Here is a 144,179-nt window from a genome sequence, read left to right as displayed (position 1 = left end):
GTCAGTGGAGGCCTAGTGGAAGGAGGGACCGCAGACAGGCTTCGAAGGCCTAACATAATAAAATTGGGCTGTAGGCACTTTGAATTCTCTTGCAGGGGTACACAGGCAGTGGGCACCATTGGTGTTGTCAGCGGCGGCCGATTGTAATGAGTGTCTGCCAGTTAGTAGTCCCAAAAAATCAATACATGTTAATGTCTCACATTACAACAAAAAGAAAGACCAAAAGGGTGCAATCATTAGGTACAGGGTTGGGCTCCTCTGCGTAGTTTCAGACCTAGTAATTTTGCACAAAGTATTTACGTGGGTAAATATAGGACACTGCCCCTGACTATGTTAAGTACCATCATACATGTCAACACAATGGTATTGTCAGTGGCAGTAATTTACGGATGTCAGCGCATAGACTAAACATAGGTGTAACTGTGAGAGATAATTGTGCAAGTGGTAGAGCAATGTTTGAGCTGGGGGTAGGTGAACTCTCTTGTGGCCGGCGGTACATGCCCAGGGCCCCTCATGTTACAACAGTGTGTCTGACGTTGGGTGCGCACCACCACCGCCAGAGACACTTTATTGTACTATGAGGGACCCAGTGGCAGTGCTGTAGACCAAAAGCGGGCACACCCACCTCTTCAGACAAACAGCACTCTCACGGGTGCTTGCGCCAAGTGGCGATACCACGGCCCCGTGTGGGGAGTTTGGCCATTTAGGGAGGTGTAAACATGTCGTATGCTGGACAATCAGCTGCTGCAAATTACGAGATTGGTAAAGTCATTCAGAGTAGTCCACAGGCAATACCTTTTCATAGGAAAGCTAGGTGTCGGCCGGGCAAGGTCGGGCAAAAGAATTCGAAATCCAGTTGTGGTTCATTTTAATGAAGGTTAGATCATCAACATTTTGGGTGGCCAGACGAGTCCTTTTTTCGGTTAATATTGAACCTGCAGCACTGAATACTCTTTCTGATAGGACACTAGCTGCTGGGCAAGCAAGCTCCTGCAATGCATATTCTGCCAATTCTGGCCAGGTGTCTAATTTGGATGCCCAGTAATCAAATGGGAATGACGGTTGAGGTAGAACATCGATAAGGGATGAAAAATAGTTAGTAACCATACTGGACAAATGTTGTCTCCTGTCACTTTGAATTGATGCAGCAGTACCTGTCCTGTCTGTGGTCATAGCAAAATCACTCCACAACCTGGTCAGAAAACCCCTCTGTCCAACGCCACTTCGGATTTCTGCACCTCTAACACTTCTGTTCTGCTGCCCCCTGCTGCTCGTGTGAGAATGATCACGGGCGCTGTGTGCTGGGAATGCCTGAAGCAAATGGTCAACAAGAGTTGATTGTTTGGTTGCTAATATTAGTTCCAAGTTCTCATGTGGCATAATATTTTGCAATTTGCCTTTATAGCGAGGATCAAGGAGGCAGGCCAACCAGTAATCGTCATCGTTCATCATTTTAGTAATGCGTGTGTCCCTTTTGAGGATACATAAGGCATAATCCGCCATGTGGGCCAAACTTCCAGTTGTCAAATCAGCGGTTGTGCTTGGTTGAGGGGCAGTTTCAGGCAAATCTACGTCACTTGTGTCCCTCAAAAAAATAGAACCCGGCCTTGCCACGCCACCAATTTCCAGTGGCCCCGGAAAAGCTTCCTCTTTAAAAATATACTCATCCCCATCATCCTCCTCGTCCTCCTCCTCTTCACCCGCTACCTCGTCCTGTACACTGCCCTGACCAGACAATGGCTGACTGTCATCAAGGCTTTCCTGTTCCTCTGCTGCAGACGCCTGATTTTTTATGTGCGTCAAACTTTGCATCAGCAGATGCATTAGGGGGATGCTCATGCTTATTATGGCGTTGTCTGCACTAACCAGCCGTGTGCATTCCTCAAAACACTGAAGGACTTGACACATGTCTTGTATCTTCGACCACTGCACACCTGACAACTCCATGTCTGCCATCCTACTGCCTGCCCGTGTATGCGTATCCTCCCACAAAAACATTACAGCCCGCCTCTGTTCGCAAAGTCTCTGAAGCATGTGCAGTGTTGAGTTCCACCTTGTTGCAACGTCTATGATTAGGCGATGCTGGGGAAGGTTCAAAGACCGCTGATAGGTCTGCATACGGCTGGAGTGTACAGGCGAACGGCGGATATGTGAGCAAAGTCCGCGCACTTTGAGGAGCAGGTCGGATAACCCCGGATAACTTTTCAGGAAGCACTGCACCACCAGGTTTAAGGTGTGAGTGTAAGTACTCGGGCAGAAATCCGAGAGTGGACCCTCTGGGTCGTGACTCTAGAGCCCCCGGGGTCGAGCGGACCAGATGGAATCACCCCCTATACAGGGAGTGTTAGGAGCAGGACCTCGGGGGAATGGAGACACAACAGCTAGAGCCAAAGGGGCGACCCAAGATAAAGAAGGAAACCAAAGGCTAAAAGGATGGCAGGGAATAATAGGAAAACAAGACTTAACTGAAAATGACTGGAACACGGAACGGCAGAACACAGCAGGAACACGGACTGGCAGGACTCAGCAGGAACACGGACCGGAAGGACTCAGCAGGAACACGGGCTGGCAGAACACAGCAGGAACACGGACTAGCAGGATACAGCAGGAACACGGACTGGCAGGATACAGCAGGAACACGGACTGGCAGGATACAGCAGGAACACGGACTGGCAGTATACAACAGGAACACGGACTGGCAGGATACAGCAGGAACACGGACTGGCAGGATACAGCAGGAACACGGACAGGCAGGACACAGCAGGAACACGGACTGGCAGGATACAGCAGGAACACGGACAGGCAGGACACAGCAGGAACACGGACAGGCAAGACACAGCAGGAACACGGGCTGGCAGGACACTAAGACAAAGTAAAGACTGGGCTGAGAGAAGACACTGGTGCAGGGGAGCCTAGGGCATAGGGACACTGACGGCAGACAGTGCACCTACAAAGCAAAGGCGTCTTACCTAGGGAGACGCCGGGAAGAAATACCCGATGGGCGCCTCCATGTTGGGGCGGAGCCACCGGGTCGCGACCTCCCAGAAGGCTCTGCGATGGAGGAGATGCGACCGCGCATGCGCAGAGGGACCGGACGCCGTGAGCCGGCAAAGGAGGAAGCAGAGCGGCACTGGACAGGATCGCGAGTGCGCAGAGGGACGGGAGAAGCCGGGTAAGTATGCGCAGCGTGCGCAGCGTACGTAACAGTACCCCCCTCCTTAGTCCCCCTCTTTTTAAGGCTAGAAAGGAATCTTTTCATGATAAGAGGAGCATTGATGTTCTCTCGGGGCTCCCAGGACCTCTCCTCAGGGCCAAATCCCTCCCAATCAATCAAAAAATAAGTTTTACCCCTAACTACCTTTTTGGCAAGAATGTCTTTAACATTAAAGATTCCATCAGAAGTACAGAGCTGAGGAGAGGAAGAGGTAGCGGAGTGAAAACGATTAAAGACTGCAGGCTTGAGAAGAGACACATGGAAGGCATTGGGAATGCGTAAAGAGGCAGGCAACTTCAACTTATAAGAAACATCATTAATGTGACTCAAGATAGGAAAAGGACCAATATAGCGGGGACCCAGTTTGCAAGAGGGAATTTTAAGCTTGATATAGCGAGAGGAAAGCCAAACTTTATCACCCGGAGAATATGGCGGAGCATCTAAACGCCTTTTGTCAGCAAACTTTTTCATATTGAGGCTAGCTTTCTCAAGAGCCACTTTGGTCTCACTCCAAATCGTAGAGAATTCCCGGGACAAGAAATCCGCTGCCGGTACCCCCGAGGAAAGAGAAACAGGAAGAGGAATGTTCGGATGTTGACCATAGACTACAAAAAAGGGGGTTTTGGAGGAAGACTCACTGGGAAGATTGTTATATGAGAATTCGGCCCAGGAGAGAAGAGAGACCCAGTCATCTTGGTGTGCATTGGAGAAATGTCGCAGATATGTAGTCAGGACTTGATTAACTCGCTCCACTTGTCCGTTGGACTGAGCGTGATAGGCGGAAGAAAAGTCCAAGTTAACCTTTAATAGACTGCAGAGAGCTCTCCAAAAACGTGAGGTAAATTGTACTCCACGGTCTGAGACGATATGATGAGGAAAACCATGAAGACGGAAGACTTGGTGTAAACAGATCTTTGCCAACTCAGGAGCGGAAGGCAGACCAGGTAATGCGATGAAGTGAGCCATCTTGGAGAACCGATCTACAACAACCAAGATGACAGAGCAATTCGAGGAACAAGGTAGATCAGTGATGAAGTCCATAGCTATATGACTCCAAGGAACGGAAGGCACAGGCAGAGGATGCAGGAGACCGGAAGGAAGCTGCCTAGGGACTTTATTTTTTGCACAAGAAGGACAAGAAGCGATGAATTTGGTGATGTCTTGTCGGAGAGATGGCCACCAGTAATGCCGAGAGATAAGAGAAAGTGTCTTCTTGACTCCTACGTGACCTGCAATTTTGGAGGAGTGACCCCAACGTAAAACTCTCTCCTTGTCTTGGTTAGCCACAAGAGTCTTGCCAGGAGGAGTTGAAATCACTCTTAGAGGAGCAAGAGTGACGATCTTCGCAGGATCAATGATGTGAGCCGGAGAATCCTCTAGGTCCAGAGGCTGAAAGGATCTTGAAAGAGCATCTGCTTTGACATTCTTATTTCCGGGTCGGAAATGAAGTTCAAATTCGAATCGTCCAAAGAATAAAGACCATCTGGCCTGTCGTGGATTTAGTCTTTGGGCAGACTGAATATAGGCCAGATTCTTGTGGTCTGTGTAAATGATGAATGGATGAAGAGCCCCCTCAAGGAGATAACGCCATTCCTCCAAGGCTAGCTTGATAGCCAAAAGTTCTTTATCTCCAATAGAGTAGTTACGCTCAGGAGCGGAAAAGGTTTTGGAAAAAAAAAACACAGGTCACCAAACGTCCGGACGAGGATCTTTGCAAAAGTACAGCACCAGCTCCAATAGAGGATGCGTCGACCTCAAGGACAAACGGTCTATTAGCATCAGGACGATGAAGCACAGGGGCCGTAGCGAAGCTTTGTTTAAGAGACAGAAAGGACTCTTCAGCCTCAGGGGTCCAAAAACTGGAGTTGACTCCCTTGCGAACTAGAGCAGAGATAGGCTTGGTCATGGAAGAGAAATGAGGAATAAATTGTCTATAGTAGTTGGCAAAGCCAAGAAAACGTTGGATTGCTTTTGTTCCAAGAGGACGAGGCCAATTCAGGACAGCAGAAACCTTCTCTGGATCCATCTCTAAGCCAGATCTTGAGACAATATATCCCAGGAAGGGAAGAGAAGATTGTTCAAAGACGCACTTCTCAATCTTAGCGAACAGATGATTCTCTCTTAGCCTTTGCAGAACACGACGGACATCTCGCCTGTGAGTGGAGAGATCCGGAGAAAAGATGAGAATGTCGTCAAGGTAAACTACGACCGAGGAGTAGAGAAGATCCCGAAATACATCGTTCACAAATTCCTGGAAAACCGCGGGGGCGTTGCAGAGACCAAACGGCATAACCAAGTACTCGTAGTGACCATCACGAGTATTGAAGGCAGTCTTCCACTCATCGCCTGCACGAATACGAACCAAATTATATGCGCCACGTAGATCTAATTTGGTAAAAATTTGCGCACCCCGAAGCCGGTCGAAGAGTTCCGGAATGAGTGGCAGAGGATATTTGTTTTTCACCGTGATGTTGTTTAGGCCTCGATAATCAATGCAGGGACGGAGAGAACCGTCTTTCTTCTTCACGAAAAAAAACCCTGCTCCGGCCGGAGAAGAAGACTTGCGAATGAATCCTTTAGCAAGATTTTCTTGAATGTACTCTGACATAGCTTGAGTCTCAGCAGGAGAGAGAGGATAGATCCTGCCCCTGGGCGGGTTAGTTCCAGGCACGAGATCTATGGGACAATCATAGAGCCGGTGAGGCGGAAGACCCTCAGCCTCCTTCTTGTTGAAGACATCAGAATAAGCGCTGTAGACACAGGGTAAAGCGGGAAAAGAAGAGGAAGGAGAAGAATTAGAGGAAGATCCCACAGGACGCACCGGCAGCAGACAACGTTCCCGACAAAACTCACCCCAGCGCAAGATATTACCATTGCGCCAATCTAAAATGGGCTCGTGGTTCCGTAACCAAGGGAGACCTAAGAGCATAGGATGAGACAGACCCGCTAAAACATAAAATGCAATTCTCTCCTTGTGTAGAGCCCCAACCTGAAGTTCCACCTCAAATGTTACTTGAGTAATGGTCTCCTGTAACGGTTTACCATCCACAGATGCAAGAATCACAGGAGCCTCTAAGGTTTTGACTGGAACGGAGAATTTCAAAACCTCCTCCAACCTAATAAAATTCCCTGCTGCGCCCGAATCCACATACGCATCCAGAGAAATGCCTTTGCCCGCAATATGCAAAAGAACGGACAAAGTAAGGGGTTGAGAGGGATCACACACACTTAGGGAGGCCTCTCTTACCTGACCTAGGCGGAGGAGTTTTCCGGACGTTCAGGGCAAGAGCGTAATAAATGAGCAGCACTCCCGCAGTAAAAGCATAACCCCTGAGTGCGCCTCTCTTTACGACGTTGTTCGGACATCTTAAGACGGTCCACTTGCATAGGTTCCGGTGCGGACGCCTGAGAGGAGGTTCTAGGCTGAGGACTGAGTGGCTTACGGGTGGCAGAAGAAGGACGAAGAGACCTCCACTCACGGGCGCGTTCTTGGAACCGAAGGTCAATACGGGTAGCTAAGGAAATTAATTCCTCCAAAACAGTAGGGGTGTCCCGACCGGCTAACTCATCTTTTATGCGCCCAGAGAGACCCCGCCAAAAAGCACCCACCAACGCCTCATTGTTCCAGCCCAAGTCAGAGGAGAGTGTGCGGAACTGAATAGCGTACTGGCCTACGGATAACGACCCCTGATGGAGAGAAAATAGGGCTTCAGTTGTAGAGGCCAGACGTCCAGGTTCGTCAAAGACAAGACGGATAGTCTCCAAAAATTCAGACAACCGGGAGACTAGAGGATCGTCTCGCTCCCAGAGTGGATTAACCCAAGCCAAGGCGTCACCCTCCAGATGGGAAATCAAAAACGCAACTTTGGACCGATCCGTCGGGTAATGCTGGGGCAGAAGCTCAAAGTGAAGACGGCATTGGTTTAGAAATCCTCGGCAGGACTTAGGATCCCCATTGTACCGAGGCGGTTTAGCCAAGCGGGGTGGAGGGTGGGACGCAGGAGCAGACGTAGAAGCGGCTGTCTGGATGGAAAGCAGCCGATCGTCAATAGAAGACATATAACTAAGTATATGGGCCTGGGTGTCACGCTGCTGAGCTAACTCTTGCTGTAAGCCAACGAGTAGAGCGGCGTTGCCAGGATCGGAGGACTGGAGCGTGGACAAACGAGAATCCATAGCTTTCATAAAAGACATCATGCGGGACTGATTCTCTCGCAAAAAGAGTAGCTCTTTCTGCGCAGCAGAGGCCCCAGCGGGGTCCATGGCCTTTGCTTACTGTAAGTACTCGGGCAGAAATCCGAGAGTGGACCCTCTGGGTCGTGACTCTAGAGCCCCGGGGTCGAGCGGACCAGATGGAATCACCCCCTATACAGGGAGTGTTAGGAGCAGGACCTCGGGGGAATGGAGACACAACAGCTAGAGCCAAAGGGGCGACCCAAGATAAAGAAGGAAACCAAAGGCTAAAAGGATGGCAGGGAATAATAGGAAAACAAGACTTAACTGAAAATGACTGGAACACGGAACGGCAGAACACAGCAGGAACACGGACTGGCAGGACTCAGCAGGAACACGGACCGGAAGGACTCAGCAGGAACACGGGCTGGCAGAACACAGCAGGAACACGGACTAGCAGGATACAGCAGGAACACGGACTGGCAGGATACAGCAGGAACACGGACTGGCAGGATACAGCAGGAACACGGACTGGCAGTATACAACAGGAACACGGACTGGCAGGATACAGCAGGAACACGGACTGGCAGGATACAGCAGGAACACGGACAGGCAGGACACAGCAGGAACACGGACTGGCAGGATACAGCAGGAACACGGACAGGCAGGACACAGCAGGAACACGGACAGGCAAGACACAGCAGGAACACGGGCTGGCAGGACACTAAGACAAAGTAAAGACTGGGCTGAGAGAAGACACTGGTGCAGGGGAGCCTAGGGCATAGGGACACTGACGGCAGACAGTGCACCTACAAAGCAAAGGCGTCTTACCTAGGGAGACGCCGGGAAGAAATACCCGATGGGCGCCGCCATGTTGGGGCGGAGCCACCGGGTCGCGACCTCCCAGAAGGCTCTGCGATGGAGGAGACGCGACCGCGCATGCGCAGAGGGACCGGACGCCGTGAGCCGGCAAAGGAGGAAGCAGAGCGGCACTGGACAGGATCGCGAGTGCGCAGAGGGACGGGAGAAGCCGGGAAAGTATGCGCAGCGTGCGCAGCGTACGTAACAGTGAGCCAGGCAAGGAATGTGTTTCAGTTGGGAAAGGGAGCTGGCAGCCATGAAATTCCTTCCGTTATCACTCACTACCTTGCCTGCCTCAAGATCTACTGTGCCCAGCCACGACTGCGTTTCTTTCTGCAAGAACTCGGACAGAACTTCCGCGGTGTGTCTGTTGTCGCCCAAACACTTCATAGCCAATGCAGCCTGCTGACGCTTGCCAATGGGACATAATGGGACAACTGGTGTGCAACAGTGGCAGCTGCGAATGGAGTGATTGGGCGACTGCGATCTGTGGACGAGCTCTCGCTTCTGCAGGAGGACGAGGAGGAGGAGGAGGGGGTGCGAACGGCTACAGCCAACTGTTTCCTAGACCGTGGGCTAGGCAGAACTGTCCCGAAATTGCTGTCCCCTGTGGACCCTGCATCCACCACATTCACCCAGTGTGCCGTGATGGACACGTAACGTCCCTGGCCATGCCTACTGGTCCATGCATCTGTTGTCAGGTGCACCTTTGTACTCACAGATTGCCTGAGTGCATGGACGATGCGCTCTTTAACATGCTGGTGGAGGGCTGGGATGGCTTTTCTCGAAAAGAAGTGTCGACTGGGTAGCTCGTAGCGTGGTACAGTGTTGTCCATCAGGGCTTTGAAAGCTTCACTTTCAACTAACCGGTAGGGCATCATCTCTAACGAGATTAGTCTAGCTATGTGGGCGTTCAAACCCTGTGTACGCGGATGCGAGGATAAGTACTTCCTTTTTCTAACCAGAGTCTCATGTAGGGTGAGCTGGACAGGAGAGCTGGATATCGTGGAACTAGCGGGTGTGCCGGTGGACATGGCAGAATGAGAGACGGTTGGAGACGGTATTGTTTCCGCCTGTGACCTAGATGCAGTGTTTCCTACTACGAAACTGGTGATTCCCTGAACCTGACTGCTTTGGCCTGGCAAAGAAACCTGCACAGATACTGCAGGTGGTGCGGAAAATGGTGGCCTTACAGTGACGGCAGGGATGTAGCGTTGGTGAGTAGCTTCATTGGCCGAGGGTGCTACAACCTTAAGGGACATTTGGTAGTTAGTCCAGGCTTGCAAATGCATGGTGGTTAAATGTCTATGCATGCAACTTGTATTCAAACTTTTCAGATTCTGACCTCTGCTTAAGGTAGTTGAACATTTTTGACAGATGACTTTGTGCGGATCAATTGGATGTTGTTTAAAAAAATGCCAGACTGCACTCTTTCGAGCCTCGGATACCTTTTCAGGCATTGCAGACTGAGCTTTAACCGGATGGACACGCTGTCCTCCAACAGTTTTTGGCTTTGCCACGCGTTTTGTCCCATCTACGGGCCAGCAGATGGAACCTGTTGCGATGTTGATGCCTGCTGCGGCCCCTCCTCCTCCGCTTCAGAACTACTGCCGCCTGCACCCTGTTCCCCCAATGGCTGCCAATCGGGGTCAACAACTGGGTCATCTATAACCGACCTCTTCCACCAGACTTCCTCATTGTTTTAAAAACGTAACCAAAGTAACTTTATTTGTTGCTGTCAAACAACTTACATGGTGAGCTATAACTTCAGTATGATTTAGATATCCCTTTACAGGTGGGTGAGACCGCAAGGAAAATCAGGCACAATGTTACACACTCTGTTTTCGGTGGCACCAAATGAGAGAGATGCCACACACGCAGGACTGTCACTCAAGCAGAAATGTCAATATTGATCTCCCACTTTTTTTTTGATTTGTTCAGGCAGAATTTAGAAACCAAATTAAAAAAAAATAGGCTTTCTATGGCCCACTATTTGAGAGAGAGAGATGGCACACTCAGGAGTCAAGACTGGCACACAAGCAGAAAGGGCAATGTTAATCTCCCACTGATTTTTTTTTTTTTTCAGGGAGACTTTAGAAACAAAATAAAATAAAATGATTTTTTCAGGAAGAATTTAGAAACCAAATAAAATAAAATGATTTTTTAAAGGGAGAATTTAGAAACCAAATAAAAAAAAATAGCCTTTCTATGGCCCAGGGCCCACTATTTGAGAGAGAGAGATGGCACACCCAGGAGTCAAGACTGGCACACAAGCAGAAAGGGCAATATTAATCTCCCACTGATTTCTTTTTGATTTTTTCAGGGAGAATTTAGAAACACAATAAAAAAAATAGGCTTTCTATGGCCCACTATTTGAGAGAGGGATGGCACACCCAGGAGTCAAGACTGGCACACAAGCAAAAAGGGCAATATTAATCTCCCACTGATTTTTTTTTTTTTTCAGGGAGACTTTAGAAACAAAATAAAATAAAATGATTTTTTCAGGAAGAATTTAGAAACCAAATAAAATAAAATGATTTTTTAAGGGAGATTTTAGAAACCAAATAAAAAAAAAATAGCCTTTCTATGGCCCAGTGCCCACTATTTGAGAGAGAGAGATGGCACACCCAGGAGTCAAGACTGGCACACAAGCAGAAAGGGCAATATTAATCTCCCACTGATTTCTTTTTGATTTTTTCAGGGAGAATTTAGAAACACAATTAAAAAAAATAGGCTTTCTATGGCCCACTATTTGAGAGAGAGAGATGGCACACCCAGGAGTCAAGACTGGCACACAAGCAGAAAGGGCAATATTAATCTCCCACTGATTTCTTTTTGATTTTTTCAGGGAGAATTTAGAAACACAATAAAAAAAAAATAGGCTTTCTATGGCCCACTATTTGAGAGAGAGAGATGGCACACCCAGGAGTCAAGACTGGCACACAAGCAGAAAGGGCAATATTATTCTCCCACTTATTTTTTTTTTTTCAGGGAGACTTTAGAAACAAAATAAAATAAAATGATTTTTTCAGGGAGAATTTAGAAACCAAATAAAAAAAAAATAGCCTTTCTATGGCCCAGTGCCCACTATTTGAGAGAGAGAGATGGCACACCCAGGAGTCAAGACTGGCACACAAGCAGAAAGGGCAATATTAATCTCCCACTGATTTTTTTTAAAACATTTTCAGGGAGAATTTAGAAACACAATAAAAAAAAAATAGGCTTTCTATGGCCCACTATTTGAGAGAGAGAGATGGCACACCCAGGAGTCAGGAGTGGCACACAAGCAGAAAGGGCAATATTAATCTCCCACTGATTTCTTTTTGATTTTTTCAGGGAGAATTTAGAAACACAATAAAATAAAATAATTTTTTCAGGAAGAATTTAGCAACCAAATAAAATAAAATGATTTTTTCAGGGAGAATTTAGAAACCATATAAAAAAAAAATAGCCTTTCTATGGCCCAGTGCCCACTATTTGAGAGAGAGAGATGGCACACCCAGGAGTCAAGACTGGCACACAAGCAGAAAGGGCAATATTAATCTCCCACTGATTTTTTTTAAAACATTTTCAGGGAGAATTTAGAAACACAATAAAAAAAAAAAGGCTTTCTATGGCCCACTATTTGAGAGAGAGAGATGGCACACCCAGGAGTCAGGAGTGGCACACAAGCAGAAAGGGCAATATTAATCTCCCACTGATTTCTTTTTGATTTTTTCAGGGAGAATTTAGAAACACAATAAAATAAAATAATTTTTTCAGGAAGAATTTAGCAACCAAATAAAATAAAATGATTTTTTCAGGGAGAATTTAGAAACCAAATAAAAAAAATAGCCTTTCTATGGCCCAGTGCCCACTATTTGAGAGAGAGAGAGAGATGGCACAGCCAGGAGTCAAGACTGGCACACAAGCAGAAAGGGCAATATTAATCTCACACTGATTTTTTTTTTTTTTTCAGGGAGAATTTAGAAACACAATAAAAAAAAAATAGGCTTTCTATGGCCCAGTGCCCACTATTTGAGAGAGAGAGAGATGGCACAACTAGGAGTCAAGACTGGCACACAAGCAGAAAGGGCAATATTAATCTCCCACTTATTTATTTATTTTTTTCAGGGAGACTTAAGAAACAAAATAAAATAAAATGATTTTTTTCAGGAAGAATTTAGAAACCAAATAAAATAAAATGATTTCTTAAGGGAGAATTTAGAAACCAAATAAAAAAAAAAGCCTTTCTATTGCCCAGTGCCCACTATTTGAGAGAGAGAGATGGCACACCCAGGAGACAAGACTGGCACACAAGCAGAAAGGGCAATATTAATCTCCCACTGATTTTTTATTTTATTTTTTCAGGGAGAATTTAGAAACACAATAAAAAAAAAAGGCTTTCTATGGCCCACTATTTGAGAGAGAGAGATGGCACACCCAGGAGTCAGGAGTGGCACACAAGCAGAAAGGGCAATATTAATCTCCCACTGATTTCTTTTTGATTTTTTCAGGGAGAATTTAGAAACACAATAAAAAAAATAGGCTTTCTATGGCCCACTAGTTGAGAGAGAGATGGCACACCCAGGAGTCAGGAGTGGCACACAAGCAGAAAGGGCAATATTAATCTCCCACTGATTTTTTTTAATTTTTTCTGAGAGTATTTAGAAACCCAATAAAAAAAAATTAATAGGCTTTCTATGGCCCACTATTTGAGAGAGAGGTGGCACACTCAGGACTGGCACAGAAGCCCAAAGGCCAATATTAATCTCCCACTGTATTTTTTTTATCAGGGAGAATTTATAAACCCCACAAAAAAAAACAGAAAAATGAAAAGGCTTTCTATGGCCCACTATGTGAGAGAGATGGCACACACAGGGATGGCACTCTAGCAGAAATGCCAATCTTAATCTCCAACAAAAAAAAAAACAGGGACTGTCCTACAATTACTATCTCCCTGCTGTAATCTCAGCCAGGTATGGCAGGCAGCAATAAGGAGTGGACTGATGTACAAATGAAATAAAAAGTGTGGACAAACAAACAAGATAGCTGTGCAAAAAGGAAGGAACAACAGGATTTGTGCTTTGAAAAAAGCAGTTGGTTTGCACAGCGGCGTACACACAGCAATGCAGCTATCAGGGAGCCTTCTAGGGCAGCCCAATGAGCTACAGCGCTGAGGAAAAAAAAATGTAGCTTCCACTGTCCCTGCAAACAAAAGGTGGTGTTGGACAGTGGAAAACGCTACAGTTCAAGCGGTTTGGTGGTTAATGGACCCTGCCTAACGCTATCCCTGCTTCTGACGAAGCGGCAGCAACCTCTCCCTAGGCTCAGATCAGCAGCAGTAAGATGGCGGTCGGCGGGAACGCCCCTTTATAGCCCCTGTGACGCCGCAGACAGCAAGCCAATCACTGCAATGCCCTTCTCTAAGATGGTGGGGACCAGGACCTATGTCATCACGCTGCCCACACTCTGCGTCCACCTTCATTGGCTGAGAAATGGCGCTTTTCGCGTCATTTAAACGCGACTTTGGTGCGAAAGTCGCGTACCGCATGGCCGACCCCACACAAGGGTCGGGTCGGGTTTCATGAAACCCGACTTTGCCAAAAGTCGGCGACTTTTAAAAATGAACGATCCGTTTCGCTCAACCCTAGTCCTCTCCCCTCTGTACCAGTCTGTCACTGTAAACCTGCTTACTGTAATCGATATCTATAACCCTGTATGTAACCCCTTTCTCATGTACAGCACCATGGAATTAATGGTGCTATATAAATTAATAATAATAATAATAATAATAATAATAATAATAATAATAATAAGTATAGAGCAGATCCCTGAAAATGTCATTAACAAATTCCTGAAAGACCGCAGGTGCATTGTTTAGGCTAAAAGGCATTACCAGGTATTTGTAGTGGCCATCAAGGGTGTTGAAGGCTGTTTTCCATTCACCTTCTCAGATTTGGATCAGTTTGTAGGCCCCTCTGAGATCCAATTTATTAAAGTTCCTGGCCCCTCAGAGAACATCAAACAGTTCTGAAATAAGAAGTAATGGATATCTGTTTTTTACCGTGATCTGGTTTAGGCCCCGGTAGTCGATACAGGACTGCAGGGATCTGTCTTTTTTCTTCACAAAGAAGAATGCTGCTCCTGCCGGTGAAGATGAATTTCAGATAAATCCTCTTGCCAGGTTCTCTTTGATGTAGTCCGACATGGCCTGAGTCTCTGCTTGAGAAAGAGGATAAAGTCCCCAGCAAGGAGGAGATGTTCCGGGGAGAAGATCAATTAGACAGTCATATGACCTGTGCGGAGGTAGTTTCTCGGCCTCTTTTTTCCCAAAAAGTCAGAGAAGGACCAGCAAGAGGATAGTAAACAGGCAGGGAAACTGGTCGGACTGGAGGAGAAATGGGATGAATACGGGTTATGCATTGTTCCATGTAGCAATCTCCCCAACTCAGATCCTCTCCTGTTCTGTAGTTTAGGACCGGTTCATGCATCTGAAGCCATGGAAGACCTAGAAGTAAGGAATGAGATAAACCAGGATACACAAACAAATGGATTCTTTCAAAATTCATTAGACCTACCCGGAGTTTTATAGACTCGGTCTGAAACCGCATGGGCTCGGTCAGTGGTTTTCCATCGATGGTTGTCACCTGCACTGGATCTGGAAGACACTGGACTGGAAATTGGTAACAATCCACAACCACCTGCTGGATGAAATTCCCTGTGGCTCCTGAATTCAGCAAATAGAGTTCAGAGAATTAATTGCTCCAAAAGACACAGTGACCGAGACTTGCAAAGATGGAGAGGAACATTATCTACCTATGGTGGCCTCTCCAATCGAACCTAGCCACTGAAGTTTTCTGACCTCTTTGGACAGGTACAAATCAAGTGTTCTAGACTACCGCAGTAGAGACAACTTCCCTCTTTGCGAAGTGCCTCCTGGCAGCAGCTGGCCAAACTTACACAATCAACCTCCATGGGCTCAGGAAAGGAAGACAAAGTAGCCAACTTAGGTGAGGTGCAGCCCAGATGGTAGGGCCTTTTGTCTCGTTTGATCTCCTTGGCACATTCCTGAAAATGCAGATCTATTCGGGTTGCAAGGGAAATCAGGTCATCCAGGGTGGTAGACCTGTCCCGTCCCACCAGCTCATCCTTGATTCTTCCCGACAAACCCTCTCACAAGGTAGCCAGCAAAGACTCATTGTTCCAGGATAATTCGGACGAGAGAGTGTGGAACCGAACAGTATACTGAGCCACCGTGAGCGTTCCTTGATGTTGGCGAAGCAGAGCTGAAGCTGTCGACGTGACACAACCAGGTTCATCGAAGGTCCTGTGAAATGCTTCTAGGAAAGACTGGAGATCATTAACCAGAGGGTCGCCTCTCTCCCATAGAGGGTTCAGCCAGGCGAGGGCCTCTCCAGCAAAGTGTGACATTATGAAGCCCACCTTGGCTCGGTCGGAAGAAGACATATGCCCCAGGATTTTGAAGTGCACTGGTTGATGAAACCCCGACACTGAGTAGGATCGCCAGGGAAGCGGGTAGGGACTGCCAGACTAGGACCTTTACTTGCCATGCAGGCAGGTACCTGAGTGCTGGTAGGTGAGTCAGTTGCAGCCGGGGTAAGTAGGGAATCCATGCGGGTAGACAAGCTGCGAAGATAAGTTGTGATCTTATCCTGTTGATCCTTTAGATGGGTAACCTCTTGGCAAAGCTCCACAGTCGGAGGTCTTTGAGATCCAGCGGGTTCCATGGCCAGAGCAATCTGTAGTGAATGGAAGCAGAGGCAGAGGTGATGAAGTTAACATTGTTTTTTTATTTTCTTGAGTGGATCCTCAGGACCATGGACCGGGGGGCTCCGAAGGGGGCATAACTAGTGAACCCCAGGTATCTGTAGTAAGATCCCTTGAACAGGACCAGAGTGGAATACCTGGGGGACACAGGTGCTACCTCCAGTTAGACCCTGGATACGTCCTAGCAGGACAAACAGGTAAACAAATATAACAGAGATGGTGGAGCAGACCGACGGACACATTTAGCGTATGAGATATGAAGCTAGCTCTGGTGAGGGTAGTCAGATTCCGAGTAGATAAGAGGAAGCAGGCTCTGGCACCTTTAGCGTAGTCCAGGGGTACAGATAGCGGGTGGCGGAACGGGATGGCACTTGACTATAAAGGTGCAGGAGTCATCTTCGGATTGCCGAAAAACTGGACACTGATATTCTGTGGAAAAAAACTGTATAAGCAGAGTGCAAATGGAATGCTATAACAGCTCCTGCACCGTTCCTATGACATAGGGGCCAGAAGTAGTAATTAGTACGCTGCCATTGGTTAATTAAGATTTTCAAAAAATGCGCGCTGTCCCTTTAAAGACCGGAGGTATGCGCTCGCCTATACTAAGCACTAAGTATTCTCCCTGGAGGCCTGCTCGCAACATGCCAGGAAGTGCAGGAGGGAGAAACAGGAGCAGGACGCTGAGGAATAGACCGAGAGCGAGGATCCAGGCAGGGACCTCGCAGAAGTGCAGGGGCGCCTCGGGCGCAGGACCAGGTGAGGGGCCAGAACTGGGGGCAGTGCCAGAACTAGGTGAAACAATAAGTTACATAACAGCCTGATGCCTCTTTTCTGTCTGTCAGGAGCTGCAGACCTGCACGTCTGCTCAGCTCCACTTCTCTCACAATATCCCTCTAGCCCCTCTGACAGGGAGCTCCTTCTTAGCACATCTTTCTGTTTCTCCGTCCTCTCACAATCTGACTAACTTTTCCTCCTAATTTGCTCCTCCCCTACTCTACCTATCCTACCCACTCCCCAACACCCTCAGGGCCAGAGTGATGCCTGACAACCCACAGCATGCACAGAAATGCTGCTGTCCATGATGGCTGGTCACGGATGTGGACAGGTCTTGTGCCCGGGGGTGAACCGGAGGTAGACTGTCCTGTGCCCGAAGGAAGGACCAGCATGTGTCACAGCTGCAGACAGGAGGATGTCAAGGTCTCTGTATGGCTGTGAGTAGAGACTGTGATACAGCAGTGCAGGACACCCATGGAACTAGTCAGAGGAGGACTAGCATGTGTAGTGACTGCAATACTGTATAAAGGATGCTGTTATGAACTGGTATGAACTGAACACTGAAGTTATGTGCATTTACGTTATATGCTTGAAACCTTTTCGGTGTGAAGATAACGCATTAAAGAGACTTTTATGTTTGAACTTTGTGGGTCATTGCCTCTTCACTGCTACCGATACCTTACAATATATATATATATATATATATATATATATATATATATATATATATATATAGTAAATATTCCTTGTCATAGAGGAAAAGAAAAATGCTTTTGTCCGCACATAATGTTTTTCAATGATCTATTGTGGATAAGAAAATTAAATTATAGATTTCTTTTAGACTTTGATTAAGGCCGGAGTCACACACAGCGAGATACTGGCGAGTCTTGTAGGTTAAAATCAAGCTCTGGCACCGGCGCTCCGGAGTGGAGCGCGCAGCTCCATGTATTGCTGTGCGGCTGCACGCTCTGCTCCGCTCACGCTGTGATCCTGGCCTAAATTATAAGATCACAGGTATCACTATAGGGCAAAGTTTATATTCAATGGTACCCTATACTATTTCCTCTGATTCACCCCTTGTGTTGTGTATTATCATGAAAGGTGCAATTAACCATACCATACAGTTCAGATCAGCTCTGCTCTGCATTTCTAGTTTGGAACATACTGACATGTGACCTCAGGAGCCATGTGAATTTACTTTGTTTCTCTAATTTTGATCATTCTGATCGGACAACTATTAAGATATAAATGATTATTTATATACTATTGCAGAAATTATTAATACACATTTTGAGAAAAAAAACCTTTAAAAATTTTGTATTTTCCCTATAGCAAAATGCCTTTATCTTTGGTTAATTACATAAGCTGAATAAAAAACATGCAAATTATGAAATTACAAAAAAGTTATATTATTTCTCGTTTTACTTTTTTATGCACATGTTGTTGCCCTGTGACATTTTTAATACTTACACCATGATTTTGTCTACAGATCGCTTATATTCTTCACTAAATTTTAATGAGTGTTGATTTTATTTCCTACATCATCGGATTCTTATGCTTGCCATTTTGCTGTCATTAATATAGATCTTTCTATTAAAAAAATGAATAAAATCTTCTGGTTCCAAAACAAGTTGCACAATTAAAATTGTAGTGGCTTACTTATAACCATGCTATTACTCTAGGGATTTATAGTGTGAGTTAGCCATGTAACATAATAGGACCTACACAATTTCAGCAATCTGTCTTTGTGATAGGTTAATAATGTAAATCAGCTATCCTATTGAATAACTGCTTTCATTAGTTCTAACCTGGATATCAAGGCCCTAATGGGAAGCAGATGAAACCTAATGGGACAGATTTACTGACATAATACATTTGCACTAGCAGAACTACATGTCAGACCCTTCACATAAAGAGCTTATGGATAAGATGTTAAGAAATTAAACAGGTTGGAAGGATATTCTGTAATGCTTTTGTATCCCGGAGGCTTAATTTCTAACAATTATAATGCATTTATTTGAAGAATACCTCATCTTTAAATAATTATAATCATATTTGGAATGCTCAGTAAAATAGAAGAAAAGGAGAGTAACAAAGGACAAAGTGAAGCTCATCAAAGTTGCTGAGTGTCCGGACAATAATAATTAAACAAGAGCGAACCCAATAATGCTGTGGTGGCACAAAAAGCCGCAAAGCCACAAGGGTGCTTTGGCTTTAATGTCATGAAAATGCTCAGTAATTTTATGAGTAGAATTGACTGAGGGACAGAGCTAGATAGATAGATAGATAGATAGATAGATAGATAGATAGATAGATAGATAGATAGATAGATAGATAGAAAAAAGCGTCAGCACTCCATTAATAAGCAAAAAGTGAAAAAGTGTGGACTTTATAGCCCATGTGGTAATGTTTTGGTTTGTCACAGAGCCTTTCTCAAGCAAAGTTCTGTGATAGGACCAAAACGTCTAATAAATTCCACGCTTTTTGCTTATTAATGAAGTGCTGACGCTTTTTATCTTTATTTATCTGACAGATTTGGGGATTATTGGTCTAGGAGGCTTGCAACGTGAGTTTTAATTTATTTATTTATTTTTTGCATGGCGTGCTGCTTAATTTTTCTCTATTTAGATAGATAGATAGATAAACTGTAAAAAAACAAACAACTGACTAGCACCTCATATAGTGTGAACAGGTGTCAACTGAAATGACTGCATAACATACAAAAAAAGAACACAACAGCTCTCTGTAAGAGCCAAGATATATGTAAACACTGAATACATGAGATATAAACTACATCATTGCTAAATAAAAGGTACTTGTCTCCAAGACTTTACACGTGCTGCGCCGATTCTTTGGAATGCACTACCTAGGATAATACGATTAATCCCCAATCCCCACAGTTTTAAGCGTGCCCTAAAAACTCATTTGTTCAGACTGGCCTACCGCCTCAATGCATTAACCTAACGATCCCTGTGTGGCCTATATTAAAAAAAAAAAAAAAAAATAATTAACTGGTTCATGCAGCTTTACATGAACACCCAAGCCTTACACTATGGCTGGTCCGAATAACTATAGCAATTGTTACCATCCACCTCTCGTGTCTCCCCTTTTCCTCATAGTTTGTAAGCTTACGAGCAGGGCCCTCACTCCTCTTGGTATCTGTTTTGAACTGTATTTCTGTTATGCTGTAATGTCTATTGTATGTACAAGTCCCCTCTATAATTTGTAAAGCGCTGCGGAATATGTTGGCGCTATATAAATAAAAATTATTATTATTATTATTATTATTATTACTTGCAAAAATGAAGGTTCTTAATTAAATTACCGTATTTTTCGGACTAAAAGACGCACTTTTTCCCCCCCAAAAAAGGGGGGAAAATGGGGGGTGCGTCTAATAGTCGCAATGCAGGCTTACCTAGGTGGCAGAGGTGCGGTGGCAGAGGTCCGGTGGCAGAGGTGCGGTTGCGGGGGTGTGGCGGCAGAGGAGGCGCAGTAAGCGGGGTCCCTTTCCCCGGTATGGTGATGCAGCAGGCCCGGTATGCAGCAGAGCCGGGTGAATCCTCTTGTTATCGGTGGTGGCGGCCATTTTCCGGAGGCCGCGCATGCGCAAATGGAGCGCTCTGCTTCCCGGGGCTTCAGGAAAATGGCCGCCGCGATCTCCATCTGCGCACGCGCGGCCTCCCGCGGCCATTTTCCTGAAGCCCCGGGAGCAGAGCGCTTCATCTGCACACGCGCGGCCTCAGGAAGATGGCCGCGCCCACCGATAACAAGAGGATTCACCCGGCTCTGCTGCATACCGGGCCTGCTGCATCACCATACCGGGGAAAAAGACCCCGCTTACTGCGCCTCCTCTGCCGCCACACCCCCGCCACCGCACCTCTGCCACCGGACCTCTGCCACCGCACCTCTGCCACCTAGGTAAGCCTGCATGGTAAGCCAGGGACCCCTCTCACGCCATACCTCTCACTGCACCTCCTGATCCCAGCACCTCCTGATCCCAGCACCTCCTGATCCCAGCACCTCCTGATCCCAGCACCTCCTGATCCCAGCACCTCCTGATCCCAGCACCTTCTCATCCCAGCACCTCCTGATCCCAGCACCTCCTGATCCCAGCACCTCCTGATCCCAGCACCTCCTGATCCCAGCACCTCCTCATCCCAGCACCTCCTGATCCCAGCACCTCCTCATCCCAGCACCTCCTCATCCCAGCTTCACCCCACCTCTGCCGACACCTTGCCTCCTGTGACCCTGCTCTGCCACCGCCATCCCTCAGGTAAGATACTGTAAATTCGGACAATAAGACGGACCCCCATCTTATAAAAAATCTTTTTTTCTGCAATTTTCACCCCAAATTTGGGGTGCGTCTTATGGTCCGGTGCGTCTTATAGTCCGAAAAATACGGTATCCAATTCATGAATGACCATAAACCCAATCAAGGTGACCTCCCTCTGATGGGTATCTATCCTAATACTTATCAAATGTGCCTCTGTAGGGCTGTAGGCCTACAATATAAATGGGAAGGTAAGCACCAGTACCATCATATGACCAGCTGGGGCTAGATATAGCGGCACCACTTCACTCGTCGCAGCCTTTCCCTAGTTTTGACACGATCTGTGTCGGCACTTTCCAATTAACCACCAAGGACCGCATTTAGCTACAGATGCGAGGCAACCTTACTTACCAGATAAGTCACCTTTTAAACCCATGTTTCTAACTGCCCCTTTTCACGCATTATTTCTCCACAGCTTCATCCCCTATATTCTCTTACCTATTAAATAGTAAGCAACACAAAGGATCTTATCCAAGGTAAAATTAATAAAAATAATAACAATTACTAGAAATAAAAAACAATTTTCAAATATCAATAAATACCATGGAAATACCAGTGTGCAAAGAAAACAAGTGGAACCCACTCAAAATAGAGAACTAATCCATGCACCAGACTGGTTAAAAGGTCAGAGATCACCAATAGAGTTGAGCGACCTTGACCTTTTTAGAGTCGAGCCGGGTTTCGCGAAACCCGACTGTCTCAAAAGTCGGGTCGAGTGAAATCGGCCGATTATGACGTAAAGTCGGGATCGACCGAAACACGAAACCCAATGCAAGTCAATGGGGCAGCATAGTCGGCAGTGAGTGGGGGCCAGGAAAACACTTAGAGTGCCCATTTTAATGTCAAAACCATCCATTCTTCTTAATGAAGCTTGTCAAGCGTAATTTACCTTATAATAATTGGAAGGCATTTGAAATTGGGGGTCATTTGGCTAAAGTTGTGGTGGGTAGGGCTGGTTCAAGTAATTAGTGGGCCCAGGAAATCTGGACCACGTCACGGCAGTGGAGCAGGGAGAGGTAAGAATTTCAACTTTGCAAGTGCTGTGAACCTGAGCAAGCAGGGGGGGCCCACTCGTTGGCATTGGCACTGGCACAGGGCCCCTCAAAGTACAGCGGTGTGTTTGCACGGCGGGGGCGCCTCCCACCGGCAGCAACACTTTTGCGTACTATGAGAGGCCCTGTGCCAGTGACGTCGCCAACTAGTATTCCTCCCCCCACCTGATGAAGGAACCTGCACTTTCATCTGCACCTTCCTCTTTGTCCCCGTGTAAGGTGGTATGGTATGCGGGAAGAGCAACCTGACTTTCAGCAGGGTCACAATGTTGTTGTGTAGCGTGCATGGGGAATGTTGCGTTATGGGTCAATGTACCAGCAGACTCATCTATCACTGGCTGAGCAATGGGCAGGATGAGGAGGAAACACAGATATAGGCCCAAAGAATATAGTGGGCTAAATGCAGTTCAAAATTGGTAACACAGGACTAACCAGGGGGCATTGCAGTGGAGGACAACTGGAATGAGAGGCTGACACAGAGAGTAGGCCCAAATCAGTAAGTAGTCGAAATGCAGTTCAAAATTGGCAACCGTAGTAAACAGGCGGCACAGCTTTGTTCAGTGGAGGAGAACAGCAAGGAGTGGCAGACACCGATAGTAGGCCCCAACCCAACTAGTAGGCCAAATGCAGTCTAACATTACCAACTATTTAACGAGCGCCTGAAAACGGAATATCAGGACAGGAAACCAGGAGAACAGCAAGGAGTGGCAGACACCGATAGTAGGCCCCAAACCAACTAGTACGCCAAATGCAGTTGTTCCGTTTAACCACAATTTAATGAGAGCCTGAAGATAGAAGTTCAGGAAAGGCAACCTGGAGAACACCTTGGAGTGGAACACACCATCTCTCTACACCCCATACCCAATTTGTAGGCCTAATGCAGTGTAGTTTCCAAGAACTACTAAACGAGAGCCGGAAGATCGAAGCTCAGGAAAGGCAACCTGGAGAACACCTTGGAGTGGAACACACCATCTCTCTACACCCCATACCCAATTTGTAGGCCTAATGCAGCGTAGTTTCCAACAAATATTAAACGAGAGCATGAAGATCGAAGCATTGGCGAGGAAACCTGGGGAACACCTTGGAGTGGAACACACCATCTCTCTACACCCCATACCCAATTTGTAGGCCTAATGCAGCGTAGTTTCCAACAACTACTAAACAAGAGCCGGAAGATCGAAGCTCAGGAAAGGCAACCTGGAGAACACCTTGGAGTGGAACACACCATCTCTCTACACCCCATACCCAATTTGTAGGCCTAATGCAGTGTAGTTTTCAACAACTACTAAACGAGAGTCGGAAGATCGAAGCAATGTGGACGAAACCTGGGGAACACTTTGGAGTGTAACACACCGTCTCTCTACACCCCATACCCAATTTGTAGGCCTAATGCAGTGTAGTTTTCTACAACTACTAAACAAGAGCCGGAAGATCGAAGCTCAGGAAAGGCAACCTGGAGAACACCTTGGAGTGGAACACACCATCTCTCTACACCGTTATGTTTGCTAATGACAGGTGTTATGAAGGCAATCCAGAAACACAGTGTGCTTAGCGATCAGAGCGCACACAGTGATCTGACAAATACCCAAAAATACAAGAACGAGCTCTGAGACGTGGAAACTCTGTAGACTGCACACCTGATCCTATCCTAAACACAACTAAAAGCGGCTGTGGATTGCGCCTAACAACTACCTAGGCAACTCGGCACAGCCTAAGAAACTAGCTAGCCTGAAGATAGAAAAATAGGCCTGACTTGCCCCAGAGAAATTCCCCAAAGGAAAAGGCAGCCCCCCACATATAATGACTGTGAGTAAGATGAAAAGACAAAACGTAGGGATGAAATAGATTCAGCAAAGTGGGGCCCGATATTCTAGGACAGAGCGAGGACAGTAAAGCGAACTTTGCAGTCTACAAAAAACCCTAAAGCAAAACCACGCAAAGGGGCAAAAAAAAACCACCGTGCCGAACTAACGGCACGGCGGTACACCCTTTGCGTCTCAGAGCTTCCAGCAAAACAAAAGACAAGCTGGACAGAAAAAAAGCAACAAAAAAGCAAAAAGCACTTAGCTATAAAGAGCAGCAGGTCACAGGAACAATCAGGAGAAGCTCAGATCCAACACTGAAACATTGACAAGGAGCAAGGATAGCAGCATCAGGCGGATGTTAAGTAATGAAGCAGTTAACGAGCTCACCAGAACACCTGAGGGAGGAAGCTCAGAAGCTGCAGTACCACTTGTGACCACAGGAGTGAATTCAGCCACAGAATTCACAACACTACACCCCATACCCAATTTGTAGGCCTAATGCAGTGTAGTTTCCAAGAACTACTAAACAAGAGCTGGAAGATCGAAGCTCAGGAAAGGCAACCTGGAGAACACCTTGGAGTGGAACACACCATCTCTCTACACCCCATACCCAATTTGTAGGCCTAATGCAGTGTAGTTTCCAAGAACTACTAAACGAGAGCCGGAAGATCGAAGCTCAGGAAAGGCAACCTGGAGAACACCTTGGAGTGGAACACACCATCTCTCTACACCCCATACCCAATTTGTAGGCCTAATGCAGTGTAGTTTCCAACAACTACTAAACGAGAGCCGGAAGATCGAAGCTCAGGAAAGGCAACCTGGAGAACACCTTGGAGTGGAACACACCATCTCTCTACACCCCATACCCAATTTGTAGGCCTAATGCAGTGTAGTTTCCAAGAACTACTAAACGAGAGCCGGAAGATCGAAGCTCAGGAAAGGCAACCTGGAGAACACCTTGGAGTGGAACACACCATCTCTCTACACCCCATACCCAATTTGTAGGCCTAATGCAGTGTAGTTTCCAACAACTACTAAACGAGAGCCGGAAGATCGAAGCTCAGGAAAGGCAACCTGGAGAACACCTTGGAGTGGAACACACCATCTCTCTACACCCCATACCCAATTTGTAGGCCTAATGCAGTGTAGTTTCCAAGAACTACTAAACGAGAGCCGGAAGATCGAAGCTCAGGAAAGGCAACCTGGAGAACACCTTGGAGTGGAACACACCATCTCTCTACACCCCATACCCAATTTGTAGGCCTAATGCAGTGTAGTTTCCAAGAACTACTAAACGAGAGCCGGAAGATCGAAGCTCAGGAAAGGCAACCTGGAGAACACCTTGGAGTGGAACACACCATCTCTCTACACCCCATACCCAATTTGTAGGCCTAATGCAGTGTAGTTTCCAAGAACTACTAAACGAGAGCCGGAAGATCGAAGCTCAGGAAAGGCAACCTGGAGAACACCTTGGAGTGGAACACACCATCTCTCTACACCCCATACCCAATTTGTAGGCCTAATGCAGTGTAGTTTCCAACAACTACTAAACGAGAGCCGGAAGATCGAAGCTCAGGAAAGGCAACCTGGAGAACACCTTGGAGTGGAACACACCATCTCTCTACACCCCATACCCAATTTGTAGGCCTAATGCAGTGTAGTTTCCAAGAACTACTAAACGAGAGCCGGAAGATCGAAGCTCAGGAAAGGCAACCTGGAGAACACCTTGGAGTGGAACACACCATCTCTCTACACCCCATACCCAATTTGTAGGCCTAATGCAGTGTAGTTTCCAACAACTACTAAACGAGAGCCGGAAGATCGAAGCTCAGGAAAGGCAACCTGGAGAACACCTTGGAGTGGAACACACCATCTCTCTACACCCCATACCCAATTTGTAGGCCTAATGCAGTGTAGTTTCCAAGAACTACTAAACGAGAGCCGGAAGATCGAAGCTCAGGAAAGGCAACCTGGAGAACACCTTGGAGTGGAACACACCATCTCTCTACACCCCATACCCAATTTGTAGGCCTAATGCAGTGTAGTTTCCAAGAACTACTAAACGAGAGCCGGAAGATCGAAGCTCAGGAAAGGCAACCTGGAGAACACCTTGGAGTGGAACACACCATCTCTCTACACCCCATACCCAATTTGTAGGCCTAATGCAGTGTAGTTTCCAAGAACTACTAAACGAGAGCCGGAAGATCGAAGCTCAGGAAAGGCAACCTGGAGAACACCTTGGAGTGGAACACACCATCTCTCTACACCCCATACCCAATTTGTAGGCCTAATGCAGTGTAGTTTCCAAGAACTACTAAACGAGAGCCAGAAGATCGAAGCTCAGGAAAGGCAACCTGGAGAACACCTTGGAGTGGAACACACCATCTCTCTACACCCCATACCCAATTTGTAGGCCTAATGCAGTGTAGTTTCCAACAACTACTAAACGAGAGCCGAAAGATCGAAGCTCAGGAAAGGCAACCTGGGGAACACCTTGGAGTGTAACACACCATCTCTCTCCACCCGATACCCATTTTTTAGGCCTAATGCAGTGTAGTTTTCTACAACTACTAAACGAGAGTCGGAAGACCGAAGCAATGGCAAGGAAACCTGGGGAACACCTTGGAGTGTAACACACCATCTCTCTCCACCCAATACCCAATTTGTAGGCCTAATGCAGCCTAATTTCCGACACTACTAAATGAGAGCATGAAGATCGAAGCTCAGGAAAGGCAACCTGGGGAACACCTTGGAGTGTAACAAACCCTCTCTCTACACCATGGAAGGGCTGATTCTTAGGAAGGAAGGCTGTCGGAAAGAAGCAGGGCGCGTCCGAGGGTGATTATATTCTTATTAGGTATATACTCACCCTCGGACGCGCCCTGCTTCTTTATTTGTAATGAATGTTTATTTGCAATGTGGTTTTGACTTACTCTATTTTTTTGGTAAATAATGATTTTATTATTTTCATTGTTTTGCATCTTCTTGGCAATAATATAAAGAAGACGCGACAGGACAACACTCGGTGGATGCCATATCTGTGTTTTAAATTGAAAAAAACTTTCAGTTAACTACTTGCAGGAGAAAGTTATTGTAGCTGGTGGCCATTTTTAGTACTGTACCAGATTTTTGTTGTATGTGTTTGTTTTTAATGTTAAAATGTCTGCATTTGATATCTCTCCAGTATTTTCTTTTTTATAAGCAAAATACTTATTTTTATATTTTCTGATGTTGGTTCCAGGGGTACACGGGCAGCAGTGGTGTGGTCAGTGGAGGCCTAGTGGAAGGAGTGACCGCAGACAGGCATCGAAGGCCTAAAATAATAACACATGGCTGTAGGCAATTTTAAATTGGTTCCAGGGGTACACGGGCAGCAGTGGTGTGGTCAGTGGAGGCCTAGTGGAAGGAGTGACCGCAGACAGGCATCGAAGGCCTAAAGTAAAAAAATTGGGCTGGCTGAAGGCAATTTTAAATTGGTTCCAGGGGTACACAAGCCGCAGTGGTGTGGTCAGTGGAGGCCTAGTGGAAGGAGTGACCGCAGACAGGCATCGAAGGCCTAAAATAATAACACATGGCTGTAGGCAATTTTAAATTGGTTCCAGGGGTACACGGGCAGCAGTGGCCTGGTCAGTGTAGTAGTAGTGGAAAGAATGGACCGCAGACAGGCATCGAAGGCCTAGAATAAAAAAATTGGGCTGGCTGTAGGCAATTTTAAATTGGTTCCAGGGGTACACGGGCAGCAGTGGTGTGGTCAGTGGAGGCATATTGTAAGGAGTGACCGCAGACAGGCATCGAAGGCCTAAAATAATAACACATGGCTGTAGGCAATTTTAAATTGGTTCCAGGGGTACACGGGCAGCAGTGGCCTGGTCAGTGTAGTAGTAGTAGAAAGAACGGACCGCAGACAGGCATCGAAGGCCTAATATAAAAAAATTGGGCTGGCTGTAGGCAATTTTAAATTGGTTCCAGGGGTACACGGGCAGCAGTGGTGTGGTCAGTGGAGGCATAGTGGAAGGAGTGACCGCAGACAGGCTTCGAAGGCCTAACATAACAAAAATGTCAATACAATGGTATTGTCAGTGGCAGGCATTGAAGGATGTCAGCGCGTAGACTAAACATTGGTGGAGCTGTGAGATAATTTTGCAAGTGGTAGAGCACTGTTTGAGCTGGGGGGGGGGAACTGTCTTGTGGCCGGCGGTACAGGCCCAGGGCCCCTCATATTACAACGGTGTGTCTGAAGTTGGGTGCGCACCACCACCGCCAGAGACACTTTATTGTACTAGGAGGGACCCAGTGGCAGTGCCGTCGACCAAAAGCGGGCACACCCACCTCTTCAGACAAACAGCACTCTCACGGGTGCTGTCGCCAAGTGTCGATACCACGGCCCCGTGTGGGGAGTTTGGCCATTTAGTGAGGTGTAAACATGTCGTATGCTGGACAATCAGGTGCAGAAAATTACGAGATTGGAAAAGGCATTCAGAATAGTCCACAGGCAAGACCTTTTCATAGGAAGGCTAGGTGTCGGCCGGGCAAGGTGGGGCAAAAGATTTCGAAATCCAGTTGTGGTTCATTTTAATGAAGGTTAGATCATCTACATTTTGGGTAGCCAGACGAGTCCTTTTTTCTGTTAGTATTGAACCTGCAGCACTGAATGCTCTTTCTGATAGGACACTAGCTGCCGGGCAAGCAAGCTCCTGCAATGCATATTCTGCCAATTCTGGCCAGGTGTCTAATTTGGATGCCCAGTAATCAAATGGGAATGACGGTTGAGGGAGAACATCGATAAGGGATGAAAAATAGTTTGTAACCATACTGGACAAATGTTGTCTCCTGTCACTTTGAATTGATGCTGCAGTACCTGTCCTGTCTGCGGTCATAGCAAAATCACTCCACAACCTGGTCAGAAAACCCCTCTGGCCAACGCCACTTCTGATTTCTGCCCCTCTAACTCCTCTGGTCTGCTGGCCCCTGCAGCTCGTGTGAGAACGATCACGGGCGCTGTGTGCAGGGAATGCCAGAAGCAAACGGTCAACAAGAGTTGATTGTTTGGTTGCTAATATTAGTTCCAAGTTCTCATGTGGCATTATATTTTGCAATTTGCCTTTATAGCGAGGATCAAGGAGGCAGGCCAACCAGTAATCGTGATCGTTCATCATTTTAGTTATGCGTGTGTCCCTTTTGAGGATAAGTAAGGCATAATCCGCCATGTGGGCCAAAGTTCCAGTTCTCAAATCTGCGGTTGTGCTTGGTTGAGGGGCAGTTTCAGGCAAATCCACGTCACTTGTGTCCCTCCAAAAACCAGAACCCGGCCTTGCCGCGCCACCAATTTCCAGTGGCCCCGGAAAAGCTTCCTCATTAAAAATATAATCATCCCCATCATCCTCCTCGTCCTCCTCCTCCTCTTCGCCCGCTAACTCGTCCTGTACACTGCCCTGGCCAGACAATGGCTGACTGTCATCAAGGCTTTCCTCTTCCTCAGCTGCAGACGCCTGATCCTTTATGTGCGTCAAACTTTGCATCAGCAGACGCATTAGGGGGATGCTCATGCTTATTATGGCGTTGTCTGCACTAACCAGCCGTGTGCATTCCTCAAAACACTGAAGGACTTGACACATGTCTTGAATCTTCGACCACTGCACACCTGACAACTCCATGTCTGCCATCCTACTGCCTGCCCGTGTATGTGTATCCTCCCACAAAAACATAACAGCCAGCCTCTGTTCGCACAGTCTCTGAAGCATGTGCAGTGTTGAGTTCCACCTTGTTGCAACGTCTATGATTAGGCGATGCTGGGGAAGGTTCAAAGAACGCTGATAGGTCTGCATACGGGTGGAGTGTACGGGCGAACGGCGGATATGTGAGCAAAGTCCACGCACTTTGAGGAGCAGGTCGGATAACCCCGGATAACTTTTCAGGAAGCACTGCACCACCAGGTTTAAGGTGTGAGCCAGGCAAGGAATGTGTTTCAGTTGGGAAAGGGAGATGGCAGCCATGAAATTCCTTCCGTTATCACTCACTACCTTGCCTGCCTCAAGATCTACAGTGCCCAGCCACGACTGCGTTTCTTTCTGCAAGAACTCGGACAGAACTTCCGCGGTGTGTCTGTTGTCGCCCAAACACTTCATAGCCAATACAGCCTGCTGACGTTTGCCAGTAGCTGCCCCATAATGGGAGACCTGGTGTGCAACAGTGGCAGCTGCGGATGGAGTGGTTGTGCGACTGCGGTCTGTGGACGAGCTCTCGCTTCTGCAGGAGGACGAAGAGGAGGAGGAGGGGGTGCGAACGGCTACAGCCAACTGTTTCCTAGACCGTGGGCTAGGCAGAACTGTCCCAAACTTGCTGTCCCCTGTGGACCCTGCATCCACCACATTTACCCAGTGTGCCGTGATGGACACGTAACGTCCCTGGCCATGCCTACTGGTCCATGCATCTGTTGTCAGGTGCACCTTTGTGCTCACAGATTGCCTGAGTGCATGGACGATGCGCTCTTTAACATGCTGGTGGAGGGCTGGGATGGCTTTTCTGGAAAAAAAGTGTCGACTGGGTAGCTCGTAGCGTGGTACAGCGTAGTCCATCAGGGCTTTGAAAGCTTCGCTTTCAACTAACCGGTAGGGCATCATCTCTAACGAGATTAGTCTAGCTATGTGGGCGTTCAAACCCTGTGTACGCGGATGCGAGGCTAAGTACTTCCTTTTTCTAACCATAGTCTCATGTAGGGTGAGCTGGACTGGAGAGCTGGAGATCGTGGAACTAGCGGGGGTGCCGGTGGACATGGCAGATTGAGAGACGGTGGGAGATGGTATTGTTGCCGCCGGTGCCCTAGATGCAGTGTTTCCTACTACAAAACTGGTGATTCCCTGACCCTGACTGCTTTGGCCTGGCAAAGAAACCTGCACAGATACTGCAGGTGGTGCGGAAAATGGTGGCCCTACACTGCCGGAAGGGATGTTGCGTTGCTGACTAGCTTCATTGGCCGAGGGTGCTACAACCTTAAGGGACGTTTGGTAGTTAGTCCAGGCTTGCAAATGCATGGTGGTTAAATGTCTATGCATGCAACTTGTATTGAGACTTTTCAGATTCTGTCCTCTGCTTAAAGTAGTTGAACATTTTTGACAGATGACTTTGCGCTGATCAATTGGATGTTGTTTAAAAAAATGCCAGACTGCACTCTTTCTAGCATCGGATACCTTTTCAGGCATTGCAGACTGAGCTTTAACCGGATGGCCACGCTGTCCTCCAACAGGTTTTGGCTTTGCCACGCGTTTTGGGCAAGATACGGGCCCGGCAGATGGAACCTGTTGCGATGTTGATGCCTGCTGCGGCCCCTCCTCCTCCGCTTCAGAACTGCTGCCGCCTGCACCCTGTTCCCCCAATGGCTGCCAATCGGGGTCAAGAAGTGGGTCATCTATTACCTCTTCTTGTAGCTCGTGTGCAACTTCGTCTGTGTCACCGTGTCGGTCGGTGGTATAGCGTTCGTGATGGGGCAACATAGTCTCATCAGGGTCTGATTCTTGATCATTACCCTGCGAGGGCAATGTTGTGGTCTGAGTCAAAGGACCAGCATAGTAGTCTGGCTGTGGCTGTGCATCAGTGCACTCCATGTCAGATTCAACTTGTAATGGGCATGGACTGTTAACTGCTTCACTTTCTAAGCCAGGGACGGCATGTGTAAAGAGCTCCATGGAGTAACCCGTTGTGTCGCCTGCTGCATTCTTCTCTGTTGTTGTTTTTGCTGAAGAGGACAAGGAAGCGACTTGTCCCTGACCGTGAACATCCACTAACGATGCGCTGCTTTGACATTTACCAGTTTCACGAGAGGAGGCAAAAGAGCTAGAGGCTGAGTCAGCAAGATAAGCCAAAACTTGCTCTTGCTGCTCCGGCTTTAAAAGCGGTTTTCCTACTCCCAGAAAAGGGAGCGTTCAAGGCCTTGTGTAGCCAGACGACGAACCTGGCTCCACAGCTCCAGACTTAGGTGCAATATTTTTTTTCCCACGACCAGCTGATGCTCCACCACTACCACTACCCTCATTACCAGCTGACAATGAACGCCCCCGGCCACGACCTCTTCCACCAGACATCCTCATTGTTTTAAAAACGTAAACAAACTAACGGTATTTGTTGCTGTCACACAAATTACACGGTGAGCTATAACTTCAGTATGATTTAGCTACCCCTTTACAGGTGAGTGAGACCACAACGAAAATCAGGCACAATGTTACACACTCTGTTGTTGGTGGCAACAAATGAGAGAGATGCCACACACGCAGGACTGTCACTGAAGCACAAATGTAAATATTAATCTCCCACTGTTTTTTTTTTTTTTTTTTTTCAGGGAGACTTTAGGAAAAAAAATAATAGAATAAAATGATTTTTTCAGGAAGAATTTAGAAACCAAATAAAATAAAATGATTTTTTCAGGGAGAATTTAGAAAACAAATAAAACAAAAAAAGGCTTTCTATGGCCCACTGAGTGAGAGATGACGCACACAGGAGTCAGGAGTGGCACACAAGCCCAGAGGCCAATATTTATCTCCCACTGATTGATGTAGTGATTTTTTCAGGTAGATTTTGGAACCCAAATCAAGCTAAAAAAATAATAGGCTTTCTATGGCCCACAATTGGAGAGAGAGAGAGAGATGGCACACCCAGGAGTCAAGACTGGCACACAAGCAGAAAGGGCAATACTAATCTCCCACTGATTTGTTTTTGTTTTTTTTCAGGGAGACTTTAGGAAAAAAAATAATAGAATAAAATGATTTTTTCAGGAAGAATTTAGAAACCAAATAAAATAAAATGATTTTTTCAGGGAGAATTTAGAAAACAAATAAAACAAAAAAAGGCTTTCTATGGCCCACTGAGTGAGAGATGACGCACACAGGAGTCAGGAGTGGCACACAAGCCCAGAGGCCAATATTTATCTCCCACTGATTGATGTAGTGATTTTTTCAGGTAGATTTTGGAACCCAAATCAAGCTAAAAAAATAATAGGCTTTCTATGGCCCACAATTGGAGAGAGAGAGAGAGATGGCACACCCAGGAGTCAAGACTGGCACACAAGCAGAAAGGGCAATATTAATCTCCCACTGATTTGTTTTTGTTTTTTTTTCAGGAAGACTTTAGGAAAAAAAATAATAGAATAAAATGATTTTTTCAGGAAGAATTTAGAAACCAAATAAAATAAAATGATTTTTTCAGGGAGAATTTAGAAAACAAATAAAACAAAAAAAGGCTTTCTATGGCCCACTGAGTGAGAGATGACGCACACAGGAGTCAGGAGTGGCACACAAGCCCAGAGGCCAATATTTATCTCCCATTGATTGATGTAGTGATTTTTTCAGGTAGATTTTGGAACCCAAATCAAGCTAAAAAATAATAGGCTTTCTATGGCCCACAATTGGAGAGAGAGAGAGAGAGAGATGGCACACCCAGGAGTCAAGACTGGCACACAAGCAGAAAGGGCAATATTAATCTCCCACTGATTGATTTATTGATTTTTTCAGGTAGAATTTAGAACCCAAATAAAGCAAAAAAAAAAAAAAAAAAAAGGGCTTTCTATGGCCCACTGAGTTAGTGATGATGCACACAGGAGTCAGGAGTGGCACACAAGCCCTGAGGCCAATATTTTTCTCCCACTGATTGATGTAGTGATTTTTTCAGGTACATTTTAGAACCCAAATCAAGCAAAAAAATAAATAGGCTTTCTATGGCCCACTATTTGTGAGAGAGATGGCACGCTCAGGACTGGCACACAAGCCCAGAGGCCAATATTAATCTCCCACTTTTTTTTTTTGTGTTCCAGGGAAAATTAATAAACCCAATAAAAAAAATAATAAATAGGCTTTCTATGGCCCACTATCTGAGAGAGAGAGATGGCACGCTTAGGACTGGCACACAAGCCCAAAGGCCAATATTAATCTCCCACTGATTGATTTATTGATTTTTTCAGGTAGAATTTAGAACCCAAATAAAGCAAAAAAAAAAAAAAAGGGCTTTCTATGGCCCACTGAGTGAGTGATGATGCACACAGGAGTCAGGAGTGGCACACAAGCCCTGAGGCCAATATTTTTCTCCCACTGATTGATGTAGTGATTTTTTCAGGTAGATTTTAGAACCAAAATGAAGCAAAAAAATAAATAGGCTTTCTATGGCCCACTGACTGAGAGATGGCACACACAGGAGTCAAGACTGGCACACAAGCCCTGAGGCCAATATTTTTCTCCCACTGATTGATGTAGTGATTTTTTCAGGTAGATTTTAGAACCCAAATCAAGCAAAAAATAAATAGGCTTTCTATGGCCCACTATTTGTGAGAGAGATGGCACGCTCAGGACTGGCACACAAGCCCAGAGGCCAATATCAATCTCCCACTTTTTTTTTTTTGTTCCAGGGAAAATTTATAAACCCAATAAAAAAAATAATAAATAGGCTTTCTATGGCCCACTATCTGAGAGAGAGAGATGGCACGCTTAGGACTGGCACACAAGCCCAAAGGCCAATATTAATCTCCCACTGATTGATTTATTGATTTTTTCAGGTAGAATTTAGAACCCAAATAAAGCAAAAAAAAAAAAAAATGGGCTTTCTATGGCCCACTGAGTGAGTGATGATGCACACAGGAGTCAGGAGTGGCACACAAGCCCTGAGGCCAATATTTTTCTCCCACTGATTTATGTAGTGATTTTTTCAGGTAGATTTTAGAACCAAAATCAAGCAAAAAAATAAATAGGCTTTCTATGGCCCACTGACTGAGAGATGGCACACACAGGAGTCAAGAGTGGCACACAAGCCCTGAGGCCAATATTTTTCTCCCACTGATTGATGTAGTGATTTTTTCAGGTAGATTTTAGAACCCAAATCAAGCAAAAAAATAAATAGGCTTTCTATGGCCCACTATTTGTGAGAGAGATGGCACGCTCAGGACTGGCACACAAGCCCAGAGGCCAATATTAATCTCCCACTTTTTTTTTTTTTGTTCCAGGGAAAATTTATAAACCCAATAAAAAAATAATAAATAGGCTTTCTATGGCCCACTATCTGAGAGAGAGAGATGGCACGCTTAGGACTGGCACACAAGCCCAAAGGCCAATATTAATCTCCCACTGATTGATTTATTGATTTTTTCAGGTAGAATTTAGAACCCAAATAAAGCAAAAAAAAAAAAAATGGGCTTTCTATGTCCCACTGAGTGAGTGATGATGCACACAGGAGTCAGGAGTGGCACACAAGCCCTGAGGCCAATATTTTTCTCCCACTGATTGATGTAGTGATTTTTTCAGGTAGATTTTATAACCCAAATCAAGCAAAAAAATTAATAGGCTTTCTATGGCCCACTGACTGAGAGATGGCACACACAGGGATGGCACTCTAGCAGAAATGTCAATCTTAATCTCCCACAAAAAAAAAAAAAAAAAAAAAACAGGGAGTGTCCTTCAATTACTATCTCCCTGCAGTAATCTCAGCCAGGTATGGCAGGCAGCAATAAGGAGTGGACTGATGCACAAATTAAATAAAAAGTGTGTACAAACAAAAAAGATAGCTGTGCAGAAAGGAAGGAGCAAGAGGATTTGTGCTTTGAAAAAAGCAGTTGGTTTGCACAGCGGCGTACACACAGCAATGCAGCTATCAGGGAGCCTTCTAGGGCAGCCCAATGAGCTACAGCGCTGAGGGAAAAAAAAAAAAATTGAAACGCGACTTTGGCGCGAAAGTCGCGCACCGCATGGCCGACCCCGCACAGGGGTCGGATCGGGTTTCATGAAACCCGACTTTGCCAAAAGTCGGCGATTTTGAAAATGAACGACCCGTTTCACTCAACCCTAATCACCAAGGCAGGAAATGTAAAAAAAAATATTGCTTTCTTTATAATTAAATTGACAAAAACAACATATAATTGATGTGCATGTATCAAGGTAAAAATTGCAAAGGGTAAATAATTAATAGTATATGAGAAACCAGTTTGCATTCAGCAGATATGGTAATATCACAGATCCATATATAAAAATTAAAAATAAAAAACTCCAAAGATTTAATTAAGAAGCATCATTTCCATCATGTGTTAGTAAAGCACCAACATTAAGTGCCGAATGTGTAGCAGATCAAAACTACACTAGTGTAAAAAGATCAATTTACATCATACTAAATCAGTAGATGTACATAAAGAAGGGGTAGTAAATAAATAAGGTGCAAGTGCAAACCAATTCATACATAAGAAAGTGTCATGTGCTTGCAAATTCAATAATACACAAAGTGCTGATGCTAGATGAATATATGGATGCTCCCAAGAGTAAATTGGAAATGATTATTATTATTATTATACATTTTTATAGCGCCATTTATTCCATGGCGCTTTACATTTAAAAACGGGGCAAATATAGACAATTACATTAACCATGAGCAGATAACAAGGCACACGAGTACATAAGGAGGGAGGACCCTGCCCGCGAGGGCTCACAGTCTGCAGGGGGTGGGTGAGGATACACTAGGAGAGGGAAGAGCTGGCTGTGCGGCTGTTCAGTAGGTTGAGGATCACTGCAGGCTGTAGGCTTGTCGGGAGAGATGAGTCTTCAGGTTCTTTTTGAAGGTTTCTATGGTAGGCGCAAGTCTGATGTGTTGGGGTAGAGAGTTCCAGAGTATGGGGGAAGCACGGGAGAAGTCTTGGATGCGGTTATGGGAAGAAGAGATGAGAGGGGAGTAGAGAAGGAGGTCTTGGGAGGATCGGAGGTCGCGTGTAGGTAGGTACCGGGAGACCATGTCACAGATGTATGGAGGAGACAGGTTGTGGATGGCTTTGTATGTCAGTGTGAGGGTTTTGAACTGGAGTCTCTGGGCGATAGGAAGCCAGTGAAGGGCTTGACACAGGGGAGAGGCTGGGGAATAGCGTGGGGACAGGTGGATTAGTCGGGCAGCAGAGTGTAGGATGGATTGGAGTGGTGCCAGAGTGCTAGAGGGGAGTCCAGAGAGTAGGAGGTTGCAGTAGTCGAGGCGGGAGATGATAAGGGCATGCACTAGCGTTTTTGCAGTGTTGCGGTCAAGGAAAGCACGGATCCGGGAAATATTTTTGAGTTTGAGACGACAGGAGGAGGCAAGGGCTTGGATATGTGGCTTGAAAGAGAGGGCAGAGTCGAGGATCACCCCGAGGCACCGGGCGTGTGGGACTGGGGATAGTGAGCAGCCATTGACATTGATGGATAGATGTGGTGGAGGGGTAGAGTGAGATGGGGGAAAGATGATGAATTCTGTTTTGTCCATGTTCAGTTGTAGAAAGCGAGCAGAAAAGAAGGCTGAAATGGCAGACAGACAGTGCGGGATTTTGGTAAGCAAGGAGGAGAGGTCAGGTCCGGAGAGGTAGATCTGCGTGTCGTCGGCGTAGAGATGGTACTGCATACCGTGGGATTCTATGAGCTGTCCCAGGCCGAAAGTGTAGATGGAGAAGAGTAGGGGTCCTAGAACAGAGCCTTGAGGAACACCGACTGACAAGGGGCGAAGTGAGGAGGTGGTGTGGGGGAGGGAGACACTGAATGTTCGGTCTGTCAGATATGACGAGATCCAGGAAAGGGCCAAGTCTGTGATGCCAAGGGATGAGAGGATTTGTAGCAAAAGGGAGTGGTCAACAGTGTCAAAGGCAGAAGACAAGTCCAGGAGAAGGAAGACAGAGTAGTGTCGCTTGCTCCTGGCAGTTAGTAGGTCATTGGTGACTTTAGTTAGGGCAGTTTCAGTTGAGTGATGGGAACGGAAGCCTGATTGTAACCGATCAAAGAGGGAGCAGGAGGAGAAGTGGGAGGACAGTTCAAGATGGACGTGTTGCTCCAGCAATTTGGAGGCATAAGGGAGAAGAGATATTGGGCGATAGCTAGACACAGAGGATGGGTCGAGGGAGGGCTTTTTGAGGATGGGTGTGATCTTGGCATGCTTGAAGGATGAGGGAAAGACACCTGTTGTGAGTGAGAGGTTGAAGAGGTGCGTTAGGGTTGGGATGAAGACCGTGGAAAGGTTAGGGATGAGGTGGGATGGGAGCGGGTCAAGCGTGCAGGTGGTGAGGTGTGATCTTGACAGGAGGGTGGAGAGCTGATCTTCTGTCATGGTGGAGAAGCTGGTTTTGGAGGAGCAGGGTTGAGCAGCTAAGAGGGGCAGTGGGCGCTGTGGGCCAAAGCTTTCTCTGATCGTATTGATCTTCTGTTTAAAGAAAGAGGCGAAGTCATCAGCAGAAATGAGGGGGGAGGGAGGAGGTGCGGGGGGACGGAGTAGAGAATTGAAAGTGTTGAAAAGCTGTTTAGGGTTGTGAGACATGGAGGATATGAGGGATGAGAAGTAAGTTTGTTTTGCGGCAGTGAGCGCAGACTTGAAGCTGGCAAGGGACTGCTTGTATGCAGTGAAGTGGTCGGCAGAGTGGGATCGCTTCCATCTCCGCTCAGCAATCCTGGAAGCCCGTCTCAATTCTTTGGTCAGGCTGGTCAGCCAGGGCTGCCTGTTAATTGTACGAGTTTTACTATGCATGACTATACCTGTAAATGCCGCTGGCCTTGATAACATGCATCCCGACACGCATTTCGGAATGGAGATTCCTTCATCAGGGGTTGTTATACATGGCAAAAAAAGTGGGTTTATATACACGAGTTTGTTCAAAAAAGGCGCTGATAGTACTGACCCGCGATATAAGCGGCGCATGCGCAGCCCCGCAACCCGGAAGCCAACCCCCCAGCGTCAGGTGACCGAAACCACGGGATGTGTCCCCGGCATTACCAGGGCCACACAGACGCCGAAGCACTGACCACCGAGCGCCAGCCCCGCATGCGCACCACCAAGGGTCAGCTATGAGCAGAAATTAAGTCTATACTAATGTGCAAAGAATAATTAAAAGATATATGTTGATGTTCACCCTAAAATGTGTATAAGTGTGTATATGTGAAATAAGGGAATTATGTGTGCAAAAGAATAAGTGAAAATAGTGCATACTATTATACGCAATAATTGCAAGCGTTAAAGTGCTGTGCAAATTATATATATAAAAATAAAAATATAAATAACCACTACCCATATGTATTTGATTTGTGTGCATATTTTACATATACAATAGTATAAGGCTAGAAGTGGAAAAATAAAAAAATAGAAAATAATACAATAAAAATAATAATAATAAGAAAAAAAATAATAAAGAAAAAATAATAAAGAGAAAAATAAATAAAGAAAATATATATATTGTATAGTAAAGGAAAAATAATAAAGAAAAAATATATATATCGATCATAGCAATAATACATTCTTGTTTTTATAAAAAAGTGCAAAACAATTATATTTTTTTATAAAAACATGAATGTATTATTGTTATGATCAATATATATTTTTTCTTTATTATTTTTCCTTTACTATATTATATATTTTTTATCTTCTTCTTCTTCTTCTTCTTCTTTCTATTTTTTTATTTTTTTATTTTATTTTTCCACTTCTACCATTATACTATTGTATATGTAAAATATGCACACAAATCAAATTATGCTGCTGCAGCATTTGATTCTCCACAACAGCTGCTGGTTAGGGACACTGTGTATGATGCACAGGGCAGGAGGACGAAGCCAGCGCAGATAGACAGCCTGGGAAGGTACACAAGAAGGGGAGTCTTGGAAAAGTGAACCTAAATTACCTGAGAGCTGGCTGGACCACAGACCCGGAGGACACAGCACCCAGCTGTAAACTGTAACCATCTGACTGTGAGTAAAGTGAGAAAACTGCACACTTCTGTGTCCTCAGAATTATTTCTGTGTCACCTGCCGTGTATTAAAACAATCACTGACTTTAACACTTTAACTGCCCTTGGGCCTAGCTCTACCTGTGGAGAGTTGTAACATCTCTGCTGCATTACCAACTGCCTCAGAGTACCTGAATTGCAGCGACGGCCATTTTTCTTATTGCCGAACATCGTAGGTGGTCCACAAACAAATCACCTATAAACTTTATTCCCCTTTCCCCTTCATTTCATATTTTTATTGGATGCCCAAAGCCACGGACCGGGTCACTGCTGCCGTGACAACCCGCGAAGAACCGTTAGAACCGGCCCGAGTACCCCTAGTGGGCACTCCAGCTACATGCAATCTTCTTAAGTCCCACATGAAATTGGCAAGGCAAGAGGCCAGGTTCTGTAAATGAAAATGTGAACAGCTATTTAGATTGTACAAGTGTGGGATCACTTGTCTCCGGGTACTCGGCATGATGTAGGAGCGAAATATGACAACATGAAGGAGTTGATAAAACCACTGGTGCAGGTTAATTTTCAGCAGCAACAGATATGGCAGCAGCAGCACCAACAGCAACAGTAGCAGTGTCAACAGCAGCAGCAGATGCAGCAGCACAGGCATCAGATGAAACTACTGGCTGAGGTGATCTGTGGCATGGCAACAGCCCTAAACCCAAGTCCAGGTGGTGACTCACATGTGAGGAAGACGGTAAAAGGAGTGCTGAAAAAGATGACCCCAGGTGATGGCGTTGAGGCGTTCTTGACAAATTTTGAAAGGGTGGTGGAACGAGTGAAATTGCCTCTGGAGTAGTGGGTGGAGGTTCTGACACCATATTTAACAGAGGAACTGCTGAAGACCTATTATGACCTGGCCTTGCAGGATGCAAAAAAGTATGCTAAGTGGAAGACTGAGATCTGGGCATGCTTATGAGTAACTCTGATTGTCGGAGCCCAACCACTGGGCCTATTGCGTTGATAATCCTCCCTGGTCCCAAATGTTTGACCTTCTACACCTGATCCAAAAATGGTTACAACTAGTGTTGAGCGATACCTTCCGATACTCAAAGGTATCGGTATCAGATGGGATCGGCCGATATCCAAAAAATATCGGATATCGCCGATACCGATATCTGATACCAATGCAAGTCGATGGGACACAAGTATCGGAAGCTATCCTGGATGGTTCCCAGGGTCTGAAGGAGAGGAAACTGTCCTTCAGGCCCTGGGATCCATATTCATGTAAAAAATAAAGAATAAAAATAAAAAATATGGATATACTCACCCCTCTGGCGGACCCTGGCTCTCAGCACTGCAAGCGTCTGCCTCCATTCCTAAGAATGCAGTGAGTGAAGGACCTTCGATGATGTCGCGGTCAGGTGACCGGTCACCTGACCGCTCATGTGACCGTGACGTCATCGAAGGTCCTTCACTCACTGCATTCTTAGGAATGGAGGCTGCCGGTTGCACCACTGAGAGCCAGGGTTCTTCAGAGGGGTGAGTATATCCATATTTTTTATTTTTATTCTTCATTTTTTACATGAATATGGATCCCAGGGCCTGAAGGAGAGTTTCCTCTCCTTCAGACACTGGAAACCATACACACCGCACACGCCGAAGATGACTGGGAACACTTCCGATTCCCATTTCCGATATCGCAAAAATATCGGAACTCGGTATCGGAATTCCGATACAGCAAATATTGGCCGATACCCGATATTTGCAGTATCAGAATGCTCAACACTAGTTACAACCTAAATCTTCCTCCCCAGCACAGATGGTGCAGAGGGTCTCCATAGACAGACAGGCTCATACATTCTATTCCGAGGCCGGTGCCATGCTAGATTGCCCAGGGAGATCCCTGGAATGCAGATGAACTGGTGGATCTGGTCAAAAGGTACCAGGCCACTGAGAGTTCCCCGGGAAAGCAAGAGGTCTTAGCATTTCTATATTGGGGCTCCCAAAGGGGAGCGAATACCAAAAAGAGGGGAGCTAGACACACATTTGAGGGGCATCAAAGAGCCAAGGAAGAGGCTGAATTTTTGCCAATGGCCTCATCTAATAACGTGCTTGTATTTTGCATATCCTGCCCGCAGTGCTGTCCCTCAACCAGGTGAGGGGCTGCAAGGATGTCCCATATTAGTGGTGAGTGGAGTGCAAACGGCTGGCCTGCTGGACTCAGGTTGTTTGGTAATCCTAGTGCCACAATTCCTCATCGGCTGATTCCTGGGATTATGGTGGGTATCCGCTGTATCTATAAGGATGTTATGGACTACCTTGTGGCTTGAGTAATCATAGAAACAAACTGTGGCACCTAGTCCCATGAGGTGGGCTTAGTCAAGGACCTATTTCACCCTATTATAATAGGGTGAGACTGCATTATTTTGGGACTTGTGGGGAAAACAGAATCTGTCTGGTTGCCCAGACAAAAGCCAGGTTCCTCTCAAAGAAACCCCATCGCAGGCTGTAATTGGCAGGGTTTTTTTGTGCGTTTGTTAATGAGGATGAGGTAGCATACCCAGAGACCAACATCCCTGAGATGGAGATGTCCTGGGGAAACTTTGGAACCACCCAACTCAGGAATTTAACTCTAAAAGTGGCATTTGATGATGTGACGATACTTAATGTTGTTGCTCAAGAGCGGGGTACCACTCCTGATACCCGTACTTTGCTGTAAATTTTGGAGTTACTGTACCAGGTCATGAAGCTGAGAGGGGAGGTAATTGAGCAGTTACTGGTGCGAGGGCCATACAGATGCAAAGTGTTAAACATGACCCATACACATTTTAGGTGGTCATCTGGGCGTAGAAAAAACCCAGAAATTGATCATCCAGAGGTTTTATTGGACCGGTTGTAACAGAGAAATTGTAAATTATTGTACATCATGTCCCACCTGCAAGCTGACCTCCCCCAGAGGCTAACTTCCTTAGCCCCTTAGTGCCGTTGCCTATTATTGAGATGCAATTTGATCTCATAGCCATGGATCTAGTGTGACTCCCCGTCAAGTCCACCAGAGGGTATTAGTATATCCTGGTGGTGCTGGACTATGCAACAAGGTACCTATGATGAGAATTATGCTGAGGTGCCTTAGTCTATCATTCACAGATGGTCACTTCAAACTTGAGGATTGAGTACTGGTGCTGGTACCTACGGTGGAGAGCAAATTCCTGGCCAAGTGGCAGGGCCCCTACGAAGTAGTTGAAAAAGTTGGAGATGTCAACTATAAAGTTCACCAACCAGGGAGAAGTAAGCCCTACCAAGTGTACCAGGCCAACTTGATTAAACCATGGCGAGATAGGGAGCCTGTGGAAGCTCCATATTTGGTGGCTAAGTCTGAAACTGAAGTGAAAGAGGTTAAGGTGGCAGAGACCCTGTCTGGTGCTCAAAAGCAACAGTGCCTAGAGTTGCTTCATTGGAACAGAGATCACAGAACATGAGTACTGACGGAGCCTCATGTTTGGATCAACTTGAAGACATATCAGATTCCGAAGCCCGCCAAGAGGTTATCGCGAAAGAGGTGAAGCAGAAGCTGAGTTTTGCTGTCATTGAAGAGTCCAAAAGTGGCTGATCCAGTTTTAGTGTCAAAAACAGATACAGAATGGCAGTTTTGCAATGACTATAGGAAGATTAATGAGGTCTCTAAGATCAACAAGTACCAAATGCCCGTGTCAGTGAACTGATTGAGAGGCTAGGGCCAGCCCGGAAAAGTACCACCCTTGACCTCACGAAAGGGTATTGGCAAATTCCCATGTCCCAAGACGCCAAGGGGAATACTGCCTTCTCAAGGCCAGACAAATGCTTCCAGTATACAAGGATGTCGTTCAGGTTACAAGGAGCTCCAGCCACCTTCCAGAGAGCCATGGACCAGATCCTAAGTGCAATTAGCCCTATCCTGTCCTAAGCTATGCCTTCACTACAATCTCTCTCTAAGTGCTGCCAACAGCAGTATTAATATTGATTATAGTTAGCCCTAACAAGGGCTGTTGTTGTAGTTAAACTGTGGTTTAAATGTGGTTGAATCCCTGCCTATATGCAGTTACAGTTCTATTTTTCCTTCAGCAACTCCTGCTCTGCCAGTTTCTGGGTTACAGTGTGCCGAGCATAGGGTAACGGGTCTTATGTAGACCCAATTATGCTATGTGGCCAGCAAATCACAGTAATGCCACATCTTAGATGGCTACAGCAGACAATCTCCACATGTTTATCGGATGTCTAAAAAGTGCCACACATGAGGGGCGGGAACTCGAGCTCCCGCTCGAGCATTCAAAGTATACTCACTGAGCAATGATCATCACGAGCACACTGATGCTCGAGGAAGTAACGTGTAGTGACAAGTAGTGATGAGCAAGTATACTCGTTGATCGTCTTTTCAAGAGCACGCTCGGGTGATCTCCGAGTAATTGTTAGTGCTTGGAGAATTAGTTTTCGTCACCTCAACTGCATGATTTACAGCTGCTGGACAGCAGGAATACATGTAGGAATTTCCTAACAAGCAGGCATTCCTCACAAGTATTCAGCCTGTCTAGCAGCTGTAAATCATGAAGCTGCAGCAACGAAAACTAAATCTCCGAGCACTAATACTCGGAGACTACCCGAGTGTGCTTGGGAAAACCCGAGCAACGAGTATACTCGCTCATCACTAGTGACGAGCATGCTCACTAGTCTATATGGATAATATGAATATAAATATCACACAGAATGCTAAATACTGTAAATCCTTAGGACAATAGCCTATTGAAAAAAACAACTGTGTGTATCAGAAATAAAGACATAAAGACATATAAACATATTAGTGGCAGAACATTTGTCACAGAACACAGGAAGCAACAAATGTATGACTGTAATGGTCTTTAAAAAGCCTATGTATACAACCTCAAAGCCATCCATGTAAGATAAGTAATAACTAAGTAAAATACTTGCATCTCATAGATTAATGGTTACCTGTGGCCATGATTAGAGGGGGGGGCTGCTGCAAACCTCAACACGTGTTTCATCGCCTACCTCGACACGCGTTATATCAAGGTTTTGTCAGGAGTGCATCTTTTGTAGTGTTTTATAGCTCGCATGATTCATTGTAAATTTCCTACCATGTGTAGGTGAGGATAACTTCTGGTAAGTACCATGGCAAGATTCTCTTTGATATACACGGCTCTGGTCTCTGCCTGAAATAAGGGTAGATTCAGTATGTGGAGAAGAAGAACAAGGAAGAAGTTCAATAGTGCAGTCATATGGCCTACAAGGTGGTAGCGTCTCAGCCTCCCTTTTGTTGAAAATATCAGTGTACATCCAATAAGCAGAAGGCCAACCAGGTAAATTTGATGGAGTAGCCGGAGGTTGAGCAGGACAAATAGGAACTAGAGAACTCTCATGTCTTTCCTAACCTCAACAGCGTACTTCTCTGGATTTCCAATGTAATACAGGCTCTTCTTTTCGCAGCCATGGCAGACCTAGAAGCAGAGGATGAGAGAAACCTGACAGCTCATAGAGAGTAATTTTCTCTGAGTGTAGTATTCCTACCTGAATGTCCACAGGCTGGGTAACTGAAAGGATGGTCTCAGAAAGAGGTCTCCCATTGATGGATGATACCACCAAATGATTCTACAGATGTTGGATGGGGATATCATACTACTCCACAAATGTCTTTTGAATAAAATAGTCTGCGGATTCAGAGTCCAGATAGTCCAATTCAGTGACATGGATGTCACCACAGGAAATAGATACTGAGAAAGTTAGGGCAGGAGTGGAGTAGTCCTTGCCTGGGTAGCCTCCCCATCGGACCCTAGTCTTTGGAGTTTCCCAGGTACTATTGCAATAGAAATATCTCACTTCGGCCCCACGGTCCTCTTGATGGTGCTTAGCCAGCTTCACCTGGTCGATCTGCATGGACGAAGAGGAAGGTGTCAAAGTTGAGATCTGTGGCTTGATCTGCCTTTGACAGGTAGAAGCAAAGCGCAAAACTCTTCTCTTGCGGGTCACCTCCTTGGAGCGCTCCTGAAACATGATGCAAGTAAGGGTAGCTAATTCCTAGATACCAGGTCATCCAGTCAGGTAGAAATATTATGACTAGTGTTGAGCATTCCGATACCGCAAGTATCGGGTATCGGCCGATATTTGCGGTATCGGAATTCCGATACTGAATTCCGATACTTCCCGCGTATCGGATACCGGAATCGGAAGTTCCCAGAATTCAAATTGAACGCAGCAGCCAATGAGGAATGAATGAAAGTGTGGGCACATCCTGTTTAGCATGGTGGGCATGTAAGTACTGGCAAGGCTGGGATTGGCTGCTGAAATGATGTCACTCTGCACTATAAAAAAGCGCTGCCGCCATTTTGCGCTCACTCTGCTGTGATTTCAGTTAGGGACAGGACGCTGTGTTCTAACTGAGGGCCAGTTGAGCTTGCTAATTGCTTTATTTTCCTTTCCAAAGGCTAATTTAGCAAAACGCTGTGTGTTCTTCACTGTTCACCTTGCTCTTGCCTTGCAGCGCTGTTTTAACAGCGTTCTGCAAGGTCTCTGTGTGTGTGTGTGTGTGCAGCTCACTCTGTAGTCTGTGTGCAGCCATATACCCGGTTGTATTCAGCTCAGGGGGGGTTCACACTGCCTCACACAGTTGTTCTTTTTTGCTCTTAGTGCAGCCTGCTGCACATTTTTTCTCAAATTTCCTATTAGTGTTTTTCCACCAGTCTCCAGCTCTATTGTGGAAAAACACTACATAGGATAACCTAGAGGGGGGTTTTTGGGCCTTGCAGCGCCGTTTACGGCTGTCTGCACGGTCTCCGTGTGAGCCCAGCTCGCCCTGTAGTCTGTGTGCAGCCATAGCCGGTTGGATTCAGCTCAGGGTTCGTTACTGGCTCATACCTTGAGAAAATTTTTCCTTTTTTTCAAATAGTGCAGCCTGTTTAAAATTTGAAAAAAAAAATTCCTATTAGTGTCTTTCCACTCGTATCCAGCTAAATAGTGGAAAAACACTATATAGGATAACCTAGAGGAGGGTTTTTTGGCCTTGCAGCGCCGTTTACGGCTGTCTGCACGGTCTCCGTGTGAGCCCAGCTCGCCCTGTAGTCTGTGTGCAGCCATAGCCGGTTGGATTCAGCTCAGGGTTCGTTACTGGCTCATACCTTGAGAAAAATTTTCCTTTTTTTCAAATAGTGCAGCCTGTTTAAAATTTGAAAAAAAAAAAAATTCCTATTAGTGTCTTTCCACCAGTCTCCAGCTCAATTGTGGAAAAACACTACATAGGATAACCTAGAGGTTTTTTTGGGGGCCTTGCAGCGCCGTTTACGGCTGTCTGCACGGTCTCTGTGTGAGCGCAGCTCGCCCTGTAGTCTGTGTGCAGCCATAGCCGGTTGGATTCAGCTCAGGGTGCGTTACTGCCTCATACCTTGAAAAACAATTTCCTTTTTTTCAAATAGTGCAGCCAGTTTAAAATTTGAAAAAAAAAATTCCTATTAGTGTCTTTCCACTTGTATCCAGCTAAATAGTGGAAAAACACTATATAGGATAACCTAGAGGAGGGTTTCTTGGCCTTGCAGCGCCGTTTACGGCTGTCTGCACGGTCTCCGTGTGATTTAAACTAGCTCTGTAGCCCGATCTGCACCAAAAAAAAGGTTAAGTTCACCAAACACAACTTACACTTGTGTAGGCCACATTTGAAAAATAATAAAGTTTAGTCCACAATTTACAACATTAGTGTTTCTTACACCTGTTAGGAGGAGCATTACAGGAATAAGCACACTAAGGCCTTAGTACTTTTCTGCTTATCTTTATCTGTCAACCAAGATGAAGAGGGCAGGGAGTAAGGCACGTGGGCGTGGGCGCGGAGCAGGGAGAGGAGCAGGGAGAGGACGTGGTGATTCTGTGCCTGCTGCGGGCGCCGGTGACTCGTCGTCACTCAGTTTCAGCAGGGAACAGTCCTTCATGCGCAGCTTTGTCGGAGAGCGCCGTGCACCGCTGCTGCGTGAAGACCAAATTGAAGCCGTTGTCGGGTGGATGGCAGCTAACGCCTCGGCATCGACTTCAGTTAGTGCCACATCCTCTCAGGCACAGAGCACTGGAGAGCAGCCATCTGTCTCTTCACCACCTGCCAAATTGGCCAGGCAGTCAGAGAGCCCAGGACAGGAGCCGTCTCTACTTCTGTTCTCTGAATCTCTTGGCTTGGAAACAGGGGGCCAGCCAAGCAGCATTGGAGAAATGGAAGAAGAGGCAGTGTGCAGTGATGCCCAACACCTTTTTCTCTCTGACTCTGAAGAGGCAGGTGGGCCAGTGCCTCCGGTGACCACAGCGCAGTACGCATCTGATGATGAAACTCAGGTGCCGCTTTCTCGTGCGTACTGTGCTGCTGAGACTACCCAGGAGGAGCAGTTGGTGGCAGAGGGTAGTGGAGATGATGAGGTCCTTGACCCATCGTGGCGTGAGGAACAGGAAGGTGGTGGGAGCAGCTCAGAGGAAGAGCTTCCTCTTACGGGCCAAAGAGGGAGAGGGAGGGGGAAGACTGCGGAGCCTGTAGCCTCCACTTTGGCACCCGTTAGGAGCCTGTCTCTTTCCAAAGCCAAAAAGGGCGCTCCCAAGACTTGCAGTGCCTGGTCCTTTTTTGACACAGTTGCAGATGACATTTGTTTTGTCAAATGCAAGCTGTGTCATCATAAAGTAAAAAGAGGGAAAAATGTCAGCAACCTCAATACCACAAATATGTGGAAACATGTGCGGACCAGGCACGCGGTGGAGTTACAGAAACACACTGAAGATGTAGGCCAACCAACAGCGGCAGCTACCACCTCTTCAGCTCGTGTTGCCTCTTCCTCCAGCTCACGCACAGCTGGTTTGGCTTCCTCCCAGAGACCTTGTGTAATTCCACCCACAGCACCACCTTCCCAGTCATCCTCACACTCCCAGTCTACTCTACAGCCATCGGTAGTACAGGCATGGGAGAAAAGGCGGGCATTCTCGGCCAACCACCCCCGAGCACAGGCTCTGAATGCAGGCATTGCCAAACTGTTGTCCCTGGAAATGCTCTCGTTCAGGCTGGTGGAGACTGACAGCTTCCGTGACTTGATGGCATTGGCAGTCCCACAGTACAAGGTGCCCAGCCGCTTTTACTTCAGCAGGCAGGCTGTCCCTGCCCTGCACAGGCATGTTGAGGCAAACATAAAACATGCGCTACTGAACGCCGTCAGTAGCAAGGTCCACCTCACCACCGATGCGTGGACCAGTCAGCATGGACAGGGGCGATATGTTTCCCTCACTGCCCATTGGGTTAATGTTGTTGAGCCAGGTACAGATCGTGCGAGTGGCGCAGGACGTGTCCTGCCCACTCCAAGGATTGCAGGAATCCAGTCTGTACGCATCGACTCCTCCTCTTACACCAGTTCCTCTGATTCCTCTCTGCAGGATCCGTCACAGTCCACCCCCACATGGACCCGTGAACGTTTACCTATGACCGACATGAGCACAGCCGTGGCCAAACGTCAGCAGGCCGTCTTGAAACTAGTTTCATTGGGGCATCGAAGCCACACAGCGCAGGAGCTCTGGAATGCCATAAAGCAGGAGAGCGATGTGTGGTTACTGCCAGCGAATCTCCAGCCAGGCATGGTAGTGTGTGACAATGGCCGAAATCTGGTGGCAGCTTTGGCCCTTGGCAACCTCACTCACATCCCATGTCTGGCACATGTGCTCAATTTGGTTGTGCAGAGTTTTCTGAGGGACTATCCGGATCTTGATGCCCTGCTGCACAAGGTCCGCCTAGAGTGTGCTCACTTGCGGCGTTCCAGCTTGGCCAGATCCCGCATTGCTGCTCTGCAGCGCCGATTCCGCCTTCCGGAACACCGCATCATATGTGACCTACCTACCCGGTGGAATTCCACGTTACATATGTTGGAGCGGTTGTGTGAGCAGCAGCAAGCAGTTATGGAGTACCAGCTGCATCAGGCGCAAAGAAGTCGCAGTCAGCGCCGATCAGACTTCACAACCACAGAGTGGGCCACTATGAAGGACGTCTGCCAGGTTTTGCGTCCTTTTGATTATTCCACGCGGATGGCAAGTGCAGATGATGCACTAGTCAGCATGACTGTCCCCCTTATCTGCCTGCTTCAGCAAACTTTGCAAGGGTTAAGGGATGATGTGGTGGAAGAGGTGGAGGATGAGGAGTCACCTTTTCCATCAGCTTCTGGAGAGTCAGCGCCACGTGGTTCCTCACAAAGGGGTACGCAGGGGCCAATTTGTGAGGAGGATGAGGAGGAGTCAATGGAGGAGGAAGAGCTCCGTCCAGAGGAGGGAGCGACACAATTGTCCAGTGGTCAGTGTGTACAGCGAGGGTGGGGTGATGACGAGCGGGCAGAGATCATGTCTCAAGCAGGGGACAGCGTTTCTGGGCCGGTTGGCACTCTGCAGCACATGGTGGATTTCATGCTGCAGTGCCTGAGAAACGACCGCCGCATCGACCACATTCTCAACATGCCTGATTATTGGGTGTTCACCCTCCTCGATCCTCGCTACCGGGACAACGTCCAAAACCTCATCCCTGCGTTGACCCGGGAGCGTAAATTGCGGGAGTACCACGACACACTGGTGAATTCCATCATCTTCTCCTGTCCAACTGAGAGGAGTGCTGCTAGTGCTTTACAAAGCAGCTCAGTGCGTCGAGGCAGTGGGGGAGGCTCTGCCCAAAGAGGGAGCAGAAGCAGTGCCTCTGCCCAAGGCAAGCCCAGTATGGCACAACTCTGGCACACTTTTGTGTGCCCGCCCCAAATGTCTACACCATCACCGGCGGCTCCAGTCAGCAGGAGGCAACGGTTCCGTCAGATGGTGACAGACTACATGGCTTGCCCTCTTACTGTACTCCCAGACGGCTCTTCCCCGTTCAAGTTTTGGGTCTCTAAGCTGGATACATGGCCAGAGCTAAGCCAGTATGCATTGGAGGTGCTGGCTTGCCCTGCGGCTAGTGTCTTATCGGAACGTGTCTTTAGTGCCGCAGGTGGTGTACTAACAGACCGTCGCATGCGACTATCCTCCGATAACGTTGACCGGCTTACTTTCCTGAAAATGAACCAGGCCTGGATCTCGCAGGAATTTGCCACTCCTCTGCCTGATTAAGTAATTGGGTGTCATCCAGGTCTCCTGCTGTGTTCATCTTTCTACCACCTGAACTGCTATTCCTGGGCTCCAACACCGCCAGTTGCGGCTCAGAAGTGCAGGCTGCACAGTAAAAACATACGACCCAGTGTTATTGGGTTTCAGTAACGTCAGCTGATCCCCAGCTGTGTAGCCGGCAATGTGTCCTGCGACCGCCACGCTGGCACAACAACCTAAATGTAAGGGAACCTGTCCCCCCCCCCCCCCCGTCGTTTGTTACTGAAAGAGCCATCTTGTGCAGCAGTAATGCTGCACAAGGAAAAGGTAGCTCTTTTTTTTTAGCTCTTTGCACACGCAGAACTTAACACTTATAAAATGTGTTCACTGATACCGTTATACCGTCCCGGAGCTGGGACTTTCCTTCGTAATGTGACGCAGCACAGCCGTCATTCCTACCCCCTTGGTGCCATGCGCTGCCTCCTCAGCGTTGTTTTAAGCTGTCACGGAGCCTGCGCTGTTCTGTTATCCCTTGGGCATGCCCTATTTGTGCTGCCTGTCTTCTGACATAATTTGGTGTCAGGCTGGCTGCGCCTGTGCGGCCGCGGTGCCCGAGATCCCGCCTCGCAGTGTCTTCTGATTGAGTCACACTGCGGGCCTGGGATCCATGGGCATGCGCAGTGCATATCTTCCCCTCGGGCTCTCGCTCATTTCCCTCCGCCTTCTTTAGACTGTGCGCCGTCAGCTGATCCCTAGCATGCCACGGCCGTGACACCGCACAGTCTGAAGAAGAGGGAAGGAGGGGAGTGAGAGTCGAGGTTATGCACTGTGCATGCCCATGGTTCCAAGGCCCGCAGTGGGATTACGTTAGATGAGACTGCGAGGTGGGATCTGGAGCAGCGTGGACGCACAGGCACTGACAGCCTGACACCAAATTATGTCAGAAGACAGGCAGCGCTAATTGGGCATGGCCAAGGGCTAACAGAACAGCGCAGGCTCCGTGGCAGCTTAAAACAACGCTGAGGAGGCAGCGCACGGCATCAAGGGGATAGGAATGACAGCTGTGCTGTGTCCCATTACGAAGGAAATTCGCACCTCCGGAACGGTTTAACGGTATAAAGGGACACATTTTTAGTGTTTACTTCGGTGTTTGCAAGGAGCATAATTAAAAGAGCAACCTTTTCCTTTTGCATCCTTAGTGCTGCACAACATGGCTCTTTCAGCTACAAACGTCTTGGGGGGGGGGGTTAAAGGTTTCCTTTCAACTTGCTCCAATCAGGCTTCGGCCTACACTCTGTTCCTCTGCTCCTCCTGCTGTCCCTGGGCTCTAACACCGCCAGTTGGTGCCTGGAAGTGCTGTGTGCACAGTCAACAGTCGCTCCTCTGTTATTGGGGTTCAGTAACGTCAGCTGATCCCCAGCTGTGTGTGCGGCAATACCTCCAATCTGCTCCTCCTGCTGTCCCTGGGCTCTAACACCGCCAGTTGGTGCCTGGAAGTGCTGTGTGCACAGTCAACAGTCGCTCCTCTGTTATTGGGGTTCAGTAACGTCAGCTGATCCCCAGCTGTGTGTGCGGCAATACCTCCAATCTGCTCCTCCTGCTGTCCCTGGGCTCTAACACCGCCAGTTGGTGCCTGGAAGTGCTGTGTGCACAGTCAACAGTCGCTCCTCTGTTATTGGGGTTCAGTAACGTCAGCTGATCCCCAGCTGTGTATCCGGCAACGTGTCATGCGACCGCCACGCTGGCACAACTAAAATGTAAGGGGACCTGTCCCCCCCCCCCCCCCTAGGCGTTTGTTACTGAAAGAGCCACCATGTGCAGCACTAATACTGCACAAGGGAAAGGTCGCTCTTGAAATTATGCTCCTTGCAAACGCTGAACTACACACTCATGTAATGTGTCCCCTCACACCGTCCAACCGTCCCGGAGGTGGGACTTTCCTTTGTAATGTGACGCAGCACAGCCGTCATTGCTACCCCCTTGGCACCGTGCGCTGCCTCCTTAGCGTTGTTTGATTCCGTCATGGACCCTGCGCTGTTATGTTATCCCTTGGCCATGCACAGTTTGCGCTGCCCGTCCTCTGACATCATTTGTTGTCGTCCTGGCTGCGCCTGTGCGTCCACGCTGCCCGAAATCACACCTCGCAGTGTCGTCTAATGTGATCCCACAGTGGGCCTGGTATCCATGGCCATGCGCAGTGCATATACTAGCCTCTCACTCCCCTTCTTCACGCTTCTTCAGACTAGGCGGCGTCAGCTGATCCCTAATAGCATGCCACGGCCGTGACGCCGCACAGTCTGAAGAAGCAGGAAGGAGGTGAGTGAGAGGCGATGATATGCACTGCGCATGCCCATGGATCCCTGGCCCGCAGTGGGACTACATTAGATGACACTGCAAGGTTGGATCTCGGGCAGCTTGGACGCACAGGCACTGCCAGCCTGACACCTACATGATGTCAGAAGACGGGCACCGCTAACTGTGCATGGCCAAGGGATAACATTACAGTGCGGGCTCCGTGACAGAACCAAACAACGTTGAGGAGGTGGTGCCCGGCACCAAGGGGGTTGGAATGACGGCTGTGCTGTGTCACATTACAAAGGAAAGTCCCACTTCCGGGATGGTTTGACGGTGTGAGGGGACACATTATATGAGTGTGTACTTCAGCGTTTGCAAGGAGCATAATTTTCGGAGCCACCATTTTCCATGTGCAGTATTACTGCTGTACAAGATGGCTCTTTCAGCAACAAATGCCTGGGGGGGGGGGTTAAAGGTTCCCTTTCAACTTGCTCCACTGCAGGCTTCGGCCTACACTCTGCTCCTCTTTGATTCCCTGGGTTTCAACACTGTCAGTTGCCACCTGGAAGTGTTGTCTACACAGAAAAAAACACTAGGTGATGTGTCAGTGGGGTTCAGCACCGCCAGCTGTTCCCCTGCTGTGTAGTCGGCAACGTGTCCAGCACAAGCCACGCTGGCACAACAGAACAAAAGCTGCCACCAGTGCAGGCTTCGGCCTACACTCTGCTCCTCTCCTCCTCCTGCTGACCCTGGGCTCAAACACCGCTAGTTTTTGCCCGGAAGTGCTAGCTGCACAGAGAAAAACACCAGCCAATGTGTTAGTGGGGTTCAGCAACGCCAGCTGTTCCCCTGCTGTGTAGCCGGCAACGTGACCTGCAAACGCCATGCAGGCACAGGAACTGAAATTAAAAGGGAACCTGGCCCCACCCCCCCAGGTGTTTCTATGTATAACAGCCACCTAGTACAGCAGTACTGCTGCATTTGTACAAGGTGGCTGACTTTTTCTCCTTGCCCACGTGGAACTCAACACGTACAAAATGTGTCTCATTGAGACCATTCCACTGTCCCTGAGGTGTGACTTTCCTTTCTAATGATACGCAGCACCCCCCTTGGTAGCGTTTCCCGTCTTTTGTCATCATGGTTAGCTGGCTGCGCCTGTGCATCCGCCCTGCTAGAAACAACGCCCCTCGTTGTCATATTTATTTTGTCAGCGAGGGTGTGGTTTATGGGCACGAGCAGTGCATATGTTCGCCTGTCTTAACTCATCTCCTTCCGCCTTCTTCAGACTGTGCGGCCTCATGGCCGTGGCAGGCGATAAGGGATCAGCTGAGGCCGCCCAGTCTGAAGCAGGTGTAAGGACATGTGTGAGCGGCAAACATATTTACTGCACAAGGCCACGAATCCCAGCCACGCAGTGTGATTTTTTGAAAACACACTGCGGGTCTGGGATTCATGGCCATTGCTAACCGCACCGGCCAACATGAAATGAGGTGAGAAGACAGGCAGCGCTCACAGCGCATGGCCAAGGGATCACAATAGCGCAGACTCCTGTACAGCAAATAACAACGCTCAGGAGGCTGCGCCCAGCACCAAGGCGTTATTTATGTGCACCTGTGCTGCGTCTCCTTAAAAAGACAAGTCACGCCTCCAATGCAGAACTGAACTTCTGTTCAATGGGCTAAATTGTGTACGTCTTTCATTCTGCGTGTGCAATGAGCAAAACTTAAAGGGCAACCTTTAACTTGTGGAGCTTTACTGCTGCACAAGGTGTGGCTCTTCAACATTGTAACACCTGAGGGTGGGTTAAAGGTTACCTTTGAAATTGGTTCAAGTAGCCTTCCGCCTACACTCTGCTCCTCCTGCAGACCCTGGGCTCTAACTACGCCAGTTGGGGCCCGGAAGTGCTGGCTGCACAGAGAAAAACACCCACCATTGTGTCAGTGGGGTTCAGCACCGCCAGCTGTTCCCCTGCTGTGTAGCCGGCATCATGTCCAGCACAAGCCATGCTGGCACAACAGACCAAAAGCTGCCACCAGTGCAGGCTTCGGCCTACACTCTGCTCCTCTCCTCCTCCTGCTGCCCCTGGGATCAAACACCGCTAGTTTTTGCCCGGAAGTGCTAGCTGCACAGAGAAAAACACCAGCCAATGTGTTAGTGTGGTTCAGCAACGCCAGCTGTTCCCCTGCTGTGTAGCTGGCAATGTGTCCTGCAAACGCCATGCAGGCACCTGAACTGAAATTAAAGGGAACCTGGCCCCCCCCCCCCCCCCCCCAGGTCTTTCTATGTATAATAGCCACCTAGTACAGCAGTACTGCTGCATTTGTACAAGGTGGCTGATTTTTTCTCATTGCCCACGTTGAATTAAACACGTAAAATATGTGTCTCATTACAGACCATTACAATGTCCCTGAGGTGTGACTTTCCTTTTTAATGACACGCACCACCCCCCTTGGTAGCGCTGCCCGTCTTCTGACATCATTGGTTGGCTGCCTGTGCCTGTGCGTCCGCCATGCCCGACACAACCCCCCTCGTTGTCTCATATATTTTGGCTGCGAGGGTGTGATTGATGGTCATGTGCAGTGCATATGTTCGCCTGTCTTAACTCATCTCCTTCCGCCTTCTTCAGACTGTGCGGCCTCATGGCCGTGGTAGGCGATAAGGGATCAGCTGAGGCCGCCCAGTCTGAAGCAGGTGTAAGGACATGTGTGAGCGGCAAACATATTTACTGCACAAGGCCACAAATCCCAGCCACGCAGTGTGATTTTTTGAAAACCCATTGCGGGCCTGGGATTCATGGCCATTGCTAACCGCACCGGCCAACATGAAATGAGGTGAGAAGACAGGCAGCGCTGACAGCGCATGGCCAAGGGATCACAGTAGCGCAGACTCCTGTACAGCAAAAAACAACGCTCAGGAATCTGCGCCCAGCGCTTGGGTGTAAATTTTGAAACCTGTGCTGCGTCTCCTTAAAAAGACAAGTCACGCCTCCACTACTGTTTGACAGTATAATGGGCTAAATAGTGTACGTGTTTTATTCAGCGTGTGCAAGGAGCAAAATTAATAGAGCAACCTTTGACTTGTGCAGCATTAATGCTGCACAAGGTGTGGCTCTTGTACCTTGCAACACCTGAGGGGGGGTTAAAGGTAACTTTTGAAATTGGTTCAACTAGGCTTCAGCCTACACTCTGCTCCTCTCCCCCTCCTGCTGACCCTGGGCTCTAACACCGCTAGTTTTTGCCCGGAAGTGCTAGCTGCACAGAGAAAAACACCAGCCAATGTGTTAGTGGGGTTCAGCAACGCCAGTTGTTCCCCTGCTGTGTAGCCGGCATTGTGTCCAGCACAAGCCACACTGGCACAACAGACCAAAAGCTGCCACCAGTGCAGGCCTCGGCCTACACTCTGCTCCTCTGCTCCTCTCCTCCTCCTGCTGCCCCTGGGCTCAAACACCGCTAGTTTTGCCCAGAAGTGCTAGCTGCACAGAGAAAAACACCAGCCAATGTGTTAGTGGGGTTCAGCAACGCCAGTTGTTCCCCTGCTGTGTAGCCGGCATCGTGTCCAGCACAAGCCACGCTGGCACAACAGACCAAAAGCTACCACCAGTGCAGGCTTCGGCCTACAATTTGCTCCTCTCCTCCTCCTGCTGCCCCTGGGCTCCAACACCGCCAGTTTTTGAAGGGAGCCTGCCCCCCACCCCCAGGTGTTTCTATGTATAACAGCCACCTTGTACAGCAGTAATGCTGCATTTGTACAAGATGGCTGACTTTTTCTCCTTGCCCACGTTTAATTAAACACGAACAAAATGTGTCTCATTGAGACCATTCCACTGTCCCTGAGGTTTGACTTTCCTTTTTAATGACACGCATCACCCCCATTGTTAGCGCTGCCCGTCTTCTGACATCATTGGTTGGCTGCCTGTGCCTGTGCGTCCGCCCTGCCCGACACAACGCCCCTCGTTGTCTCATATATTATGACTGCGAGGGTGTGATTGATGGGCACGAGCAGTGCATATCTTCTCCTGTCTTCACTCCCCTCCTTCCGCCTTCTTCAGACTGTGCGGCCTCATGGCCGTGGCAGGCGATAAGGGATCAGCTGAGGCCGCCCAGTCTGAAGCAGGTGTAAGGACATGTGTGAGCGGCGAACATATTTACCGCACAAGGCCACGAATCCCAGCACCGCAGTGAGACTTTATGAAAAGGCACTGTGGTTCTGGGATTTATGGCCATCATTAACCGCAGCGGCCAACATGAAATGAGGTCATAAGACGGCCTGCACTAACAGGGTATTGCCAAGGGATAACACAAGAGCGCAGTCTCCTCTACTGCAAATAACAACGCTCAGGAATCTGCGCCCAGCACCTAGGTGTAAATTTTGACACCTGTGCTGCGTCTTCTTAAAAAGAAAAGTCACGCCTCCACTACTGTTTGACAGTATAATGGGCTAAATAGTATACGTGTTTTATTCAGCGTGTGCAAGGAGCAAAATTAAGAGAGCAACCTTTGACTTGTGCAGCATTAATGCTGTTCAAGGTGTGGCTCTTGTACCTTGCAACACCTGAGGGGGGTTAAAGGTTACCTTTGAAATTGGTTCAACTAGGCTTCGGCCTACACTCTGCTCCTCTCCTCCTCCTGCTGAATCTGGGCTCTAACACCGCTAGTTTTTGCCCTGAAGTGCTAGCTGCACAGAGAAAAACACCAGCCAATGTGTTAGTGGGGTTCAGCACCTCCAGCTGTTCCCCTGCTGTGTAGCCGGCATCGTGTCCAGCACAAGCCACGCTGGCACAACTGACCAAAAGCTGCCACCAGTGCAGGCTTCGGCCTACACTCTGCTACTCTCCTCCTCCTGCTGACCCTGGGCTCAAACACCGCCAGTTTTTGCCCAGACATGCTAGCTGCACAGTGAAGAACACCAGCCAATGTGTTAGTGGGGTTCAGCACCCCCAGCTTTTCCCCTGCTGTGTAGCCGGCAACGTGACCTGCAAACGCCACGCAGGCACATGAACTGAAATTGAAGATAGCCTGCTCCCCACCCCCAGGTGTTTCTATGTATAATAGCCACCTTGTAGAGCAGTACTGCTGCATTTGTACAAGGTGGCTGACTTTTTCTCCTTGCCCACGTTTAATTAAACACGTACTAAATGTGTCTCATTGAGACCATTCCACTGTCCCTGAGGTGTGACTTTCCTTTTTAATGACACGCATCACCCCCATTGTTAGCGCTGCCCGTCTTCTGACATCATTGGTTGGCTGCCTGTGCCTGTGCGTCCGCCCTGCCCGACACAACGCCCCTCGTTGTCTCATATATTATGACTGCGAGGGTGTGATTGATGGGCTCGAGCAGTGCATATCTTCGCCTGTCTTCACTCCCCTCCTTCCGCCTTCTTCAGACTGTGCGGCCTCATGGCCGTGGCAGGCGATAAGGGATCAGCTGAGGCCGCCCAGTCTGAAGCAGGTGTAAGGACATGTGTGAGCGGCGAACATATTTACTGCACAAGGCCACGAATCCCAGCACCGCAGTGTGACTTTATGAAAAGGCACTGTGGTTCTGGGATTTATGGCCATCATTAACCGCACCGGCCAACATGAAATGAGGTCATAAGACGGCCTGCACTAACAGGGTATTGCCAAGGGATAACACAAGAGCGCAGTCTCCTCTACTGCAAATAACAACGCTCAGGAATCTGCGCCCAGCACCTAGGTGTAAATTTTGACACCTGTGCTGCGTCTTCTAAAAAAGAAAAGTCACGCCTCCACTACTGTTTGACAGTATAATGGGCTAAATAGTGTACGTGTTTTATTCAGCGTGTGCAAGGAGCAAAATTAAATAGAGCAACCTTTGACTTGTGCATCATTAATGCTGTTCAAGGTGTGGCTCTTGTACCTTGCAACACCTGAGGGGGGGTTAAAGGTTACCTTTGAAATTGGTTCAACTAGGCTTCGGCCTACACTCTGCTCCTCTCCTCCTCCTGCTGAATCTGGGCTCTAACACCGCTAGTTTTTGCCCTGAAGTGCTGGCTGCACAGAGAAAAACACCAGCCAATGTGTTAGTGGGGTTCAGCACCTCCAGCTGTTCCCCTGCTGTGTAGCCGGCATCGTGTCCAGCACAAGCCACGCTGGCACAACCGACCAAAAGCTGCCACCAGTGCAGGCTTCGGCCTACACTCTGCTACTCTCCTCCTCCTGCTGACCCTGGGCTCAAACACCGCCAGTTTTTGCCCGAACATGCTAGCTGCACAGAGAAGAACACCAGCCAATGTGTTAGTGGGGTTCAGCACCGCCAGCTGTTCCCCTGCTGTGTAGCCGGCAACGTGACCTGCAAACGCCACGCAGGCACATGAACTGAAATTGAAGGAAGCCTGCCCCCCACCCCCAGGTGTTTCTATGTATAACAGCCACCTTGTACAGCAGTACTGCTGCATTTGTACAAGGTGGCTGACTTTTTCTACTTGCCCACGTGGAACTCAACACGTACAAAATGTGTCTCATTGAGACCATTCCACTGTCCCTGAGGTGTGACTTTCCTTTCTAATGATACGCAGCACCACCCTTGGTAGCGCTTCCCGTCTTTTGACATCATTGGTTAGCTGGCTGTGCCTGTGCGTCCGCCCTGCTCGAAACAACGCCCCTCGGTTTCTTATTTATTTTGTCAGCGAGGGTGTGGTTTATGGGCACGAGCAGTGCATATGTTCGCCTGTCATCACTCATCTCCTTCCGCCTTCTTCAGACTGTGCAGCCTCATGGCCGCGGCATGCGAGAAGGGATCAGCAGAGGCCGCCCAGTCTGAAGCAGGTGTAAGGACGTGTGTGAGCGGCGAAAATATTTACTGCTCAAGGCCACGATTCCCAGCACCGCAGTGTGACTTTATGAAAAGGCACTTTGGGTCTGGGATTTATGGCCATCGTTAACCGCACCGGCCAACATGAAATGAGGTCATAAGACGGGCAGCGCTAACAGGGCATTGCCAAGGGATAACACAAGAGCGCAGACTCCTGTACAGCAAATAACAATGCTCAGGAAGCTGCGCCAAGCACAAAGGCGTTATTTGGGACACCTGTGCTGCGTCTCCTTAAAAAGCCAAGTCACGCCTCCACTACAGTTTGACTGTAGAATGGGCTAAATGGTTTACGTCTTTCATTCAGCATGTGCAAGTAGACAAATTAATAGAGCAACCTTTCACTTGTGCAGCATTAATACTGCACAAGGTGTGTCTCTTGTACTTTGTAACACCTGAGGGGGGGTTAAAGGTTTCCTTTGAAATTGGTTCAACTAGGCTTCGGCCTACACTCTGCTCCTCTCCTCCTCCTGCTGCCCCCGGTCTCTAACACCGCTAGTTTTTGCCCGGAAGTGCTAGCTGCACAGAGAAAAACACCCGCCATTGTGTCAGTGGGGTTCAGCAACGCCAGCTGTTCCCCCACTGTGTAGCCGGCAAAGTGTCCTGCAAACGGAACGCAGACACAAAGCTGCCTCCATTGCAGGCTTCGGCCTACACTCTGCTCCCCCTGCTTACCCTTTGCTCCAACACCGCTAGTTGGGGCTCTAGGAAGACAATCTTTAATAGGCAACGCATCTGGGTTCCAGCACCGCCAGCTGGTTCTCGGCAGTGTTTTTGTCACGGGTACTCCCTCGTGCCCAGCCTGGTTCCAGCACCGTCAGCTGTTTCCGGGTACTGTCAAGCTCACTGAGACGCCTATGCTTGCCCCGTCGTGTTGCGGTCGGGTTAGCCAACTCCAGGGTGCCTCCAGTTTAGGAGCTTCCTATGTGGGCTGCATGAATTGGTAGTCAAGGCTGGTTCTGTAGTGCCAGTAGGCCAAGCTCCCCCTGTAGGACTGTTGGGGTTTGGTAACTGCGGCTGCCTCGCGGCCTATCTGTTCTCTCCTCTCCTGTGGACCTTGTGGTCCACCTTCTGGTTTCAGCACCGTCAGCTGGTTCCGGGCCGAGCCTTTGACTTAGGTGCCTCCTCCTGGGTATCCGAGTTCCGCCAACGTCAGGCGGTCCTTGGTAGTGCTTTTAAGCGCGGGCACCTACAGCTTAGTAACCGGGTTCCAGCACCGTCAGCTGGTCCTCGGTCGTGCCATTGGCTCTTGCACACTGGGGCAACGCATCCGGGTTCCATCACCGCCATCTTGTTCTCGGCAGTGTTTTTGTCATGGGTACTCCCTCGTGCCCAGCCTGGTTCCAGCACCGTCAGCTGTTTCCGGGTAGTGTCAAGATCACTGAGATGCCTATGCTTTCCCCGTCGTGTTGCGGTCGGGTTAGCCAACTCCAGGGTGCCTCGAGTTTAGGAGCTTCCTATGTGGGCTGCATGAATTGGTAGTCAAGGCTGGTTCTGTAGTGCCAGTAGGCCAAGCTCCCCCTGTAGGACTGTTGGGGTTCGGTAACTGTGGCTGCATCGCGGCCTAGCTGTTCTCTCCTCTCCTGTGGACCTTCGGGTCCACCACCTGGTTCCAGCACCGTCAGCTGGTTCCGGGCCGAGCCTTTGGCTTAGGTGCCTCCTCCTGGGTATCCGAGTTCCGCCAACGTCAGGCGGTCCTTGGTAGTGCTTTCAAGCGCAGGCACCTACAGCTTAGTAACAGGGTTCCAGCACCGTCAGCTGGTCCTCGGTCGTGCCATTGGCTCTTGCACACTGGGGCAACGCATCTGGGTTCCAGCACCGCCAGCTGGTTCTCAGCAGTGTTTTTGTCACGGGTACTCCCTCGTGCCCAGCCTGGTTCCAGCACCGTCAGCTGTTTCCGGGTACTGTCAAACTCACTGAGACACTTATGCGTTGCCCCGTCGTGTTGCGGTCGGGTTAGCCAACTCCAGGGTGCCTCCAGTTTAGGAGCTTCCTATGTGGGCTGCATGAATTGGTAGTCAAGGCTGGTTCTGTAGTGCCAGTAGGCCAAGCTCCCCCTGTAGGACTGTTGGGGTTCGGTAACTGCGGCTGCCTCGCGGCCTATCTGTTCTCTCCTCTCCTGTGGACCTTGTGGTCCACCTTCTGGTTCCAGCACCGTCAGCTGGTTCCGGGCCGAGCCTTTGACTTAGGTGCCTCCTCTTGGGTATCCGAGTTCCGCCAACGTCAGGCGGTCCTTGGTCGTGCTTTTAAGCGCGGGCACCTACAGCTTAGTAACCGGGTTCCAGCACCGTCAGCTGGTCCTCGGTCGTGCCATTGGCTCTTGCACACTGGGGCAACGCATCCGGGTTCCATCACCGCCATCTTGTTCTCGGCAGTGTTTTTGTCATGGGTACTCCCTCGTGCCCAGCCTGGTTCCAGCACCGTCAGCTGTTTCCTGGTAGTGTCAAGCTCACTGAGATGCCTATGCTTTCCCCGTCGTGTTGCGGTCGGGTTAGCCAACTCCAGGGTGCCTCGAGTTTAGGAGCTTCCTATGTGGGCTGCATGAATTGGTAGTCAAGGCTGGTTCTGTAGTGCCAGTAGGCCAAGCTCCCCCTGTAGGACTGTTGGGGTTCGGTAACTGTGGCTGCATCGCGGCCTAGCTGTTCTCTCCTCTCCTGTGGACCTTCGGGTCCACCACCTGGTTCCAGCACAGTCAGCTGGTTCCGGGCCGAGCCTTTGGCTTAGGTGCCTCCTCCTGGGTATCCGAGTTCCGCCAACGTCAGGCGGTCCTTGGTAGTGCTTTTAAGCGCAGGCACCTACAGCTTAGTAACAGGGTTCCAGCACCGTCAGCTGGTCCTCGGTCGTGCCATTGGCTCTTGCAAACTGGGGCAACGCATCTGGGTTCCAGCACCGCCAGCTGGTTCTCGGCAGTGTTTTTGTCACGGGTACTCCCTCGTGCCCAGCCTGGTTCCAGCACCGTCAGCTGTTTCCGGGTACTGTCAAACTCACTGAGACACCTATGCGTTGCCCCGTCGTGTTGCGGTCAGGTTAGCCAACTCCAGAGTGCCTCCAGTTTAGGAGCTTCCTATGAGGGCTGCATGAATTGGTAGTCAAGGCTGGTTCTGTAGTGCCAGTAGGCCAAGCTCCCCCTGTAGGACTGTTGGGGTTCGGTAACTGCGGCTGCCTCGCGACCTAGCTGTTCTCCCCTCTCCTGTGGACCTTCGGGTCCACCACCTGGTTCCAGCACTGTCAGCTGGTTCCGGGCCGAGCCTTTGGCTTAGGTGGCTCCTCCTGGGTATCCGAGTTCCGCCAACGTCAGGCGGTCCTTGGTAGTGCTTTTAAGCGCAGGCACCTACAGCTTAGTAACCGGGTTCCAGCACCGTCAGCTGGTCCTCGGTCATGCCATTGGCTCTTGCACACTGGGGCAACGCATCCGGGTTCCAGCACCGCCAGCTGGTTCTCGGCAGTGTTTTTGTCACGGGTACTCCCTCGTGCCCAGCCTGGTTCCAGCACCGTCAGCTGTTTCCGGGTACTGTCAAGCTCACTGAGACGCCTATGCTTGCCCCGTCGTGTTGCGGTCGGGTTAGCCAACTCCAGGGTGCCTCCAGTTTAGGAGCTTCCTATGTGGGCTGCATGAATTGGTAGTCAAGGCTGGTTCTGTAGTGCCAGTAGGCCAAGCTCCCCCTGTAGGACTGTTGGGGTTCGGTAACTGCGGCTGCCTCGCGGCCTATCTGTTCTCTCCTCTCCTGTGGACCTTGTGGTCCACCTTCTGGTTCCAGCATTGTCAGCTGGTTCCGGGCCGAGCCTTTGGCTTAGGTGCCTCCTCCTGGGTATCCGAGTTCCGCCAACGTCAGGCGGTTCTTGGTAGTGCTTTTAAGCGCAGGCACCTACAGCTTAGTAACCGGGTTCCAGCACCGTCAGCTGGTCCTCAGTCGTGCCATTGGCTCTTGCACACTGGGGCAACGCATCCGGGTTCCAGCACCGCCAGCTTGTTCTCGGCAGTGTTTTTGTCATGGGTACTCCCTCGTGCCCAGCCTGATTCCAGCACCGTCAGCTGTTTCCGGGTAGTGTCAAGCTCACTGAGACGCCTAGGCTTGCCCCGTCGTGTTGCGGTCGGGTTAGCCAACTCCAGGATGCCTCTAGTTTAGGAGCTTCCTATGTGGGCTGCATGAATTGGTAGTCAAGGCTGGTTCTGTAGTGCCAGTAGGCCAAGCTCCCCCTGTAGGACTGTTGGGGTTCGGTAACTGTGGCTGCCTCGCGGCCTAGCTGTTCTCCCCTCTCCTGTGGACCTTCGGGTCCACCACCTGGTTCCAGCACCGTCAGCTGGTTCCGGGCCGAGCCTTTGGCTTAGGTGCCTCCTCCTGGGTATCCGAGTTCCGCCAATGTCAGGCGGTCCTTGGTAGTGCTTTTAAGCGCAGGCACCTACAGCTTAGTAACAGGGTTCCAGCACCGTCAGCTGGTCCTCGGTCGTGCCATTAGCTCTTGCACACTGGGGCAACGCATCTGGGTTCCAGCACCGCCACCTGGTTCTCGGCAGTGTTTTTGTCACGGGTACTCCCTCGTGCCCAGCCTGGTTCCAGCACCGTCAGCTGTTTCCGGGTACTGTCAAACTCACTGAGACACCTATGCGTTGCCCCGTCGTGTTGCTGTCGGGTTAGCCAACTCCAGGGTGCCTCCAGTTTAGGAGCTTCCTATGTGGGCTGCATGAATTGGTAGTCAAGGCTGGTTCTGTAGTGCCAGTAGGCCAAGCTCCCCCTGTAGGACTGTTGGGGTTCGGTAACTGCGGCTGCCTCGCGGCCTAGCTGTTCTCCCCTCTCCTGTGGACCTTCGGGTCCACCACCTGGTTCCAGCACCGTCAGCTGGTTCCGGGCCCAGCCTTTGGCTTAGGTGCCTCCTCCTGGGTATCCGAGTTCCGCCAACGTCAGGCGGTCCTTGGTAGTGCTTTTAAGCGCAGGCACCTACAGCTTAGTAACCGGGTTCCAGCACCGTCAGCTGGTCCTCGGTCGTGCCATTGGCTCTTGCACACTGGGGCAACGCATCTGGGTTCCAGCACCGCCAGCTGGTTCTCGGCAGTGTTTTTGTCACGGGTACTCCCTCGTGCCCAGCCTGGTCCCAGCACCGTCAGCTGTTTCCGGGTAGTGTCAAGCTCACTGAGACGCCTATGCTTGCCCCGTCGTGTTGTGGTCTGGTTAGCCAACTCCAGGGTGCCTCCAGTTTAGGAGCTTCCTATGTGGGCTGCATGAATTGGTAGTCAAGGCTGGTTCTGTAGTGCCAGTAGGCCAAGCTCCCCCTGTAGGACTGTTGGGGTTCGGTAACTGCGGCTGCCTCGCGGCCTATCTGTTCTCTCCTCTCCTGTGGACCTTGTGGTCCACCTTCTGGTTCCAGCATTGTCAGCTGGTTCCGGGCCGAGCCTTTGGCTTAGGTGCCTCCTCCTGGGTATCCGAGTTCCGCCAACGTCAGGCGGTCCTTGGTAGTGCTTTTAAGCGCAGGCACCTACAGCTTAGTAACTGGGTTCCAGCACCGTCAGCTGGTCCTCGGTTGTGCCATTGGCTCTTGCACACTGGGGCAACGCATCTGGGTTCCAGCACCGCCAGCTGGTTCTCGGCAGTGTTTTTGTCACGGGTACTCCCTCGTGCCCAGCCTGGTTCCAGCACCGTCAGCTGTTTCCGGGTACTGTCAAACTCACTGAGACACCTATGCGTTGCCCCGTCGTGTTGCGGTCGGGTTAGCCAACTCCAGGGTGCCTCCAGTTTAGGAGCTTCCTATGTGGGCTGCATGAATTGGTAGTCAAGGCTGGTTCTGTAGTGCCAGTAGGCCAAGCTCCCCCTGTAGGACTGTTGGGGTTCGGTAACTGCGGCTGCCTCGCGGCCTAGCTGTTCTCCCCTCTCCTGTGGACCTTCGGGTCCACCACCTGCTTCCAGCACCGTCAGCTGGTTCCGGGCCGAGCCTTTGGCTTAGGTGCCTCCTCCTGGGTATCCGAGTTCCGCCAACGTCAGGCGGTCCTTGGTAGTGCTTTTAAGCGCAGGCACCTATAGCTTAGTAACCGGGTTCCAGCACTGTCAGCTGGTCCTCGGTCGTGCTATTGGCTCTTGCACACTGGGGCAACGCATCTGGGTTCCAGCACCGCCAGCTGGTTCTCGGCAGTGTTTTGTCACGGGTACTCCCTCGTGCCCAGCCTGGTTCCAGCACCGTCAGCTGTTTCCGGGTACTGTCAAAGTCACTGAGACACCTATGCGTTGCACCGTCGTGTTGCGGTCGAGTTAGCCAACTCCAGGGTGCCTCCAGTTTAGGAGCTTCCTATGTGGGCTGCATGAATTGGTAGTCAAGGCTGGTTCTGTAGTGCCAGTAGGCCAAGCTCCCCCTGTAGGACTGTTGGGGTTCGGTAACTGCGGCTGCCTCGCGGCCTAGCTGTTCTCCCCTCTCCTGTGGACCTTCGGGTCCACCACCTGTTTCCAGCACCGTCAGCTGGTTCCGGGCCCAGCCTTTGGCTTAGGTGCCTCCTCCTGGGTATCCGAGTTCCGCCAACGTCAGGCGGTCCTTGGTAGTGCTTTTAAGCGCAGGCACCTACAGCTTAGTAACCGGGTTCCAGCACCGTCAGCTGGTCCTCGGTCGTGCCATTGGCTCTTGCACACTGGGGCAACGCATCTGGGTTCCAGCACCGCCAGCTGGTTCTCGGCAGTGTTTTTGTCACGGGTACTCCCTCGTGCCCAGCCTGGTTCCAGCACCGTCAGCTGTTTCCGGGTAGTGTCAAGCTCACTGAGACGCCTATGCTTGCCCCGTCGTGTTGCGGTCGGGTTAGCCAACTCCAGGGTGCCTCCAGTTTAGGAGCTTCCTATGTGGGCTGCATGAATTGGTAGTCAAGGCTGGTTCTGTAGTGCCAGTAGGCCAAGCTCCCGCTGTAGGACTGTTGGGGTTCGGTAACTGCGGCTGCCTCGCGGCCTAGCTGTTCTCCCCTCTCCTGTGGACCTTCGGGTCCACCACCTGGTTCCAGCACCGTCAGCTGGTTCCGGGCCGAGCCTTTGGCTTAGGTGCCTCCTCCTGGGTATCCGAGTTCCGCCAACGTCAGGCGGTCCTTGGTAGTGCTTTTAAGCGCAGGCACCTACAGCTTAGTAACCGGGTTCCAGCACCGTCAGCTGGTCCTCGGTCGTGCCATTGGCTCTTGCACACTGGGGCAACACATCTGGGTTCCAGCACCGCCAGCTGGTTCTCGGCAGTGTTTTTGTCACGGGTACTCCCTCGTGCCCAGCCTGGTTCCAGCACCGTCAGTTGTTTCCGGGTACTGTCTAACTCACTGAGACACCTATGCGTTGCCCCGTCGTGTTGCGGTCGAGTTAGCCAACTCCAGGGTGCCTCCAGTTTAGGAGCTTCCTATGTGGGCTGCATGAATTGGTAGTCAAGGCTGGTTCTGTAGTGCCAGTAGGCCAAGCTCCCCCTGTAGGACTGTTGGGGTTCGGTAACTGCGGCTGCCTCGCGGCCTATCTGTTCTCTCCTCTCCTGTGGACCTTGTGGTCCACCTTCTGGTTCCAGCACCGTCAGCTGGTTCCGGGCCGAGCCTTTGACTTAGGTGCCTCCTCTTGGGTATCCGAGTTCCGCCAACGTCAGGCGGTCCTTGGTCGTGCTTTTAAGCGCGGGCACCTACAGCTTAGTAACCGGGTTCCAGCACCGTCAGCTGGTCCTCGGTCGTGCCATTGGCTCTTGCACACTGGGGCAACGCATCCGGGTTCCATCACCGCCATCTTGTTCTCGGCAGTGTTTTTGTCATGGGTACTCCCTCGTGCCCAGCCTGGTTCCAGCACCGTCAGCTGTTTCCTGGTAGTGTCAAGCTCACTGAGATGCCTATGCTTTCCCCGTCGTGTTGCGGTCGGGTTAGCCAACTCCAGGGTGCCTCGAGTTTAGGAGCTTCCTATGTGGGCTGCATGAATTGGTAGTCAAGGCTGGTTCTGTAGTGCCAGTAGGCCAAGCTCCCCCTGTAGGACTGTTGGGGTTCGGTAACTGTGGCTGCATCGCGGCCTAGCTGTTCTCTCCTCTCCTGTGGACCTTCGGGTCCACCACCTGGTTCCAGCACAGTCAGCTGGTTCCGGGCCGAGCCTTTGGCTTAGGTGCCTCCTCCTGGGTATCCGAGTTCCGCCAACGTCAGGCGGTCCTTGGTAGTGCTTTTAAGCGCAGGCACCTACAGCTTAGTAACAGGGTTCCAGCACCGTCAGCTGGTCCTCGGTCGTGCCATTGGCTCTTGCAAACTGGGGCAACGCATCTGGGTTCCAGCACCGCCAGCTGGTTCTCGGCAGTGTTTTTGTCACGGGTACTCCCTCGTGCCCAGCCTGGTTCCAGCACCGTCAGCTGTTTCCGGGTACTGTCAAACTCACTGAGACACCTATGCGTTGCCCCGTCGTGTTGCGGTCAGGTTAGCCAACTCCAGGGTGCCTCCAGTTTAGGAGCTTCCTATGTGGGCTGCATGAATTGGTAGTCAAGGCTGGTTCTGTAGTGCCAGTAGGCCAAGCTCCCCCTGTAGGACTGTTGGGGTTCGGTAACTGCGGCTGCCTCGCGGCCTAGCTGTTCTCCCCTCTCCTGTGGACCTTCGGGTCCACCTTCTGGTTCCAGCATTGTCAGCTGGTTCCGGGCCGAGCCTTTGGCTTAGGTGCCTCCTCCTGGGTATCCGAGTTCCGCCAACGTCAGGCGGTTCTTGGTAGTGCTTTTAAGCGCAGGCACCTACAGCTTAGTAACCGGGTTCCAGCACCGTCAGCTGGTCCTCAGTCGTGCCATTGGCTCTTGCACACTGGGGCAACGCATCCGGGTTCCAGCACCGCCAGCTTGTTCTCGGCAGTGTTTTTGTCATGGGTACTCCCTCGTGCCCAGCCTGATTCCAGCACCGTCAGCTGTTTCCGGGTAGTGTCAAGCTCACTGAGACGCCTAGGCTTGCCCCGTCGTGTTGCGGTCGGGTTAGCCAACTCCAGGATGCCTCTAGTTTAGGAGCTTCCTATGTGGGCTGCATGAATTGGTAGTCAAGGCTGGTTCTGTAGTGCCAGTAGGCCAAGCTCCCCCTGTAGGACTGTTGGGGTTCGGTAACTGTGGCTGCCTCGCGGCCTAGCTGTTCTCCCCTCTCCTGTGGACCTTCGGGTCCACCACCTGGTTCCAGCACCATCAGCTGGTTCCGGGCCGAGCCTTTGGCTTAGGTGCCTCCTCCTGGGTATCCGAGTTCCGCCAATGTCAGGCGGTCCTTGGTAGTGCTTTTAAGCGCAGGCACCTACAGCTTAGTAACAGGGTTCCAGCACCGTCAGCTGGTCCTCGGTCGTGCCATTAGCTCTTGCACACTGGGGCAACGCATCTGGGTTCCAGCACCGCCACCTGGTTCTCGGCAGTGTTTTTGTCACGGGTACTCCCTCGTGCCCAGCCTGGTTCCAGCACCGTCAGCTGTTTCCGGGTACTGTCAAACTCACTGAGACACCTATGCGTTGCCCCGTCGTGTTGCTGTCGGGTTAGCCAACTCCAGGGTGCCTCCAGTTTAGGAGCTTCCTATGTGGGCTGCATGAATTGGTAGTCAAGGCTGGTTCTGTAGTGCCAGTAGGCCAAGCTCCCCCTGTAGGACTGTTGGGGTTCGGTAACTGCGGCTGCCTCGCGGCCTAGCTGTTCTCCCCTCTCCTGTGGACCTTCGGGTCCACCACCTGGTTCCAGCACCGTCAGCTGGTTCCGGGCCGAGCCTTTGGCTTAGGTGCCTCCTCCTGGGTATCCGAGTTCCGCCAACGTCAGGCGGTCCTTAGTAGTGCTTTTAAGCGCAGGCACCTATAGCTTAGTAACCGGGTTCCAGCACCGTCAGCTGGTCCTCGGTCGTGCCATTGGCTCTTGCACACTGGGGCAACGCATCTGGGTTCCAGCACCGCCAGCTGGTTCTCGGCAGTGTTTTTGTCACGGGTACTCCCTCGTGCCCAGCCTGGTTCCAGCACCATCAGCTGTTTCCGGTTACTGTCAAAGTCACTGAGACACCTATGCGTTGCCCCGTCGTGTTGCGGTCGAGTTAGCCAACTCCAGGGTGCCTCCAGTTTAGGAGCTTCCTATGTGGGCTGCATGAATTGGTAGTCAAGGCTGGTTCTGTAGTGCCAGTAGGCCAAGCTCCCCCTGTAGGACTGTTGGGGTTCGGTAACTGCGGCTGCCTCGCGGCCTAGCTGTTCTCCCCTCTCCTGTGGACCTTCGGGTCCACCACCTGGTTCCAGCACCGTCAGCTGGTTCCGGGCCCAGCCTTTGGCTTAGGTGCCTCCTCCTGGGTATCCGAGTTCCGCCAACGTCAGGCGGTCCTTGGTAGTGCTTTTAAGCGCAGGCACCTACAGCTTAGTAACCGGGTTCCAGCACCGTCAGCTGGTCCTCGGTCGTGCCATTGGCTCTTGCACACTGGGGCAACGCATCTGGGTTCCAGCACCGCCAGCTGGTTCTCGGCAGTGTTTTTGTCACGGGTACTCCCTCGTGCCCAGCCTGGTCCCAGCACCGTCAGCTGTTTCCGGGTAGTGTCAAGCTCACTGAGACGCCTATGCTTGCCCCGTCGTGTTGTGGTCTGGTTAGCCAACTCCAGGGTGCCTCCAGTTTAGGAGCTTCCTATGTGGGCTGCATGAATTGGTAGTCAAGGCTGGTTCTGTAGTGCCAGTAGGCCAAGCTCCCCCTGTAGGACTGTTGGGGTTCGATAACTGCGGCTGCCTCGCGGCCTATCTGTTCTCTCCTCTCCTGTGGACCTTGTGGTCCACCTTCTGGTTCCAGCATTGTCAGCTGGTTCCGGGCCGAGCCTTTGGCTTAGGTGCCTCCTCCTGGGTATCCGAGTTCCGCCAACGTCAGGCGGTCCTTGGTAGTGCTTTTAAGCGCAGGCACCTACAGCTTAGTAACCGGGTTCCAGCACCGTCAGCTGGTCCTCGGTTGTGCCATTGGCTCTTGCACACTGGGGCAACGCATCTGGGTTCCAGCACCGCCAGCTGGTTCTCGGCAGTGTTTTTGTCACGGGTACTCCCTCGTGCCCAGCCTGGTTCCAGCACCGTCAGCTGTTTCCGGGTACTGTCAAACTCACTGAGACACCTATGCGTTGCCCCGTCGTGTTGCGGTCGGGTTAGCCAACTCCAGGGTGATCCAGTTTAGGAGCTTCCTATGTGGGCTGCATGAATTGGTAGTCAAGGCTGGTTCTGTAGTGCCAGTAGGCCAAGCTCCCCCTGTAGGACTGTTGGGGTTCGGTAACTGCGGCTGCCTCGCGGCCTAGCTGTTCTCCCCTCTCCTGTGGACCTTCGGGTCCACCACCTGGTTCCAGCACCGTCAGCTGGTTCCGGGCCGAGCCTTTGGCTTAGGTGCCTCCTCCTGGGTATCCGAGTTCCGCCAACGTCAGGCGGTCCTTGGTAGTGCTTTTAAGCGCAGGCACCTATAGCTTAGTAACCGGGTTCCAGCACTGTCAGCTGGTCCTCGGTCGTGCCATTGGCTCTTGCACACTGGGGCAACGCATCTGGGTTCCAGCACCGCCAGCTGGTTCTCGGCAGTGTTTTGTCACGGGTACTCCCTCGTGCCCAGCCTGGTTCCAGCACCGTCAGCTGTTTCCGGGTACTGTCAAAGTCACTGAGACACCTATGCGTTGCACCGTCGTGTTGCGGTCGAGTTAGCCAACTCCAGGGTGCCTCCAGTTTAGGAGCTTCCTATGTGGGCTGCATGAATTGGTAGTCAAGGCTGGTTCTGTAGTGCCAGTAGGCCAAGCTCCCCCTGTAGGACTGTTGGGGTTCGGTAACTGCGGCTGCCTCGCGGCCTAGCTGTTCTCCCCTCTCCTGTGGACCTTCGGGTCCACCACCTGGTTCCAGCACCGTCAGCTGGTTCCGGGCCCAGCCTTTGGCTTAGGTGCCTCCTCCTGGGTATCCGAGTTCCGCCAACGTCAGGCGGTCCTTGGTAGTGCTTTTAAGCGCAGGCACCTACAGCTTAGTAACCGGGTTCCAGCACCGTCAGCTGGTCCTCGGTCGTGCCATTGGCTCTTGCACACTGGGGCAACGCATCTGGGTTCCAGCACCGCCAGCTGGTTCTCGGCAGTGTTTTTGTCACGGGTACTCCCTCGTGCCCAGCCTGGTTCCAGCACCGTCAGCTGTTTCCGGGTAGTGTCAAGCTCACTGAGACGCCTATGCTTGCCCCGTCGTGTTGCGGTCGGGTTAGCCAACTCCAGGGTGCCTCCAGTTTAGGAGCTTCCTATGTGGGCTGCATGAATTGGTAGTCAAGGCTGGTTCTGTAGTGCCAGTAGGCCAAGCTCCCGCTGTAGGACTGTTGGGGTTCGGTAACTGCGGCTGCCTCGCGGCCTAGCTGTTCTCCCCTCTCCTGTGGACCTTCGGGTCCACCACCTGGTTCCAGCACCGTCAGCTGGTTCCGAGCCGAGCCTTTGGCTTAGGTGCCTCCTCCTGGGTATCCGAGTTCCGCCAACGTCAGGCGTTCCTTGGTAGTGCTTTTAAGCGCAGGCACCTACAGCTTAGTAACCGGGTTCCAGCACCGTCAGCTGGTCCTCGGTCGTGCCATTGGCTCTTGCACACTGGGGCAACACATCTGGGTTCCAGCACAGCCAGCTGGTTCTCGGCAGTGTTTTTGTCACGGGTACTCCCTCGTGCCCAGCCTGGTTCCAGCACCGTCAGCTGTTTCCGGGTACTGTCTAACTCACTGAGACACCTATGCGTTGCCCCGTCGTGTTGCGGTCGAGTTAGCCAACTCCAGGGTGCCTCCAGTTTAGGAGCTTCCTATGTGGGCTGCATGAATTGGTAGTCAAGGCTGGTTCTGTAGTGCCAGTAGGCCAAGCTCCCCCTGTAGGACTGTTGGGGTTCGGTAACTGCGGCTGCCTCGCGGCCTAGCTGTTCTCCCCTCTCCTGTGGACCTTCGGGTCCACCACCTGGTTCCAGCACCGTCAGCTGGTTCCGGGCCGAGCCTTTGGCTTAGGTGCCTCCTCCTGGGTATCCGAGTTCCGCCAACGTCAGGCGGTCCTTGGTAGTGCTTTTAAGCGCAGGCACCTATAGCTTAGTAACCGGGTTCCAGCACCGTCAGCTGGTCCTCGGTCGTGCCATTGGCTCTTGCACACTGGGGCAACGCATCTGGGTTCCAGCACCGCCAGCTGGTTCTCGGCAGTGTTTTTGTCACGGGTACTCCCTCGTGCCCAGCCTGGTTCCAGCACCATCAGCTGTTTCCGGTTACTGTCAAAGTCACTGAGACACCTATGCGTTGCCCCGTCGTGTTGCGGTCGAGTTAGCCAACTCCAGGGTGCCTCCAGTTTAGGAGCTTCCTATGTGGGCTGCATGAATTGGTAGTCAAGGCTGGTTCTGTAGTGCCAGTAGGCCAAGCTCCCCCTGTAGGACTGTTGGGGTTCGGTAACTGCGGCTGCCTCGCGGCCTAGCTGTTCTCCCCTCTCCTGTGGACCTTCGGGTCCACCACCTGGTTCCAGCACCGTCAGCTGGTTCCGGGCCCAGCCTTTGGCTTAGGTGCCTCCTCCTGGGTATCCGAGTTCCGCCAACGTCAGGCGGTCCTTGGTAGTGCTTTTAAGCGCAGGCACCTACAGCTTAGTAACCGGGTTCCAGCACCGTCAGCTGGTCCTCGGTCATGCCATTGGCTCTTGCACACTGGGGCAACGCATCTGGGTTCCAGCACCGCCAGCTGGTTCTCGGCAGTGTTTTTGTCACGGGTACTCCCTCGTGCCCAGCCTGGTCCCAGCACCGTCAGCTGTTTCCGGGTAGTGTCAAGCTCACTGAGACGCCTATGCTTGCCCCGTCATGTTGTGGTCTGGTTAGCCAACTCCAGGGTGCCTCCAGTTTAGGAGCTTCCTATGTGGGCTGCATGAATTGGTAGTCAAGGCTGGTTCTGTAGTGCCAGTAGGCCAAGCTCCCCCTGTAGGACTGTTGGGGTTCGGTAACTGCGGCTGCCTCGCGGCCTATCTGTTCTCTCCTCTCCTGTGGACCTTGTGGTCCACCTTCTGGTTCCAGCATTGTCAGCTGGTTCCGGGCCGAGCCTTTGGCTTAGGTGCCTCCTCCTGGGTATCCGAGTTCCGCCAACGTCAGGCGGTCCTTGGTAGTGCTTTTAAGCGCAGGCACCTACAGCTTAGTAACCGGGTTCCAGCACCGTCAGCTGGTCCTCGGTTGTGCCATTGGCTCTTGCACACTGGGGCAACGCATCTGGGTTCCAGCACCGCCAGCTGGTTCTCGGCAGTGTTTTTGTCACGGGTACTCCCTCGTGCCCAGCCTGGTTCCAGCACCGTCAGCTGTATCCGGGTACTGTCAAACTCACTGAGACACCTATGCGTTGCCCCGTCGTGTTGCGGTCGGGTTAGCCAACTCCAGGGTGCCTCCAGTTTAGGAGCTTCCTATATGGGCTGCATGAATTGGTAGTCAAGGCTGGTTCTGTAGTGCCAGTAGGCCAAGCTCCCCCTGTAGGACTGTTGGGGTTCGGTAACTGCGGCTGCCTCGCGGCCTAGCTGTTCTCCCCTCTCCTGTGGACCTTCGGGTCCACCACCTGGTTCCAGCACCGTCAGCTGGTTCCGGGCCGAGCCTTTGGCTTAGGTGCCTCCTCCTGGGTATCCGAGTTCCGCCAACGTCAGGCGGTCCTTGGTAGTGCTTTTAAGCGCAGGCACCTATAGCTTAGTAACCGGGTTCCAGCACTGTCAGCTGGTCCTCGGTCGTGCCATTGGCTCTTGCACACTGGGGCAACGCATCTGGGTTCCAGCACCGCCAGCTGGTTCTCGGCAGTGTTTTGTCACGGGTACTCCCTCGTGCCCAGCCTGGTTCCAGCACCGTCAGCTGTTTCCGGGTACTGTCAAAGTCACTGAGACACCTATGCGTTGCACCGTCGTGTTGCGGTCGAGTTAGCCAACTCCAGGGTGCCTCCAGTTTAGGAGCTTCCTATGTGGGCTGCATGAATTGGTAGTCAAGGCTGGTTCTGTAGTGCCAGTAGGCCAAGCTCCCCCTGTAGGACTGTTGGGGTTCGGTAACTGCGGCTGCCTCGCGGCCTAGCTGTTCTCCCCTCTCCTGTGGACCTTCGGGTCCACCACCTGGTTCCAGCACCGTCAGCTGGTTCCGGGCCCAGCCTTTGGCTTAGGTGCCTCCTCCTGGGTATCCGAGTTCCGCCAACGTCAGGCGGTCCTTGGTAGTGCTTTTAAGCGCAGGCACCTATAGCTTAGTAACCGGGTTCCAGCACCGTCAGCTAGTCCTCGGTCGTGCCATTGGCTCTTGCACACTTTGGCAACGCATCTGGGTTACAGCACCGCCAGCTGGTTCTCGGCAGTGTTTTTGTCACGGGTACTCCCTCGTGCCCAGCCTGGTTCCAGCACCGTCAGCTGTTTCCGGGTAGTGTCAAGCTCACTGAGACGCCTATGCTTGCCCCGTCGTGTTGCGGTCGGGTTAGCCAACTCCAGGGTGCCTCCAGTTTAGGAGCTTCCTATGTGGGCTGCATGAATTGGTAGTCAAGGCTGGTTCTGTAGTGCCAGTAGGCCAAGCTCCCGCTGTAGGACTGTTGGGGTTCGGTAACTGCGGCTGCCTCGCGGCCTAGCTGTTCTCCCCTCTCCTGTGGACCTTCGGGTCCACCACCTGGTTCCAGCACCGTCAGCTGGTTCCGGGCCGAGCCTTTGGCTTAGGTGCCTCCTCCTGGGTATCCGAGTTCCGCCAACGTCAGGCGGTCCTTGGTAGTGCTTTTAAGCGCAGGCACCTACAGCTTAGTAACCGGGTTCCAGCACCGTCAGCTGGTCCTCGGTCGTGCCATTGGCTCTTGCACACTGGGGCAACACATCTGGGTTCCAGCACCGCCAGCTGGTTCTCGGCAGTGTTTTTGTCACGGGTACTCCCTCGTGCCCAGCCTGGTTCCAGCACCGTCAGCTGTTTCCGGGTACTGTCTAACTCACTGAGACACCTATGCGTTGCCCCGTCGTGTTGCGGTCGAGTTAGCCAACTCCAGGGTGCCTCCAGTTTAGGAGCTTCCTATGTGGGCTGCATGAATTGGTAGTCAAGGCTGGTTCTGTAGTGCCAGTAGGCCAAGCTCCCCCTGTAGGACTGTTGGGGTTCGGTAACTGCGGCTGCCTCGCGGCCTAACTGTTCTCCCTTCTCCTGTGGACTTTCGGGTCCACCACCTGGTTCCAGCACCGTCAGCTGGTTCCGGGCCGAGCCTTTGGCTTAGGTGCCTCCTCCTGGGTATCCGAGTTCCGCCAACGTCAGGCGGTCCTTGGTAGTGCTTTTAAGCGCAGGCACCTATAGCTTAGTAACCGGGTTCCAGCACCGTCAGCTGGTCCTCGGTCGTGCCATTGGCTCTTGCACAATGGGGCAACGCATCTGGGTTCCAGCACCGCCAGCTGGTTCTCGGCAGTGTTTTTGTCACGGGTACTCCCTCGTGCCCAGCCTGGTTCCAGCACCGTCAGCTGTTTCCGGGTACTGTCTAACTCACTGAGACACCTATGCGTTGCCCCGTCGTGTTGCGGTCGAGTTAGCCAACTCCAGGGTGCCTCCAGTTTAGGAGCTTCCTATGTGGGCTGCATGAATTGGTAGTCAAGGCTGGTTCTGTAGTGCCAGTAGGCCAAGCTCCCCCTGTAGGACTGTTGGGGTTCGGTAACTGCGGCTGCCTCGCGGCCTAGCTGTTCTCCCCTCTCCTTTGGACCTTGTGGTCCACCACCTGGTTCTAGCACCGTCAGCTGGTTCCGGGCCGAGACTTAGGCTTAGGTGCCTCCTCCTGGATATCCGAGTTCTGCCAACGTCAGGCGGTCCTTGGTAGTGCTTTTAAGCGCAGGCACCTACAGCTTAGTAACCGGGTTCCAGCACCGTCAGCTGGTCCTCAGTCGTGCCATTGGCTCTTGCACACTGGGGCAACGCATCTGGGTTCCAGCACCGCCAGCTGGTTCTCGGCAGTGTTTTTGTCACGGGTACTCCCTCGTGCCCAGCCTGGTTCCAGCACCGTCAGCTGTTTCCAGGTAGTGTCAAGCTCACTGAGACGCCTATGCTTGCCCCGTCGTGTTGCGGTTGGGTTAGCCAACTCCAGGGTGCCTCCAGTTTAGGAGCTTCCTATGTGGGCTGCATGAATTGGTAGTCAAGGCTGGTTCTGTAGTGCCAGTAGGCCAAGCTCCCCCTGTAGGACTGTTGGGGTTCGGTAACTGCGGCTGCCTCGCGGCCTAGCTGTTCTCCCTCCTCCTGTGGACCTTCGGGTCCACCACCTGGTTCCAGCACCGTCAGCTGGTTCCGGGCCGAGCCTTTGGCTTAGGTGCCTCCATCTGGGTATCCGAGTTCCGCCAACGTCAGGCGGTCCTTGGTAGTGCTTTTAAGCGCAGGCACCTACAGCTTAGTAACCGGGTTCCAGCACCGTCAGCTGGTCCTCGGTCGTGCCATTGGCTCTTGCACACTGGGGCAACGCATCTGGGTTCCAGCACCGCCAGCTGGTTCTCGGCAGTGTTTTTGTCACGGGTACTCCCTCGTGCCCAGCCTGGTTCCAGCACCGTCAGCTGTTTCCGGGTAGTGTCAAACTCACTGAGACGCCTATGCTTGCCCCGTCGTGTTGCGGTCGGGTTAGCCAACTCCAGGGTGCCTCCAGTTTAGGAGCTTCCTATGTGGGCTGCATGAATTGGTAGTCAAGGCTGGTTCTGTAGTGCCAGTAGGCCAAGCTCCCCCTGTAGGACTGTTGGGGTTCGGTAACTGCGGCTGCCTCGCGGCCTAGCTGTTCTCCCCTCTCCTGTGGACCTTCGGGTCCACCACCTGGTTCCAGCACCGTCAGCTGGTTCCGAGCCGAGCCTTTGGCTTAGGTGCCTCCTCCTGGGTATCCGAGTTCCGCCAACGTCAGGCGGTCCTTGGTAGTGCTTTTAAGCGCAGGCACCTACAGCTTAGTAACCGGGTTCCAGCACCGTCAGCTGGTCCTCGGTCGTGCCATTGGCTCTTGCACACTGGGGCAACACATCTGGGTTCCAGCACAGCCAGCTGGTTCTCGGCAGTGTTTTTGTCACGGGTACTCCCTCGTGCCCAGCCTGGTTCCAGCACCGTCAGCTGTTTCCGGGTACTGTCTAACTCACTGAGACACCTATGCGTTGCCCCGTCGTGTTGCGGTCGAGTTAGCCAACTCCAGGGTGCCTCCAGTTTAGGAGCTTCCTATGTGGGCTGCATGAATTGGTAGTCAAGGCTGGTTCTGTAGTGCCAGTAGGCCAAGCTCCCCCTGTAGGACTGTTGGGGTTCGGTAACTGCGGCTGCCTCGCGGCCTAGCTGTTCTCCCCTCTCCTGTGGACCTTCGGGTCCACCACCTGGTTCCAGCACCGTCAGCTGGTTCCGGGCCGAGCCTTTGGCTTAGGTGCCTCCTCCTGGGTATCCGAGTTCCGCCAACGTCAGGCGGTCCTTGGTAGTGCTTTTAAGCGCAGGCACCTATAGCTTAGTAACCGGGTTCCAGCACCGTCAGCTGGTCCTCGGTCGTGCCATTGGCTCTTGCACACTGGGGCAACGCATCTGGGTTCCAGCACCGCCAGCTGGTTCTCGGCAGTGTTTTTGTCACGGGTACTCCCTCGTGCCCAGCCTGGTTCCAGCACCATCAGCTGTTTCCGGTTACTGTCAAAGTCACTGAGACACCTATGCGTTGCCCCGTCGTGTTGCGGTCGAGTTAGCCAACTCCAGGGTGCCTCCAGTTTAGGAGCTTCCTATGTGGGCTGCATGAATTGGTAGTCAAGGCTGGTTCTGTAGTGCCAGTAGGCCAAGCTCCCCCTGTAGGACTGTTGGGGTTCGGTAACTGCGGCTGCCTCGCGGCCTAGCTGTTCCCCCCTCTCCTGTGGACCTTCGGGTCCACCACCTGGTTCCAGCACCGTCAGCTGGTTCCGGGCCCAGCCTCTGTCTTAGGTGCCTCCTCCTGGGTATCCGAGTTCCGCCAACGTCAGGCGGTCCTTGGTAGTGCTTTTAAGCGCAGGCACCTACAGCTTAGTAACCGGGTTCCAGCACCGTCAGCTGGTCCTCGGTCGTGCCATTGGCTCTTGCACACTGGGGCAACGCATCTGGGTTCCAGCACCGCCAGCTGGTTCTCGGCAGTGTTTTTGTCACGGGTACTCCCTCGTGCCCAGCCTGGTCCCAGCACCGTCAGCTGTTTCCGGGTACTGTCAAGCTCACTGAGACGCCTATGCTTGCCCCGTCATGTTGTGGTCTGGTTAGCCAACTCCAGGGTGCCTCCAGTTTAGGAGCTTCCTATGTGGGCTGCATGAATTGGTAGTCAAGGCTGGTTCTGTAGTGCCAGTAGGCCAAGCTCCCCCTGTAGGACTGTTGGGGTTCGGTAACTGCGGCTGCCTCGCGGCCTATCTGTTCTCTCCTCTCCTGTGGACCTTGTGGTCCACCTTCTGGTTCCAGCATTGTCAGCTGGTTCCGGGCCGAGCCTTTGGCTTAGGTGCCTCCTCCTGGGTATCCGAGTTCCGCCAACGTCAGGCGGTCCTTGGTAGTGCTTTTAAGCGCAGGCACCTACAGCTTAGTAACCGGGTTCCAGCACCGTCAGCTGGTCCTCGGTTGTGCCATTGGCTCTTGCACACTGGGGCAACGCATCTGGGTTCCAGCACCGCCAGCTGGTTCTCGGCAGTGTTTTTGTCACGGGTACTCCCTCGTGCCCAGCCTGGTTCCAGCACCGTCAGCTGTATCCGGGTACTGTCAAACTCACTGAGACACCTATGCGTTGCCCCGTCGTGTTGCGGTCGGGTTAGCCAACTCCAGGGTGCCTCCAGTTTAGGAGCTTCCTATATGGGCTGCATGAATTGGTAGTCAAGGCTGGTTCTGTAGTGCCAGTAGGCCAAGCTCCCCCTGTAGGACTGTTGGGGTTCGGTAACTGCGGCTGCCTCGCGGCCTAGCTGTTCTCCCCTCTCCTGTGGACCTTCGGGTCCACCACCTGGTTCCAGCACCGTCAGCTGGTTCCGGGCCGAGCCTTTGGCTTAGGTGCCTCCTCCTGGGTATCCGAGTTCCGCCAACGTCAGGCGGTCCTTGGTAGTGCTTTTAAGCGCAGGCACCTATAGCTTAGTAACCGGGTTCCAGCACTGTCAGCTGGTCCTCGGTCGTGCCATTGGCTCTTGCACACTGGGGCAACGCATCTGGGTTCCAGCACCGCCAGCTGGTTCTCGGCAGTGTTTTGTCACGGGTACTCCCTCGTGCCCAGCCTGGTTCCAGCACCGTCAGCTGTTTCCGGGTACTGTCAAAGTCACTGAGACACCTATGCGTTGCACCGTCGTGTTGCGGTCGAGTTAGCCAACTCCAGGGTGCCTCCAGTTTAGGAGCTTCCTATGTGGGCTGCATGAATTGGTAGTCAAGGCTGGTTCTGTAGTGCCAGTAGGCCAAGCTCCCCCTGTAGGACTGTTGGGGTTCGGTAACTGCGGCTGCCTCGCGGCCTAGCTGTTCTCCCCTCTCCTGTGGACCTTCGGGTCCACCACCTGGTTCCAGCACCGTCAGCTGGTTCCGGGCCCAGCCTTTGGCTTAGGTGCCTCCTCCTGGGTATCCGAGTTCCGCCAACGTCAGGCGGTCCTTGGTAGTGCTTTTAAGCGCAGGCACCTATAGCTTAGTAACCGGGTTCCAGCACCGTCAGCTAGTCCTCGGTCGTGCCATTGGCTCTTGCACACTGGGGCAACGCATCTGGGTTCCAGCACCGCCAGCTGGTTCTCGGCAGTGTTTTTGTCACGGGTACTCCCTCGTGCCCAGCCTGGTTCCAGCACCGTCAGCTGTTTCCGGGTAGTGTCAAGCTCACTGAGACGCCTATGCTTGCCCCGTCGTGTTGCGGTCGGGTTAGCCAACTCCAGGGTGCCTCCAGTTTAGGAGCTTCCTATGTGGGCTGCATGAATTGGTAGTCAAGGCTGGTTCTGTAGTGCCAGTAGGCCAAGCTCCCGCTGTAGGACTGTTGGGGTTCGGTAACTGCGGCTGCCTCGCGGCCTAGCTGTTCTCCCCTCTCCTGTGGACCTTCGGGTCCACCACCTGGTTCCAGCACCGTCAGCTGGTTCCGGGCCGAGCCTTTGGCTTAGGTGCCTCCTCCTGGGTATCCGAGTTCCGCCAACGTCAGGCGGTCCTTGGTAGTGCTTTTAAGCGCAGGCACCTACAGCTTAGTAACCGGGTTCCAGCACCGTCAGCTGGTCCTCGGTCGTGCCATTGGCTCTTGAACACTGGGGCAACACATCTGGGTTCCAGCACCGCCAGCTGGTTCTCGGCAGTGTTTTTGTCACGGGTACTCCCTCGTGCCCAGCCTGGTTCCAGCACCGTCAGCTGTTTCCGGGTACTGTCTAACTCACTGAGACACCTATGCGTTGCCCCGTCGTGTTGCGGTCGAGTTAGCCAACTCCAGGGTGCCTCCAGTTTAGGAGCTTCCTATGTGGGCTGCATGAATTGGTAGTCAAGGCTGGTTCTGTAGTGCCAGTAGGCCAAGCTCCCCCTGTAGGACTGTTGGGGTTCGGTAACTGCGGCTGCCTCGCGGCCTAACTGTTCTCCCTTCTCCTGTGGACTTTCGGGTCCACCACCTGGTTCCAGCACCGTCAGCTGGTTCCGGGCCGAGCCTTTGGCTTAGGTGCCTCCTCCTGGGTATCCGAGTTCCGCCAACGTCAGGCGGTCCTTGGTAGTGCTTTTAAGCGCAGGCACCTATAGCTTAGTAACCGGGTTCCAGCACCGTCAGCTGGTCCTCGGTTGTGCCATTGGCTCTTGCACAATGGGGCAACGCATCTGGGTTCCAGCACCGCCAGCTGGTTCTCGGCAGTGTTTTTGTCACGGGTACTCCCTCGTGCCCAGCCTGGTTCCAGCACCGTCAGCTGTTTCCGGGTACTGTCTAACTCACTGAGACACCTATGCGTTGCCCCGTCGTGTTGCGGTCGAGTTAGCCAACTCCAGGGTGCCTCCAGTTTAGGAGCTTCCTATGTGGGCTGCATGAATTGGTAGTCAAGGCTGGTTCTGTAGTGCCAGTAGGCCAAGCTCCCCCTGTAGGACTGTTGGGGTTCGGTAACTGCGGCTGCCTCGCGGCCTAGCTGTTCTCCCCTCTCCTGTGGACCTTGTGGTCCACCACCTGGTTCTAGCACCGTCAGCTGGTTCCGGGCCGAGACTTAGGCTTAGGTGCCTCCTCCTGGGTATCCGAGTTCTGCCAACGTCAGGCGGTCCTTGGTAGTGCTTTTAAGCGCAGGCACCTACAGCTTAGTAACCGGGTTCCAGCACCGTCAGCTGGTCCTCAGTCGTGCCATTGGCTCTTGCACACTGGGGCAACGCATCTGGGTTCCAGCACCGCCAGCTGGTTCTCGGCAGTGTTTTTGTCACGGGTACTCCCTCGTGCCCAGCCTGGTTCCAGCACCGTCAGCTGTTTCCGGGTAGTGTCAAGCTCACTGAGACGCCTATGCTTGCCCCGTCGTGTTGCGGTTGGGTTAGCCAACTCCAGGGTGCCTCCAGTTTAGGAGCTTCCTATGTGGGCTGCATGAATTGGTAGTCAAGGCTGGTTCTGTAGTGCCAGTAGGCCAAGCTCCCCCTGTAGGACTGTTGGGGTTCGGTAACTGCGGCTGCCTCGCGGCCTAGCTGTTCTCCCCTCTCCTGTGGACCTTCGGGTCCACCACCTGGTTCCAGCACCGTCAGCTGGTTCCGGGCCGAGCCTTTGGCTTAGGTGCCTCCATCTGGGTATCCGAGTTCCGCCAACGTCAGGCGGTCCTTGGTAGTGCTTTTAAGCGCAGGCACCTACAGCTTAGTAACCGGGTTCCAGCACCGTCAGCTGGTCCTCGGTCGTGCCATTGGCTCTTGCACACTGGGGCAACGCATCTGGGTTCCAGCACCGCCAGCTGGTTCTCGGCAGTGTTTTTGTCACGGGTACTCCCTCGTGCCCAGCCTGGTTCCAGCACCGTCAGCTGTTTCCGGGTAGTGTCAAACTCACTGAGACGCCTATGCTTGCCCCGTCGTGTTGTGGTCGGGTTAGCCAACTCCAGGGTGCCTCCAGTTTAGGAGCTTCCTATGTGGGCTGCATGAATTGGTAGTCAAGGCTGGTTCTGTAGTGCCAGTAGGCCAAGCTCCCCCTGTAGGACTGTTGGGGTTCGGTAACTGCGGCTGCCTCGCGGCCTAGCTTTTCTCCCCTCTCCTGTGGACCTTCGGGTCCACCACCTGGTTCCAGCACCGTCAGCTGGTTCCGGGCCGAGCCTTTGGCTTAGGTGCCTCCTCCTGGGTATCCGAGTTCCGCCAACATCAGGCGGTCCTTGGTAGTGCTTTTAAGCGCAGGCACCTACAGCTTAGTAACCGGGTTCCAGCACCGTCAGCTGGTCCTCGGTCGTGCCATTGGCTCTTGCACACTGGGGCAACGCATCTGGGTTCCAGCACCGCCAGCTGGTTCTCGGCAGTGTTTTTGTCATGGGTACTCCCTCGTGCCCAGCCTGGTTCCAGCACCGTAAGCTGTTTCCGGGTAGTGTCAAGCTCACTGAGACGCCTATGCTTGCCCCGTCGTGTTGCTGTCGTGTTAGCCAACTCCAGGGTGCCTCCAGTTTAGGAGCTTCCTATGTGGGCTGCATGAATTGGTAGTCAAGGCTGGTTCTGTAGTGCCAGTAGGCCAAGCTCCCCCTGTAGGACTGTTGGGGTTCGGCAACTGCAGCTGCCTCGCGGCCTAGCTGTTCTCTCCTCTCCTGTGGACCTTGTGGTCCACCACCTGGTTCCAGCACCGTCAGCTGGTTCCGGGCCGAGTCTTTGGCTTAGGTGCCTCCTCCTGGGTATCCGAGTTCCGCCAACGTCAGGCGGTCCTTGGTAGTGCTTTTAAGCGCAGGCACCTACAGCTTAGTAACCGGGTTCCAGCACCGTCAGCTGGTCCTCGGTCGTGCCATTGGCTCTTGCACACTGGGGCAATGCATCTGGGTTCCAGCACCGCCAGCTGGTTCTCGGCAGTGTTTTTGTCACGGGTACTCCCTCATGCCCAGCCTGGTTTCAGCCCTGTCAGCTGTTTCCGGGTACTGTCAAACTCAGTGAGACACCTATGCGTTGCCCCGTCGTGTTGCGGTCGAGTTAGCCAACTCCAGGGTGCCTCCAGTTTAGGAGCTTCCTATGTGGGCTGCATGAATTGGTAGTCAAGGCTGGTTCTGTAGTGCCAGTAGGCCAAGCTTCCCCTGTAGGACTGTTGGGGTTCGGAAACTGCGGCTGCCTCGCGGCCTAGCTGTTCTCTCCTCTCCTGTGGACCTTGTGGTCCACCACCTGGTTCTAGCACCGTCAGCTGGTTCCGGGCCAAGCCTTTGGCTTAGGTGCCTCCTCCTGGGTATCCGAGTTCCACCAACGTCAGGCGGTCCTTGGTAGTGCTTTTAAGCGCAGGCACCTACAGCTTAGTAACCGGGTTCCAGCACCGTCAGCTGGTCCTCGGTCGTGCCACTGGCTCTTGCACACTGGGGCAACGCATCTGGGTTCCAGCACCGCCAGCTGGTTCTCGGCAGTGTTTTTGTCACGGGTACTCCCTCGTGCCCAGCCTGGTTCCAGCACCGTCAGCTGTTTCCGGGTACTGTCAAACTCACTGAGACACCTATGCGTTGCCCCGTCGTGTTGCGGTCGAGTTAGCCAACTCCAGGGTGCCTCCAGTTTAGGAGCTTCCTATGTGGGCTGCATGAATTGGTAGTCAAGGCTGGTTCTGTAGTGCCAGTAGGCCAAGCTCCCCCTGTAGGACTGTTGGGGTTCGGTAACTGCGGCTGCCTCGCGGCCTAGCAGTTCTCTCCTCTCCTATGGACCTTCGGGTCCACCATCTGGTTCCAGCACCGTCAGCTGATTCCGGGCCGAGCCTTTGGCTTAGGTGCCTCCTCCTGGGTATCCGAGTTCCGCCAACGTCAGGCGGTCCTTGGTAGTGCTTTTAAGCGCAGGCACCTACAGCTTAGTAACCGGGTTCTAGCACCGTCAGCTGGTCCTCGGTCGTGCCATTGGCTCTTGCACACTGGGGCAACGCATCTGGGTTCCAGCACCGCTAGCTGGTTCTCGGCAGTGTTTTTGTCACGGGTACTCCCTCGTGCCCAGCCTGGTTCCAGCACCATCAACTGTTTCCAGGTAGTGTCAAGCTCACTGAGACGCCTATGCTTGCCCCGTCGTGTTGCGGTCGGGTTAGCCAACTCCAGGGTGCCTCCAGTTTAGGAGCTTCCTATGTGGGCTGCGTGAATTGGCAGTCAAGGCTGGTTCTGTAATGCCAGTAGGCCAAGCTCCCTCTGTAGGACTGTTGGGGTTCGGTAACTGCGGCTGCCTCGCGGCCTAGCTGTTCTCTCCTCTCCTGTGGACCTTCGGGTCCACCACCTGGTTCCAGCACCGTCAGCTGGTTCTCGGCAGTGTCTTTTGCTCTTGTACCTTCTGCTCCCCAGTCTGGTTCCAGTACCGTCAGCTGGTTCCGGGCAGAGCCTTTGGCTTAGGTGCCTCCTTCTGGGTATCCAAGTTCCACCAACGTCAGGTGGTCCTTGGTAGTGCTTTTTAGCACTGGTACCTCCTGCTTAGTAACCGGGTTCCAGTAACGTCAGCTGGTCCTCTGTAGTTCCATTGGCTCTTGGACCTTCGGCTACCCATCCGGGTTCCAGTACCGTCAGCTGGTTCTCGGCAGTGTCTTTTGCTCTTGTACCTTCTGCTCCCCATCCTGGTTCCAGTAACGTCAGCTGGTTCCGGGCAGAGCCTTTGGCTTAGGTGCCTCCTTCTGGGTATCCGAGTTCCGCCAACGTCAGGCGGTCCTTGGTAGTGCTTTTTAGCAAGGGTACCTCCTGCTTAGTAACCGGGTTCCAGTAACATCAGCTGGTCCTCGGTAGTTCCATAGGCTCTTGAACCTTCGGGTAGCCATCCGAGTTCCAGTTCCATCAGCTGGTTCTTGCAATTTTCTCAGCCTTCTTGTACCTTCTGCTACATTTCCAAGTTGAAGACCCTAAAGTCGACGACCCGGAAGACCACCCCGATGACGACGACGACGGCGGAGACGACGACGGCGTAGACGACGACCATGGAGACGACGACCCTGGAGACGACGACATGGAAGACCGAGAAGCAGAAGAACAAGAGGCTGCAGAACAAAGAGCAGAAGAACATTAAGCATAACACTTAATATCAGAGCAAAAGATATTATCTAAATTATATGCAGAAGAAGACTAAGCAGTGTATGGGGGTGAGTCCGTTCCTCCTCGTGGTGCCCCTGGATAAAGCCTGATGCTGCAGGCCAAACTGAACGCGGACAAATGTAACTTTTGTGACTGGCAGAACGGAAGGTGTAATCTTCAAACTTTTATAGATAACAACTACGGGAATGCCTGTCACAAATGAGAATATGATGAAGAAGTAGAATAGGAAGAATAATAATAGTTGAAGAAAATGAATATGTAGAATAGGAAGAATAATAATAGTTGAATAAAATGAATATGAAGAATGTAATAAAAAAAAAAATAGGTAGAAGATGAAGAAGAAGATGAATAAGGTGAAGAAGTTGATGTCAAAGATGCTGATGATTATGATGAAGATGAAAGTGTGGGAAAAGTAAAAAAAAAAGGGGAAGGGCGTGGAATAGTGAAACATCAATATCTGACAAAATAAAAAAAGTTACATAGTCAATATCTTAGTCACTACGAACGTCTTTAAAAAAAAAAAAGGCTATTCTATTTGATTGCGCTAAACCTCTATGACTTTAATGTCTCCGCCACCTCCCCAAATACATCCTGCATTATTCTTTGTTGTTTTCCTTCATGTAGAATGAACCTACAAGGAAAGAAAGGGTTTATTTTAATTCCGATATTTTGGTCCCATTGACTTGCATTGGGATCGGGTATCGGTATCGGCGATATCCGATATTTTTTGAATATCGGCGATCCTATCCGATACCGATACTTTCCGATATCGGAAGGTATCGCTCAACACTAGTCATGGCCGAGTTTGCAGCAGCTTGGGGAGGTGCAGATGCAGCTGCAGATGTTAGCGTATCCAGGTGGGTGGTTATTGTCTTCATGTATCAGAAGATTTTATCCTGCTGGTCATTTTGGCTGGAAAGTTCCTGGTACAGATTTGATGTAGAGGAAGCCTGGGAGCCAGTGGATTCCATTGACTGAGCAAACTGTAACGATGGTGGTGAAACCACTGCATCATGATCTGAGAGAGCCTGGAGGGGCCTGAGTAGGAGAACAGCAGACGTTTAGCTAGAGCCCCTGATGGTGCGGTTAGACTTTGTTCCTGAAGGATGCCAGGTGCTACTCCAGGACAGACCTTGGATAATAATAATAATAATAATAATCTTTATTTTTATATAGCGCTAACATATTCCGCAGCGCTTTACAATTTTGCACACATTATCATCACTGTCCCCGATGGGGCTCACAATCTAGAATCCCTATCAGTATGTCTTTGGAATGTGGGAGGAAACCGGAGTGCCCGGAGGAAACCCACGCAAACACGGAGAGAACATACAAACTCTTTGCAGATGTTGTCCTGGGTGGGATTAGAACCCAGGACTCCAGCGCTGCAAGGCTGCTGTGCTAACCACTGTGCCACCGTGATGCCCGAAGAAGATGCACGTGGATGCACGTTAGTTGACCTCCATTAGCTGAGGACACATTGAATGGTGCACACTGTCTTTTTAATAAGCAGGGAATGCGTGCCCTAAGCACAGTGCCTGGGGATCTGTGAGCATTACGCAAACTTTGGGCAGTAGCTGGAGGAGAAGGAAGCGCAGGACGGGGCCGCACGGTGAGCTGGTGTCACTGCTGGGGTAGTGGAGAATCATACAATGAAGTGGATACTACAGAAAGCTTGGAATGGCTGATGATCCAAAGCACACCAGATCCTCTTTAAAACATGGTGGAGTCAGTGTGATGGCATAGGCATGCAAGGCTTCCAATGTCACTGGGTCACTAGTGTTTATGGATGATGTGACTTAAGATAGAGGCAGCCTAATGATTTCTTAAGTGGACAAGGCTTTACTTTCTGCTCAGATTCAACCAAATGCAGCAAGTTTGTCTAGATGGAGCTTCATAGTACAGTCAGACAATGACCCAAAACATAATGAGAAAGAAATCAAAGAGTTTTTTTTAAGGCAAAGAAGTGGAATATTCTGCAATGGGTGTGTTAATCACCAGATCTCAACCCCATAGAGCATGCATTTCACATACTTAAGGCATAACGACTAACAATCTAACAACACCTGAAGTCAGCTGCAGTAAAGGCCTTGCAAAGCATTATAAAGAAGGAAACCCAGCATTTGGTGACATCCATGGCTTCCAGACATCAGTCAGTCATTACCTGCAAAGGATTCTATACAAAATATTAACAATTGATTATATAAATTACCAATATATATACAATCAAAAATATAAAAAAATACAGACTCAAAAGAATCAATCAAATATGAGGAGAACATGAGTCAAAATGTATCTCAAAATATAAATGTTTTATTAAAGGTAGACATTTACCACATAGACTAAATACAAATATATATATAATTGGATGTAATAAAATAGTGTGATCCCAAACGAAAGTAACAGTCACAGTGTAGATCAGGATGACATATTATGCTAAAAAATTACATGTGGAAAGCAATGCATACAAGCAATGCAACATAAACAGGTGGAACAAACAGTTAGTCACTTGTCAGTACCAAGATTACTCAGTTCCACCTGTAATCGCTACCATGTCTAGTGCCAACATGCATTGCTGAAACCATTACAATGTATCAAGCATGAATAGCATTACGTATGCATAGATAAATCAAGGGTTAATTACCCATGTTATGTCTCCTCTTGTCCACGAAGTGACCGCAATCCCGATGCGCGTTTCACGAGTATAGACACACGCTTCCTCAATGGCTGTGTGAATCACCAGATCTCAACCCCATATAGCATGCATTTCGCATACTTAAGGCATAAAGACTAGAGTTGAGCGACCTTGACCTTTTTAGAGTCGAGCCGGGTTTCGCGAAACCCGACTATCTCAAAAGTCGGGTCGAGTGAAATCGGCCGATTATGACGTAAAGTCGGGATCGACCGAAACACGAAACCCAATGCAAGTCAATAGGGCAGCATAGTCGGCAGTGAGTGGGGGCCAGGAAAACACCTAGAGTGCCCATTTTAATGTCAAAACCATCCATTCTTCTTAATGAAGCTTGTCAAGCGTAATTTACCTTATAATAATTGGAAGGCATTTGAAATTGGGGGTCATTTGGCTAAAGTTGTGGTGGGTAGGGCTGGTTCAAGTAATTAGTGGGCCCAGGAAATCTGGACCACGTCACAGCAGTGGAGCAGGGAGAGGTAAGTATTTCAACTTTGCAAGTGCTGTGATCCTGAGCAAGCAGGGGGGGCCCACTCGTTGGCATTGGCACTGGCACAGGGCCCCTCAAAGTACAGCGGTGTGTTTGCACGGCGGGGGCGCCTCCCACCGGCAGCAACACTTTTGCGTACTATGAGAGGCCCTGTGCCAGTGACGTCGCCAACTAGTATTCCTCCCCCCACCTGATGAAGGAACCTGCACTTTCATCTGCACCTTCCTCTTTGTCCCCGTGTAAGGTGGTATGGTATGCGGGAAGAGCAACCTGACTTTCAGCAGGGTCACAATGTTGTTGTGTAGCGTGCACGGTGAATGTTGCGTTATGGGTCAATGTACCAGCAGACTCATCTATCACTGGCTGGGCAATGGGCAGGATGAGGAGGAAACACAGATATAGGCCAAAATAATAAAGTGGGCTAAATGCAGTTCAAAATTGGTAACACAGGAATAACCAGGGGGCATTGCAGTGGAGGACAACTGGAATGAGAGGCTGACACAGAGAGTAGGCCCAAATCAGTAAGTAGTCGAAATGCAGTTCAAAATTGGCAACCGTAGTAAACAGGCGGCACAGCTTTGTTCAGTGGAGGAGAACAGCAAGGAGTGGCAGACACCGATAGTAGGCCCCAACCCAACTAGTAGGCCAAATGCAGTCTAACATTAACAACTACTTAACGAGCGCCTGAAAACGGAATTTCAGGACAGGAAACCAGGAGAACAGCAAGGAGCGGCAGACACTGTTAGTAGGCCCCAAACCAACTAGTACGCCAAATGCAGTTGTTCCATTTAACCACAATTTAACGAGAGCCTGAAGATAGAAGCTCAGGAAAGGCAACCTGGAGAACACCTTGGAGTGGAACACACCATCTCTCTCCACCCCATACCCATTTTGTAGGCCTAATGCTGTGTAGTTTTCTACAACTACTAAACGAGAGTCGGAAGACCGAAGCAATGGCAAGGCAACCTGGGGAACACCTTGGAGTGTAACACACCATCTCTCTCCACCCGATACCCATTTTGTAGGCCTAATGCTGTGTAGTTTTCTACAACTACTAAACGAGAGTCGGAAGATCGAAGCAATGGCGAGGAAACCTGGAGAACACCTTGGAGTGTAACACACCTTCTCTCTCCACCCCATACCCATTTTGTAGGCCTAATGCTGTGTAGTTTTCTACAACTACTAAACGAGAGTCGGAAGACCGAAGCAATGGCAAGGCAACCTGGGAAACACCTTGGAGTGTAACACACCATCTCTCTCCACCCAATACCCATTTTGTAGGCCTAATGCAGTGTAGTTTTCTACAACTACTAAACGAGAGTCAGAAGACCGAAGCAATGGCAAGGCAACCTGGGGAACACCTTGGAGTGTAACACACCATCTCTCTCCACCAGATACCCATTTTGTAGGCCTAATGCAGTGTAGTTTTCTACAACTACTAAACGAGAGTCGGAAGACCGAAGCAATGGCAAGGCAACCTGGGGAACACCTTGGAGTGTAACACACCATCTCTCTCCACCCCATACCCATTTTGTAGGCCTAATGCAGCCTACTTTCCGACAACTACTAAACGAGAGCATGAAGATCGAAGCTCAGGAAAGGCAACCTGGAGAACACCTTGGAGTGGAACACACCATCTCTCTCCACCCCATACCCATTTTGTAGGCCTAATGCAGTGTAGTTTTCTACAACTACTAAACGAGAGTCAGAAGACCGAAGCAATGGCAAGGCAACCTGGGGAACACCTTGGAGTGTAACACACCATCTCTCCACCCGATACCCATTTTGTAGGCCTAATGCAGTGTAGTTTTCTACAACTACTAAACGAGTGTCGGAAGACCGAAGCAATGGCAAGGCAACCTGGGGAACACCTTGGAGTGTAACACACCATCTCTCTCCACCCCATACCCATTTTGTAGGCCTAATGCAGCCTACTTTCCGACAACTACTAAACGAGAGCATGAAGATCGAAGCTCAGGAAAGGCAACCTGGAGAACACCTTGGAGTGGAACACACCATCTCTCTCCACCCCATACCCATTTTGTAGGCCTAATGCTGTGTAGTTTTCTACAACTACTAAACGAGAGTCAGAAGACCGAAGCAATGGCAAGGCAACCTGGGGAACACCTTGGAGTGTAACACACCATCTCTCTCCACCCGATACCCATTTTGTAGGCCTAATGCAGTGTAGTTTTCTACAACTACTAAACGAGAGTCGGAAGACCGAAGCAATGGCAAGGCAACCTGGGGAACACCTTGGAGTGTAACACACCATCTCTCTCCACCCCATACCCACTTTGTAGGCCTAATGCAGCCTACTTTCCGACAACTACTAAATGAGAGCATGAAGATCGAAGCTCAGGAAAGGCAACCTGGAGGACACCTTGGAGTGGAACACACCATCTCTCTCCACCCCATACCCATTTTGTAGGCCTAATGCAGTGTAGTTTTCTACAACTACTAAACGATAGTCGGAAGACCGAAGCAATGGCAAGGCAACCTGGGGAACACCTTGGAGTGGAACACACCATCTCTCTCCACCCCATACCCATTTTGTAGGCCTAATGCAGTGTAGTTTTCTACAACTACTAAACGAGAGTCGGAAGACCGAAGCAATGGCAAGGCAACCTGGGGAACACCTTGGAGTGTAAAACACCATCTCTCTCCACCCCATACCCATTTTGTAGGCCTAATGCAGCCTACTTTCCGACAACTACTAAACGAGAGCATGAAGATCGAAGCTCAGGAAAGGCAACCTGGGGAACACCTTGGAGTGTAACACACCATCTCTCTACACCACGGAAGGGCTGATTCTTAGGAAGGAAGGCTGTTGGAAAGAAGCAGGGCGCGTCCGAGGGTGATTATATTCTTATTAGGTATATACTCACCCTCGGACGCGCCCTGCTTCTTTATTTGTAATGAATGTTTATTTGCAATGTGGTTTTGACTTACTCTATTTTTTTGGTAAATAATGATTTTATTATTTTCATTGTTTTGCATCTTCTTGGCAATAATATAAAGAAGACGCGACAGGACAACACTCGGTGGATGCCATATCTGTGTTTTAAATTGAAAAAAACTTTCAGTTAACTACTTGCAGGAGAAAGTTATTGTAGCTGGTGGCCATTTTTAGTACTGTACCAGATTTTTGTTGTATGTGTTTGTTTTTAATGTTAAAATGTCTGCATTTGATATCTCTCCAGTATTTTCTTTTTTATAAGCAAAATACTTATTTTTATATTTTCTGATGTTGGTTCAAGGGGTACACGGGCAGCAGTAGACAGGTCAGTGGAGGCCTAGTGGAAGGAGGGACCGCAGACAGGCTTCGAAGCCCTAACATAATAAATTGGCCTGGCTGTAGGCAATTTACAATTGGTTCCAGGGGAACACGGGCGGCAGTAGACAGGTCAGTGGAGGCCTAGTGGAAGGAGGGACCGCAGACAGGCTTCGAAGCCCTAACATAATAAATTGGCCTGGCTGTAGGCAATTTACAATTGGTTCCAGGGGAACACGGGCGGCAGTAGACAGGTCAGTGGAGGCCTAGTGGAAGGAGGGACCGCAGACAGGCTTCGAAGCCCTAACATAATAAATTGGGCTGGCTGTAGGCAATGTAAAATTGGTTCCAGGGGAACACGGGCAGCAGTAGACAGGTCAGTGGAGGCCTAGTGGAAGGAGGGACCGCAGACAGGCTTCGAAGCCCTAACATAATAAATTGGGCTGGCTGTAGGCAATTTAAAATTGGTTCCAGGGGAACCCGGGCAGCAGTAGACAGGTCAGTGGAGGCCTAGTGGAAGGAGGGACCGCAGACAGGCTTCGAAGCCCTAACATAATAAATTGGGCTGGCTGTAGGCAATTTAAAATTGGTTCCAGGGGAACCCGGGCAGCAGTAGACAGGTCAGTGGAGGCCTAGTGGAAGGAGGGACCGCAGACAGGCTTCGAAGCCCTAACATAATAAATTGGCCTGGCTGTAGGCAATTTAAAATTGGTTCCAGGGGAACCCGGGCAGCAGTAGACAGGTCAGTGGAGGCCTAGTGGAAGGAGGGACCGCAGACAGGCTTCGAAGCCCTAACATAATAAATTGGCCTGGCTGTAGTCAATTTACAATTGGTTCCAGGGGAACCCGGGCGGCAGTAGACAGGTCAGTGGAGGCCTAGTGGAAGGAGGGACCGCAGACAGGCTTTGAAGCCCTAACATAATAAATTGGCCTGGCTGTAGGCAATTTACAATTGGTTCCAGGGGAACACGGGCGGCAGTAGACAGGTCAGTGGAGGCCTAGTGGAAGGAGGGACCGCAGACAGGCTTCGAAGCCCTAACATAATAAATTGGGCTGGCTGTAGGCAATGTAAAATTGGTTCCAGGGGAACCCGGGCAGCAGTAGACAGGTCAGTGGAGGCCTAGTGGAAGGAGGGACCGCAGACAGGCTTCGAAGCCCTAACATAATAAATTGGGCTGGCTGTAGGCAATGTAAAATTGGTTCCAGGGGAACCCGGGCAGCAGTAGACAGGTCAGTGGAGGCCTAGTGGAAGGAGGGACCGCAGACAGGCTTCGAAGCCCTAACATAATAAATTGGGCTGGATGTAGGCAATTTAAAATTGGTTCCAGGGGAACCCGGGCAGCAGTAGACAGGTCAGTGGAGGCCTAGTGGAAGGAGGGACCGCAGACAGGCTTCGAAGGCCTAACATAAGAAAAATGTCAATACAATGGTTTTGACAGTGCCAGGCATTGAAGGATGTCAGCGCATAGACTAAACATTGGTGGAGCTGTGAGAGAAAATTTTGCAAGTGGTAGAGCACTGTTTGACCTGGGGGGGGACTGTCTTGTGGCCGGCGGTACAGGCCCAGGGCCCCTCATATTACAACGGTGTGTCTGATGTTGGGTGCGCACCACCACCGCCAGACACTTTATTGTACTATGAGGGACCTAGTGGCAGTGCCGTCGACCAAAAGCGGGCACACCCACCTCTTCAGACAAACAGTACTCTCACGGGTGCTGGCGCCAAGTGGCGATACCACGGCCCCGTGTGGGGACTTTGGCCATTTAGGGAGGTGTTAACATGTCGGATGCTGGACAATCAGGTGCTGCATATTACGAGATTGGAAAAGTCGTTCAGAATAGTCCACAGGCAAGACCTTTACATAGGAAAGCTAGGTGTCAGCCGGGCAAGGTGGGGCAAAAGATTTCGAAATCCAGTTGTGGTTCATTTTAATGAAGGTTAGATCATCTACATTTTGGGTAGCCAGACGAGTCCTTTTTTCTGTTAGTATTGAACCTGCAGCACTGAATACTCTTTCTGATAGGACACTAGCTGCCGGGCAAGCAAGCTCCTGCAATGCATATTCTGCCAATTCTGGCCAGGTGTCTAATTTTGATGCCCAGTAATCAAATGGGAATGACGGTTGAGGGAGAACATCGATAAGGGATGAAAAATAGTTAGTAACCATACTGGACAAATGTTGTCTCCTGTCACTTTGAATTGATGCTGCAGTACCTGTCCTGTCTGCGGTCATAGCAAAATCACTCCACAACCTGGTCAGAAAACCCCTCTGGCCAACGACACTTCTGATTTCTGCCCCTCTAACACCTCTGGTCTGCTGGCCCCTGCAGCTCGTGTTAGAACGATCACGGGCGCTGTGTGCAGGGAATGCCAGAAGCAAACGGTCAACAAGAGTTGATTGTTTGGTTGCTAATATTAGTTCCAAGTTCTCATGTGGCATTATATTTTGCAATTTGCCTTTATAGCGAGGATCAAGGAGGCAGGCCAACCAGTAATCGTCATCGTTCATCATTTTTGTTATGCGTGTGTCCCTTTTGAGGATACGTAAGGCATAATCCGCCATGTGGGCCAAAGTTCCAGTTCTCAAATCTGTGGTTGTGCTTGGTTGAGGGGCAGTTTCAGGCAAATCCACGTCACTTGTGTCCCTCCAAAAACCAGAACCCGGCCTTGCCGCGCCAACAATTTCCACTGGCCCCGGAAAAGCTTCCTCATTAAAAATATAATCATCCCCATCATCCTCCTCGTCCTCCTCCTCCTCTTCGCCCGCTACCTCGTCCTGTACACTGCCCTGGCCAGACAATGGCTGACTGTCATCAAGGCTTTCCTCTTCCTCAGCTGCAGACGCCTGATCCTTTATGTGCGTCAAACTTTGCATCAGCAGACGCATTAGGGGGATGCTCATGCTTATTATGGCGTTGTCTGCACTAACCAGCCGTGTGCATTCCTCAAAACACTGAAGGACTTGACACATGTCTTGAATCTTCGACCACTGCACACCTGACAACTCCATGTCTGCCATCCTACTGCCTGCCCGTGTATGTGTATCCTCCCACAAAAACATAACAGCCCGCCTCTGTTCACACAGTCTCTGAAGCATGTGCAGTGTTGAGTTCCACCTTGTTGCAACGTCTATGATTAGGCGATGCTGGGGAAGGTTCAAAGAACGCTGATAGGTCTGCATACGGCTGGAGTGTACGGGCGAACGGCGGATATGTGAGCAAAGTCCACGCACTTTGAGGAGCAGGTCGGATAACCCCGGATAACTTTTCAGGAAGCACTGCACCACCAGGTTTAAGGTGTGAGCCAGGCAAGGAATGTGTTTCAGTTGGGAAATGGAGATGGCTGCCATGAAATTCCTTCCGTTATCACTCACTACCTTGCCTGCCTCAAGATCTACAGTGCCCAGCCACGACTGCGTTTCTTTCTGCAAGAACTCGGACAGAACTTCAGCGGTGTGTCTGTTGTCGCCCAAACACTTAATAGCCAATACAGCCTGCTGACGTTTGCCAGTAGCTGCCCCATAATGGGAGACCTGGTGTGCAACAGTGGCAGCTGCGGATGGAGTGGTTGTGCGACTGCGGTCTGTGGACGAGGTCTCGCTTCTGCAGGAGGATGAGGAGGAGGAGGAGGGGGTGCGAATGGCTACAGCCAACTGTTTCCTAGACCGTGGGCTAGGCAGAACTGTCCCAAACTTGCTGTCCCCTGTGGCCCGCGTTTTGGGCAAGATACGGGCCCGGCAGATGGAACCTGTTGCGATGTTGATGCCTGCTGCGGCCCCTCCTCCTCCGCTTCAGAACTGCTGCCGCCTGCACCCTGTTCCCCCAATGGCTGCCAATCGGGGTCAAGAACTGGGTCATCTATTACCTCTTCTTGTAGCTCGTGTGCAACTTCGTCTGTGTCACCTTGTCGGTCGGTGGTATAGCGTTTGTGATGGGGCAACATAGTCTCATCAGGGTCTGATTCTTGATCAGCACCCTGCGAGGGCAATGTTGTGGTCTGAGTCAAAGGACCAGCATAGTAGTCTGGCTGTGGCTGTGCATCAGTGCACTCCATGTCAGATTCAACTTGTAATGGGCATGGACTGTTAACTGCTTCACTTTCTAAGCCAGGGACGGTATGTGTAAAGAGCTCCATGGAGTAACCCGTTGTGTCGCCTGCTGCATTCTTCTCTGTTGTTGTTTTTGCTGAAGAGGACAAGGAAGCGACTTGTCCCTGACTGTGAACATCCACTAACGACGCGCTGCTTTTACTTTTACCAGTTTCACGAGAGGAGGCAAAAGAGCTAGAGGCTGAGTCAGCAAGATAAGCCAAAACTTGCTCTTGCTGCTCCAGCTTTAAAAGCGGTTTTCCTACTCCCAGAAAAGGGAGCGTTCGAGGCCTTGTGTAGCCAGACGACGAACCTGGCTCCACAGCTCCAGACTTAGGTGCAATATTTTTTTTCCCACGACCACCTGATGCTCCACCACTACCACTACCCTCATTACCAGCTGACAATGAACGCCCCCGGCCACGACCTCTTCCACCAGACTTCCTCATTGTTTTAAAAACGTTACCAAACTAACGGTATTTGTTGCTGTCACGCAACTTACACGGTGAGCTATAACTTCAGTATGATTTAGCTACCCCTTTACAGGTGGGTGAGACCACAACGAAAATCAGGCACAATGTTACACACTCTGTTGTTGGTGGCAACAAATGAGAGAGATGCCACACACGCAGGACTGTCACTGAAGCGCAAATGTAAATATTAATCTCCCACTGATTTGTGTTTTTTTTTTTTTAAAAAGGAGACTTTAGAAAAAAAAAAAAAATGATTTTTTAAGGAAGAATTTATAAACCAAATAAAATGAAATGATTTTTTCAGGGAGAATTTAGAAAACAAATAAAACATAAAATAGCCTTTCTAGGGCCCAGTGAGTGAGAGAGGACGCACACAGGAGTCAGGAGTGGCACACAAGCCCAGAGGCCAATATTTATCTCCCACTGATTGATTTAGTGATTTTTTCAGGTCGATTTTGGAACCCAAATCAAGCAAAAAAATTAATAGGCTTTCTATGGCCCACAATTGGAGAGAGAGAGATGGCACACCCAGGAGTCAAGACTGGCACACAAGCAGAAAGGGCAATATTAATCTCCCACTGATTTGTTTTTTTTGTTTTTTTTCAGGGAGACTTTAGAAAAAAAAAATACAAAAAAAATGATTTTTTCCAGGAATAATTTAGAAACCAAATAAAATAAAATGATTTTTTCAGGGAGAATTTAGAAAACAAATAAAACAAAAAATAGGCTTTCTAGGGCCCACTGAGTGAGAGAGGACGCACACAGGAGTCAGGAGTGGCACACAAGCCCAGAGGCCAATATTTATCTCCCACTGATTGATTTAGTGATTTTTTCAGGTAGATTTTGGAACCCAAATCAAGCAAAAAAATTAATAGGCTTTCTATGGCCCACAATTGGAGAGAGAGAGATGGCACACCCAGGAGTCAAGACTGGCACACAAGCAGAAAGGGCAATATTAATCTCCCACTGTTTTTTTTATTTTTTTTTTTCAGGGAGACTTTAGAAAAAAAAAAAAAAAATGATTTTTTCAGGAATAATTTAGAAACCAAATAAAATAAAATGATTTTTTCAGGGAGAATTTAGAAAACAAATAAAACAAAAAATAGGCTTTCTAGGGCCCACTGAGTGAGAGAGGACGCACACAGGAGTCAGGAGTGGCACACAAGCCCAGAGGCCAATACTTATCTCCCACTGATTGATTAAGTGATTTTTTCAGGTAGATTTTGGAACCCAAATCAAGCAAAAAAATTAATAGGCTTTCTATGGCCCACAATTGGAGAGAGAGAGATGGCACACCCAGGAGTCAAGACTGGCACACAAGCAGAAAGGGCAATATTAATCTCCCACTGATTTGTTGTTTTTTTTTTTTTCAGGGAGACTTTAGAAAAAAAAAATACAAAAAAAATGATTTTTTTCAGGAATAATTTAGAAACCAAATAAAATAAAATGATTTTTTCAGGGAGAATTTAGAAAACAAATAAAACAAAAAATAGGCTTTGTAGGGCCCACTGAGTGAGAGAGGACGCACACAGGAGTCAGGAGTGGCACACAAGCCCAGAGGCCAATATTTATCTCCCACTGATTGATTTAGTGATTTTTTCAGGTAGATTTTGGAACCCAAATCAAGCAAAAAAATTAATAGGCTTTCTATGGCCCACAATTGGAGAGAGAGAGATGGCACACCCAGGAGTCAAGACTGGCACACAAGCAGAAAGGGCAATATTAATCTCCCACTGTTTTTTTTTTGTTTTTTTTTTCAGGGAGACTTTAGAAAAAAAAAAAAAAAAAAAGATTTTTTCAGGAATAATTTAGAAACCAAATAAAATAAAATGATTTTTTCAGGGAGAATTTAGAAAACAAATAAAACAAAAAATAGGCTTTCTAGGGCCCACTGAGTGAGAGAGGACGCACACAGGAGTCAGGAGTGGCACACAAGCCCAGAGGCCAATACTTATCTCCCACTGATTGATTAAGTGATTTTTTCAGGTAGATTTTGGAACCCAAATCAAGCAAAAAAATTAATAGGCTTTCTATGGCCCACAATTGGAGAGAGAGAGATGGCACACCCAGGAGTCAAGACTGGCACACAAGCAGAAAGGGCAATATTAATCTCCCACTGTTTTGTTTTTTTGTTTTTTTTTCAGGGAGACTTTAGAAAAAAAAAAAAAATGATTTTTTCAGGAATAATTTAGAAACCAAATAAAATAAAATGATTTTTTTCAGGGAGAATTTAGAAAACAAATAAAACAAAAAATAGGCTTTCTAGGGCCCACTGAGTGAGAGAGGACGCACACAGGAGTCAGGAGTGGCACACAAGCCCAGAGGCCAATATTTATCTCCCACTGATTGATTTATTGATTTTTTCAGGTAGAATTTAGAACCCAAACCAACCAAAAAAATAAATAGGCTTTCTATGGCCCACTATTTGTGAGAGAGATGGCACGCTCAGGACTGGCACACAAGCCCAGAGGCCAATATTAATCTCCCACTTTTTTTTTTTTTTTCCAGGGAAAATTTATAAACCCAATAAAAAAAATAATAAATATGCTTTCTATGGCCCACTATCTGAGAGAGAGAGATGGCACGCTTAGGACTGGCACACAAGCCCAAAGGCCAATATTAATCTCCCACTGATTGATTTATTGATTTTTTCAGGTAGATTTTGGAACCCAAATCAAGCAAAAAAATAAATAGGCTTTCTATGGCCCACTGAGAGATGGCACACACAGGAGTAAGGAGTGGCACACAAGCCCTGAGGCCAATATTTTTCTCCCACTGATTGATGTAGTGATTTTTTCAGGTAGATTTTAGAACCCAAATCAAGCAAAAAAATAAATAGGCTTTCTATGGCCCACTGAGTGAGAGATGACACAGACAGGGATGGCACTCTAGCAGAAATGCCAATCTTAATCTCCCACAAAAAAAAAAAAAAATAAGGAACTGTCCTTCAATTACTATCTCCCTGCAGTAATCTCAGCCAGGTATGGCAGGCAGCAATAAGGAGTGGACTGATGCACAAATTAAATAAAAAGTGTGGACAAACAAACAAGATAGCTGTGCAGAAAGGAAGGAACAAGAGGATTTGTGCTTTGAAAAAAGCAGTTGGTTTGCACAGCGGCGTACACACAGCAATGCAGCTATCAGGGAGCCTTCTAGGGCAGCCCAATGAGCTACAGCGCTTAGGGAAAAAAAAAAAAATGTAGCTTCCACTGTCCCTGCACACCGAAGGTGGTGTTGGGCAGTGGAAATCGCTACAGCACAAGCGGTTTGGTGGTTAATGGACCCTGCCTAACGCTATCCCTGCTTCTGACGAAGCGGCAGCAACCTCTCCCTAAGCTCAGATCAGCAGCAGTAACATGGCGGTCGGCGGGAACGCCCCTTTATAGCCCCTGTGACGCCGCGGACAGCAAGCCAATCACTGCAATGCCCTTCTCTAAGATGGAGGGGACCAGGACCTATGTCATCACGCTGCCCACACTCTGCGTTTACCTTCATTGGCTGAGAAATGGCGCTTTTCGCTTCATTGAAACGCGACTTTGGCGCCAAAGTTGCGTACCGCACGGCCGACCCCGCACAGGGGTCGGATCGGGTTTCATGAAACCCGACTTTGTCAAAAGTCGGCGACTTTTGAAAATGTTCGACCCGTTTCGCTCAACCCTAATAAAGACAAGCAAACTAACAACACCTGAAGTCAGCTACAGTAAAGGCCTTGCAAAGCATCATAAAGAAGGAAACCCAGCATTTGGTGACATCCATGACTTCCAGACTTCAGTCAGTCATTACCTGCAAAGGATTCTATACAAAGTATTAACAATGGACATTTTATTTATAATGAAGTTAATTTGTCCAGTTACTTTAGAGTCCCTAAAATATTGTGGCTGTGTAGAAATTAGATTGCAATTCCTAAATGTTTTACATGATATTTTTGATCAAACCCTTTAATTAAATCTGAACATCTACACTTCAATTGCATCTCAATTCTTAAATTTTAAATTCAGAATAGTGGCCTGCAGAGCCCGAATCATGAAGACTTGGGCTCTGTCCAAACATTAATGGACCTAACTATCTATTATCCAATCAACGCCTTTAAGTGCCATTATATAAGAGTAATCCTACTCTGACAGATCTGAACTGCTCTTGCATTATTTGTTCCACAGGTAATCGTAACAACTAGGGTTGAGCGACTTTTACTTTTTTAGGGTCGAGTCGGGTTTCGCGAAACCTGACTATCTCAAAAGTCGAGTCGAGTGAAATCGGCCGATTATCGCAAAAAGTCGGGGATCAACCGAAATACGAAACCCAATGCAAGTCAATGGGGAAGCATAGTCGGCAGTGAGTGGAGGCCAGGAAAACACCTACAGTGCCCATTTTAATGGCAAAAACATCCATTCTTGGTACTGAACCTTGTCAATCTTAATTTACCTTATAATAATAGTTAGGCATTGGACATTGGGGGTCATTTGGCTAAAGTTGTGGGGGGTATGGCTGGGTCAAGTATTTAGTGGGCCCAGGAAATGTGGACCACGTCACGGCAGTGGAGCAGGGAGAGGTAAGTATTTCAACTTTGCAAGTGCTGTGATCCTGAGCAAGCAGGGGGGGCCCACTCGTTCGCATTGGCACTGGCACAGGGCCCCTCAAAGTACGGCGGTGTGTTTGCATGGCGGGGGCGCCTCCCACTGGCAGCGACACTTTTGTGTACTATGAGGGGCCCTGTGCCAGTGACGTCGCCAATGAGTATTCCCCCCTACCTGATGAAGGAACCTGCACTTTCATCTGCACCTTCCTCTTTGTCCTCGTGTAAGGAGGTATAGTATGCGGGAAGGGGAAACTCACTTTCAGCAGGGTCAGAATCTAGCTGTGTAGCATGCAAGGGGAATGTAGCGGTCTGCGTCAATGTACCAGCAGAGTCATCTAGCACTGGCTGGGCAATGGGAAGAATGAGGAGGAAACACAGATATAGGCCCAAATAATAAAGTGGGCTAAATGCATTTCAAAATTGGTAACAGGACTAACCAGGCGGAATTGCTTTGTTCAGTGGAGGACAACTGTAATGAGAGGCTGACACAGTGAGTAGGCCCAAATCAGTAAGTAGTCTAAATGCAGTTCAAAATTGGTAACCGTAGTAAACAGGAGGCACGGCTTTGTTCAGTGGAGAACAGCAAGGAGCGGCAGACACCGTTAGTAGGCCCCAACCAAACTAGTAGGCCAAATGCAGTGTAATATTAACAACTAATTAATGAGAGCCTGAAGATCGAAGCTCAGGGCAGGAAACCAGGAGAACAGCAAAGAGCGGCAGACACTGTTAGTAGGCCCCAACCAAACTAGTAGGCCAAATGCAGTGTAATATTAACAACTACTTAATTAGAGCCTGAAAATGGAAGTTCAGGACAGGAAATCAGGAGAACAGCAACGAGCGGCAGACACCGTTAATAGGCCCCAACCAAACTAGTAGGCCAATTGCAGTGTAATATTAACAACTACTTAACGAGAGCCTGAAAATGGAAGTTCAGGACAGGAAAGCAGGAGAACAGCAAGGAGCGGCAGACACCGTTAGTAGGCCCCAACCCAACTAGTAGGCCAAATGCAGTGTAATATTAACAACTACTTAACGAGAGCCTGAAAATGGAAGTTCAGGACAGGAAACCAGGAGAACAGCAAGGAGCGGCAGACACCGTTAGTAGGCCCCAACCAAACTAGTAGCCCCACTGCATTTGTTCCATTTAACACCTATTTAACAAGAGCCTGAAGATAGAAGCTCAGGAAAGGCAACCAGGAGAACACCTTGGACCGGCAGACACTGTTAGTAGGCCCCAAACAAACTAGTAGCCCCACTGCATTTGTTCCATTTAACAACAATTTTTTACAAGAGCCTGAAGATAGAAGCTCAGGAAAGGCAACCAGGAGAACACCTTGGAGCGGCAGACACTGTTAGTAGTGTTATGATCTGGTGGCCTTGGAGCAGCATGAGACATACTCTGGAGAAGGTGGTCCCTGTACTGACCGCAAACCCTGAACCTAGCAGCGCAACTAGAAGTAGCCGTGGGGGGTACCTAACACTCCCTAGTAGGGTTGAGCGACCTTTACTTTTATAGGATCGGGTCGGGTTTCACGAAACCCGACTTTTTCAAAAGTCGGGTCGAGTGAAATCGGCCGATCCTATAAAAAAGTCGGGGTCGGGGTCGGCCGAAACCCGAAACCCAATGCAGTGCATTGGGTTTCCATGGTTCCCAGGGTCTGAAGGAGCGGAAACTCTCCTTCAGGCCCTGCGATCCATATTTTAGTGTAAAATAAAGAATTAAAATAAAAATATCGCAATACTTACCTCTGACGCGCCCTGGTACTAACCGGGAACCTTCCATCCTTAGAATCAGCCTTCCAGGACCTTGCGGTGACGTCGCGGTGACGTCGCGGCTTGTGATTGGTCGCGCGGCCGCCCATGTGACCGCTCGCGCGACCAATCAGAAGCCATGACGTCACCGCGACGTCACCGAAGGTCCTGCAAGCGCTGATTCTTAGGAAGGAAGGCTGCCGGAAAGAAGCAGGGCGCGTCCGAGGGTGCGTATATACCTATTAGGTATATACTCACCCTCGGACGCGCCCTGCTTCTTTCCGACAGCCTTCCTTCCTAAGAATCAGCGCTTGAAGGACCTTCGGTGACGTCACGGCTTCTGATTGGTCGCACGAGCGGTCACATGGGCGGCCGCGCGACCAATCACAAGCCGTGACATCACCGCGACGTCACCGCAAGGTCCTGGAAGGCTGATTCTAAGGAAGTAAGGTTCCCGGTTAGTACCAGGGCGCGTCAGAGGGTAAGTATTGCGATATTTTTTTATTTTAATTCTTTATTTTACACTTAAATCTGAATTCCGATACCAATTCCCGATATCTTAAACATATCGGGAATCGGTATCGGAATTCCGATTCCAGATTCAAAAGATTGCAGACTTCATGGCTGACCCCACACAGGGGTCGGGTCGGGTTTCATGAAACCCGACCTTGCCAAAAGTTAGCGACTTTTGAAAATTTTTGACCCGTTTCGCTCAACCCTACTCCCTAGACCCCTCGGCACAGCCTAAGATCTAACTACCCCTAAAGACAGAAACAGGAAACCTATCTTGCCTCAGAGAAAATCCCCAAAGGATAGATAGCCCCCCACAAATATTGACTGTGAGAGGAGAGGGAAATAACATACGCAGATATGAAATCAGATTTTAGCATAGGAGGCCATACTAGCTAAAAAGAAAGAATAGAACAGAGTACTATGCGGTCAGTATAAAAACACTAGAAAATATCCACCGCAGAAAATACGGATCACCACATCTGACTAAAGACATGGGGGGTATATCTGCATCACCAGACAAATTGCTAGGCTGCAAAAAATCCTTCACAGACCAAGCTGGACAAGACAAAAACATGAAAATGCACAGAACTATAAGGTCCACTGCAGGTGGACAGCAAAAACAAAGCCAGGACTTATCTTTGTAGAAAAACACAGCAAACAGGAGAGACCAGCAGGGAAGTGAATCCTTCAAGAACAATGGACAACTGGCACTGACTAAAGGATCCAGCAAAGCTATATACCCCAGTCAGTTTTGCAATTAGTAGATACACCTGTCCACTCCTGCAGTCCAGGCACAACTGCATTACCCTCTACAACCACCGGAGGGAGCCCAAAAGCTGAGTTAACAACAGTACTTCCCCTTGAGGAGGGGTCACCGAACCCTCACCAGAGCCCCCAGGCCGATCAGGATGAGCCCGATGAAAGGCACAAACCAAATCAACGGCATGGACATCAGAGGCAGAAACCCAAGAATTATCCTCCTGGCCTTAACCCTTCCACTTGACAAGGTACTGAAGCTTCCGCCTCGAGAAACGGGAATCCAAAATCTTCTCAACAACATATTCCAACTCCCCATCGACCAATTCAGGGGCCGGAGGATCAACCGAGGGAACAACGGGCTCCAAATATTTCCGCAACAAAGATTTATGGAAGACATTATGAATAGCAAAAGAGGCCGGAAGCGCCAAGCGAAAGGACACCGGATTAATAATCTCAGAAATCCTATAAGGACCAATAAATCGAGGCTTAAACTTAGGGGAAGAAACCTTCATAGGAACATGACGGGAAGATAACCAAACCAGATCACCAACCCGAAGCCGGGAACCAACACACCGACGACGGTTAGCAAATCGCTGAGCCTCCTCCTGAGACAACACCAAATTGTCCACCACATAAGCCCAAATCTGCTGCAACCTGTCGATCATTGAATCCACACCAGGAAGGTCAGAAGGCTCAACCTGCCCACAAGAAAAACGAGGATGAAAACCAAAATTACAAAATAAGGCGAAACCAAAGTAGCCGAACTAGCCCGATTATTAAGGGCAAACTCGGCCAATGGCAAAAAAGCCACCCAATCATCCTGATCAGCAGACACAAAGCATCTCAAATAGGTCTCCAAGGTCTGATTAGTTCGCTCAGTCTGGCCATTTGTCTGAGGATGAAATGCAGAGGAAAAAGACAAATCAATGCCCAGCTGACACAAAAGGCCCGCCAAAACCTAGAAACAAACTGGGAACCTCTGTCGGACACAATATTCTCCGGAATACCATGCAAACGTACCACATGCTGAAAAAACAACGGAACCAAATCAGAAGAAGGCAATTTAGGCATAGGCACCAAATGAACCATCTTAGAAAATCGGTCACAGACAACCCAGATAACCGACATTCTTTGGGAAACAGGAAGATCGGAAATAAAATCCATAGAAATATGCGTCCAAGGTCTCTCAGGGACCGGCAATGGCAAAAGCAACCCACTAGCGTGGGAACAGCAAGTCTTAGCCCGCGCACAAATCCCACAGGACTGCACAAAAGAACGCACGTCCCGTGACAAAGAAGGCCACCAAAAGGACCTACCAACCAAATCTCTGGTACCAAATATCCCAGGATGGCCAGCCAACACAGAACAATGAACCTCAGAAATCACTTTACTAGTCCATCTATCAGGAACAAACAGTTTCCCCACAGGACAGCGGTCAGGCTTATCAGCCTGAAATTCCTGAAGAACCCATCGCAAATCAGGGGAGATGGCAGAAAGAATCACCCCTTCCTTCAAAATGCCGACCGGCTCAAGAACCCCAGGGGAATCAGGAAAAAAACTCCTAGAGAGGGCATCCGCCTTAACATTCTTAGTACCAGGAATGTACGAGACCACAAAATCAAAACGGGAGAAAAACAGGGACCATCAAGCCTGTCTAGGATTCAGCCGTTTGGCAGACTCGAGGTAAATCAGATTCTTATGATTGGTCAGGACCACAATACGGTGCTTGGCCCCCTCAAGCCAATGTCGCCACTTCTCAAATGCCCACTTCATAGCCAACAACTCCCGATTGCCAACATCATAATTGCGTTCCGCAGGCGAAAACTTCTGAGAAAAGAAGGCACATGGTTTCATCAAGGAACCATCAGAATTCCTCTGAGACAAAACGGCCCCTGCCCCAATCTCAGACGCGTCAACCTCACCCTGAAATGGAAGAGAAACATCTGGCTGACGCAACACAGGGGCAGAAGTAAATCGGCGTTTAAGCTCCTGAAAGGCAAAAACAGCCGGGGAGGACCAATTCGTCACAACAGCGCCTTTCTTGGTCAAATCGGTTAGAGGTTTAACCACACTGGAGAAGTCGGCAATGAAATGACGATAAAAATTAGCAAAGCCCAAGAATTTCTGAAGGCTCTTCACAGATGTGGGCTGAATCCAATCATGAATGGCCTGAACCTTAACCGGATCCCTTTCTATAGATGAGGGAGAAAAAATGAAACCCAAAAAAGAAACCTTCTGCACTCCAAAGAGGCACTTTGACCCCTTCACAAACAAGCATTATTAAGGAGGATCTGAAATACCATCCTGACCTGTTTCACATGAGACTCCCAATCATTGGAAAAAATCAAAATATCATCCAAATATACAACCATGAATTTATCAAGATAACTCTGAAAGATATCATGCATGAAGGATCAGAACACAGATGGGGCATTAGAGAGTCCGAATGGCATCACAAGGTATTCAAAATGGCCTTCGGGCGTATTAAATGCAGTTTTCCATTCGTCACCCTGCTTGATACAAATAAGATTATATGCCCCTCGAAGGTCAGTCTTAGTAAACCAGCTAGACCCCTTAATCCTAGCAAACAAATCAGTAAGCAAAGGCAAGGGGTATTGAAATTTGACCGTGATCTTATTCAAGAGGCGATAACCAATACAGGGTCTCAAGGAGCCATCCTTCTTGGCAACAAAAAAGAACCCCGCTCCCAACGGTGAAGAAGATGGCCGAATATGCCCTTTCTCCAAAGGTTCCTTAATATAGCTCCGCATGGCGGTATGTTCAGGCACAGACAGGTTGAAAAGTCGGCCCATAGGGAACTTACAACCTGGAATCAAATCAATAGCACAATCACAGTCCCTATGCGGTGGAAGGGAACTGGATTTGGGCTCATCGAATACATTCTGGAAGTCAGACAAAAACTCAGGAACTTCAGAAGAGGGGGAAGAGGAGATTGACATCAAAGGAACCTGATCATGAACCCCCTGACAACCCCAATGCCTGAAAGAACGAATCAACATTAAGCAAAGCAGGATTGCCAGATTTCAGGGAAAATACCCAATCCTGTGGGTCACCACGCAGCAGAGATATGATGATTTTAACCTGCTGAATAGGATCACCAGAAGACCGGGGTCTTAATGCAAAAAACAGTTTACAGTTATTTTTGAAACTCAAAAATTTGGATCTGTCACCAAAGAATAAATCAGGAGTGGGAATCTTAGGTTCTAAGGCAGGAGTCTGAACAATTAAATCTGAAATACCCTGTACCCTATCAGCAAGCTGATCCACCCGAGAAACTAACTCCTGAACATTCATGTTAATACTAGACTCCGTAGCCACCCAGAGGTAAAGAGGGAGGAACAGACCAAACAGGCTAAGGAAAAAAAATGGCTCAAAATCTTTCCACCCTTCTTCTGAGATGCAATTAACTCATTGTAGGCCAGTTGTAATGTTATGATCTGGTGGCCTTGGAGCAGCATGAGACATACTCTGGAGAAGGTGGTCCCTGTACTGACCGCAAACCCTGAACCTAGCAGCGCAACTAGAAGTAGCCGTGGGGGGTACCTAACACTCCCTAGACCCCTCGGCACAGCCTAAGTTCTAACTACCCCTAAAGACAGAAACAGGAAACCTATCTTGCGTCAGAGAAAATCCCCAAAGGATAGATAGCCCCCCACAAATATTGACTGTGAGAGGAGAGGGAAATAACATACGCAGATATGAAATCAGATTTTAGCATAGGAGGCCATACTAGCTAAAAAGAAAGAATAGAACAGAGTACTATGCGGTCAGTATAAAAACACTAGAAAATATCCACCGCAGAAAATACGGATCACCACATCTGACTAAAGACATGGGGGGTATATCTGCATCTCCAGAGAAATAGCTAGGCTGCAAAAAATCCTTCACAGACCAAGCTGGACAAGACAAAAACATGAAAATGCACAGAACTATAAGGTCCACTGCAGGTGGACAGCAAAAAAAAAGCCAGGACTTATCTTTGTAGAAAAACACAACAAACTGGAGAGACCAGCAGGGAAGTGAATCCTTCAAGAACAATGGACAACTGGAACTGACTAAAGGATCCAGCAAAGCTATATACCCCAGTCAGTTTTGCAATTAGTAGATACACCTGTCCACTCCTGCAGTCCAGGCACAACTGCATTACCCTCTACAACCACCGGAGGGAGCCCAAAAGCTGAATTCACAACAAGTAGGCCCCAACCAAACTAGTAGCCCCACTGCAGTTGTTCCATTTAACAACTATTTAACAAGAGCCTGAAGATAGAAGCTCAGGAATGGCAACCAGGAGAACACCTTGGAGCGGCAGACACTGTTAGTAGGCCCCAAACAAACTAGTAGCCCCACTGCATTTGTTCTATTTAACAACTATTTAACAAGAGCCTGAAGATAGAAGCTCAGGAAAGGGAACCAGGAGAACACCTTGGAGCGGCAGACACTCTTAGCAGGCCCCAAACAAACTAGTAGCCCCACTGAATTTGTTCTATTTAACAACTATTTAACAAGAGCCTGAAGATAGAAGCTCAGGAAAGGGAACCAGGAGAACAACTTGGAGCGGCAGACACTGTTAGTAGGCCCCAACCAAACTAGTAGCCCCACTGCAGTTTTAAAATTCCGATAGGCTGAAAACCTGACAATTGCAGGTCATTTTTTTAAGAGGACAGCTGTATTGAGTGGTGCAACCAGACACTGCTAGTAGGCCTTACGTCACAAAGTTGGCTTGATGCAGGTTTAAAAAAGGTTACATGGGTACACGGTCAGCATTGGTGTGGTCAGTGGAGGACAATTGGAAGGAGGGACCGCAGACAGACTTAGTAGGCCTAAAATAAAATAAAATATGCTCAATGCATTTTTAAATAGGTTCCAGGGGTACACAGGCAGCATTGGTGTGGTCGGTGGAGGACTATTGGAAGGAGGGACCGCAGACAGACTTAGTAGGCCTAAAATAAAAAAAATAGGCTCAATCCAGTTTCAATTATCCTGCAGGGGTACACAGGCAGCATTGGTGTGGTCAGTGGAGGACTATTGGAAGGAGAGACTGCAGACAGACTTAGTAGGCCTAAAATAAAAAAAATAGGCTCTATGCACCTTTAAAAAGGTTCCAGGGGTACACAGGCAGCAGTGGTGTGGTCAGTGGAGGACAATTGGAAGGAGGGACCGCAGGCAGACTTAGTAGGCCTAAAATAAAAAAAAATAGGCTCAATGCACTTTTAAATAGGTTCCAGGGGTACATAGGCAGCATTGGTGTGGTCAGTAGAGGACAATTGGAAGGAGTGTCTGACACAGTTAGTACTCCAAAATAATACATAGATGTTAATGTCTCGCAAAAAAACAAAACCCCCCCAAAAAGGGTGGCATACTTAGGTACAGGGGTGGGCTCCTCTGCTGAATTTCAGACATTTTTATTTGGCGCAAAGTATTTACTGGTGTAAATGTAGGACAGGGCCACTGAATATTTTAAATAGCATCATACATGTCAACAAATTGGTATTGTCGGTGCCAGGCACTTGGGGGTTCAAAGTGCTCACCACACATCTAGATAAGTTCCTTAAGGGGTCTAGTTTCCAAAATGGTGTCACTTGTGGGGAGTTTCCACTGTTTAGGCACATCAGGGGCTCTCTAAACGTGACATGGCGTCCGATCTCAATTCCAGCCAAATCTGCATTGAAAAAGTCAAACGGCGCTCCTTCACTTCTAAGTTCTGCGGTGCACCCAAAAAGTGGTTTAACCCCACATATGGGGTATTGGCGTATTCAGGAGAAATTGCATAACAAAATGTATGGTTACATTTCTGTTTTTACACTTGTGAAAATAAAAAAAATGGTTCTGAATTAAGATGTTTGCAAAAAAAAGTTAAATGTTCATTTTTTCCTTCCACATTGTTTCAGTTCCTGTGAAGCACGTAAAGGGTTAATAAACTTCTTGAATGTGGTTTTGAGAACCTTGAGGGGTGTAGTTTTTAGAATGGTGTCACACTTCATTATTTTCTATCATATAGACCCCTCAAAATGACTTCAAATGTGATGTGGTCCCTAAAAAAAAATGGTGTTGTAAAAATGAGAAATTGCTGGTCAACTTTTAACCCTTATAACTCCCTAACAAAAAAAAATTTTGGTTCCAAAATTGTGCTGATGTAAAGTAGACATGTGGGAAATGTTATTTATTAACTATTTTTTGTGACATATCTCTCTGATTTAAAAGCATAACAATACAAAGTTTGAAAATTGCAAAATTTTAAAAATTTTCGCCATATTTCCGTTTTTTTCATAAATAATCGCAAGTAATATCGAAGAAATGTTACCACTAACATGAAGTACAATATGTCACGAAAAAATAATCTCAGAATCACCGGGATCCGTTGAAGCGTTCCAGAGTTATAACCTCACAAAGTGACAGTGGTCAGAATTGCAAAAATTGGCCTGGTCATTAAGTACCAAATTGGCTCTGTCACTAAGGGGTTAATCTCCCCTTCTTTTTTTATGGGAGACTAGTGAATAAATCTGGCCCACTGTTTTACAGTATAGTTTCTGTGGCAGAAAATGACAGACAGATACCACAGACTGGACTGGCACAGCTGCACAGATTTGCCAATATTAATCTCCCCTTCTTTTTTTTTATGGGAGACTAGTGAATACATCTGGATCACTGTTTTACAGTATAGTTTCAGTGGCAGAAAATGACTGACAGATACCACAGACTGGACTGGCACAGATTTGCCAATATTACCGTATATACTCGAGTATAAGCCGAGATTTTCAACCCAAATTTTTTAGGCTGAAAGTGCCCCTCTCAGCTTATACTCGAGTCACGGTAGCGGTGGGGTCGGCGGGTGAGGGGGAGAGGGCGCTGAGGTATACTTACCTAGTCCTGGCGATCCTGACGCTCCCCCTGCCGTCCCACGGTCTTCTGTGCTGCAGCTTGTTCCCCTCTTCAGCGGTCACGTGGGACCGCTCATTAGAAAAATGAATAGGCGGCTCCACCTCCCATAGGGGTGGAGCCGCGTATTCATTTCTCTAATCAGCGGTGCCGGTGACCGCTGATAGAGGAAGAGGCTGCGGCACCGAAGACCAGCTGTGACAGGCAGAGGGAGCGTCAGGATCGCTGGGACTAGGTAAGTATGTAATATTCACCTGTCCGCGTTCCAGCCACCGGGCGTCGCTCCATCTTCCCGGCGTCGCTCTGCTCTGACTGTGCAGGTCAGAGGGCGCGATGATGCATATAGTGTGCGCGGCGCCCTCTGCCTGATCAGTCAGTGCGCAGAGACGCCGGGACCGGACGCTGGGAGCTGCAAGCAAGAAAGGTGAGTATGGCATTTCTTTTTTTTTCATTGCAGCAGCAGCAGCAATGGCAGAGCTTTCTATGGCACAGCTATGGGGCAGTACTGAACGGCACACAGCACTATATGGCAGCTATGGGGCAGTACTGAACGGCACACAGCACTATATGGCAGTTATGGGGCAGTACTGAACGGCACACAGCAGTATATGGCAGCTATGGGGCAGTACTGAACGGCACACAGCACTATATGGCAGCTATGGGGCAGTACTGAACGGCACACAGCACTATATGGCAGCTATGGGGCAGTACTGAACGGCACACAGCACTATATGGCAGCTATGGGGCAGTACTGAACGGCACACAGCACTATATGGCAGCTATGGGGCAGTACTGAACGGCACACAGCACTATATGGCAGCTATGGGGCAGCACTGAATGGCACACAGCAGTATATGGCAGCTATGGGGCAGTACTGAACGGCACACAGCACTATATGGCAGCTATGGGGCAGTACTGAACGGCACACAGCAGTATATGGCAGCTATGGGGCAGTACTGAACGGCACACAGCACTATATGGCAGCTATGGGGCAGTACTGAACGGCACACAGCACTATATGGCAGCTATGGGGCAGTACTGAACGGCACACAGCAGTTTATGGCAGCTATGGGGCAGTACTGAACGGCACACAGCACTATACGGCAGCTATGGGGCAGTACTGAACGGCACACAGCAGTATATGGCAGCTATGGGGCAGTACTGAACGGCACACAGCACTATATGGCAGCTATGGGGCAGTACTGAACGGCACACAGCACTATATGGCAGCTATGGGGCAGTACTGAACGGCACACAGCAGTATATGGCAGCTATGGGGCAGTACTGAACGGCACACAGCACTATATGGCAGCTATGGGGCCATACTGAATGGCACACAGCACTATATGGCAGCTATGGGGCAGTACTGAACGGCACACAGCACTATATGCCAGCTATGGGGCAGTACTGAACGGCACACAGCACTATATGGCAGCTATGGGGCAGTACTGAACGGCACACAGCACTATATGGCAGCTATGGGGCAGTAGTGAATGGCACACAGCACTATATGGCAGCTATGGGGCAATAATGAATGGTGCAGAGCACTATATGGCAGAGCTATCTATGGGGCAATAATGAACAGTATGGAGCATTATATATGGCACAGCTTTATATGGAGCATCTTATGGGGCAATAATGAACGGTATAGAGCATCTATTTTTATTTTTGAAATTTACCAGTAGCTGCTGCATTTCCTACCCTAGGCTAATACTCGAGTCAATAAGTTTTCCCAGTTTTTTGTGGCAAAATTAGGGGGGTCGGCTTATACTCGGGTCGGCTTATACTCGAGTATATTCGGTAATCTCCCCTTTTTGTTTCTATATGGAAGACTAGTGAATAAATCTGGCCCACTGCTTTACAGTATAGTTTCTGTGGCAGAAAATGACTGACAGATACCACAGACTGGACTGGCACAGATGCACAGATTTGCCAATATTAATCTCCCCTTTTTAGGTGTGGGAAAAATGTGCAGAAAAATACAGGCCCACTGTTTTACACTACACAGTTTCAGGGCCAGAAAGTGGCTTGAAGATATATTAAAAAAAAGGGACTGTACTACAATTACTATCTCCCTACAGTAATCTCAGAAAAGTATGGCAGGCAGCAATAAAAAGGACTGCTGCACACAAAAGTGTGGACAAACAAACAAGATAGCTGTGCAAAAAGGAAGGAGCAACAGGATCTGTGCTTTGAAAAAAGCAGTTGGTTTGCACAGCGGCGTACACACAGCAATGCAGCTATCAGGGAGCCTTATAAGGCAGCCTAATAAGCTACAGAGCTGATGTACAGAAATCTAGCCTCCACTGTCCCTGCAAGGAAAAAGTGGTGTTGGACAGTGGAAATCGCTACAGCACAAGCGGTTTGGGGGTTTATATTCCCTGCCTAACGCTATTCCTGCTTCTGACGAAGAGGCAGCAACCTCTCCCTAAGCTCAGATCAGCAGCAGTAAGATGGTGGTCGGCGTGCACGCCCCTTTATAGCCCCTGTGATGCCGCAGAAAGCAAGCCAATCACTGCAATGCCCTTCTCTAAGATGGTGGGGACCGAGAACTATGTCATCACGCTGCCCACACTCTGCATCCTCCTTCATTGGCTGAGAAATGACGCTGAACGCGTCATATGAAATGCGACTTTGGCGCAAAGGTCGCCGACCGCGTGGCCGACCCCCCCACAAGGATCGGGTCAGGTTTCATGAAACCCGACTTTGCCAAAAGTCGACGACTTATGAAAATGATCGATCCGTTTCGCTCAACCCTAGTAACAACACATTTTATAGCCACATGGCCTGTCCAGCAACAACAACTACCTATCTATGAATGCATAACATCAACACAAGACAAGTTTTCACATAGATCATGAAAAATAGGATGGAGGAAAGTAATAAAACAGTGATTTTTTTGGTTAATACAATTGATATACGGTATATTAATTATATAAACAATTTAAATGTATGACATATAATATATAAACGTTATTATACTGTAAAATATATGGCACCATTCTTTTAGTAGGGACTTTTTATCCATATTAGCCTACATTTTACTAAACAGAGTGATGTGTAGATTGGTCAATAACATGAAATCTAATCCTGATGACAGATGAATCAAATTCTACAGGAGGAAGTGAGTAGTTTAGTTTATTGAGGAGCTCCCTGTTTGAATGATGGCATAATGTAAGCTGCAACATTTATCTAATCAAAGATAAATGTAATGTGACAAGTTGAAAATGTAATCTAAAAAGTATATGGCATTCACCCTATAAATGGATGTTGTAATAAAAGTGGAAATTGTTAGTGTTTCATTCTTTATATATTCTTGTGATTGGTGCATGATGTGATAAAAATAAGATGAATATTATAATTTACTGCAAAAGGAAATAATGTTGCTATTTAAACTATATAAGATACATATTATTAAAGTCATATCATCATTTTCAATAGATGAGAAATAAATCAGACATTATATACTGTATGTACATCTTGTAGCATGGCTAATGGTCGCGTAGTCTAGTCAATGGGAGGTATGTGTCGCAGAGATGGTTTGTCTCCTTGATGTAACCAGGAGTATTTTCTCTAGTGCATGAAAGCAGTTAGAGGTTCATTTGTCGCACCTGAGACAAGGATACGGGTCGCTTTGAGAGACGGGCGGGTCTAGCAACCCACATACCTACATAATGGAGGCTGCTGTTTTGTCACATGGTCTGTATGTTGGGAGGAAGAAGGTTTCCTGTGTGTTTTGGCTCCAGACCGAGTCTGAATACTGGACACTACCCCCAGCATGTGTGCCCACAAGCCTGGTTTAGCAGAGCCCTGCTATGGACATTTGTATTCTATTTGCCTGATCTGAATGAAGGCTGTTTGTTTTCTGTTTGGCTTCTTGGTTAATAAACCCACATGAACTTTTAATGGAACAAGCCTCCTGTCTTCCTACTGTCGCACCCAAGTGAGTAAAACCCCTACAATCTGTACTCAAATATTGTACGGAATCAATTATACTACTATGTCCTGCAAACAAATTAATGCATATTATTATTATTATTTTCATCATTATTATTGGTTAAAATCTTTATCTTGCTTCAATCCTTATAATTTAGAGAAAACCATATCTGCATAGGAAGTTATACGTTCTAAATTTGAATTCTGGTGGAAAAGCTTTGAAAAGTTGCAAAAGTTAGGCACAACTGTTGAGAATTTTTGCCGTTTTCAAGCCAGGTCCTCCTAGCACCGACAAAATGTTTGGTGTGGGAGCCAGATAGGGGGACACTATTACTTTTCTAATTCATGACTAGAGATGAGTGAATCTGCTTGGGAAACAATCCCCAATTCGTGTTCGATTTCACTAGCATTTTCAATCAAAGTTGACAAAATTAGTTCACAGATCTGTAAATCATTGCATTTCCAGTAATGCATTTGTTATTAATTTGGCAAGGATAGTGGTGCTGTATGATTAGTGGGGGGAAGCCGTTTGATGAGAGGAGAGGGTGTGGAGAGGTTAGTGGTGCCACAACCTCTTTTTTTTCACTTAAGTCTATTTTTGTTGATTCTGGCAGCCAATGAGGGTGCAGAAACCATCCACATGACAAAAGGTCTCCTGTGTCACATGCCTCTGGCCATATAAGAAGCGGACATCTTGTTTTACTAGCACCATTTTCTCAGTGTCACAGTTCTCCTGATAATGCTGCAAGTGAACTTGTGAGTTAGCTAGATAGGATTCTGTCTCAGCATCTTACTAGATTACTAGATTGTGCAAAAACTGTGTTGCAGTTTCAGGATGCCCCATTTGCTAATTCAAATCATTTGTGATAAAACTGTGTTTCAGTGCCAAACCAGAAGGCCAGAATTCACCTGAAAAGTCATTAGGTATAACAGTGTTGTATAGGCACACAATCTAATAAAATGAATAGTGATTATTCATTTAGTGACAGGTGACTGACAGCTGTGGGCCTAAGGTTGTGAAACAGAAAGTTACAAGAGGAGAAGGTTATATACCGTATGAGTGGGAAAAGGTAGTTTGTGGTGGAAGGAGGAATAGACTTAGTGTTAGACGTGTACGTTGGTTAGGTGTTACTGTTATTGAAAGCTCAACTGAACAAACACCATCTCGTCTTATCCAAAGACCACTGACAACATATGTTACCAGATGGGCTACTCGACTCCCTTTCTTTGGCAGATACACAGTAGCATGCCTTGTAAATGAGGCTCAGAAAGTTCATGCACTTCAATACATGGCAAGTGCTGAATCATGTAGCCTCTCCTCCTCTTCCTCCACGTTAACATCACACACAGTACAATCCTCAGAGGTGGCACCCCAATTACGCTTGTTTCTCATCGTTTTAAAAATTTTGAAACACCCAACTGACTGTGGGGAAACCACATATGGGCCATTCTGTGAAGCTGTTCATACATTCTATTTTATGGGCATCAGAGGTCTGCTCTGAAGAATCACAGAATCCAAAGGAGGAAAACATCTGCACCAATAGATAAAATGTTTTCACGTTGGATCTATGGCAGAACGAAGTAGGGTCTGGGAAGAATCAAAACCCTCATCAACAGATGTTAACCATAAAGGGTGGAGGTGATCTTGATGAGATTCAGAAAACATGCATGCTGACTGTACTGTTGTGTCAGGGCAGGAAGAGAAGGAGGGTGACTCTTAGGAAGAAGAGTGTGAGAATAGAGAGGTTGACGATGAGGTTGTAGATCACACTTGGTGTAAACTCAGAGTTACGCAGCTGTGTAGCTCAGCAGAACAGGTTGAGGAGGAGGAAGACGAGGAGGATATGCTGCAGCTACTCACACCTGCACAAAGTGATGCAACCACGAAAAGGAAAAAATCCTCAGCCCCAACTCTGGCTGTGGCCAGCATCGGTCACGAGTGTGCAATTCGCATTGGCAGCAAGGGTTGCCTAGCCTGGGCCTTTTTTGAGACCACAAAGGATGACCCAACAAACATTATATGTCAAGTTTGCCCAAAAAATCAGTACAAGCAAAAATTGCAATAATTTGAAAACTACATGCATGAACCGGCACATGCACGATCAGCATCCCTTATTGTGGAAATCTCACTGCGCTAAAATGCAGACTAGCGGGCCTCACCAACCTGCGGCGTTCCATCAACCCCATTTGTTGCTTTTTCCTTCTTTATCACCGTGTCAAGTCTTCTTACACAGGTCTCCAGCCTCTGAAAATCAACTTGTTTATACCATACAGTCAGGTTGAGTAAGAGCCCATCAGCTGAAACAAAAGTGGACATGACTGCTATTTTTGTGTCACCTAGCACAACAGATCTTTCACAATCCACCATAACATCTCCACCTGCACCTCAATCACAGTTCAGCAGTTTGTCCTGTTCTCTGTACTCCACCCTCTCTCAGCATAAGTAGATAAGCGTTCCAACAGAGCAGACAGAATTTCCCAACCTATGTACTGCGCAATCATAGCTCACCACAATCAGCCAGTGTTCAAATTAACATGTCTTGGAGATTGCAATCACACAGATCAAGAGTTGGGGACAGCTATTGAGGCCAAGTTAGAGCAATGGCTGTCTTCTCTGAACATGAAGTCAAGGAAGGTTGTGTACAATACCAATGCAAATCTGGTTGCGGCATTATGCCGGGGCAACCTCACACACATGCTTTGCATGGCTCATGTCCTCAACTTGGTGGTACAGCTACAGTTGTGCTCAAAAGTTTACATACCCTGGCAGAATTTTTGCTTTCGTGGCCTTTTCTCAGAGAATATGAATGATAACACCAAAACTTTTTCTCCACTCATGGTTAGTGGTTGGGAGAAGCCATTTATTGTCAAACTACTGTGTTTTCTCTTTTTAAATCATAATAACAACCCAAAACATTCAAATGACCCTGATCAAAAGTTTACATACCCTGGTGATTTGGGCCTGATAACATGCACAGAAGTTAACACAAATGGGTTTGAATGGCTATCAAAAGTAACATCCTCACCTTTGACCTGAGACAAACGCCATGAAAATTGTTCGGGATGCAAAGAAAAACCCACAAATAAAATCAGCTGAAATACTGGACTCTGAAAACCATGAGTGTGGCTGTTTCAAGATGCACAATAAGGAGGCACTTGAAGAAAAATGGGCTGCATGGCCGAGTTGCCAGAAGAAAGACAAATGACCCTAAGCAGAGGTTCATATACCCCATTTCTTAAGTTTTGGTGTTATCATTCATTTTCTCTGAAAAAAAGTCAAGAAAGCAAAAATTCTGCTGGGGTATGTAAACTTTTGAGCACATCTGTATTTCTCCGCTACTATCCCAGCCTGAATGCGCTGCATCAAAAGGCATGGTGGCTGTGTGTTCACTTCCGATGATCTCACTCTACAGGTTATCGACTTGCATCGCTGCAGAGGTCTTTCGACCTATAGATTAACTGTTTGTTTTGTATTATGCTGATATGGCGGAATTCAACTATGCACATGTTGCAGCGACTGTGGCAGCAGCAACGAGCCCTGGTGCAGCATGTCCTTTTGTATAGCTTGAGCCAACACAGTACGGACTTGGTCCAAATCACGCTTGCGGATTGGGCACAGATGAATGACCTCTGCACCCTTCTGCACAGTTTTGAAATGGCTACCAAGATGGTTAGCACCCACGTTGTTGTAATCACAACACAATTCCAGTCATCTTCATGCATGAGCACACTTTGAATAGTTTGCAAGAGGAGGGGGTGGTCCCATAGTAAGAGGTGAGGAGGTGGAAGCAGATGACAATGCAGAAGGGATAAAAATATCTCACATTTCTGGACTGTCATCACACAGGGTGGCTTAGAGCTCGAGAGGTGCTCATGGTACCAGACAAACTGTTTGTGAAGGTGCCAAGGAACAAATGGAGGAGGACGAGGTGATGGATGCGCAATAGTCAGGGGATGAAGAGGATAATGATCCCCTCTCTGTTGTCCATGGATGGTGAGAGGGGACAGGGGAAACAACCTTGAGTTTTACCCCGCCACCAACACCCCATGGACTTGGACCTCAAAGAAGCACCCTGCACATGAATGCCTTCTTGCTGCACTATCTACAACATGATGCCCACATTCTTATTGTTAGAAATATTGCTGGCCACTAGGTTGCAACAGTTCAGGAGTAAATTTCTAGGAGATACTTTCCCCCTGGAAAGGGATGAGTTCATGTTGGAGTATCGAAACACACTTGTAGACAATATTAAGAGTGGTTTCCCCAATATAGCAGTGAAGCACACAGTGTGCATCCGAGTACTAGACGTCCAACCCTAGTAACATCAAGGTATCATTGCAAATACTTTGGCAGCAGCAGCAGTGTAAGTGTAAGTTGCATAAGCAATTTTTATGAGTAATTTCACACATTTTTTAGACCAGCCCTTGAAGCTGCAGAACACTGGAGAGAATGAGTCATGGATCTCCAATGATTTTTACACCCCAGTAGCAGACTGGGCAAAATAGGCGATGGTGTAGTTTTCAGTGTCATACATTGATCTTGCACTATTACAGTCTGTGCAAAGTTTGTGGTGACTTTTGTGCTTTCTGCTGCTACTGCTGTCTATAATTCAAACAATTATTTGAAATGTGGAGACTCCTAGTTGGGTCTCCATCTGGTTAGTTACCTTTGTTGAAGTTGTCAGAGGCTTATTATATTGTTTCTACTCTATGTAAATGGATGCCACTTTAGTGGCATGTGACAATTATTTTTGAAATGTGGAGACTCCAAGTTGGGTCTCCATCTGGATGGTTGACTAAGGAATGTCAGAGGCCTATTATGTTGTTTCTTCTCTGTGGAAACTGATGCTACTTTAGTGGTGTGTGACAATAATTTTTTGAAATGTGGAGAATCCAAGTTGGATTTTCATGTGGTGGGTTGCCTGTAGCTGAAGGTGTGTCAGAGACCTATTATACTTTTTCTACTCTGTGGAAATCGATGCCACATTAGTGGTGTGTGACAACTATTTTTTGAAATGTGGAGACTTCAAGTTGGGTCTCCATTTGGTTAGTTTGCACGTACTTGTATAAGTACAGGCGCCATACAGTCATGCCTGCATTTACTTTCAGTCAACTACCTGTGCTACTTTCCTTACATTTTTCTACCAGTAGTATGTAGTTCTACCATAGTAGTGTATGAAACTAATGTTTGGGCCATTTACCTGTTTGGGAAGCTTTTTGTCACCCCTTAAGGTGTTGTGTGTGTTTGATTTTGCCTCCCATTAAATCTAATGGCGTTCGAGTACGTTTGTCGAACCAATTGACGAACATGTTAAGCGAACGCCTAAACATTCGACGAATCTGAATCAAACCGAACCTTGAAAGGTTCGTTCATCTCTATTCATGACGAGTTGTGGGATTTCCTATGTAGTAAGCACTTGCCATATCACTTCTGCTTTACACTGTGGATTCATTGACTGTGCGATAAAGACCTTGGATGGTTTGAAATGTCTTCATTTGTTGCTTTTCAGTATTTAATTTAGGCTAATGCTATACCAGTGTATGCGCAACAAAATAAAATATTTGCAATCTACCTTCTGGAGAGTGTGGTGAATTCATTTTCCAGGACTTATTGGGATACTCCACTGTTGTAGCAGTGTGTTCTAACTCAAAGTTAGCTAGCGGCATCACTAGTGAGGACAATATTGATGAGTCAGTTTCATAATTAGTGATGAGCGAGTGTACTCATTGCTCCGGTTTTCCCGAGCACGCTGGGGTGACCTCCGAGTTTTTATTACTGCTCGGAGATTTAGTTTTCATTGCGGCAGCTGAATGATTTACAGGTACTAGCCTTCTTGATTACATGTGAGGATTCCATAGCAACCAGGCAACCCCCACATCTACTCAGCCTGGCTAATAGCTGTAAATCATTCAGCTGCCGTGATTGAAAACTAAATCTCCGAGAAGTAGTGTTGAGCGATACCTTCCAATATTCGGAAATATCGATATCGGATTGGATCGGCCGATATCCAAAAAATATCGGATATCGCCGATACCGATACCCAATACCAATGCAAGTCAATGGGACAAAAATATCAGAATTAAAACAAACCCTTTCTTTCCTTGTAGGTTAATTCTACATGAAGGAAAACAACTAATAATAATGTAGGATGTATTGGGGAAGGTGGAGGAGACATTAAAGGCATAGAGGTTTAGCCCAATCAAATGGAATAGCAGGAATTAATTTTTTTTAAGACGTTCGGAGTTACAAAGATATTGACTATGTTAAGATTTTTTTATATTTTGTCAGATATTTATGTTTCACCACTTCCATGCTTTTCACCTTCTTTTTTACTTCTCCCACACTTTCTTCTTCATCGTCCTCAGCAGCAGCATCTTTTTCATCAACTCCTCCTTCACCTTATTCATCTTCTTCTTCTTCACCTTCTTCCTGTTATTTTTTTTTTACATTCTTCATATTGTTTTTATTCAACTATTATTATTATTATTATTCATATTCTACTTCTTCATCTTCTTCATATTCTTCTTCTTCATCATATTCTTATTTGTGAAAGGCATTCCTGTAGTTATCTATAAAAGTTTGAAAATTACACCTTCCGTTCTGCCTGTCACAAAAGATTTACAACAGGATTTGTCCGCATTCAGTTTGGCCTGCAACAGCAGGTTTTTTCCAGGGGTAACACGAGGAGGAACTCACCCCCATAAACTGCTTAGTCTTCTTCTGCTTATATTTTAGATAATATCTTTTGCTCTGATTTTTAGTCTTATGCTTAACGTACTTCTGCTTTTTGTTCTGTAGCTTCTTGTTCTTCTGCTTCGTGGTTTTCAGGGTCGTCGTCTCCAGGGTCGTCGTCTCCAGGGTCATCGTCTCCGGGGTCGTCGTCTTTTTCGGGGTGGTCTTCAGGGTCGTCGTCTCCAGGGTCATCATCTCCAGGGTCGTCGTCTTCCTATTCAGGGTGGTCTTCAGGGTCGTCGTCTTTAGGGTCTTGAACTTGGAAATGTAGCAGAAGGTGCAAGAAGACTGAGGAACTGCTGAGAACCAGCTGACGGTACTGGAACCCGGATGGCTACCCGAAGGTACAAGAGCCAATAGAACTACCGAGGACCAGCTGACGGTACTGGAACTCGGTTACTAAGCAGGAGGTACCCGTGCCAGAAAGCACTACCAAGGACCACCAGACATTGGTGGAACTCGGATACCCAGAAGGAGGCACCTAAGCCAAAGGCTCTGCCTGGAACCAGCTGACGGTACTGGAACCAGGATGGGGAGCAGAAGATACAAGAGCAAAGGACACTGCCGAGAACCAGCTGACGATACTGGAACCCGGATGGGTAGCCTAAGGTACAAGAGCTAATGGAACTAATGAGGACCAGCTGAAGATACTGGAACCTGGTTACTAAGCAGGAGGTACCCGTGCCAGAAAGCACTACCAAGGACCACCAGACGTTGGTGGAACTCGGATACCCAGAAGGAGGCACCTAAGCCAAAAGCTCTGCCTGGAACCAGCTGACGGTACTGGAACCAGGGGGACCTATTCAAGATTGTCTTCCAAAGAACCAGCTAATGGTGCTGGAACTCAGATAGGCAGCAGAAGGTCCACAGGAAAAAAAATTGCTAGGCCGCGAGCCGGCCGTAGTTACCGAAAACCCATAATCCTACAGCTTGTCCTATTGGCACTATGGAACCAGCCTTGATTGCCAGTTCCCACAGCCCACATAGAAAGCACCTAAACTGCAGGCACCATAGAATTGGCTAACCCGACCGCAACCCGACAGGACAACATGTTGGAGGCAAAGTGACCTTGACACTACCCGGAAATAGCTGGCGTGCTGGGACAAGGCTGGGCAGGAGGGAGTACCCGTGCCAAAGACACTTCTGAGCAGCAACTGGCAGTGTTGGAGCCCAGGGATTACATGAGAAACAGAGTGTAGGCCGAGGCCTAATTGGAGCAAATTTCTAATCTGGAGTTGTGTGAGTGTGGAGGAAGCAGGAGCAATTGCCGGATACATAGCAGGGGAGCAGCTGACGTTACTGAACCCCAATAACACTGTAGCAGGTGTTGACTGTGCAGACAGCACTTCCAGGCAGCAACTGGTGGAGTTGGAGCCCAGGGTCAATGCTAGAAACTGAGGGAAGAACTTGCCGCACACACAGCAGGGGAGCAGCTGGCGTTGCTGAACCCCAATAACAGAGAAGCAACTGTTGACTTTGCAGACAGCACTTCTGGGCAGCAACTGGTGGTGTTGGAGCCCAGAGTCTATGCTAGAAACCGAGTGGAGAACTTGCTGCACACACAGCAGGGAAGCAGCTGGCGTTACTGAACCCCAATAACAGAGGAGCAACTGTTGACTGTGCAGACAGCACTTACGGGAAGCAACTGGTGGTGTTGGAGCCCAGAGTCTATGCTAGAAACCGAGTGGAGAACTTGCTGCACACACAGCAGGGAAGCAGCTGGCATTACTGAACCCCAATAACAGAGGAGCAACTGTTGACTGTGCAGACAGCACTTACGGGAAGCAACTGGTGGTGTTGGAGCCTAGGGTCAATGCTAGAAACTGAGTGGAGAATTTGCCACACACACAGCAGGGGAGCAGCTGGCATTTCTGAACCCCAATAACAGAGGAGCAACTGTTGACTGTGCAAACAGCACTTCTGGGCAGCAACTGGTGGTGTTGGAGCCCAGGGTCAATGCTAGAAACTGAGTGGAGAACTTGCCGCACACACAGCAGGGAAGCAGCTGGCATTACTGAACCCCCAAAACAGAGGAGCAACTGTTGACTGTGCAGACAGCACTTCTGGGCAGCAACTGGCGGTGTTGGAGCCCAGGGTCAATGCTAGAAACTGAGGGGAGAACTTGCCACACACACAGCAGGGGAGCAGCTGGCGTTACTGAACCCCAATAACAGAGGAGCAACTGTTGGTTGTGCAGACAGCACTTCCGGGCAGTAACTGGCGGTGTTGGACCCATGGTCAATGCTAGAAACTGAGGGGAGAACTTGCCACACACACAGCAGGGGAGCAGCTGGCATTACTGAACCCCAATAACAGAGGAGCAACTGTTGACTTTGCAGACAGCACTTCCGGGCAGCAACTGGTGGTGTTGGAGCCCAGGGTCAATGATAGAAACTGAGGGAAGAACTTGCCGCACACACAGCAGGGGAGCAGCTGGCGTTATTGAACCCCAATAACAGAGGAGCAACTGTTGACTGTGCAAACAGCACTTCCAGGAAGCAACTGGCGGTGTTGGAGCCCAGGGTCAATCATGGTGTAGGCCGAGGCCTAATTGGAGCAAGTTTAATTTCTGAAGCAGTGTGAGTTTGGAGGCAGCAGGAGCAATTGCCGGATACACAGCAGGGGAGCAGCTGACGTTACTGAACCCCACTAACACAGGAGCTAGTGTCTTTCTCTGTGCAGATGGCACTTCTGAGCAGCAACTGGCGGTGTTGGAGCCATGGTCAATCATGGTGTAGGTGGGCACACAAAACCTTGCCACAGTTGGGCCATACTGGTCTTGCCTTGTGCTGAGGCACTGCTTCTGCTCTCTCTTTGTGCAGAGCTTCCTCCACTGCCTCGATGCACTGAGCTGCTTTGTAAAGCACTAGCAGCACTGATCTCGGTTAGACTGGAAAAGTGTGTCTCGGTACTCCTGCATTTTACGTTCCCGGTTCAACGGTGTGATGAGGCTTTGTAAGTTGTCCTGGTAGCAAGGAAATAGGAGGGTGTACACCCAATAATCAGCCATGTTGAGAATGTGGGCGATGCGGCGCTCGTTTCTTAGGCACTGCAGCATGAAATCAACCATGTGCTGCAGACTGCCAACTGGCCAAGAAACGCTGTCCCCTGCTTGGGGTGTGTTCTCTGCCTGCTCTGCATCACCCCACCCTCGCTCTACATACTGACTACTGGAGCATTGTGTAACTCCCTTCTCTGGACAGATGTTTTCCTCCTCCATTGACTCATCCTCATCCCCCTTACAAGGTGTTCCCTGCCTAGACCTTTGTGTGGAACCACATTGCGTAGGCAGTCCAGAAGCAGATGGCATTTGTGACTCTTCATCCTCCACCTCTTCCACAACATCATCCCTTAGCGCTTGCAGTGTTTTTTCAAGCAGGCAGATAAGGGGGATAGTAATGCTGACTAGTGCATCATCTGCACTCGCCATCCATGTGGAATCATCGAAGGCACGCAAAACCTGGCATATGTCCTTCATAGTGGCCCACTCAGTGGTTGTGAAGTCTGAACGGGACGCAGTGTGACTTCTTTGCGCCTGATGCAGCTGGTACTCCATTACTGCTGGCTGCTGCTCACAAAACTGCTCCAACATATGTAACGTTGAATTCCACCTGGTGGGAAGGTCACATATGATGCGATGTTCCGGAAAGTGAAATCGCCGCTGCAGAGCTGCAATGTGCAATCTTGCCATGCTGGAACACAGCAAGTGAGCACACTCTAGGCGGACCTTGCACTGCCAAGTTGAGCACACGTGCCAGACATGGGATGTGAGTGAGGTTGCCTAGGCCCAGAGCTGCCGCCAGGTTTTGGCCATTGTCACACACTACCTTCCCTGGCTGGAGATTCGCTGGCACAAAACACACGTCGCTCTCCTGCTTGATGGCATTCCAGAGCTCCTGCGCTGTGTGGCTTCGATTCCCCAAAGAAAATAATTTTAATATGGTCTGTTGATGTTTGGCCCCGGCTGTGCCCATATCGGTCATAACAGGTAAGGGTTTACGGGTCCATGTGGAGGTGGACTGTGACGGCTACTGCAGCGCTGATTCAGAGGAACTGGAGTATGAGGAGGAGTCAATGTGTACAGACTGGATTCCTGCAATCCTTGGAGTTGGCAGAACACGTACAGCGTAACTCTCAAGATCTGTACCTGGCTCCACAACATTTATACAATGGGCAGAGAGGGAAAGGTATCATTCCTGTCCATGGTGACAGGTCCACGCATCGGTGGTGAGGTGGACCTCGCTACTGACGGCGTTCAGTAGCGCATGTTTAATGTTTCCCTCCACATGCTTTTGCAGGGCAGGGACGGCTTGCCTGCTGAAATAAAAGTGGCTGGGCACATTGTATTGTAGGACTGCCAATGCCATCAAGTTACGGAAGGTGTCAGTCTCCACCAGCCTGAATGACAGCATTTCAAGGGACAGTAGTTTTGCAATGCCAGCATTCAGAGCCTGTGCTCGGGAGTGGTTTGCCGAGAATGGCCGCCTTTTCTCCCATGCCTGTGCTACTAATGGCTGTAGACTGGGCTGGGAATGTGAGGATGACAGGGAACGTGGTGCTGTGGGTGGAATTACACTGGTTCTCTGTACAACAGTGCCAGAGGTTCTTCCATGGCGATCCTGTGAGGAAACCGAACCAGCTGTGTGTGAGCTGGAGGAAGAGGCTACAACACGAGCTGAAAATGAGGTAGGTGCCGCTGTAGGTTGGCCTAGGTCTTGCTTCCACATATTTGTGGTATTGAGGTTGCTGAAACTTTTCCCTCTTTTGACTTTCTGATTACTCAGCTAGCATTTGAAAAAGCAAATGTCATCTGCAACTGTGTCAAAAAGGACCAGGCACTAGGGTTGAGCGAAACGGGTCGAAATTTTTCAAAAGTCGCCGACTTTTGGCAAGGTCGAGTTTCATGAAACCCGACCCGACCCCAGTGTGGGGTCGGCCATGAAGTCGGCGATCTTTTGAATCTAGAATCGGAATTCCGATACCGATTCCCGATATGTTTAAGATATCGGGAATTGGTATCGGAATTCAGATTTAAGTGTAAAATAAAGAATTAAAATAAAAAATATCGCAATACTTACCCTCTGACGCGCCCTGGTACTAACCGGGAACCTTCCTTCCTTAGAATCAGCCTTCCAGGACCCTGCGGTGATGTCGCGGTGACGTCGCGGCTTGTGATTGGCCACGCGGCCGCCCATGTGACCGCTCGCGCGGCCAATCACAAGCCGCGACGTCACCCGCGATGTCACCGAAGGTCCTGGAAGGGCTGATTCTTAGGAAGGAAGGCTGCCGGAAAGAAGCAGGGCGCGTCCGAGGGTGAGTATATTCCTATTAGGTATATGGTCACATGGGCGGCCGCGCGGCCAATCACAAGCCACGACATCACCGCGACGTCACCGCAGTGTCCTGGAAGGCTGATTCTAAGGAAGGAAGGTTCCCGGTTAGTACCAGGGCGCGTCAGAGGGTAAGTATTGCGATATTTTTTATTTTAATTCTTTATTTTACACTAAAATATGGATCTCAGGGCCTGAAGGAGAGTTTCCGCTCCTTCAGACCCTGGGAACCATGGAAACCCAATGCACTGCATTGGGTTTCGAGTTTCGTCCGACCCCGACCCCGACTTTTTTATAGGATCGGCCGATTTCACTCGACCCGACTTTTTCAAAAGTCGGGTTTCGTGAAACCCGACCCGATCCTATAAAAGTAAAGGTCGCTCAACTCTACCAGGCACTGCAAGTCTTAGGAGCGCCCGTTTTGGGTTTTGGAAGAGGCATGCTCCTAATGGGTGCCGAAGTGGCTCCCACCACCTTCCTGTACCTCACGCCATGATGGGTCAAGGACCTCATCATCTACACTACCCTCTTCCAACAACTGCTTCTCCTGGGTAGTCTTGGCAGCACAGTACGCACCAGAAAGTGGCACCTGAGTCTCATCATCAGATGCGTACTGAGGTGTGCTGACCGGAGGCACTTGCCCACCCACCTCTTCAATTTCAGAGAGACAAAACAGTTGGGCATCACTGCATACTGCCTATTCCATTTCTAGAATGCTGCTTGGCTGGCCCCCTCTTTCCAAGCCAAGAGATTCAGAGAACAGAAGTAGAGATGGCTTCTGTCCTGGGATCTCTGACTGCCTGGGCAATTTGGCAGGTGGTGAAGAGACAGATGGGTGCTCTTCAGTGCTCTGTGCCTGAGAGAATGTGGCACTAATTGAAGTTGATGCGTTAGCTGCCATCCATCCGACAATGGCTTCAATTTGTTCATTCCACAGCAGTGGGGTATGGCGAGCTCCTACAAACTACGCATGAAGGACTGTTCCCTGCTAAAACTGGGGGATGATGAGTCACAGGTGCCCGCAGCAGGCACAGAATCCCCGCATCCTCTCCCTGCAGAAACTCCACGCCCACAACCATGTGCCTTACTCCCTGCCTTCTTCATCTTGGTAGACTGATAAACATAGGCAGAAAAATACTAAGGGCTTAGTGTGCTTATTCCTGAACAGCTGCTAACAGGTATCAGAAACATTAATTTTATAAAGTGTGGACTAGACTTTAATATGAGCTAATGTGGCCTACACAACTGTAAAGTGGAGTGTTTGGTGAACTTTATTAACTGTTTTTTTTTTCGCAGAACAGACTACAGTGTGAGCTGAACTCACACAGACACCTTGCAGACAGCCGTGAACAGCGCTGCAAAGCCAAAAAAAAGCTCCTCTATGTACTCCTATATAGTGTTTTTCCGCAATCTAGCAGGATACAGATGGAAACCCATTAATAGGATACATCTGGAAAAATGTGCAGCAGGCAGCAATAATTGAAAAAGGACAATGGAACAGTATGAGGCAGTGACGCACGCTGAGCTGACTACAACCAGCTGTGGCTGCAGAACAGACTACAGCATGAGCTGAACTCACACAGAGACCTTGCAGACAGCCGTGAACGGCACTGCAAGGCCCAAAAAAGCTCCTCTATGTAATCCTATATAGTGCTCTTCCACAATCTAGCAGGATACAGATGGAAACCCACTAATAGGATAAATCAGGAACAATGTGCAGCAGGCAGCACTAATTGAAAAATGGACAATGAAACAGCAGTGATGCACACTGAGCTGTCTACAACCGGCTGTGGCTGCAGAACAGACTACAGAGTGACCTGTACTCACACAGAGACCTTGCAGACAGTCGTGAACAGTGCTGCAAGGCAAAAAGAAGGTTCTCAAACTGGCCCTCAGAACACAGCGTCCTGTCCCTAACTGAATTCACAGCAGAGTGAACCCGAAATGGCGGCAGCGACTTTTACAGTGCATCATGACATCATTTCAGCAGCCAATCACAGCCATGCCAGTAGTTACATGACTAACATGCATAACAGGATGTGCCCACACTTCTTAGGAATTCTCATTGGCTGAATTAAATGAAACTGGCTCATAGCATTATGGGAACTTCCGATTCCAGTATTCGATATTGCAAAAGTATCGGAACTCAGTATCGGAATTCTGATACCATGAATATCGGCCGATACCCGATATTTGCAGTGTCGGAACGCTCAACACTACCGAGCAGTCATAAATACTCGCCAGAAGCCTGACAAACAAGATGGAAGAACTAGAAGCAGAAATATCTACAGGTAACTTTGACATAGTGGGAATAACCGAGACATGGTTAGATGAAAGCTATGACTGGGCAGTTAACTTACAGGGTTACAGTCTGTTTAGAAAGGATCGTAAAAATCGGAGAGGAGGAGGGGTTTGTCTCTATGTAAAGTCTTGTCTAAAGTCCACTTTAAGGGAGGATATTAGCGAAGGGAATGAGGATGTCGAATCCATATGGGTTGAAATTCATGGAGGGAAAAATGGTAACAAAATTCTCATTGGGGTCTGTTACAAACCCCCAAATATAACAGAAAGCATGGAAAGTCTACTTCTAAAGCAGATAGATGAAGCTGCAACCCATAATGAGGTCCTGGTTATGGGGGACTTTAACTACCCGGATATTAACTGGGAAACAGAAACCTGTGAAACCCATAAAGGCAACAGGTTTCTGCTAATAACCAAGAAAAATTATCTTTCACAATTGGTGCAGAATCCAACCAGAGGAGCAGCACTTTTAGACCTAATACTATCTAATAGACCTGACAGAATAACAAATCTGCAGGTGGTCGGGCATTTAGGAAATAGCGACCACAATATTGTGCAGTTTCACCTGTCTTTCACTAGGGGGACTTGTCAGGGAGTCACAAAAACACTGAACTTTAGGAAGGCAAAGTTTGAACAGCTTAGAGATGCCCTTAATCTGGTAGACTGGGACAATATCCTCAGAAATAAGAATACAGATAATAAATGGGAAATGTTTAAGAACATCCTAAATAGGCAGTGTAAGCGGTTTATACCTTGTGGGAATAAAAGGACTAGAAATAGGAAAAACCCAATGTGGCTAAACAAAGAAGTAAGACAGGCAATTAACAGTAAAAAGAAAGCATTTGCACTACTAAAGCAGGATGGCACCATTGAAGCTCTAAAAAACTATAGGGAGAAAAATACTTTATCTAAAAAACTAATTAAAGCTGCCAAAAAGGAAACAGAGAAGCACATTGCTAGGGAGAGTAAAACTAATCCCAAACTGTTCTTCAACTATATCAATAGTAAAAGAATAAAAACTGAAAATGTAGGCCCCTTAAAAAATAGTGAGGAAAGAATGGTTGTAGATGACGAGGAAAAAGCTAACATATTAAACACCTTCTTCTCCACGGTATTCACGGTGGAAAATGAAATGCTAGGTGAAATCCCAAGAAACAATGAAAACCCTATATTAAGGGTCACCAATCTAACCCAAGAAGAGGTGCGAAACCGGCTAAATAAGATTAAAATAGATAAATCTCCGGGTCCGGATGGCATACACCCACGAGTACTAAGAGAACTAAGTAATGTAATAGATAAACCATTATTTCTTATTTTTAGTGACTCTATAGCGACAGGGTCTGTTCCGCAGGACTGGCGCATAGCAAATGTGGTGCCAATATTCAAAAAGGGCTCTAAAAGTGAACCTGGAAATTATGGGCCAGTAAGTCTAACCTCTATTGTTGGTAAAATATTTGAAGGGTTTCTGAGGGATGTTATTCTGGATTATCTCAATGAGAATAACTGTTTAACTCCATATCAGCATGGGTTTATGAGAAATCGCTCCTGTCAAACCAATCTAATCAGTTTTTATAAAGAGGTAAGCTATAGGCTGGACCACGGTGAGTCATTGGACGTGGTATATCTCGATTTTTCCAAAGCGTTTGATACCGTGCCGCACAAGAGGTTGGTACACAAAATGAGAATGCTTGGTCTGGGGGAAAATGTGTGTAAATGGGTTAGTAACTGGCTTAGTGATAGAAAGCAGAGGGTGGTTATAAATGGTATAGTCTCTAACTGGGTCGCTGTGACCAGTGGGGTACCGCAGGGGTCAGTATTGGGACCTGTTCTCTTCAACATATTCATTAATGATCTGGTAGAAGGTTTACACAGTAAAATATCGATATTTGCAGATGATACAAAACTATGTAAAGCAGTTAATACAAGAGAAGATAGTATTCTGCTACAGATGGATCTGGATAAGTTGGAAACTTGGGCTGAAAGGTGGCAGATGAGGTTTAACAATGATAAATGTAAGGTTATACACATGGGAAGAGGGAATCAATATCACCATTACACACTGAACGGGAAACCACTGGGTAAATCTGACAGGGAGAAGGACTTGGGGATCCTAGTTAATGATAAACTTACCTGGAGCAGCCAGTGCCAGGCAGCAGCTGCCAAGGCAAACAGGATCATGGGGTGCATTAAAAGAGGTCTGGATACACATGATGAGAGCATTATACTGCCTCTGTACAAATCCCTAGTTAGACCGCACATGGAGTACTGTGTCCAGTTTTGGGCACCGGTGCTCAGGAAGGATATAATGGAACTAGAGAGAGTACAAAGGAGGGCAACAAAATTAACAAAGGGGATGGGAGAACTACAATACCCAGATAGATTAGCGAAATTAGGATTATTTAGTCTAGAAAAAAGACGACTGAGGGGCGATCTAATAACCATGTATAAGTATATAAGGGGACAATACAAATATCTCGCTGGGGATCTGTTTATACCAAGGAAGGTGACGGGCACAAGGGGGCATTCTTTGCGTCTGGAGGAGAGAAGGTTTTTCCACCAACATAGAAGAGGATTCTTTACTGTTAGGGCAGTGAGAATCTGGAATTGCTTGCCTGAGGAGGTGGTGATGGCGAACTCAGTCGAGGGGTTCAAGAGAGGCATGGATGTCTTCCTGGAGCAGAACAATATTGTATCATACAATTATTAGGTTCTGTAGAAGGACGTAGATCTGGGTATTTATTATGATGGAATATAGGCTGAACTGGATGGACAAATGTCTTTTTTCGGCCTTACTAACTATGTTACTATGTTACTATGTTACTATGTCACACGAGCAACGAGAACACTCGTCACTAGTGTTGAGCGATACCTTCCGATATTGGAAAGTATCGGTATCGGTTTGGATCGGCCGATATTCAAAAAATATCGGATATCGCCGATACCGATACCCGATCCCAATGCAAGTCAATGGGACCAAAATATCGGAATTAAAATAAACCCTTTCTTTCCTTGTAGGTTCATTCTACATGAAGGAAAACAACTAAGAATAATGTAGGATGTATGGGGGAGGTGGCGGAGACATTAAAGGCAATGAGGATTAGTCCAATCAAATAGAATAGCATGATTTTTTTTTTTTTAAAGACGTTCGGATTGAAAAAGATATTGACTATGTAAATTTTTTTTTATTTTGTCAGATATTGATGTTTCACTATTCCACGACCTTCCCCTTCTTTTTTTTCCTTTTCCCACACTTTCATCTTCATCATCATCAGCATCTTTGACATCAACTTCTTCACCTTATTCATCTTCTTCTTCATCTTCTACCTATTTTTTTTTTTTTATTACATTCTTCATATTCATTTTCTTCAACTATTATTATTCTTCCTATTCTACATATTCTTTTTATTCCACTGTTATTATTCTTCCTATTCTACTTCTTCATCATATTCTCATTTGTGACAGGCATTCCCGTAGTTGTTATCTATAAAAGTTGGAAGATTACACCTTCCGTTCTGCCAGTCACAAAAGTTACATTTGTCCGCGTTCAGTTTGGCCTGCAGCATCAGGCTTTATCCAGGGGCACCACGAGGAGGAACGGACTCACCCCCATACACTGCTTAGTCTTCTTCTGCATATAATTTAGATAATATCTTTTGCTCTGATATTAAGTGTTATGCTTAATGTTCTTCTGCTCTTTGTTCTGCAGCCTCTTGTTCTTCTGCTTCTCGGTATTCCATGTCGTCGTCTCCAGGGTCGTCGTCTTCAGTGTCGTCATCTCCGCCGTCGTCGTCTCCGCCGTCGTCGTCTCCGTCGTCGTCTCCGCCGTCGTCGTCGTCGTCATCGGGGTGGTCTTCCGGGTCGTCGTCGTCGTCGTCATCGGGGTGGTCTTCCGGGTCGTAGACTTTAGGGTCTTCAACTTGGAAATGTAGCAGAAGGTACAAGAAGGCTGAGAAAATGCCAAGAACCAGCTGATGGAACTGGAACTCGGATGGCTACCCGAAGGTTCAAGAGCCTATGGAACTACCGAGGACCAGCTGATGTTACTGGAACCCGGTTACTAAGCAGGAGGTACCCGTGCTAAAAAGCACTACCAAGGAACGCCTGACGTTGGCGGAACTCGGATACCCAGAAGGAGGCACCTAAGCCAAAGGCTCTGCCCGGAACCAGCTGACGTTACTGGAACCAGGATGGGGAGCAGAAGGTACAAGAGCAAAAGACACTGCCGAGAACCAGCTGACGGTACTGGAACCCGGATGGGTAGCCGAAGGTCCAAGAGCCAATGGAACTACCGAGGACCAGCTGACGTTACTGGAACCCGGTTACTAAGCAGGAGGTACCCGTGCCTGAAAGCACTACCAAGGACCACCTGACGTTGGTGGAACTTGGATACCCAGAAGGAGGCACCTAAGCCAAAGGCTCTGCCCGGAACCAGCTGACGTTACTGGAATCAGGATGGGGAGCAGAAGGTACAAGAGCAAAACACACTGCCTAGAACCAGCTGACGGTGCTGGAACCAGGTGGTGGACCCGAAGGCCCACAGGAGAGGAGAGAACAGCTAGGCCGCGAGGCAGCCGCAGTTACCGAACCCCAACAGTCCTACAGGGGGAGCTGGGCCTACTGGCACTACAGAACCAGCCTTGACTACCAGTTCACGCAGCCCACATAGGAAGCTCCTAAACTGGAGGCACCCTGGAGTTGGCTAACTCGACCGCACCACGACGGGGCAAGCATAGGCGTCTCAGTGAAGTTGACACAACCCGGAAACAGCTGACGGTGCTGAAACCAGGCTTGGCACGAGGGAGTACCTGTGACAAGAACACTGCCGAGAACCAGCTGGCGGTGCTGGAACCCGGATGCGTTGCCCCAGTGTGCAAGAGCCAATGGCACGACCGAGGACCAGCTGATGGTGCTGGAACCCGGTTACTAAGCCGTAGGTGCCCGCGCTTAAAAGCACTACCAAGGACCGCCTGGCGTTGGCGGAACTCGGATACCCAGGAGGAGGCACCTAAGCCAAAGGCTCGGCCCGGAACCAGCTGACGGTGCTGGAACCAGGTGGTGGACCCCAAGGCCCACAGGAGAGGAGAGAACAGCTAGGCCGCGAGGCAGCCGCAGTTACCGAACCCCAACAGTCCTACAGGGGGAGCTGGGCCTACTGGCACTACAGAACCAGCCTTGACTACCAGTTCACGCAGCCCACATAGGAAGCTCCTAAACTGGAGGCACCCTGGAGTTGGCTAACTCGACCGCACCACGACGGGGCAAGCATAGGCGTCTCAGTGAAGTTGACACAACCCGGAAACAGCTGACGGTGCTGAAACCAGGCTTGGCACGAGGGAGTACCTGTGACAAGAACACTGCCGAGAACCAGCTGGCGGTGCTGGAACACGGATGCGTTGCCCCAGTGTGCAAGAGCCAATGGCACGACCGAGGACCAGCTGACGGTGCTGGAACCCGGTTACTAAGCTGTAGGTGCCCGCGCTTAAAAGCACTACCAAGGACCGCCTGGCGTTGGCGGAACTCGGATACCCAGGAGGAGGCACCTAAGCCAAAGGCTCGGCCCGGAACCAGCTGACGGTGCTGGAACCAGGTGGTGGACCCGAAGGTCCACAGGAGAGGAGAGAACAGCTAGGCCGCGAGGCAGCCGCAGTTACCGAACCCCAACAGTCCTACAGGGGGAGCTGGGCCTACTGGCACTACAGAACCAGCCTTGACTACCAGTTCACGCAGCCCACATAGGAAGCTCCTAAACTGGAGGCACCCTGGAGTTGGCTAACTCGACCGCACCACGACGGGGCAAGCATAGGCGTCTCAGTGAAGTTGACACAACCCGGAAACAGCTGACGGTGCTGAAACCAGGCTTGGCACGAGGGAGTACCTGTGACAAGAACACTGCCGAGAACCAGCTGGCGGTGCTGGAACCCGGATGCGTTGCCCCAGTGTGCAAGAGCCAATGGCACGACCGAGGACCAGCTGATGGTGCTGGAACCCGGTTACTAAGCCGTAGGTGCCCGCGCTTAAAAGCACTACCAAGGACCGCCTGGCGTTGGCGGAACTCGGATACCCAGGAGGAGGCACCTAAGCCAAAGGCTCGGCCCGGAACCAGCTGACGGTGCTGGAACCAGGTGGTGGACCCGAAGGTCCACAGGAGAGGAGAGAACAGCTAGGCCGCGAGGCAGCCGCAGTTACCGAACCCCAACAGTCCTACAGGGGGAGCTGGGCCTACTGGCACTACAGAACCAGCCTTGACTACCAGTTCACGCAGCCCACATAGGAAGCTCCTAAACTGGAGGCACCCTGGAGTTGGCTAACTCGACCGCACCACGACGGGGCAAGCATAGGCGTCTCAGTGAAGTTGACACAACCCGGAAACAGCTGACGGTGCTGAAACCAGGCTTGGCACGAGGGAGTACCTGTGACAAGAACACTGCCGAGAACCAGCTGGCGGTGCTGGAACACGGATGCGTTGCCCCAGTGTGCAAGAGCCAATGGCACGACCGAGGACCAGCTGACGGTGCTGGAACCCGGTTACTAAGCTGTAGGTGCCCGCGCTTAAAAGCACTACCAAGGACCGCCTGGCGTTGGCGGAACTCGGATACCCAGGAGGAGGCACCTAAGCCAAAGGCTTGGCCCGGAACCAGCTGACGGTGCTGGAACCAGGTGGTGGACCCGAAGGTCCACAGGAGAGGAGAGAACAGCTAGGCCGCGAGGCAGCCGCAGTTACCGAACCCCAACAGTCCTACAGGGGGAGCTGGGCCTACTGGCACTACAGAACCAGCCTTGACTACCAGTTCACGCAGCCCACATAGGAAGCTCCTAAACTGGAGGCACCCTGGAGTTGGCTAACTCGACCGCACCACGACGGGGCAAGCATAGGCGTCTCAGTGAAGTTGACACAACCCGGAAACAGCTGACGGTGCTGAAACCAGGCTTGGCACGAGGGAGTACCTGTGACAAGAACACTTCCGAGAACCAGCTGGCGGTGCTGGAACACGGATGCGTTGCCCCAGTGTGCAAGAGCCAATGGCACGACCGAGGACCAGCTGACGGTGCTGGAACCCGGTTACTAAGCTGTAGGTGCCCGCGCTTAAAAGCACTACCAAGGACCGCCTGGCGTTGGCGGAACTCGGATACCCAGGAGGAGGCACCTAAGCCAAAGGCTCGGCCCGGAACCAGCTGACGGTGCTGGAACCAGGTGGTGGACCCCAAGGCCCACAGGAGAGGAGAGAACAGCTAGGCCGCGAGGCAGCCGCAGTTACCGAACCCCAACAGTCCTACAGGGGGAGCTGGGCCTACTGGCACTACAGAACCAGCATTGACTACCAGTTCACGCAGCCCACATAGGAAGCTCCTAAACTGGAGGCACCCTGGAGTTGGCTAACTCGACCGCACCACGACGGGGCAAGCATAGGCGTCTCAGTGAAAGTTGACACAACCCGGAAACAGCTGACGGTGCTGAAACCAGGCTTGGCACGAGGGAGTACCTGTGACAAGAACACTGCCGAGAACCAGCTGGCGGTGCTGGAACCCGGATGCGTTGCCCCAGTGTGCAAGAGCCAATGGCACGACCGAGGACCAGCTGACGGTGCTGGAACCCGGTTACTAAGCTGTAGGTGCCCGCGCTTAAAAGCACTACCAAGGACCGCCTGGCGTTGGCGGAACTCGGATACCCAGGAGGAGGCACCTAAGCCAAAGGCTCGGCCCGGAACCAGCTGACGGTGCTGGAACCAGGTGGTGGACCCCAAGGCCCACAGGAGAGGAGAGAACAGCTAGGCCGCGAGGCAGCCGCAGTTACCGAACCCCAACCGTCCTACAGGGGGAGCTGGGCCTACTGGCACTACAGAACCAGCCTTGACTACCAGTTCACGCAGCCCACATAGGAAGCTCCTAAACTGGAGGCACCCTGGAGTTGGCTAACCCGATCGCAACACGACGGGGCAAGCATAGGCGTCTCAGTGAAGTTGACACAACCCGGAAACAGCTGACGGTGCTGAAACCAGGCTTGGCACGAGGGAGTACCTGTGACAAGAACACTGCCGAGAACCAGCTGGCGGTGCTGGAACCCAGATGCGTTGCCTTGCCTATTAAAGATTGTCTTCCTAGAGCCCCAACTAGCGGTGTTGGAGCAAAGGGTAAGCAGGGGGAGATGAGTGTAGGCCGAAGCCTGCACTGGAGGCAGCTTTGTGTCTGCGTTGCGTTTGCAGGACACTTTGCCGGCTACACACTGGGGGAACAGCTGGCGTTGCTGAACCCCACTAACACAATGGCGTGTGTTTTTCTCTGTGCAGCTAGCACTTGCGGGCAAAAACTAGCGATGTTAGAGCCCGTGTTGAAGCAGGAGGAGGAGGAGAGGAGCAGAGTGTAGGCCGAAGCCTAGTTGAACCAATTTCAAAGGAAACCTATAACCCCCCCCTCAGGTGTTACAAAGTACAAGAGACACACCTTGTGCAGTATTTATGCTGCACAAGTGAAAGGTTGCTCTATTAATTTGTCTACTTGCACACGCTGAATGAAAGACATACACAATTTACCCCATTCTACAGTCAAACTGTAGTGGATGCGTGACTTGGTTTTTTGATGAGACGCAGCACAGGTGTCCAAAATAACGCCTTGGTGCTTGGCGCAGCTTCCTGAGCGTTGTTATTTGCTGTACAGGAGTCTGCGCTCTTGTGTTATCCCTTGGCAATGCCCTGTTAGCGCTGCCCATCTTATGACATCATTTCATGTTGGCCGGTGCGGTTAACGATGGCCATAAATCCCAGACCCACAGTGTCTTTTCATAAAGCCACACTGCGGTGCTGGGATTCGTGGCCTTGAGCATTAAATATTTTGGCCGCTCACACACGTCCTTACACCTGCTTCAGACTGGGCGGCCTCTGCTGATCCCTTCTCGCATGCCGCGGCCATGAGGCTGCACAGTCTGAAGAAGGCGGAAGGAGATGAGTTAAGACAGGTGAAGATATGCACTGCTCGTGCCCATCAATCACACCCTCGCAGTCAAAATAATTAAGACAACGAGGAGCATTTTATTCAGGCAGGGCGGACGAACAGGCGCAAGTAGCCAACCAATGATGTCAGAAGACGGGAAGCGCTACCAAGGGGGGTGCTGCGTATCATTAGAAAGGAAAGTCACACCTCAGGGACAGTGGAATGGTCTCAAAGAGACACATTTTGTACGTGTTGAGTTCCACGTGGGCAAGGAGAAAACATCAGCCACCTTGTACAAATGCAGCAGTACTGCTGTACAAGGTGGCTGTTATACATAGAAACACCTGGGGGTGGGGGCCAGGCTCCCTTCAATTTCAGTTCATGTGCCTGCGTGGCGTTTGCAGGTCACGTTGCAAGCTGCACAGCAGGGGAACAGCTGGCGGTGCTGAACCCCACTAACACATTGGCTGGTGTTTTTCTCTGTGCAGCTAGCATTTCCGGGCAAAAACTAGCGGTGTTTGAGCCCAGGGTCAGCAGGAGGAGGAGGAGAGGAGCAAAGTGTAGGCCGAATCCTGCACTGGTGGCAGCTTTTGGTCGGTTGTGCCAGCGTGGCTTGTGCTGGACACGATGCCGGCTACACAGCGGGGGAACAGCTGGCGGTGCTGAACCCCACTAACACATTGGCTGGTGTTTTTCTCTGTGCAGCTAGCATTTCCGGGCAAAAACTAGCGGTGTTTGAGCCCAGGGTCAGCAGGAGGAGTAGAGGAGCAGAGTGTAGGCCGAAGCCTAGTTGAACCAATTTCAAAGGTTATCTTTAACCCCCCCCTCAGGTGTTGCAAGGTACAAGAGCCACACCTTGAACAGCATTAATGATGCACAAGTCAAAGGTTGCTCTATTTAATTTTGCTCCTTGCACACGCTGAATTAAACACGTACACTATTTAGCCCATTATACTGTCAAACAGTAGTGGAGGCGTGACTACTAGTCTTTTTAAGGTGACGCAGCACAGGTGTACAAATTTACACCTAGGTGCTGTGCGCAGATTCCTTACCGTTGTTATTTGCAGTACAGGAAACTGCGCTCTTGTGTTATCCCTTGGCAATACCCTGTTAGTGCAGGCCGTCTCATGACCTCATTTCATGTTGGCCGGTGCGGTTAACGATGGCCATAAATCCCAGACCCACAGTGGCTTTTCCTAAAGTCACACTGCGGTGCTGGGATTCGTGGCCTTGTGCAGTAAATATGTTCGCCGCTCACACATGTCCTTACACCTGCTTCAGACTGGGCGGCCTCAGCTGATCCCTTATCGCATGCCGCGGCCATGAGGCCGCACAGTCAGAAGAAGGCGGAAGGAGGGGAGTGAAGACAGGGGAACATATGCACTGCTCGTGCCCATCAATCACACCCTCGCAGTCAAAATATATGAGACAACGGGGGGCGTTGTGTCGGGCAGGGGGGACGCACAGGCACAGCCAGCCAACCAATGATGTCAGGAGACGGGCAGCGCTAACAATGGGGGTGCTGCGTGTCATTAAAAAGGAAAGTCACACCTCAGGGACATTGTAATGGTCTGTAATGAGACACATTTTGTACTTGTTGAGTTCCACGTGTGCAAGGAGAAAAAGTCAGCCACCTTGTACAAATGCAGCAGTACTGCTGTACAAGGTGGCTGTTATACATAGAAACACCTGGGGGGGTGGGGGGATGGCTCCCTTCAATTTCAGTTCATGTTCCTGCGTGGCGTTTGCAGGACACGTTGCCAGCTACACAGCAGGGGAACAGCTGGCGGTGCTGAACCCCACTAACACATTGGCTGGTGTTTTTCTCTGTGCAGCTAGCATGTCCGGGCAGAAACTGGCGTTGTTTGAGCCCAGGGTCAGCAGGAGGAGGAGAGGAGCAAAGTGTAGGCCGAAGCCTGCACTGGTGGCAGCTTTTGGTCAGTTGTGCCAGCGTGGCTTGTGCTGGACACGATGCCGACTACACAGCAGAGGAACAGCTGGCGGTGCTGAACCCCACTAACACATTGGCTGGTGTTTTTCTCTGTGCAGCTAGCATGTCCGGGCAGAAACTGGCGTTGTTTGGGCCCAGGGTCAGCAGGAGGAGGAGAGGAGCAAAGTGTAGGCCGAAGCCTGCACTGGTGGCAGCTTTTGTTCTGTTGTGCCAGCGTGGCTTGTGCTGGACACGTTGCCGACTACACAGCAGGGGAACAGCTGGCGTTGCTGAACCCCACTAACACATTGGCTGGTGTTTTTCTCTGTGCAGCTAGCAGTTCCGGGCAAAAACTAGCGGTGTTTGAGCCCAGGGTCAGCAGGAGGAGTAGAGGAGCAGAGTGTAGGCCGAAGCCTAGTTGAACCAATTTCAAAGGTTACCTTTAACCCCCCCCTCAGGTGTTGCAAGGTACAAGAGCCACACCTTGAACAGCATTAATGATGCACAAGTCAAAGGTTGCTCTATTTAATTTTGCTCCTTGCACACGCTGAATTAAACACGTACACTATTTAGCCCATTATACTGTCAAACAGTAGTGGAGGCGTGACTACTAGTCTTTTTAAGGAGATGCAGCACAGGTGTACAAATTTACACCTAGGTGCTGTGCGCAGATTCCTTACCGTTGTTATTTGCAGTACAGGAAACTGCGCTCTTGTGTTATCCCTTGGCAATACCCTGTTAGTGCAGGCCGTCTCATGACCTCATTTCATGTTGGCCGGTGCGGTTAACGATGGCCATAAATCCCAGACCCACAGTGGCTTTTCCTAAAGTCACACTGCGGTGCTGGGATTCGTGGCCTTGTGCAGTAAATATGTTCGCCGCTCACACATGTCCTTACACCTGCTTCAGACTGGGCGGCCTCAGCTGATCCCTTATCGCATGCCGCGGCCATGAGGCCACACAGTCAGAAGAAGGCGGAAGGAGGGGAGTGAAGACAGGGGAACATATGCACTGCTCGTGCCCATCAATCACACCCTCGCAGTCAAAATATATGAGACAACGGGGGGCGTTGTGTCGGGCAGGGGGGACGCACAGGCACAGCCAGCCAACCAATGATGTCAGGAGACGGGAGCGCTAACAATGGGGGTGCTGCGTGTCATTAAAAAGGAAAGTCACACCTCAGGGACATTGTAATGGTCTGTAATGAGACACATTTTGTACTTGTTGAGTTCCACGTGTGCAAGGAGAAAAAGTCAGCCACCTTGTACAAATGCAGCAGTACTGCTGTACAAGGTGGCTGTTATACATAGAAACACCTGGGGGGGTGGGGGGCAGGCTCCCTTCAATTTCAGTTCATGTTCCTGCGTGGCGTTTGCAGGACACGTTGCCAGCTACACAGCAGGGGAACAGCTGGCGGTGCTGAACCCCACTAACACATTGGCTGGTGTTTTTCTCTGTGCAGCTAGCATGTCCGGGCAGAAACTGGCGTTGTTTGAGCCCAGGGTCAGCAGGAGGAGGAGAGGAGCAAAGTGTAGGCCGAAGCCTGCACTGGTGGCAGCTTTTGGTCAGTTGTGCCAGCGTGGCTTGTGCTGGACACGATGCCGACTACACAGCAGAGGAACAGCTGGCGGTGCTGAACCCCACTAACACATTGGCTGGTGTTTTTCTCTGTGCAGCTAGCATGTCCGGGCAGAAACTGGCGTTGTTTGAGCCCAGGGTCAGCAGGAGGAGGAGAGGAGCAAAGTGTAGGCCGAAGCCTGCACTGGTGGCAGCTTTTGTTCTGTTGTGCCAGCGTGGCTTGTGCTGGACACGTTGCCGACTACACAGCAGGGGAACAGCTGGCGTTGCTGAACCCCACTAACACATTGGCTGGTGTTATTCTCTGTGCAGCTAGCAGTTCCGGGCAAAAACTAGCGGTGTTTGAGCCCAGGGTCAGCAGGAGGAGTAGAGGAGCAGAGTGTAGGCCGAAGCCTAGTTGAACCAATTTCAAAGGTTACCTTTAACCCCCCTCAGGTGTTGCAAGGTACAAGAGCCACACCTTGTGCAGCATTAATGCTGCACAAGTAAAAGGTTGCTCTATTTGTTTTGCTCCTTGCACACGCTGACTAAAACACGTACACTATTTAGCCCATTATACTGTCAAACAGTTGTGGAGGCGTGACTTGTCTTTTTAACGAGACGCAGCACAGGTGTCAAAATTTGCACCTAGGTACTGGGCGCAGATTCCTGAGCGTTGTTATTTGCTGTACAGGAGTCTGCGCTATTGTGATCCCTTGGCCATGCGCTGTGAGCGCTTCCTGTCTTCTGACCTCATTTCATGTCGGCCGTTGCGGTTAGCGAAGAACATGAATCCCAGACCCACAGTGTGTTTTCAAAAAATCACACTGCGTGGCTGGGATTCGTGGCCTTGTGCAGTAAATAGGTTTGCCGCTTACACATGTCCTTACACCTGCTCCAGACTGGGCGGCCTCAGCTGATCCCTTATCGCCTACCACGGCCAGGAGGCCGCACAGTCTGAAGAAGGCGGAAGGAGATGAGTTAAGACAGGCGAACATATGCACTGCTCGTGCCCATAAACCACACCCTCGCTGACAAAATAAATATGACAACGAGGGGCGTTGTTTCTAGCAGGGCGGATGCACAGGCGCAGCCAGCTAACCATGATGACAAAAGACGGGAAACGCTACCAAGGGGGGTGCTGCGTATCATTACAAAGGAAAGTCACACCTCAGGGACAGTGGAATGGTCTCAATGAGACACATTTTGTACGTGTTGAGTTCCACGTGGGCAAGGAGAAAAAGTCAGCCACCTTGTACAAATGCAGCAGTACTGCTGTACTAGGTGGCTGTTATACATAGAAACACCTGGGGGGGTGGGGCCAGGTTCCCTTTAATTTCAGTTCCTGTGCCTGCATGGCGTTTGCAGGTCACGTTGCCGGCTACACAGCAGGGGAACAGCTGGCGTTGCTGAACCCCACTAACACATTGGCTGGTGTTTTTCTCTGTGCAGCTAGCACTTCCGGGCAAAAACTAGCGGTGTTTGAGCCCAGGGTCAGCAGGAGGAGGAGAGGAGCAGAGTGTAGGCCGAAGCCTGCACTGGTGGCAGCTTTTGTTCTGTTGTGCCAGCGTGGCTTGTGCTGGATACGTTGCCGACTACACAGCAGGGGAACAGCTGGCGGTGCTGAACCCCACTGACACATCACCTAGTGTTTTTTCTGTGTAGACAACACTTCCAGGTGGCAACTGACAGTGTTGAAACCCAGGGAATCAAAGAGGAGCAGAGTGTAGGCCGAAGCCTGCAGTGGAGCAAGTTGAAAGGGAACCTTTAACCCCCCCCCCAGGCATTTGTTGCTGAAAGAGCCATCTTGTACAGCAGTAATACTGCACATGGAAAATGGTGGCTCCGAAAATTATGCTCCTTGCAAACGCTGAAGTACACACTCATATAATGTGTCCCCTCACACCGTCCAACCATCCCGGAAGTGGGACTTTCCTTTGTAATGTGACACAGCACAGCCGTCATTCCAACCCCCTTGGTGCCGGGCGCCACCTCCTCAACGTTGTTTGGTTCTGTCACGGAGCCCGCGCTGTAATGTTATCCCTTGGCCATGCACAGTTAGCGGTGCCCGTCTTCTGACATCATGTAGGTGTCAGGCTGG

The sequence above is a fragment of the Ranitomeya imitator genome, chromosome 5 (assembly GCF_032444005.1).
Source record: "Ranitomeya imitator isolate aRanImi1 chromosome 5, aRanImi1.pri, whole genome shotgun sequence".
NCBI lineage: Eukaryota > Metazoa > Chordata > Amphibia > Anura > Dendrobatidae > Ranitomeya > Ranitomeya imitator.
Note: the sequence above shows the minus strand (reverse complement) of the source record.